Here is a 113191-nt window from a genome sequence, read left to right as displayed (position 1 = left end):
TTCATAACTCCAGTTCCAGGGTATCTGATGCCTTCTTGTGACCTCCAGGGTACCAGGCACTCACAAGGTATACATATACACAAAAGCAAAACATTTATACTCATATCCTAATTTTTTTAACTCGTCAAAAGCTACAGATAGTGTAAACATTTTAGGAAAATGTATTTAGTTTCCAAGAAACAAAACTTCAACCAATTGCAGGAAGTTGAGGCTGCTCAGTGTTATTCTAAAGGCTTGACTGCTCAGTGACGATCTGTGAGACTCAGCTTTCATGTGCTGGGGGACTTAATTTGGGCTGTGTATACTGGTGCTCAGAATTTAAAAGGATTATATGATTTATTAAAGAAATTAATCCCAACTTATTAAAATTATACTGAGTACACAAAGTAAAGCTACCCAAAAGGCAGAGCTGTCACATATTTGTGCACTTTATATTCTATAATACTGTAACACTCAGCTCCTTACTGTTGATGTGCCTGTAGCCTTTCCCCATGTCTTGTACATAAATGAAGTCATGTTATTTTGGTGTCATGACTGTCTAGTTTCATTATAGCAGACTTTCTGCTGGTCATTTCAGAAGGCAGCGAGAGGCCTGCTAGCCCTATGAGGCCCAGAGTCAGGTCAAGCTCCATAAAATGAAGCTCTCTTCTTGCAATGCCTTCCAGCCCATTGTGCTAGCTTATTTCACCTCCTTCTAAAACCACTGCCTTAACTCTTAGACCCTTCTACCCAAACACACACACACACACACACACACACACACACACACACATACACACACACACTAACCTACTGACTCTGTCCTTTCATACACAGACAATTTCCCTTTTATTAAAAGCATGTAAATGCCTATTATATCCATGGCTTATCTCCTTGAGCATCCACGACTTATGAACTTACTCATGTTACTGTAGATTAACAAATAAAAATCAACCTGAACTTCTAAAAGAAGTGCCATATTCTGACCATGTCCCCCAGATGGGGAGACCTGGTGGCACTCAGAGGAAGGATAGCTAGTTACCAAGAAGAGACTTGATATTCTGAGAGCATATATAGGGGGAGGAGGTCTCCCTCGGTCACGGACATAGGGGAGGGGAGAAGGGGAGAAATGGGAGGGAGGGAAGAATGGGAGGAAACAGGGGAAGGGCTAACAATTGAGATGTAATATGAATAAATTAATTTAAAAAAAAAAAGAAGTGCCATAAAGATAGAATGATCAATACCATAGCAACATGTAACCTTCTCTCTCAGAGTTACCTATGGGCTCTGCACTGCCACCAAGCTTCCATCTGCACAGCAGGAGCTGCCTGCTGTTGCAGGACTTAACCCTGTAGCAGTCATGCTTGGCCCAGAACTCACCTGAGAGGCTTTAGCTAGTAATTGTTAGCTGTATGTGTAGGTGAAGATGTTTATTATGACTATGTGTTGGGGCTCAGGGAAAGACTATGGGATTCAGAGTTCTGTATCGCGGTCTGCTTTTGGGTCCCATCTTCAGTAAAAGAGTGGGCTAGAGACTTTCCCATGTCATTTCAAGTTCTAGAATATCAGCGACAGAGGTGGCCTAACACGGCCCCTATAACCAAGCAGCTTAGTTTGTGGCACGTAACTTCCATATGTTAAGTATGGGATTGGTGTGGTGTTCACACAACTTCTCTGTGGTTAGAAAAGCAGGCGCTGACTTTACACCCAAGAGAGGGCTCACCGAGGACCAGGGCTTCCTAGCACTGGTGTTGAAAGTACACGAGGAATCCAGAGGAGCTGACAGCTAGTCCAACTCAGATCCTGGTGTGGCACTATTGTATCGGCTCTCCAGGTAGATGTCACTGTTCTGTGTAGCTGTGCTTTTGTTCAAGGATACTTGCCAAGGCACGGAGCAGCAGGGTGTCCTGAGCATTCTAGCTGTAAACGCGTGGCACGAGCTTCTTGACGCCTCAACTAGCCTGCCCACCACTAACCTTAACTGCTGAGTCCTCAGTTCTCAACTTGGTCCTGTGGTCCAAACTCCACTTGATTCTTCTGTATACTGCCTGGTTCACACTAGATGTAAACCAGCCTCAGACCTCCAACCCGACAGCACAGAGAAAACCTTAGTGACTTTAACAAAATTCATTTCTCACAGCTTGTTTTCAATACACATATTTATTATGCCGTAAAAAGCAACACTACCTGATCTCATTTAAAATAAATATTTCCCAACTTCAGAATACTTACAATTTATAGTTTCAAGGTTTCATTTTGGGAAACGTTGGAATTAAATACATTCATAGCTGTGGACTCTCCAGCACGGATCTAAATCTAAAATCAGGTTATCACGTCCCTGACAGACAGCTGGACCAACAGCGCATCCAGCTGTGCAGCTAAAGCGCAGTGTAGGTAGCAGTGGGGTGTAGTGTATCACCAGACACGGGTGTCAGAACCAAGACAGCAGAAACAGCAGTGCAAACAGAGCTTCAAACCAACATGATCAAGTAATGGTTCTGGGATACAGAAAAATTACATAAGGTCGTAAAGCCAAAACAAAGAGATCTTTGGAGTTTACCGATGGCAGCAGTGTACAGCTCATTCAAGCATTTAAACAGTGTCCTCATGATTATCAGCCAATAGCAAACAGCCAGAGCAAGACCATAACACTATGAGGAAAAAGAGCATACTAAAGTAAGCCACAAAGACTGTACAGAACAGCACTGAACCGAGAAAAGATGAAAACATTTGTTCTCAGATAATATACAAAACTATTATTGAAGGGACTCCTCAAAGTCACTGGTTGTATTTAAGTCACACTGAATCACACGGGGCCAGCAGCTTCTGGGATAGCATTGTCTCAGTGGATTCCAGTGTTCTAAGTACCACCTGCCCACCTGTCTGGAGGGGCGTGTGGAAGCAGGAACACAGTGACAAGGCTGGCTGCCACTGTCCTTCCCACAGACTCTGGAACTTAGGAACATGGAGGTGGTGTCTGGCCTGGTGGAGGAGCACTAGCCGGTTTCATCAAGGGAGATGCTGGCTCGGGAATGGGAGGGCTCAGCCGAAGCATTGACTTTGAGAACAGGATCAAAGCTGGAGGCTACTGGAGTGAAGACTGTGCTACCAGGCATCATACAGCTTGGGTGTAATCAGTGGCCATAGTGAGGGTCAAAGGAGAAGCTGTTTTACTGTGGTAACCACTAGGGTCTGTGTAGTTGAGAGTTTTGCTTATTTCATAAAGCAGTTTCTAAGAAGTCCATTTGTGTGTGTGCCCACATATGCACACGTGTGCTCAGTGTCAGAAGTCCTCACTAACATACCCCTCATCTCTCGGAGGTATAATTGGTACAGTATGTGCGATTTCTAGAAAAGTATGTTCCTTATAAGGTTGCTTTTACCTGTTTCGTAGGTTAATTATAAATTACCTTTCCAAAACAAAGAAATGGTAGGTTTAAATTAGAAGTGAAGCAGTCTTTTCTTATGAACAATACCACCCACCAACAGATGGCGGTAGAGGGAGAGACGGTCCATGGAGCGGTACCTGAGGCCCTCACAAAGGACTGCTTGCTATCTTGATGCAGACTTGACAACAGGATTAAAAGCAAATATTACTTGTAGCTTTACTAAGTGTGTCATTATTACTTTGGTAACTGAAAGCATTTCTGAATGTTTCTTTACTGTAGAAGCTGCGAGAACCTAAGAGCCTGCAGTATCATGGTCTTTCCTCTTAAGACTGATGAGTGATTTAGACGTCATAACTTTGGTTCATCTTCTGTACACAAATGGCCAAGCTCTAACTCTGATGCAGAAATGTGAGACGCGATGAGCTGCTGAGGACACGTGAAAACTGCATGCTGTGCCAGCACTCACGTCCAAGCTCAGAGAAAGTGACAGATGGCTAAACACCAGAGAGGCTGGCCTGAAGGTCATATAGAGAGGAAACGTTGAAAGTTCTAGAACTATATTCACACGTATGTTTTGGTCACCAAACATATCTTAACAGATTCCCTGGATCAAGTCTAAACCGAAATGGCATATTCTATGAACAGTTAATAACTATTTTAATATTTAAGGAGTCGCACTGTGAAGTGAGGGTGGTAGACATTTACAACACTCAACCATGTAAGTGCAAATGGTTGTTCACACACTCAAACTAAATCTATGTTTAAAGTCTTGGAAATCACACTGTTTTTGTCTAATGACAGCATCTACCCCTGCAGGCAGACTGTAGAACAAGAAGTAATTTACCACTGCATGAGCACACCATCACCAGGGCTCGGTAACTTAGAAAACACACAACCATGACGGCCACACAGTTCAGCTAGCACTGGGAACTATTCTTTGACACCAAACTGTACAACGCACGAGGTAACTCTTGCTCACATTATCAAGGGAGGTTGTTTTGTTTCTATTTTTTTCCCAAAGAAATCAGATTTGTCCTGTGCGCACAATGAAGAAAACTCCAGTAACACTGCAATGACAAATGTAAAATACACATCACTACCAGATAGAAATATACAAGTTCTTCATAATCACGTTCCACAATGACGTAGGTAAGTAATTTCAGTCTTGGGAATTGAGGCCATTATAACAACCCATCGAGATTCTTGTGGACGGTCTGGTTCTCCTTTCCATCGTCAGAATCACCTTGAGGTGTGTACTGGACTTGGTATTCCTGGAGGATTTTAAAAACATCATGGTGTCCAAAGTGCAGTGCTTCATCCATCGGGGTGTTATTCCACCTGTAGCAAGCACAGATGGGATCATTACTCAACTACTGCATGAAGACAGCCGCCCGGCAGCCCCAGGCTTTCGGGCCAGGTTCCGTGGCCACACGTGCTCAGCTGCTGTCGCAGTATTACAAGCCAGAATGCAAAGCCACACGGAGGCACTTAGAGTTCAGACACCAGTCTGAGACACCCGGATAATGAGGGCAACAGAAGGAGCTTTATGGAGAGATCCTGTTTCCATAGCCCAGAGGAAACGAGGAGGGGCCTTTGGAAGCGAAGTCTAGTATTGACAGAGACTTAAAAATCAGGTAGTGTAACATCATCCTAACCCGGTCACAGGAAACTTAGGCCCCTGTGAACTCAAAAGTCACAACAAACCCTAGCATCTTGCAGGTCTCCAAATACCTCATGACACTAAGTACATGTTAGATAAGCAAGGGCTGCGCAGAGGAAGGGACTCTTTCATCATATCCGGCAAGGGCAGGAAGCTGCAGGCTCAACTGTCCACTGCCTGCCCAGAACTTCTCCACACTAGTGTGCTGCTGGGAGGGGGAGATGGAGATGGACAAGAGCTGCCACCACAGCAGAGTCAGCTGAGCGCTCTGCGGATGGAGAGCGCACACAAAGCCCAAGCCCAGGTGTGCCCCTCAGCCCGGGTGTGCCCCTCAACCCAGGGTGCCCCTCAGCCCAGGGGTGCCCCTCAGCCCAGGTGTACTCCTCAGCCCAGGGGTGCCCCTCAGCCCAGGTGTGCTCCTCAGCCCAGGGGTGCCCCTCAGCCCAGGGGTGCCCCTCAGCCCGGGTGTGCCCCTCAGCCCAGGGTGCCCCTTAGCCCAGGTGTGCTCCTCAGCCCAGGTGTGCTCCTCAGCCCAGGGGTGCCCCTGAGCCCAGGTGTGCTCCTCAGCCCAGGTGTGCCCCTCAGCCCAGGGGTGCCTCTCAGCCCAGGTGTGCTCCTCAGCCCAGGTGTGCTCCTTAGCTCCTGGGACCCCTCCACTCCATCTGCTAGCTTCTTACCCTGCTGCCCTGCCCCTCCTCCCAGCTCCCTGCTGCTTTGTACTGTTCTGTACCTGTCCCGATCCTTTCTTCCTCTTAATAGGTCACACTGTGAAACCAGAAAGTGCCCAAGTTTGCATTTTAAATGTTTCTGGTGGCCTGTTCTTAATTTTTAAAGCCAGGTAAGTAAAACTTGACATATCTCTGTTTCTGGAATACCATCCGAGTCACTGGCTTTTCCCTTTTTCATGGCTTTCATTGGGGAAACTTGTGCTCTCACAGGACCAAGTATCGGTGTCAGCTCTTGGGAAAACTGCCACACCATCTTCTTTACATCTCTCCATGACACAATGAAAAGTACAACTGTAATGAATACACTGTTGGCTCTTGCTACTTTATAATCAGGTAACACTGACTCTGGGTCTAGGCTTCATTTCTGGAATAGCTGAGTACACAGTTACCAAGTTATTTAGCTACCTTTTGCCTGTAAGAGGGAAACAGACCTCTATTTCTACATGCTTAGAGGCCAATTAGGAATGGAAAAATTCACACAGTAGATATTTCCAATATATATTAAGTATTGTTTGAGCTGAGCTATAAACACAGAGCAACACTTTCAGGTTCTTACTCCAGAAAACCATGGTGGGCACTATACCAGGCAGAGGGGAGGACCTTGAGGCTTGAAGACTGTAACACAGCTTACTTCAGTCATCCCTTTTCATAACCATGGGAACGGAGAGAGCGCCAACATGTCGCCATCTCACAGAACTGCTATATTTCAGATACCAACACTTTAGCTTCTCAATTTTTGTAAGCCAAACCAAGAAGACGTAGGCCCTTAAAACAAAGGCTTAGCAATCCGATAAGCTAGCTGATGGTAGTCACCTTGTTCCAAACACTGTGTGTCATCTCTCCGGCTTCATGCAAACCCTACCCGTCAAACAGCAGCGAGCACAGTTCTTGCAGCCATCTAAGCCTCTCCTCGCTGTGCCCTGGTGGCTCAGCTGGCCCAGTCTAGGATGGCTGCCCTAGTATCGTGCACAGTGCTGCATACTTAGTGCTGCCTTCAGCCCCATGCTGGGGGGTGGCCACATGGACCAGGAGGGAGCGCAGAGGAGCAGAATGCTGGAGGTTACCCTTCCCACTGCACGCAGAATCCCCTTCACTGTTCACTCCCTTCAAAACTCTCCTTCAACGGACTATGTAAAAATCCAACTCCTCCAAAGCCTTCTAAAATTGACTGCAACCAACCCAGGAATACCAAGCAACTCCAAAGCACTCAAGATCTGTTTCCTTACAAACTTTCTCACACGTCTGCATTGTCTACCCTGTGTAGTTAAAAGTCTGTGAGAACAGAATTCCCATTTTCTCTTTTCAAACACGAAGACGTGCCTTCTCATGTGAGCTGCCTGGTGGTCACACCTGACATTTCTGAGTAAGATACGACTCTTGGGCATGGCGCGCGATGTCACCCAGGCAGCTCGGTTTTGCACGTTGCTTTGTGAGACACCGTGGTTAAGAGGCCCTTGGTGGATTCACATATAACCACTACTTACCACTGCCATGCTGTGTATTCAAACTGGGAGTTAGCAGTTGTGCTGGGAGGTAAGTACTCACCTGTCCTTGGGGAAAGGGTTTACTTTGCAAGCTTCCAGCAGGAACTTCACAACTTCAACGTGACCTGCACTCCCAAACACACAAAAACATATTTTAGTCTCAAGTAGAATTTAGATCTGTTAAAAAAAAAAAAAAAAAAAGCTGCAGTGGTCTGTGTGTTACCCTCCGCCGCGGCTACATGCAGCGCTGTTCTCGAGTCATAGTCCCGCTGTTCCATGTCCATGGCCGACAGAGCAAACCTGAAAAGTCACAGCCAGCCATTCACTACTGAGGCTACGTTTAACCCAGTGCTAACATTTACCCCGTCAGTTCAATCGAGGCCTCTCATTCAGGTGTCATGCTCTGCCGGACCGTGGGTCAGTGCCAGGTGGCCTCTCTCCCTTAACTCAGCCTTGGAGTAAGATGAATAGCTGGCTCTCTCAGAACTAATGTTAAACTTAAGAATAGGGGAAAAAAAATGCCTATGGTAAAGCAACATAATTTCAGCTTGATCCCCATTCTTTAACCTACATTGCCAACACGTACCAGTGAGGCGTTAAAACAGCAGGGACATCAGCTGAGCCACGCCCACCGTAAAGGTCAGTTGCAACTCTCTGAAAGGGAACTTCCACTCAGTATCCAGTAGTTCATGGCCTTTCTAATCTTGGTAACAGGCACACCACCTAACACCCTGTCTCCTCCTTCATCAGAGATCTGTTACAACAAGCCACTAGCCAGTTAGTGTACCAGTTACCACAAGGCCTGGGCTTTTATGGGAGGACAAGTTCCCAGGCATGAGACACTGGAAGTAGGGAGGTCTAAGTGGAAGCAGGGTAGTATATATCTTATTTGGGTGACTTTTATTAGTTGTTAGTGAGACCTTAGCCTTAAGACAGCTGCTCGACCAGATGCACCTCCAAACACCTAAGCCATAGCATATCCGCCCTGCCCACATACCTTCGCAGGGCAGACACATCGCCAGTATATGCAGCAAACAGAAGGTTTATCACCGACTTTACCTGTGAACAAAGAAAAGCTAGATATTTATGGGAGAAAACAAATAATGCCTGCCATGTAGTTTCCACGTGCTTTCAAGACTTCTGCGGGATTAATCAGATCTCTGGTACACATCTAAAGACACACAGGGACTGATAGAAAATTAAGTAGTAAGATACATATGGGAAAGACTAGAATATTGACATATACTGGGAGCTCATGACACTGACATCTGCAGTTAGGACAACTGAAAATTCTTTTAAAACCTCATGTAGCATGCCTCACATTCAGCAAGTCTATGTGGGTAAAAGTCAGGGCACAGACAAAAACTAACTCAGGCTATGTTAAGTGTCTCATCCATGCTAGCATCACTGTCCCCACTAGTTACCGACTTCCTTGCAAATCCAAGAGACAGAAATTAGTGTACATCACCATAAACCTAGGAACAAAGCTGCTCTTCACCGGAGTCTTGATTATTGCCCCGAAGACTGGTGTAAAGTAGGGCCTTGTGGCACAGAACAGAAGGCCCTGCTTAAAGTCCCTGTTAACAGAGTCCTCCAAGGCACTCTTCCAGTGCCATCTACTTTTGAGTAACCTGCTTGTTTTGTAGTGAAATGGAAAAGGCTGGTTATTCTAAAACCACCCACTTTCGTCCCGCGTTCAGACCACCCATCCTTGTTTATTACAAGACCAGACACTACTAATCATACACCGCCAAGTTCACGCCCTGTGATGTCAGTGTTCGTTCTGATGACTCAGCTCAATGGGACTAAGTGGTAGAACCATTAGTCTAATTGTAGCAGAGTAACCCAGCTCTCCAGGAACAAAGCCACAATTCTGGGACCACTTCCTTCCAGACTGGAAATGGGACATTTCTTTCACTCTACAGCTCTCCTTTCCACAACCTGTGCACTGTAAAGCTGACTGCAGACAGTTGCTGAACTTCTCCGACTTTGTGCACTGAAAGCGTGCCCTAGAAACTAGCCCAAAAGATTCTCCATGAAAAATGAGGGCTCTACAGCTAGTTATGTTCTTAAAATGTTAAATTCCCCTGTTGGAGACTCACGAGCATATGGGAATCTGTAGAGGACTGAAGTGTAGGGACCAATGTAGCAATGAGAGTGGTACCACTGACCTGCTATCCCCTCACGCGTCCACGCCTGCCCACCCCTTCAGCCCACACACTCCCCTTCCTGCCCCCTCACTGCTCATGCTGGCTTCTACGTCAGTGCTGCTCCAGAGCCACGAAGATGGTGAAAGCACCTGAGCATCATTCCCCTGCTTCAAGTTTGACTTCTAGCACAGGTGCTAAAAACAGGTTCCCCGAGTCTTTTGGTGACTTGGATACCAAGTGGCTGGGTTATGAACCACCACTCATGAATGCAGTGTCTGGTGTGTCCAGAAGAGGGCATCACACTCATTGGACCCACAGTTACAAACAGTTGTGAGTCACCCACAAGGGTGCTGTGAACTGAACTGGGGTCTTCTGAGAGAGCAGGAAGTGCTCTTTATGGGGGAGCCATTTCACCAGGCCAGGATGCTTTAATCCCCAACTCCCCTGTGCTGCTGGGCCACAGGAGACTGATCGCCTGTTAGAAATGACTCGCTTCCAGTTGGCCACTGCTCAGTTTCTTATACTTTCTGCAAAGTCCAGGGTTAATGAAGAACCTCGCTGATGACACTAAAAGAGCTGGTTACCATTTCACTGACATATAAAACCCATTTTCACGACTCGCCATACACTTACACAAACTACCACCTTCTCATACACTTCCTTCTGCCTGTCTCAAACCACAGTATCACCCCCGATGCACCTCTGTTGACCACTGTGCACACTCCATGGCCTCGTCGCACTTCAAAGGCAGCCACTAGCTTTATTTTCACCAGTGTCCCTCACATGAGCTCATAGATTCCTCTGGGCAAAATGGCTTCCCAATCTAGACCTTTCATATCAAAGGTCTGTGGCTACTATCCGACTCTATTGACCTCACCTGACTCCCCTGCCCACCTGGCAACTGGGCCATGCCCCCAGGCTATTCACACTCCTATTATATCCACAATGGAATCCTGGTTTGTGCTGCCTTCCCTCCTTCAGACTGCTCTGCTTTGTGATGAATCAGTTCACCGCTTGTTCATTCTAAACCTCAGAAGTCACTGCATTTGCTTGTTGAGTCCTCCACAGGGATGGCTAGCTAAAGCCAAGGAGGGTAGCCAGCCCCGGCCCCTCCTACCGAAGTGTGAAATACATAGTGCACCTGTGGAGCGAGGAGGCCTCTGACAACCCACATCTAGGTTACGCAACTAACCCTCTGACACATTTACAGGGCCCCCTCACTTCTTAGCACCCATCTCTACTGCTGTAGGCTTATCTAGGCCACAGGCTTGTTTCAAGTGGAGGAGTGCAGCAACCTACTTACCTCTCTTACCCCAGCCAACCAAAATGGCAGCACGTTCCGTTACCTTCCAACGTAACTACAGAGCTCAACTCTACCGTGACATGCAGAACTCAAATGCTCCACGCCTTGGTTATACTGCATGTCAGTCCCTTTCAACACTTACCCTACCAGAAGTTTTTGGTCATCTTGCATTCAAAGCCTCCACTTCTCCCAGAATCCTTTTCTCCAGTAAGACAACTCCGTTTCTGCACCCAGGTCTATTAGACTCTGCCTTTTCTTCACTCCTTCTCTCTTAATTTGCTTTTTCTTCCCAAACTATTATTATCCACCCCCAGCTTACTTACCATCCTAGTTGCATTAAATATAAGCTCCATATGAGCAGAAATCTCATTTTCTTTTTTTCAACTGTACCCTGTGTGCATTGTGTAGCTGTACACTAATACTGAGTAAACAAGGAGTCTTGCAAAGCACCACTCAACGCTACCACTGCCTGCAGCTGAGAAGCCTTTGTACAGCAGTTAAGGTTCTTCAGTCTTGCCAATCTGTGTCTCTCTCTCTCAGTTCCCACACAGCAGGGCTGGTCTCACGGAAGCCCTTGCTTCTGCACCTGGCTGCCTCAGTGCCTGTCCTTCTTACCTCAGACTCCTACCTGTCCCGTTACAACATGCACCTTTCCCCACAACCCGAATACGAATTCTGCTCTTCAAAGTATCGCCCGCCCATCCATTTCTCAATGAGATGTGATAGGTACCTCTCTGTGAGCACTAATACAGTATGTGATTGGAATTTATCTCCTAGGTTTGCCTCCTATATTTGTACCACTACATATGACCCTATGGTATATGTACTTTGTATCTTACCTCCCCCATTACAGAAAAAAAAAACCCTCCAGATTCTAATGTGCATATCAATATATTACCCATAGTCCTAAAATGTTACTTTTTCTAGGTGGTGAAAATCCTTGTTTTAGTTACTGTACACATGAACTGCATGCCTTTGCTTTGGGTTGTGTTTGCTCTTCTTCAGTGCTGAGGTTTGAACTTAGGGCCCTGCACATTTGAGGAAGGGGTTCTGCCAGTCCTTGCCCTTTAAAATCCAGAATTTAGACCAAGCATCTTTGAAGATAGTTTTTGTGCTTTGTTTAGTGACTTAGCCATTGATAAAAAGAAGTACTAAGAGAAACCTTTTAAAATAAGGTCTAGGAAGGGCTTACCTTACAATATAATTAGCCTTAATCCTCAAGCATGTCCCAGTTCAGCAATAAGTACAAATTTAAATTACAGAAGAAAGCAATGACTACAACGAATGTCTTTTTGATAAACTGTAGTGACATTAACTTGCCTTAACAAAAATCACTGGTGGGTAACTAAACATGTACGTTTATTATTATTCTCATTGAAAGCAAAGGCCTAAATTTTGTCTAATCAGTAGAAAGTTTAATTACAAACTCTCTCTCTCTCCAAGATGGAAGGTATCACGTGCCTGGATACCACTTAACAGTACATCACAAATGCCCCTCTATTTCAGACTCACTCTGTTTTAGAGTGGCTGTTTGAAGTCCTGGCTGGCTTTGAACTCAGATCCCTCTCAGCCTGTAGGATTCTGGGATTACAAGGATGTGGCATTACACATGTACTGAGCTTTGAGGTGGGGCATCAAGACAGAAAACGACTAACAGCTGCTTCACAAGAGAGTATCACATTTAGGTAGGGGTAATTCATTTCTCTTTCTGTTCATTTTTACTGAAATGCCCTCTGGAAGGGATATGGTAACAGTGAGGGGAAGGGGCACTGCGCAGCTCTCATCTAGTACCAGGCCAAAGCACATAGGCCTGCTAACAGTGAGGGAGGCTCCTCTTCACAGGAGGGCTAGAAAACAGTGAGTTAACAGTAACTGCCAGAGGTATAAAACCTGCTCTGACTCCTCAGCAACATGCAAATACAGAGCAAACACAGCAGGGACAGGGGCCTCCTCCGTGAATTGAGGGTTTTAATGTTTAATGCATACCTTCTCACAGCGGAAAATTCCTTTGGGGCATGTAGCCATCAAAGTTTGTTAAGTTAAATGCTGAGTGTCCCCTGGCATGTTTTCCAGTTCTACGTTTTCCTTATCAAATCTTTGTCAGAACTTGCCAGATCCAGACATTGGTATCTTTAGTTTATTTGTACAGTCATGACATCCGTGGGACAAAAATGTTCCAGTTCACTTGAGTTCACCTGACCCTGGCATGCGTGGCATGCCAAAATCTTACTTTTTTATAGCAGCTAGAAGTGAATGTGTGTACATTAAGTTTGCTATACTAAAATATGACAGAAATCCTAATATTCTGATGTCGCCAACCTCTTATTTTGAACTTTAGAAGTTCAATCAAGATTTCTGGTCCCTAAACACCCTACACTTGTAAGTTTGTATCATGTTGAATTGATGTAGTGGGTAAGTTATGAGAAATTCAACGTTTAGTTATTTCTGAATCCCTGACAGACAGATGTAAAATATGACTGTGTTCTATTTATTAAGTGCCACTGAAGATTACATGACATGAGCTAGTGACCAGGCAGAATTTGGAGTATCTGCATTCTCAGTTCTGTACTTGACCACAATGATGCGAGTCCTTGAGAGACCTCATATTCCAATGATGAGAAGGAAATTGAACAATTTAGTTCAATTCCTAAGAGACCTTTGCTAAATCCTGGGAGGGAGGGAGATGGGCGAGCCGGAGGCAGCCTGGGTCACTACTTTCACCTTTACCCTAACTCTCATTAGCTGCAAACTGAGGCTCATCTACCTGTTAGGGTGGTTTTTTAATGAAGAACTTAAGCAGGTAACTGGGACACTGTCTTGGCTGACCAGCCCGGTCTCCATTTCTGGCCCCTGCAGTATCTATTGCATGGAATGGATACTGTTAAATAAACCATCACGACAGTAGATCCTATTTTCTTTAAAGGTCTCATTCAACATTTCTCAGTCATGTGTAGTCGCAAAAGTCTTCCTAAAGAATGACTACCAGCTAAAAATCAAAGTACTGAGATCATGTCAGTACAAAACAGAAGATTGTGCCATTACAAAACAAAGCACTTTAAGTTGTCAATATATGAAAACCAGATGTCTTGCCATCAAAAGTACTGATAAGCCAGTGCCGCCACGTTGGGGGCAGACATCTGTCCTTTCCTTCTGAGCCACGTGACTGAACCAGCAAGGACGTAGAGAACAGCTTTACAGCACTGTATGGTTAGGCGGGCTGAGCGAGAGGCTGTCCACCCCTAAGCTTCCTGCGATTTGCTTGGACAAAGCTATTCATGTGCTATAAATAAACAGAACTAACGCAAACTGACCTGATCAGTGTGATCAGGGGATTTGAGACAATCCTTTATATAATGGAGCAGTTTCATGGCCATATTTCCATTTTCCCTGCTATAGACACAGAAGTTCTCCTATGGTAATTTCAGAGAAATCAAATAGTCAACTTTACTCTTAAAAGTCAGAATTTCTGCTCTAGAAAAATTTCACTTTAAAAATGGCAGCTCCAAACTGCACTCTACAACTCATTTAGCTCAAAAATGAACTCTGTTAAGCAAACTGGTTAAAATTTCTCAGGGCCATCTAAGAAGTCTTGCTAAAAAAAAAACAAAAAAACAAAAACAAAAAACAAAAAAAAAACTCATTAAACAGACAAAATAAATAAATTATGTCATTTAAAAAAGCACCTCTTCTCCATGGCTGAATTAAAGGCTTTAAGTATTGCTACTGACAGCTAGGAATATCAGAGCTGGTAAGCGGCCTGCAGGACCTCCGTCAGGCCTAGTGAAGACAGCACTGCCAAGATGAAAACACGCTGTGACAGGAAGTCAAGGATCCTAATTTTTATTAGTGTCAAATCAGTTCTTTAATTAAGTGAAAGTAAGGGAAGAAGTTTAGTTTGATATAGCAAAGCCAAAACCATCTGCTACAGCAAAGGTGTTTGTTTTCTGCATGTAATTCGCTAAAAAGTGGAATCTGAGTTTGGGTTAGTGTAAGAAACAGTGGCAACAAACAGCAGGTCACACGCCTTGCTAATTCCAATGACCGCCTGGCACAAGCATCCCCTTTTATGACTCTGTGTGCTAAGGAGGTGGCAAAGCAGAAAAGTAGATGTTTCCAAGAGTGAAGGCAGCCTACTGCTCTGAGGAGCAAAACTGCACTTTTTATGTGGACCGAAGAGTATCTGCACTGATCTGACAACAGTTTTCATTCACTCTCTGGGGCTTCTCCATACAAACAGTACTGTAAATCCTCATAAAGCTGGGCAATGTAGGTGTTACAGAGGACAAGGCACCGCACCTGTGGGATGGTACAAAGTGCTGTCTGCTTACAGTTTGTACTATAACCAGAAAAATGAATCCATCAAACCACTAAAGAATCAAAAATTCAAGAGCATGGTTAAAAAGGAAGAAATTGATTACCAAATATTTGTCACTTCAGAGAAAATACAAACAGGGCCATTGAAATCCAAGGATGGCTACAAAGACCTTGTCTTGGGTAAACTAATACACATACATACATACATACATACATACATCATACATGGTCCTTAAAAAGGGATGGAGCTCTATTTATTCTGAGAAACAGTAATGTTGTGCTCAGGCAAGTTATGGTTTTAGTTCAGACCTGAATAGCCACTTCTCTCATACGATGCCCATCATACTGACACACGGCCATCGAGTTTTCTGCTCACTGCAGTCACGACACACGGTTGCCTCAATATTGGGGGAGATCCTAATCTCAACAGATCTCTTCTCAACACAGTCACGCTCCCCGTGCTCTAGTGAACCATACCTGCTTCATAAGTCTGCGAAAAGGTCAACGTGTACTTCATGGATCATGTTCATAGATGAGACAGTGTTTCACTAGTGAGTTTGCAAGGCATCTTCATAGCCACTCTCATCTGGTCAGTATTCGTATTACAGTGTCAAGTTCTTCCAGCTTATACAGAAAGCCTCTGTATAAAGGAATGCTCTACTATCCTCAAAAATAAAGTTTAGGTCTGACATGTGTGCATACACATGTCCTCCAAAAGACGTTATCATCACTCAGCAACTACTCTTATTTTAGCGTTTACAATGTGTTTTTCCTGCCTCAGCCTTCTGAGTGCTGGGATTATACAACTGCACAACCATGTCCTGCCTAGCAAAATTCGTATCCTTCTAATAATGTTTCTATTTTGAAAGTAAGGAGGTCAGGCATGGCCCAGGACTTATGTTACATACACAGTCCACTTAAGGATTATGCACTGCACCACTGCCAACCACATTCTAAAAGGTGGCGGTGGACAATTTAAAAGCAAAGCAAACATGGCTTCTGCGTGGAATCTGAAGTAGGTTTCAAAGCCTGATTTTAAAACAAAAACCAAAAAACTACTTCCCAATCTTCTGCAGTTACCATGTGCTTCCATTCAAATCCAAAGTGCAGTCCCTAATAGTGAGCATGGTCGACTGCTGCAGCTACCGCCTCAGCATGAAGGAAACTGCCAAGTCTCCTGCTCTTCCTCTTCCCTGTAACAATGGTCATGCTACCCTCCCTGTATTCTGAACCCTGGCAGTTTACTTACAAGCTCAGGACCTATTCTCAACAGAATCACCCTGCCCCATGTTCCCCAGGAGAAAGCTAACACACTATAAACCCAACCATCTGCCCTGCCACGTGCTCTATTGGGGTGCCTTCCCCAGTCAGCCAGCTCGTCACAGGAAGCCCTAACTCTTGACAGACTTTTTTTTATTAGCAGTGAAGAGTTCTGGGACTTTTATATTTCAAAGCGATTCTTTAAAAACAGGAGGCAGGGTAGGTTACCCAGCAACAATTTAAAAAATGTTCATAGTATCTATTCTTATCACATTATTATTATTAGGCCTTTTTTCAAGACGGGGTTTCTGTGTGTAGTCTGGCTGTCCTGGACTCACCCTGTAGACCAGGCTGGCCTCAAACTCAGAGATCCACATGCCTCTGCATCAAGTGTTGGGATTAAAGGTGTGTACCACCTCAACTGGCTTACTCTTACCACTTTTAAATCTTAACACCATGTTGGGAGGGAAGGCATGTGAGCACAAAGGCTCCATCTCAGTTCTCCATAGAGTTCAGTATTCCCAACTGCAGAAACACTGTTCTAGACTTCTGACAGTCCTTGGATTTTTTCCCACTGGCTACTTTTTCCTAGCAAGGTTCCTTCTGCTCTCTCCTTAGTCTCTTAGGCCTCTGTCAGAAGCTTTGCTTCTCACTTGTCACTGTCGCCTTGAGTGCTAACTTGAGACCTCTCCCACTGCCCTGACCTAAATGTTCTCCAGCTCACAAAGCTGCATCTCAGCACACACATCTGTACAGTTCAAACACGGCTCATTCCAGACCAGTATTCACTGGCACCAGCTGTCGTAACAGTCTGTTAGGGATAGTAGCGTGCTCAAATAAAACAATTTCTTTGTTTAGTTTTCTCACTGGAGTGAACAGTGCTGAGAAACTTTTTATTTATTGAAGGTGCCTCTTTTCTCTCCCCACTTAGCTGTTCAGCAGAGGCCAATGCAGCTTAGGCAGAAAGCGGCCAGCTTGCTGGGATGAGCTCATTCACCTTGCTGAGTGCTAGTTCCAAAATGGCTTTTACTTATGTGTTTAAAAAACAATTCTTGCTACCCACAGACTTAGGTCTTTTAAGAGTGCACATTGAGCTAATTCCTCCCCCTCTCAAGATGTGCTTCCGCATTGTTAGGAAGGCAGTAGCTTTAGTGCTATTGCTCATCCTAGACACGGCAGTGGACTTGATGTTACGTCCTTCTCACACACTGGATGCTAACCCTATGCGCACACATATCTCAAGTACACTATCTGAATTTTATCCTCCCTCTGGTACATTTCCCAGTGTTTAAAAACTGACCACCATTTTTTGTTTTGTTTTGTTTTGTTTTTTGAGACAGGGCTTCTCTGTGTAGCCTTGACTATCCTGGACTCACTTTGTAGACCAGGCTGGCCTCGAACTCAAAGCGATCGGCCTGCCTCTGCCTCCCAAGTGCTGGGATTAAAGGCGTGCGCCACCACTGCCCAGCAGAGACCACCATTCTTAAAAGCTGTTAAGGCTCACATCACAGTTTGAGTAACAAAATAAGTCCTTGAGGTAGCATGTAAGACACTGCATAAGTGTTTCCCAAACTATTCTGAGAAATACCTGTGGTCAAAGATCCAGAGTGCACTGTAAAGTTTTACATCCTTTACCACAGCACTGTTTATAACAGAAAAAATATGAAACCTACCTAGGTCCCTACTGATAAACGCAAATTGAAATGTGGCACATACATATCACAGAGTATTGTTGTCATAAGACCACACTTTTTTTAAAAATGAGAAAATGGTCGGAAATTATAGATCACATTATGTAAAATAAACCAGACACATGAAGATATGTGTTTGTTTTCTATACCCAATCAATCATATGTAAGACAGGTAAGAAAATAAAGACTGGGGACTGGAGAGATGGCTCAGGTTAGTTAAGAGCATGTCTCGTTCTTGCATAGGACATGAGTTAAACTGCTAGCACAAACATGGTGGGTCACAACCATCTGTGACTATAGTTCAAAGAGATCAAACGCCCTCTTTTGACTTCTGCTAGCAGCAGGCATACATGTGGTGCAGACTCACATGCAACAAAACACATAAATAAAAAATGTTTTTGAAATAAAAAAGATGTATTGGCTTGATGAATTGGCAAATGGGTAATGTACAAGAATAATGCCAAAGTTAATTTATATAAATTGAAATTACTCCATTAAATTAAAATAACCAGACTTAAATAGTGATATGTGAATAAGAACCAGTAAAATGATAAGATAATAACCGTTCTCCCTTTTAGTTGATAGAAAAAGCCTTAAAAGGCTATACATTTTCATTATATGTAGGAGGATGTAATTCTGGACATCGGCAGGAGAAAAATACAGATGGATTATGTATGTTCATGTGTGTGTGTGTGTGTGTGCGCGCGCGCGCGCGCACGCATGTATTTTCACTGCCAGAAATTAAGAGAAAGCACAAAAGAAAACAAAATTCCTGTTTCTGAGAAAGAACTAAGAACCTTTTGGAAGCTATGCAAAACACCGACTGAGAACCCGGAAATGTAAGCCCTGAGCCACAATTCTTACACACACAAACAAGAAAGAATTTCCTAAGAGGACTGAACTATGTAACGACTACGTCACCACCAGAAGCTGACTTAGTAGCTACAGTGGGCACACTGACAGGGAACTTGACAAGGCACACCCAGGGACAGCTCTCACAGCATCCCCCTAGCTGCACACTCCAGGACAGTGTACTCCGCTATTGATTTTGCTCCACACCCCACCCTGTGTACTTAATTTTGTCGTTAAAAGTGAGAACCACACCATTCTAGGACAACTGCAATGGATCTTGGTGTCCGGGGAGAGCTCGTGCTCACCTGTCAGCCAGCCGAGCTTTGACTTGGGGCAGAAGCTGAGCTCAACGTGCACAGGCAAGTTTCAGTTCATAACAAGAACTAGGGCAGATGGAAATACGACTTTGAGCCCTAAGAGATTGGCGCTGGTGAAAATTTTAAATAAATTACATTAGGCTGAGAAGACAGCTTGGGCTTTCTAGAATAATTTTTTTCTGAATTAAACAATTTATTAGTGTCAGCATTCGCTGTAGTGACTGCAGTATTTCTAAACAATGGAAAACATGACCATCAATGGCTGAAGGATGATGTAAGAGGTAGGCTGGACACACGCGACCTGCTCTGGAACCTGATCATTCCAGGTCACGTCTGGTCATGCTGAAAACTTTCCGCAGCTTCCTGTGACACTCAGGTAAGAGAATCTGTGGAGAAGTCTCTTTTTCCTGTGACTAAGTACATAACACACATATAAAGTCATAGAATACTGGTGGTGTGGCTTGTAAGCACTCTTACATGATTAAGTTACAGCAAAAAATAACTTACTAAAATGGAAGTTTCTTTAAATTCTTGGTCTACAAATGCATTCTGAAAGTGTTAACCCTTCGATTTTCATGGAATATTTCCATTCTACTGATGATATACAAACCACAACAGGACAAAGCATGGTCTGTGGTCAGAATGAGCTGCATTCCTGATGCTATACTCCTAAAGCTCGGTGGGCCTAGGGAACGGAGCATAGTCTGTCCAGAATCTAAAGAAGATAAAACACCTCATGGTGTCATGTGCCTCATTTACAGTCTCCATGAGGGTAAAAATAATTCTCAAAGCATGCTTTTTTTTTTTTTTTTTTTTTTTTTTTTTTACATCAAACATGCTTTTCACTGGAGGGTAATCCCACAGTAAGCAAATATACGCTAGCTATTCCAGTGATTCTAGAAGCCAAAAGCATTCAAATTTTAACATTACACAGCCTCTACTGGTATTTCATGTACATCTTCGAGTTGATTATAATTGTTGACATCAAAAACAAAGGGATGTACATAAAATTCAATTATTTAGGCTAGCAAGACAGACTGCCTGAACAAACCTGGGCCACATGTGTTCACGTCCAACCTTTTGAGATCTAATCACAGGAAAATGATCTCATATCTGTACATCTCAGGCTCCTGCAAAGGAGGTGTATGACACAGCAAGCAGACATGGGCAAGACATTTCTCCCCATTTTAAATTGTGACAATTTAATACTGTTTGACAGCTGGAGTGAGGGCTCAGTTAGCACAGGAGTACCAGTTCCATTTTCAGCACCCACACCAGACAGCTCCCAACTGCCTGGAACTCCAGCTCCAGAAAAATCTGACATCAGTAGGCGCTTGTATTTACCTTTATATATACCAATATTACTAAAAGCAAGCAAACAAAAACTACAAATGAAAGATAAAAGAAGTATGTTATCTCTTCATGAAGCCAGCTTTACTCAGATTCAGGTAAGACAACTCGTCACAAAACGAGTAAACAACATATTTCAAAAATATTAAAATAGTGGTTGTGGAGCAGATTGAAACATAAATGGATTTTAAAAAGAGAACAAGAATGACTGTGGTAGACCACAAAGGACATCCCACACAAACACTGAAACTACTGCCTAGCACCTGCAAAGATCTCTGAAGAAGACTACAGTACTTAGCCTGTGCCTTACAATGTCCATGACAACATGCTGCAAGGGAAATATCACAGAAATACAAAGAGCAAACAGAGCCACAGCTCTCTACCCAGGGGCCCCAAACACAAGTTAACTGCACTAAGTGGACAGTTACAGCACAGTTCCAATAGTCACCACAAACAATATTGAGTTCATTCATTATTTATTTATTATGTACACAGACGTAAACCCTGGATGAATATATTGAAAATAGTAAAAAAAAAAAAAAAAAAAAAAAAAAGAATACACTATACTGTACTGAATTAAAAAAATAAAAAGGAATGTAAGTGGAAAGAAACATATGAGCAACTTAGAAATAAAAGTCCCTTCAGGGGTAACCATGATAAAATTTTAGAAACATCTCATATTTTGCCAGGAGCAAATTATGACATGAAAAGATTAAAAGTAAACAATAATTAAAGATACTATACGATGGGCTTTTCAGTCAAGATGTCTAATTTGAGCGATAAGGAGAAAGAACAGTCTACCCATAGAATTTGATTAATTATGTATGCCATGGTTTTATGTATTATTAATCTCGCTTGTTTAAGACTTAAATTGTATTTTGTCCATATACATGACAGGGCATAGTAATGATTGAGTGGGCACATAAAAAACACTGAAGACTCAGTTATAAACCACAATTAAATAAGTTTAACAAGAGACTTTAATTTTACAATGGAATAGTTCAATTATGATTATTTATACTTGCATATTAATGTTAATATTCCAGCTTTCTAACTTTGCTATGTAGACAAGCAGGATTTGGAAGTGTAGCTCGTTTCCTAGAAGCTGTGATTCAAGTATCTGCGGGGAGGGAGAAGCGTGAACTAGGCAAGTTTCAGCAGAGACACAAAACAAAACAAGCTTTCTCCCTCTTCAGGCTTCTTGGTGCTGGGGCTGCACCCAGGATGAGCGCATATTCAGCACTGTGCTATACGTCTACCAAAACAATACCTTCTGGATAGTAACTAAGTCTTAGAAATAAATCTTTAGAAAGTGAATGCTTTACAAATGACCACTGTGTATATCATTTTTCCTCAGAAAAAAATTTAAAATGCCCAAACCACAAAATGAAGAACTGTATGTCAGATAATATGCACCAGAAACAAACAAATCAGGAATTTTGCTGCAGCCACTCACAGATGCAAATAAAAGCGAGCAGCAGCTCGTTGTTTTACATTCCAGGGGAAAGCCAAAGACCCAGAGAAAAGCAGCTGTTTGCTCCTGCCAACACTACTTTGAACACCCTTTTTGCACATTTTGAATCTTGTTATTTATATTTAACTCCAAAGGAATTTATTTTTAAAGCTAGTGGTACAACATTTATTTTTAGAGTCATGCTTCTTACACTTACTTTTCTTTCAAAGGTTCCAGGGTAATATTTTTATTTTTAGAACTGTGATATAATTATAACATTCACTTCTGACCTGACTGGCTTTTACTAACTGCAGCACTATTACTTAAGAATATAACTTTAAATAGTTTTAATAAATGTTGATGCTACAATCAACCTGCCTAGTAACTTAGGTCTTACTATTGCTAATTATGCTTCTCCATAAAGTCTGTGCAAACAAAATACTCACTACCCATCAGATCACCACCACTACCAAAGGCAAGCAGGGAGAGAATGCTTCAAAATCAGGAGGGAGCTTATGCCAGGAAGGGCTGAAGTATGTTCAAAATCATCTTAGTGATTCTAAGATCAGAGTAAACCAAAGGACATCAAAGATTGACAAAGACTCAATTGATTTTTTTAAAGTACTAAAAACAAAAAAAAAAAAACAAAAAAAAAAACCAAACCTCTTCAGCTGTTTACAGAATACAAATGTAATTATTATATAACTCAGAGTCTCACATATTACTGCAGAGCAGAGAAGAGTTTTACTAAGGAAACTCCAATCACCAGAAATGGGATATAAAAATAAATACTACTTCAGGTAAGAATTTCCCCCTTCAAACTAGGTAATTTTAATCATCTGTGGTATTAGAATTGAAAGCATTTCAGCAAGGTAAGATCAATACTTCAAAAAAAAAATATTCTGTGTATGTTCAGTTTAAGTGTACCAGGTACACGCTGGAACTCCTGGAGCTCAGAAGAGGACCCCGGATCCCTAGAGCTGGAGTCAAGGTGACTGTGAGCTACTAGGACCCAGGTCCAGATCCTAAGAAAGAGCATCAAATGCTCTTAAGAGCCATCTCTTTAGCCCCAAAGACTGTGAGGAGAAGTGACAACTTAAAGCATTATACACTTCCCCTTTGCCACTGAGATTTGGCTGACAGGATTTTAACAGAAACACTACAGAATTAGCTCATGGGATTAACTGCCAGAATCAGCCGGCCCTAGAATTCACCCCAGGGCTTCATGTGCACTCTACCACTAAGCCATACCACAATCTCTTACTATGAACTTCTGTATCAAGATCTCTTTTGTTGTTGTTGCTGTAGAGACAGGGTTTTCTTTGTGTAGCCTTGACCGTCCTGGACAGTCAAGTTTGGCATCTGCAGCAATGCAATTGCTTAAAATATTTGTCAGTCTTTGTTTTAAAAAGTATTTTTTCAATTAAAAATTTTAAGAAACATCAAATTTTCTCAGTTATATTTTACAATAGGTAGTAGTTTTTGAAATTTCCTCATGTGTGACATTTTGCAGTAATACCACTATTAAACTATGGAATCTGCAGAGGAAAAAAAAAGAGCCTCTTATAATACAATACAATTTCTTCCAATTTTAGAAAGTATAAGAAATAATTTTTGACACTGTCCTGCAATTTTAAATGAAGCATGAATGTATTTGAATATATGTTCATTCATAACTGCATTTAGCACTTAGAAAATGGACTGACTGAGTAAGGTAAAGTCTGCTCTGAATAAATCTTAAATTAAACTGTTGACTGTAGGGCTGTGATGCATGGTAGTAATAAACTCTTACGCTGCACCCTGAGGTGGCTTTGGCTTCATTACACAATGTACATGGATGATTTAACAAAAGGCAGCAAAGAACTTAAGGGAGGGGGAGAATCACATGTAAGTAAACTAATAATAAATCTTTTTTAAAAATTTCATTCTTCAACTTAAGGCCTTTTAGGAGATAAATCAGGACTCCTAAAAATGAATAATAAAGCAGCTTCTCACAACCAAAATTTGTAGTGAACTAAATAAAACCATTCCATAGAGTGAACTGTTTAGGCTGACAGTAGCATAATTTCTTTTAAATTAAATAATCCTTTATAATAAATGCTGGAAGTGCTTGAAGTTGGTACTCTCTTGGCTAGCAGTACTGGCAGGAAACAGGAAGAGCAACAAGACAAACCACAAATCTTTAATAGTAATACACTTTGCTAACTTGGGACTAGCAAAAATGTTAGTTCTTACTGGAAAACACTGAAGCAAGAATACAGTGGTTCAGTAAAGCATATCTAATAGATTACAGGGAAACAGGTAGTCATTTTCAGAAATGGCAAATTTAAGTAGGAAACTCCCCCCCCTCCCACTCACTCACACACACAAACAGCATACGTCAGCAGTTCGTTACGAACTACTACACTGTCCAAGCAGCATTTTCTACTTTCCCTCTGCTTCCAATGGGTTAAAAAAAAATCATCTTTAGTTGAGGTATTATACATAACACATGTACCATACTGAAACTTGTTAACTAGTACTGAAAGTTATTTTTTAAAATACCACCTATTAATGCTAATTAACACAAGAGGACTTTTCCTTATCAAAATATTTAAAATATACTTAGGGAACCCCTCTAAAATATGACCTGCATATCTAGCCAAAAAGAAAAGTGTGCCAACAATGTAAACAATGTATGAAGTCTATGTCATTTGGATGATAATTTGAACCAAGTTGTGAAAATATATACAAACTACTAAAGGCAGACTTCTGTATTACAGTCAGCTCATTCCATGTAAATTCTACTCTACTGAGAACAATTTTATTCTAAGCAAAGACTACTGAATTTGCAATTTTTTCCCTACTATTTAAACAACAAATAAAATCAATTACATTCAGAAGCAGAACAACCTACAAACAGAATAAGGTGGGTTTTTTTTTTGTTTGTTTCTTTGTTTCCTTTTAAATGACTGGGGCAGGTGGATCAAGTCTTTATTTAAATACTTCAAGTACAACTAAACGGAAAATCCCTCTGTACTATACTTCCTTAAAAACAAAAATTCCAATGAAGACATTCTGGTATTTCTAGTTTCCTTTCTAAGCAATAAATATTCAGAGCAATAAATATCTCCACAAAAGATAATTTCGTTCTAAGTTAAAACCCCAAGTGTTTTGTTGGTTTTGTTTTGTTTTTTTGTATTTTAAATGTCAAGTGTTTTTACATATATATTAAAAAAAAACAATAAAATCAGCTTAAAATAAATTTATTGTACAATACAAAAAGTAGGCATACTGGAAAATAAAGGTACATTATTAAATATACAAAGCAAATAAAGAAAGCTCAACAACACAAATGTTTTAATCCAAACACTAATATAAAATGCACAACATTTATGCTAAAAACAAAATATTTTAGGAAGAATATGCATTTCAAATGAAATGTTAATGATGGAAAAAAAAAAGAAAAAGAGGAAAAAAGAAAAGAAAAATATGCTATCATGTAAATGCTTGAATATCAAGAATCAATAATGGCAGGAAAAATTAAGCCCAACAATACTGGGTACTTCTCAAAGACCTTTATTTGAAAAGAGATTGAGAATACTGAAGGGATTAAGATAAATCCACAAACTGGCAAAGCTTTTCTTTCCTTTTTTTTTTTTCAAAGTCTGCAGATGCATTCACAGTATCTTAGCTCTCCTTACACTAATGCCTTCCTATACAAATTTCTGAATGCTTGTCTTAACAGCATTCTTTAAACAGAGCAGCTGACTTAATCCTACTTCACTGAACTGTGCATTCAAGCACTACCAGAATTATACATAGGAAGTGCTGCAAATTTAAAATTTACACAAAACATGACATGATATGAAAATTCAGTCATTTTGTAGAGTAAAGCCAACTTCTGAATGAAACAGCAAAATACACATGTGGAGAATGGAAGGGGAAACCAACCTAAAATCCCTTTCCAATGAGGGTGTTCAATTGCCTGAGTCACACAGGCCCAGATCCAACTGTAAGAAGTCCCACAGCAGGGGCCACGGTTAGGACTTTGGAAGCTTCCAGCAAGGAAGTTCATCAGAACGCCAGAGGAACAGAAAAGACGTTTCTAAAAAACTCAGCACGTAATTATTTAAATAGAAATTTCAATACTTAAATTAGCCCAAAAGCTTTTAGGTTGTATTTCTGGGAAGAAACCTTGTTTCTTAAATATCAGGTTCCAATCTCAAAATCATCAGTATTTTCCTGGACTTTCTTATCTAGTATCTATAGTGAAGTATTTTTCCTGCACTGTATTTACCTTTACAGAATCTACCCTACTGTACATATGATGTAATTCTTAAAAGCTCTAACGGTTTCATTCTCAACCACTTGCCCAAAATATACAACTTTTAAAGTGAATTTGAAAAAGTAAACTTGAAATCGTGAGAAAAACATGAAGAAAAAAATGTAAATAAACCCTACAGAACTTTAATATTACTTTGCCAAGATAGATTTTTAAAATAATATGTATTGTTTGCAATCAGATTAAATGGAACCTATGGTTCTTTTAAAAACAAATTTTGATTCTCAATATTGCATTTTTAAAACAAACAGAAGCATTCAGATTTAACAAGTATTTTAGTTGCACACTTAATAACTTCAGACTAAATTCATTTCATAAGTACTCTAATAAAGGTTCAAAAATAACAAAATTTATGAGATGCCATAATTTATCACAAAAGAAATATCCATTAGCACTTATGAAACATAATAAAGTTACTAAAAGCTAAAAAAAAAAAAGCCAAAATTTACCATTCATACTTAAATACAACAAAAAGTTACATGAATATGAAAACAATCCATTTTGAAGATATTCACTGTCTCTTTCTGAGTGACTAACCATTACACTTTCTAACAACACAACAAGCTATTCTCACACATCTGCAACTCTTTGGCTGGACTGTTTCAGTGATGTGAAACACTCCTAATACATTGAGATTCTCATAGGACAGAGGAGTTCTAAAGTATTTGATAAACTGTAACTGCATTTTAAATATTCAGAGCCAATCTATCACTATAACTGGCACATGTGTAAACTAAAGCTAATTTTATTTTTTTATCTTTTTTTTTACTTTTGGTTTTTCGAGACAGGGTTTCTCTGTGTAACAGCCTTGGCTGTCCTGAACTCGCTTTGTAGACCAGGCTGGCCTTGAACTCACAGAGATCCGCCTGGCTCTGCCTCTCGAGTGCTGGGATTAAAGGCATGAGCCACCACACTCAGCAAACTAATTTTATAATGTACTGTTCTTTTAAATAAAATAACTTGGGTTACTTTGCCTTTTCAGTTTTGCATTTAGCATGGACGTACTTTCTACTGTCACCATCAATATCCTATCAGTTATAAAAGTGGAAAGGAAAAGACAAACCCAACAGTACTTCTCAATTTAATATGTAGGCTTTAGAACTAAGAAGGACAATGTGGTTATGTGATTATATAATTAAAATTTTAAAGTAATTAAGGAAATTCCTTTCTCGTTGTTTTAAAAAGTAAAGCAAACCTGCTTTATTTGTAAATGTTCTTTAAAAAAATTAACAAGTCCTTTTTATACAAAGATTGAAAGCAAAAAAAAAAAAAAAAAATTTTTTTTTAAAGTTTTATGGCTCTAGTACCCAAGGTTGTTAACAATGAAAAACTTGAATAAATACTTCATTTTAAAACAAAACAAAAAAAATCCAAAAGCCTAACGATGTTTCCAAGGTTAAAAGCTGAAGCACTTTGCAGCTAGAACCCATCTCTTTAGCTTCTCTCCCCCAGACTCTCCATTCTATAAACTACAGTTGTAGAGGTGTCCTCACTTGACTCAGGTGACACTTTTTTCCACACTGTGTCTTTTAAAGCAAGTTCTTGCTGGAGACTCTCATAGTCCAATGGTCCAAAGGAATGCTAGTTGTTCAAGCAACATACACAATTTATTAGTGCACTTGAGTGATGAAAGGTCCAAGCTATAAAATGGTATTTTTCAATGAAAGTTATTAAGATCCATTAGCATCTTCGCCCACCACCATGTGACATCTTGTTACATGTTATGAATGTTGGTCGGTAGGAAATTTCCTACCAATCAGATCTTATCAAAGGTTACTCTGACTGGAGTTAACACAAATTTAAGCTGGCACTTACAGAAATGTACTCAGTACAGATTAAAATTACTACTTGTAAGTGCTTTTCTAGAGTACCAGGTAATTTTACTGTAAAAATTCTTCGTGTAGAATGCAAAGGAATGGAATTAAAACTCTCAACAGCAAGTCCTTTGGTCCAGTGAAAAAACTGAAGTCCTGATCTTAGTACTAGCTCTAATAAGAGAAATGCATATGCACAGCGAGGCCACACAGTGATAATAAACAAGCCCTTAAGGGTATTCAACATGGTGTACTACAGTTTTCTCATTATTACCATCAAAATCATATCATTAAACATGTTGTGGAAAAAAAGTGTCTTGTCTTCAGTGGCCTTTTCTTTTCCAGTTCCATGCACATTTCCATTTACATATCCACTCACAAAGAAGACAATACGCTAAACTCAATTCCTAACAATAACTGACAAATGTTAGGAATACAATAAGGCTTTAAAAAATTAGATTCATATTATATAACATCTTCCAATTTTTTTTTAATGTAATCGATTATGAAACAATTATGCAGCAGAAAGCCAGCACTGCTACTAAGCTAACCATTTCTGGTTTATATATAACAAGATGATTTTAATATTTATGTACTAGTGATAATAAAAAATGTCAGCAAATTATTTACTTGAAATTGGCAAAGACAGGAGACTGTTAACAAGCTGAAATTTTATGTAAACAGGTGAGGGAGGCTACTTCCTCGCCTTAGAGGACACTGAGAAGAATCTAGGAAGGCTGGCTTACCCTTTGATCACCTCCTTCTCGACGAGGATCAAGTTTTTTTGCAAAGTGTCTCAGATTATCATAGTTATGGAAGTTACACAGAGAAACAAGATCCTGTCAAAAGTCACACAGAACACATGTTAGAAGTCAGCTACTTGCTGGCCGTGTTTATTCATAGTTCAACAAACCATGCTTATAGTGAGCAGCTTCCCTGATACCTCGAGCAGCCACACTTGCAGGCCAGTGCATCAGGCCAGCGAGTTAGGAAGAGAATGGACATCAAGGTGGAACTGAAGCTTAAGGCCCAGTCACTTAAACTGTCATATCTTATAACACAGGGCTTGGGAGTCACATGAAGTTACTTTACTTGTGTAAAGTAACTATAAAAATACCTAATATTTATCCCTTAATTACAATCATATAAATCATTTTATCCATAATATTAATGCCATTCTCCATATTTTGTGAAATAATTAAATTTGGAAGCCCACAATTGTACACAATAAACAGGGGCTCTGGCAAGTAATAAATGCAAATACTGAAACATTAGCAACAATTAGTTGGTAACAAACCACTAAACTAAAAATAAAAGCACATAATTTAAAAAACTTGTCTTCATTTTTATTTGTAGTATATTGCTCCTCAAAAACTTTTAAATGTAGTTAATTATGCTCCACTATGCATATGAAAAAAATTGCTATAATAGAACCAATTATTAAAAAGAGATTTGAGTTTTAATTCTCTATTGCTGAGTTCTTAAAAACTGAGAATAAACTATAATCTGGGAAATAAACTCTCAGCAGTTGAGAGCACTGGTTGCTCCTCCAGAGAACTCAGGTTTGATTCACAGCACCCACCCGACAGCTCACAACCATCTGTAACTCCAAAGGCACAGTGACCATACAGTACATGCAGGCAAAACACTAATATACATAAAATAAAAATCTTTAAATAAATGTAAACATAAAGTAAACAGAATTTTCTGAAAGGATAACTAAATGGGACCTGTTTGTAGAGCCAATCTGAAGCTTTACCATGGCCACCTTCACACCACCTAATGAACTAGTCCACAGGTATGAAAAGTACCAACGAGATTTAATAAAAACAAAACAAAACAAAAAAGAACACCTACCCAGTATAGGTAAAAAGGGGAATCACTGGACACCTTATCTTATATGCCCCTGTCCCTTTTCACTAAGAACATTTGCTTACATGACAGAAGTGAATTCCTTTCACACTGTTGCCCATCTTGTCAAGAGGAGGAGACCAGCACATCATGCCCATGACATTGGGGACAACCAAGAGAATACCCCCAGCAACTCCAGATTTTGCAGGAAGACCGACCTGGAAATAATTTAATAAAAGGGAATTCATATAAATATTTTAGTAAATAAAAAGGTTATGTTTGAGAACTGTTTAACAATTATGACACATACAGGACCAACCGTGACAACCTGAGCTCAATCCCTGAGAACAGTATAGAAGAAAAGAACTGACCTCAAGCTGCCCTCAGACTTCCATAAAACCCTTTGCCTCCCAAACAAACAAACAAACAAACAGGTTCCCAGCCCTTTGTCCTTCTCAATAAATAAATGTTAAAAACTTTAAGCAATGGTATATACCCAAGTAAGATAGTTTCTATATTAAAAGTATTGCATAGATATATATCAATATATTTATAATACAGTAAATGAGGTCAAGTTACAAAAGATCTTGGAATATAGGAAATATAGGAAAAATATTACAAGACATTCAGTAAGGAAGAGTATTTAAACCTGAACTGTGGGGCTATGAATGTTCTTATTTTACAGAACTGTTTTTTCGAATTATCCTTTTTTTAAAAAGCATACTGATTGTAAATATAATAGTCTTTTCTGAAAAATAATTCATAACTAAAAAAGAAATGAGAAATTATATCTTCACAAGACTTTCTGTAGTATACTGTCAGAGAAATAGACAAGGAATAGAGATAAATGTTAATGCAAATTAATCTGCTTCCAAAAAATGTAAATTTATATTATGCAAAATGGTATCATTGTACAATGATGGTATAATTATGATAAAGTACAAAATTAGCATCACCAGGGAAACAGTCACTAGTGGATTGCTAGATTCAAATATTAAGTACTTGACAGAAATATGCCACTACAGTAATCTTGCGAAAATTAAACAAAACCATCACATTGGATCTACCAATTTATAAGAAAGAAATACAAGGGAAACCAGAACAGGCACAGAGGACAGTCAAAGAAAATATACAGGAATAGATGACTCATTGTTTTCAGGTAAAAATCACAAAGTAAAGAGAGATCATGAAACACAAAAATAAAAAAGCTTTATTTACATTCCAAGTCAAACAAAATGTAGAATTATACAAATAATCTCAATGATTAAATATTTTTATATTAAAATTTGGTGGTAATGTTAAATGTAAAACTAACAAGTTTTATTTTATATGCAATAGTTACTAAGTTTTTATAGTATTAAAATGCTGCACTATGTATTTACAGTTACATGTTGGAGTATAACGATAAAAGAAATAAAACATGTATGCACACATATGAAACAAGATTGGTCATTTGTCATAAATATCAAAGGTGAATGATGAAAAACATGAGATCCATTTCTCTATTGTGCTGCATTTGAAAACTGGGCATAAGTATAATGGCCTGAGTCCAATCCTTGGAACCAATGCATAGGCACAAATGCACACACAGACAGAGTGCGCGCGCGCGCGCGCGCGCGCGCGCGCGCACGCACGCACACACACACACAAGGAAAAAAGGGGGGAGTGGGAAATTTTCTTTAAAAGAAAAAATTACAAAAACAATTTTTGGAAGGGTACTATGATCTAACTTAACAAATAAGATCAAATAAGAAATGGCTACATATTTCACAAGTGTCAAATGCACAAAGCTTAAAGAACATTTTCAAAATGTACTATTATATACGCTCAAGCCCTTTAAAGCATCCACAGCCATAAGCAGAGTCAGGCCTGTGCATTTTTCTAAGTTTAAGAACTTCTTGAGGTAATGATGTGCACAATGCCACGCCTTAGCCATGAAATGACTTCAGAACAGAAGTGTTGACTTTTTTTTTCGCCCTAGACAGGTTTCTCTGTGCAGCCTTGGCTGCCCTAGACTCACTTTGTAAACCAGGCTGGCCTCAAACTCAGTGATCCACCTGCCTCTGCCTCCTGAGTGCTGGGATTAAAGGCATGCATTACCACGCCTGGCTAAGTGTTGACTAAAAGTGACTGCATTTTAAAAGAACATCTCTCATACTGTTTATGTCTACTCCTTACTCATTTGTAACCAATTAACCTTGGAAATAAGCCTCTGTCCAAAAATAATATAGGTTTAGAAGCAAAGTTCAAACTGTATTTGAAAAGTGCCGGCCTAGACTAGTTCCTGGCAAGAGAACATTAATCATCAATTCCTTACATGGAACGCAAACTGCCCGGAGAAGTCGTACATGCCGCAGGAGTGCATCAGACTCAGTGTGTTTCGAACTGCCTCAGGACTCAGTACTCTCTCCCCAGTAATCGGGCAGAAACCACCATTAGCCAATGTTGCAGCCATCACACTTGCGGATTCACATGTCACTTCAATGGAACATAGCTAAAACAAGGGAAAAAACTTGAGTGATGAAAATTTAGGCTCATGGCCTTTTCATATCTCAGCTGCCTTCTATGACAATCTATTTTATCTGATACCTCCTATAAATCTGAAATATTTGCTCTAAAGGTATGATTTTTACTCTAAACTTGACATTTCTAAGATTTCAATTGACCAAAGTTCTAGTCACTTTAAGATTTATTCAGGTATGACCAAATTTATAACAGTTTGGTGTTTGAATTAGATAAGAGCCAAACCACCTCCTAAGCACTAAGCTTTGTTATTGCTCTATATAGTATCTAAACTTGTTTAATAATGCTTTCTTTCTACCTATCAGACATTACTGTTAATGTAACAGCAAGAAATAAACCCTAAATCCTTTTAAGACAAAGCAACACACACCAGCAATAAGATAGCCCTAAAAAGGACCATGCTGGGAAGGGATATGATGATGATGATGATGATGATGATGATGATGATGATGATAAAGCTCTTGACATTTCACTTATTAAAAAAACAGCATTCCAACTTACAGAGCAACAAAGGAAAAACAGAAAGAAATATTTAAGACAGCCCGAACCTAGGTGCTCCATGAACCTAAACAATGCTACCTTTTAAAGCATCCATTAATATTCATTTGTTATTTACTGAGGACAGCAGATATACCATAACAGAGAGCATAGTTAGAATGAAATTTCTGCATGTAAACGTCATCAAGATAACAAAAATAAAAACCACGGGTATACTCAGTGGTAGCACACTTGCCTTTGTTTTATCAAAGCCCTAAGTTTGATTCCCAGCATTGAAATATAACATCAAGAGCATTAGCAATTTACTTCACAAAGCCAAACTTATTCATAAACCTAAAATAATACTCCTCCACATTTTATTTTTAATTAACAGCAACCAAAACTGGCAGAAAGGGGATAAGACTGGCTTCTCTAACTACATAAGCTGTTACACTGGCTCACAGAGCAGGGATTTAGTATCGTTTAGCAAGGTATGGTCGTACATACCACTAACCACAGCACTGAGCAGACCTGAGTTGGAAGCCAGCCTGGGGGTACACACAGTGAGCTCCAGGCCAGCCAGACCCCATCGCAAAAAAAAAGAGAAAGGGGAAATTTAAATTCCTACTATCATTGCCGGAGTGAGGAGATACTTTCAGAAGTAAAATTTAAATTCCCATGATCATTTCCTAATTTATACTTAGTATTAATCGGAATTTTGCTTATTATGGAAGATTTAAATTCCTATTATCATTGCCTCAGTAGGCAATTTAAACTCTCTTAATCATTTTCTAATTCATACTTAGTATTAATCAAATTTTGCTTGGAATAAAGTTATATTCTCCTAGCTGGACAAATCCAAATTTAAAAATGATTTCCCAATAGCCTGATGCTGCTTACTTAAATTCAGTTCTCCATAAAATAGAAGAACTCTATTGCTATCTCTTGATTTCTGTACTAAAGAATCAAAATCCCACAAAAGATTAGTAGCACTGTTTAAACTGTAATAGCCAAAATTAATGTGCTTTATTGGCTAGAGTAAAACTGACACTAATTTCAAGTGACAGCTTAGAGGAATTGCACACATCTCACGCTAGGCTCAGTGTTGTACTTGCTGGTAAATGAAATAAGGCTCAGTACCCAAAGAGCTCATTATTGAATTAATTTTATATGGATAGACTAGACTCCCAATACAGCCTTCCCACTAACTAAATGGAAATCTGGGACCTGTACTTCCATTATTAGATTAAAATCAAAGCACCTTCATAATTAATAAAAATTCAATGTAAACTAGAAATTTAAAAACATAGTCCACACATTTTCACATTACAGTTGATTAGACAAAAATACATGGGAAAAAGAGATTTCCAAAAAAAGTTGTTCTACACTGATGTCCGTACCATAGGGAGTATGGGATGCTCTCTGACACGACAGTGAAGACATATCTTAGCTTAGAGGCACACACATACTACATGACATTGAAGGCATTTGCTGAACAATTCTCAGTGCCAATCACCAATTAAACAAAAAAGATACAGTCAGAGAAGACTGAGACAACAGAAAAGAATGACACCTCAAAACACTGCTAGAAGCTCTTTGAAAGCAAGTAAGTTTTCTGTAGGTAAAATCTAAAAACTAAGAAAATAGGAGAAACCAGTTTCTGAAACTGTTCATCTTTATCTAAATGTTTCTCCACTGTTTCTCTTGCTCGATTCTGATGTGTGGATTTTAAGACATATGGACTTGAAGTAGCTTTTCACGGCATCTTTAGAAAGTCAATGAAAATTTATATTCTCATGGCCTAGAGTCAGAATTTCCAACATATCTAGCTTGTAAAAAGTAATACACCTATGTATTTATAAGGATTCAAACAATTAAGAGTGAAAATTACCTGGAAATAAAAATCTAGTATCCCAACCATGTCTGTGCCTTCTGGAAAACACTGGGAAAAAAAAAATCCAAAAATGCAGAAAAGCAATGAAACTCGGGCAAACAAACAAAATAGCACACAATAAAATTTATCAGTATTATAAGCTTAAGGTATATAAAATGTTGCCCTAACCCTGACATCAGACTAGTATGGAGTTCATAAAAGAATCTCAAGTTACATCATGGTATATAAATTCCTAAATTCTATTTTAAGAGACAAAGACTAAGTAATTTGTAACTTATAATCATACTGAATCATATAAAATCTTAAAAAGTTTTATCAACACTAGTCAGATACTGCACTAAAAAAAGAGAACTTCAACCAAAATTTGCATTAATATAGTCAAATGTTTGAATACTATCAAATACATAGTCAACTTAGTATTAACACGAGTAACTTGTTAACACAGACTCAAAAGTGTTTCTTAAAAATGCTTCACTTTAAGTAATCATAAGCTATTGTTGAGTTCTTAGATGTCATTTTATTAAACAAAAATAACTTTGAATAGAAACAAAAATTTTAAAACCTTCTTTTCTTTTAAGTAATATCCTATTGCAAAATTTCGATCTCCACTTTCTCGTTCAGACTGAAACCTAAAAGAAACAGAGAAAAACCATTTAACTTTATGATTGTTCTTGAATTGTTTACAAAGCAGAGTATAAAGACAGTAACTTAAGACTCAGGACTGTTGGATTCTGTCCTAGTTCTCTCAATGGAACAGTTACATTCCCTTGGGTAGTAGGTTTTCAGTCACTCTGAGAGGACTGAAAGGCACTCAGATCCTTTCTAAACTTCACACATTCTGAACAAAGAAGCTAACTTTAAAATGCCAAATATGCCATCACTAAAATAATCTGAACTGGTTTGTCAACTGTCTTGTCAATCACGGAAGTCCAGTAAGCTGAGGAAACTGACAGGAACTCATGGACAGCAACACAGAAGCTGGAACTCACTGGTTCAACAGTGCTAAGTCCCATGAAACAAGAACAATTTAAAAATACTAAAAGTAGAACCTCCAGGACAAATTGTTTTTGGTTTTGGTTTTTTGAGACAGTGTTTCACTGTGTAGTCCTTGCTGTCCTGGAACTTGCTTTGTAGACCAGGTTGGCCTAGAACTCAGAGAGCTGCCTGCCTCTGCCGTGCTACTATTAAAGGTGTGTGCCACTATAGTGCAACTGTCTAATATTTTTAATGTTTATGTGTTTTTCCTGCATATATCTCTGTGCCACTTGTGTGCTTTGTTTCCACGGAGGTCAAAAGAGGTCATCAGGTCTCCTGCAGCTAGAGTCCAGATGACTGTTATTCATCATGTGGGTGCTGGGAATTGAGGCCAGGTCCTCTGGAGGAGCAGCCACAGACCATAGCCACGAGCCATCTCATTTTTCCAACCCCTGGGGACCAAATTTTTAGGAGTATTAAATGTCAAAAATGCACACAAAACACAAGCTGGAAGACTTACACAAGTTTCCTTATCACATCTGTATTTTGAAAGGTTAACTCTACACCAGTTGGGGAAAGGGAAGGAAGAACCTGCGTGATATAGCAGACCACTGACATGAGAAGTGAAGAAAGTCTGCATTAAGTAGAAGTTCTATGAGCAAACATATAAACAGCTGATCAAGTCTTGCACAGGAAACAGAATGACACAGTAAAGTCTTGCCTTACAGCACCTGGTAACATAATCTACACAGAGATCCCAAACAGCTTACACAGTCCGTCTGAGAGATCGACCTGGCAGAGCCCAGAAGCAGAACACTACTTCTGCCGAACAGTGGCAGAAATAAGCGTGACAGTATTACTTTCAATATTTTTATGATCAGAAAATAATATGGAAAAGCTCTTCACCTCCACTTCTGCCTGCTTTCTCTCCCTTCACTACAGAGCGGAGGCAGGCCTCAGGAATTTCTAGCAAGCGGTCTACCAATGAGCTCTTTCCCTGGCCCTCCTTTTGAGACAGTTTTTCTAAGGTATCATGCTAGCCTTAAACTCACTTTGCAGCGAAGACAGGGATTGAACTTCCTGAGCCTGTGGCCTCAAGCTGCTGATTAGCTAGCACCTGCCTGTGCCGCTAGGCTCAGTTTGTTATCCCTTAAAAACCAAAGCAAACCAAACAAAATCCTTAACTTACTGAAAGAGCAGAGAACCTCCTTATGAGATCCTAGGGAGCTTTCTGAAAAAAGTGGTAAAGCTGAGGCAGCAGCGCCCCTGGTCCTCCATGGAAAAAAACCTGTCTGTCCCTGCTCTATAAAAGCCTGACATTCAAAAATAAACATGTAAAATAAAAACAGAACCCCCACAAAAGAAAAATTTAAACGCAAGGGCCTAGAAACTAAACTGTTTTGATTTAGAGTCTAAACAGAGTAACAAATATACTAATTTGATTAGTTCATAAATTATGAATGCCATAAACAACATTCATTTACTTAGAGTTAACATCATTTTATAAAACAATTAATGTTCTGTTCTTGCATGTATTAACAGTAATGCGATTCTGTAAGATAATGAGGGGGTTGAAGAGGCGGCACAGTGACTAAGACCATTTGCTGCATTTACGGAGGACCAGAGCTTGGCTTCTCTAGGTGGCTCATCATACCACCTTATGCCCAGCTCCAGGAGAGCAGATGCCCTCTTCTGCCTTCCACAGACACCCAACACGGACATACACATATCTTTAAAAGAATCATAGGAATAGACACATATATACACACAAATTTGTATGTATATATACTTATTTTGGAACACATGCTGGGTGATTTAAGGGAAGTATAATATATATATGTATATATATATATATATATATATGTATATGTATATATATGATTTGAATCTTACAAACATCCGCATGCAAACCAATGTGTCTCCTGTGTCTGCCTTGTCCCCCACCCCCACCCCGCCATTCCTCCCTCCTTCCCTCTGAACAGGCTAGGGCGATGGCTCACTTGGTAAAGTGCTGGTGTATAAGCACAAAGATCTGAGATCAAATTCCCAGAAGCCAACTAAAAAGCTAGGTATGGTGGTGCATGCCTGCCTGTAACCCCAGGGCTGGAGGTGCGGAGACAGGGAGATCCCTGAAACTCTCGGCAGATCAGCTACCAATCAATAACGTTCTAATTCAGTGAGAGATCCTGTCTCAAAATAAAAAATAAATGTAGAGAGCAACTCAACATCAAACTCTGACCACCACACATGTAAGTTCACACCCACACAAAAAAACACACACACATATACAATTAATATCCTTAAGAAAGAAAAGAACCAGAAGAGACAGATACCCATTGTTTCATTCTTTCAACTTTTCTACAGACTGAAAATTTCAAAATAAAAAATTGGGTTAAAAAATCATTAGCCAGAAACCAGCCATTGGGCAAAATGTCCTTGTTTCGACAACTGACAGAATTCTGCCTAAATATGGGCAAGCTTGTACGCAGGCAGAATTGACAGACAAACTCTGCCAAGACAGAGTGAACAAGTCCTCAATAGTTCCTGCCTCACAAATATGTAAGGCTGAAGATGATGTTCCAACGTTATAGAGAGTTTTGGGTGACTATTCAAGCAGCCAACTGTCCCTGTTATTTTTTTCAATTTGGAAACTAGTAACCTGAACTTCCTGTTTACTCAGGTAATCAATTTTATTTCTTCTTAAGTTGGGATTGAAGACCAGATAGTTTAGTTTTACGATTAAGCTTAGTTGTTTAGGGACTAAGATGTTTTTAGGTCTAGATGGAAGTTTTAAGTTGATAGAGATGAAATATGATAGATATTTATTTACATTCAGAATTTTAGACACACCAAGATAGGAAAATGTTTTCTTCAAGTTGCTAAATACAAATAGCCAAAACACTATGAATGTAACATTTATATAATTCCTGATTGTTCCGTGGTTTTTCGTGCTGTATGTAGTTAATTTTATATATGTGTAATAATATAAATGTGTGAAAAATTATTAAAAAATCATTAGCCAGGCATAGAGAAATAAGGTTAGGCAGGTATAATAGCCAAAAAGAAATTAGCAAGCCCAGGTATTTTGAGATAAACTTGAGGTACCTTCTGACTCTACGATTATGATATTTATTAAAAATTTGGAAAGGCACTTTTAAATGTTTCTTTCAGGCAATTTAGATTTATCTCTAATGACCAAATTCTAAGTAACTACCTATTCACTGACCATAAGTAGACTGTGCATATACATGCATATGTACATACATACATGCGTGTATGTGTGTCTCTCTCCATCTCAATGTGTGTATATAAGAAGTAAAACAGTATTGACAATAAAATTTTAGTCTTAATTGTCAGGTGAATTTAAAGTCTGACCCACTGTAAAAATTCATTAAAAATTAGACTCACGTTGCATTACTGAATCCAACATACTCATTACCAGCCATCTTATTCAAAAACTGCATCACCTACAAACCAGAATTGGGAGTATTAGTAACCAAAACTAAATACCTGAGGAATGTAAACACAAACATGATTCGGCATTATACTTACATAGTCAAATTTCTCAGCATTATTTACTCCTTGCTGAAAAGAAATGAAAGGCAGGCATGTTAATACAGACACTACTGACATTAAGGACGAAGCTAACACAATATAAACTGCAAACCACTACCATTGTAATCAATGCACTGCACAGTACTTTTACTAGGAAATCCTTCTAAAGTAACTTAGTATTTAAACTTTTATACATCTCAACATCCATATGTTGAAAGAAAATAAAAAAAAATTACAAAGGGAATTTTTATTTTAAGAATATATTTACTAATCCCAGAATTACAGAATACAAGTTATCCTGGAATCCCTTATCTGTCAAAACAGCACATGATTTGCTAAAATGCTAAAAGTATGCCCTTAAAACATAATTAAAATATGTAAAGCATGATTTTTTAAATTAAGAACAACGTATTTTTAAAAAGCAAACACTTTAACCAGTATTGAGTTAGAAAACTGATCTTTTCTAATTCTAACATATACAAGTGCTGGCTATATTATACTAGCATGGACAACGTTCTATCCTCACTAATTCACTTTAACAGTGTTTGAGCTAAAAAATTTTTATTTCATAGTTCAACAAAGTTATCTTTAATTATATTTAATATTATGCCAATTCAGAATGTGGAAGATGTATTGTTTCATTACTTCTAGTTCTGACATATCTACCGCAAATGTCACTAGAAAAACGCCTGTGTAATGTAGATCAGTTCAAGTAGCCAAATGGTTTCATTTTACCTCGACGAAGTTTACAAAGCAGTAAGCTGTAGATCTGAAATCAAACGTATTAATTGGTGATATGCACCCAATAGAAACAATACATCTCTAATTTCTAAAACAGGATTCAAATAAAATAATTTGCCAACCAATTTTAAAAAAGCAACTTGCTAAGAATCTACCCTCAAAGCTCCAAAGCATTATAATTTGGAATGTTGTCACAGGGAGTTGGTTCCAGAGTGTCATCTACTGAATAAAGCCAGGTCCATTCTCCCTATGAGAAGGATAAGTTATGACTGATAATATATAAAACCCTACAAATCAAGTTATTTAAGAAAGTACAACCACAGGTACATGACCAGCAACGAGAAGGAACACCAGAGTATGTCATCAAAATTAGACATTAACAAAACTTAATGTAGGAAAAACTTACTGACAGCTAGACTGTAACCCCATGTGTATATTTTTTCTAAAGCATTCTGACATTTTAAAACTTTCTTATATTATACCAGAATTTAAAATGTAGACATGTAACTCCAAAGCTGTTCAATGAAAAATAATTAAAAGAAGAAATTACCAACTTCATTGAACTGTTGCAGTTGTCAAAATATTCCATAGATCCTAATGCTGTAAAATATGTAACAACATTTAAGCCACAAAAACCTTTTTAACCTTAAAAAAAAAAAAAAAAAAAAGGCACAACTTTTGGAAAAGGATGTCAGCATTTATACTGTGATGTCACATGGATAATCACTGGTTACACAACTTATCAATATAAAATAATCAAGTAATATTGGGCTTTCATTCTCTGACATAAGCTGTAACCTGTAAAATTAATACAAGTTTTCATTGTTGAATTATCAAGTTTAACATTAAAAAAAAAAAAAAAAGCAAAAACAAAAAACAATACTTCAATTCTTTTTATGGCTTACAAAATTAAATTTTGCTTAAATTGTTAAAAAAACCAATTTATCTTTATTATAATATTTATTGCATTCAATATCTACTATTAAATAATGTTTTTAATAGGCACCTGAAATGCCCTCAGCAGATTTATGCAAGTGAGGAAAAATAAAAATTGAATGACCATGTAAACTAAAGAGTTTCTCTTTTGCATTTAAATGTTTTAGCACTTGACTAATTTTTGCTTTTATTATCAACCCTGAAAATAGTGTTTAACCTAAATCTTTACAATTTAGTTGCCCCATATCTCTTGGACAGATTTCATGTAACAAATTGGATAAATAGGACCTAACTTAAATATTTTAATTTTGAAATGTTACAGTAAAAAGCTTTTGTGCAAAGCTCTTAAGAGAAAAACAAATATACACATATAAAACAGAGTATATGAGCTCTGCCAAGTTAAAGAAAAACTGAAGAAGAAAAAAAAAAAAAACAAACCAATTTGCTATGGCATAGTAAGTTGAGAGGGGTAAAAGGAGAGATATTATTACAATAATTGAGGCAGGGAATGAATAAATGGGGCTGGTTATACTTTGTTCATGATTGAATATTACATAGTGAAATGTTTGAAAATGTTGATTTGCTAATCACCTTGCATACTAATTTGTATGATTATCTTTTAGAGCATTTTCTTTGGTCTTCAAAATCATAACTGAGTTTTAAAGTTCATGTGCCAATTGGTATTTTCTTCTGACAGAACATGGTGAAAATTCTCACCCTATGGTTTCTACATTAAGAAATATTGTCCATAGTCAATGAGCATGCTGAGACAGAACCAGGTTCTGTTACAGCAGTACTCCTCAGGTCTACATACCTGGACTGTGTCATACAGGAATCAGTATCACACCTAAGCTGAACCTGCTTAAGTCTCATTTCAATTTTGTTGAACTACAGAAAGGGAAACAGCCTAGCATACTGTTATTGTAATAACAATTTAGAAGTAGACGTCAACTGATTCACAGGCTCAATAACCTTTCACTTCAGTACTTTTACTCTAAAGCAGTGAACTATAATAATATTTGAACACAAGATGGTCTTTTTTCCCGGAAAATAGGAACTACCCAAACTCAAAAACAAATTATTTTAAGAAAGGCATATAGAAAATACACATGGAAAGTAATGGTCTTAAACTACCAATGCTCCTGCCCCTTAATCCTTCATGTACCAGGTATGTTTACTCCAGCATGAAGATCACAGTACAAACACTGTTATAATACTGTGTTATTTTAATTCTGAAAAAGGTCACAGAATTTGTAGTAAATAAAATTCAAAGAATTTTTAAAAATTAAACTGGGAAAAATGTTTTAAAATTCTAATGCACTTACTAAATGATTTTCAAAAACAAACCATGTGGTCCGTTTATATGAATTTATCTTCTATAAACATGCCTAATTAACTATAGAGTTTACATTTCTTGAAGAAAAGAGTAAGTGAAAATTTAACAAAGGTGATACAGCTTTAACTCATTGAAACAATTCATTTAAGTGCCAGGGAAGTGGTTCAAAGTACAAAGCTGCCTAGCACCCACAAGGCCCTATTATTTGAAACCAACGTAAGAAAAAATAAATTGAAAGAATTATTTTAACTATGCCAGAGTATTTTTATATCTGATTTTACAACATATTCATGAACTCACACGTGTAATAAATATACTTGGCAACACTAAAAAAATGTTTCATTAAACAGCCAATATGTTAATCAGTTATTATGAAACGTACTATAGTCATAAGGAGTGGACATGCAAGTTAATTAAATATTAGCAATTACAGAAGAGGCAAAGAGAGGTGATAGAAAATAATTTTACAAAATAGTCTTGGTTTAATCTTGCCACACACACAAAAAAATCTTCTGAAACTAAACATTAATAAACTACAAATTAGTATTATAAGCAAAAAATAACATTGTTCTAGATCGGGGTTTTCAGGCTTTTGGAGTCAGGTCCTCCTATTAGGGCTGGCTGGCCTAGCACTCATGATGTACACATGACTGACATCACACTCACAGATCCACCTGCTTCTGGTTCAGAACACAGGGATAAAGACATGAGGCACTGTGCCCTGCTAGATCTAGTATTTGTATAGATTATTTCTAAAAGAACTGAAAAATTAACTTAGTTGGAAAAAAAAATCTACCTTTCAATTAAACAAAGAAAAAAGAACCCTCAAATGTGTCTCAAATTTATAATTTTAGTAAATTTACTAATTTCCAGTGCTGCATTTACAGCACTAAGCTCCTGTGCTCTCAATGTGCCAAGCCAAGAGCGTCATGCACTAAAAGTGACAGATCGTCTTAGAAAGTGGGTTTTACTAAGAAATCTAGCAGATTATGGCTAATATGACAAACAGAGAATAGCAGTATAGATCAATTCAATTTGCCTTGAGTTTTTATGAATCAACAATTTAAAATCTTTAAGTTTTAATTAAAAATGACTGCTTTGTAAAACAGGAGAAAAAAAACCCCACACAACCAAACTTTAAGTAGTAAAACTTAGAAACAAATACTAGAATAGACATAAATATAATCATGTAGCATACTATACTTCTAAAATTAAAAATACAACACTGACAATCATTTTGTAATCGTTGCTCTCAGTTTCCCAGTCCAATACCCTAGCCATCAGACTTTAACTTTTAAGCCAAAACTGGGTTAAGTTTTTAACCACTGAAAAACAAAAACATGAAATATGCTTTTTAACCTAAACACGCCTCTTATTTTTACTCTTTGCTTTAAACCAAACAATCACACATTATCATCATGAAATAAAACAGAAAGGATGCAACAAAAGTATTCCCTTGAAGTTAGCAGCTGCCAGAGGAAAAGAGCGAGTAAGAATAGTAACCTTATGTCTTTGTAATTATGTGCATTTTAAGTGTAAAATTACATTTGTTTTTAAAAAGGTATTTACCTATATAGCTTTGTTTAAAATTTTAAATATTGGAGTTTTCCTATAAGCTTAGTGGTTAAGAATTAATGCAACAGGTTCCTTCTGTCCAAATCCTCCTTTTTCCACAATCTGCTAATCCTTTTGAACACTTGCTCTGCCTCTTCCCCCATTTCCTGAGGATCACCACCAATCCTACAAGGAAAAAATATCAATACTACAAAATTATGAAATAAAGAGTCTTACTAAAGACTCTACTTTTTTTGGAGGGGTGTAACATGAGATTTGTTGCAATGGCACCATAACAAAGGCCCAAACTTTGAATGGAAAAAAAAAAAAAAAAAAAAAAACAACACAACTAAACAGTCTTAAAAAGAGATAAACACATGGCTACATCTAGCAGCCATGGTAAACAGACTGTGCTTTAGGCACTTACATTTAAGTTCCCTGGAGCCAGTTTGCTTCCAGACAGCAAGCACCAACTAGCCTCCAAGTAATGACCACATGTATCCATTTAAAAGACAGATGCAGCTTTTAGGCCAACAAATCACTATCTTTTGTACAAGTTAAAATAACAGAGCATTTCTGCTAAAGTCAAAGATGTCATTAAATGAAATAGCAATCACCTATGTTAAATATAGCACAGTAAACTCTAGTAAATGACAGTAAAAGCAGATTCTACTGCTGATACAACCCATCCAGAAGCGAAACAACTGGGCTCTTTGGCTATGTTTTATTACCTCTCTACAAACCGCTACCAATTTATAAATGTATGATCATACAGATAGAGGCTGCATACAGATATTTAATGAATCCAAAATAACTCTTTAAAGGAACCTAAGGAATATCTTCTGTATCAGGACAATTTTACAGCCCTATCAGTATTCTACTTTTTAAGATTTGCATTATTTTCAGTTAGAAAAATTACTTGTGAAACAGTCTGAAAGCAGAGACTCAAAAACAATGATCTTAAATATGAATTTCCAACTTTGCTGGCAAACTTAAATCTTTTACAAATTTAAAACTGATTAAATTCACAAATGCAAGATGACTTTTGTACTGTGGGACACTGAACTGCATTTCTGTTGTCTGTCAGTTTCTTTACTGTTCCTAATTATACTAATGTGGGTCAATGTGGTTTATGACATATGACTGACCATGATAAGTGAAACTAATGAAATGGTGTGGAATGACCAGACATGCAATTCCCACATGCAGCATGTCAGTGTACTTGACTGAGCCCATGAATCATTAAACAAAAGGATTTAAACTACATGCAGTTAAGCAGGTGTTCTGTAAATCATTTCCATGTGCCCTCTAAAGAGAACCCTACTGGTGTGCCACACTAATCTTCTCCAATGTGATCACCCCCCATTGTGACAGGATCTTACTTCCTGTAGCAAGGTCTCTCGGCAAGTCTCCCAGTCTACTCTAAGTCACGATGTACCTGAGGAACCTTGAACTTCGGACAGCCCCTCCACTGTAGTAGTTTTTAAGCTGGAATCCATGAATCATCTTCAAGAGGGTTACTGAGCCCACTAAAATAGATGTAAAATCATGGAATCTGGGCATTTTGTGAAGACCCAAAAACGGTTTAGAGCCATTCTAGTGTTTTGAAACCTAAGCATTAAAGAGATTGTAGATTACCTTTCCTTAGTCCTAATTTACTTGCTCCACTCTGAAATATTAATGAGATTTTCTTTCATCATGACAATTCGTGAATTCAATGACAAAGGTCCATTTATCTATATACATTTCATACTTAGGACACCTAAAGGCAGAGATGTGTCTTGTATATGACTGCATTGTTACTGTCTACAATAAATTTTAATCTCAGGATAACTAGATATTATAAAAATTAACTAAAACTAGTTACATTAAAAGATGTTTGGCTATAAAACCTACTTTACTAGAGTTAAAAAAATTAAGTGGGCCAATGCTTATAAAACATTGCCCTAAAATAAACATATATTCTTAAGATGATAGTTTTCTGCTTTAAAACTCACTGACAGTTAACACAGGACTTCCAGCATAGGAATCAGAAGAGTTTTTGTAACTGGGTTAAGCCTGTAATGTACCCTTCACCATTCTGAGTGCCTCACCTACAGGAATGCACATACAAATCCATGAGTTAGGTTGTACCCTAACTTGGAATACACAGGCACAAATTTCCTGAGGAACATACGTTGTCCCAAACACAAAATTTATTTTAATAAGTAACACAACTAGAAATTTAAAATGAAAAAATGGGGAAACAACTGAAATTGTGTGATAAATATAAGCCTATCACACAATAGAACCATTTTGAAATACTTATTTCAAAACTTTAGCTTCCAATTATTAAGGCACTACAGACACCAACACAATAAGTCAACATACAATACAAACATCAAAACTTAAGTAATATAATAATTGGAAGAAGCCTTACTTCTTTTACTTATGGCATGATATAAGTAAAACAAATGAAACAAATTTAAATGAGAATTGTGATCCCAGTTTATGAGGTTAAAAACAATCTGTTGTTTTTAATTGTAATCAATATTTTATCTTAAACTTAAATTAGAACATTTGCTCCTATACTTTAAAAAAAAAAATTTAAAACACTGAAAAGAAACACCTCAACTCCTACTGATCTGTAAAGTAGTTACATCTGTGCCAAAGCTTTACATCTAGAAGTTAGCTAATGACATTCATGGTGAGTCATATGTTTTTCATTTTGTCCTTGAAATGACATCATGGATGCTCGGGGTATAAATAAAAACCCTAACCCAATATAACAAGACTTTTTTCTCTTCTTTTTTTTTTTAAGACTATTTTCTTAATTCCAAGAGAAAACTTATCATAGTCCTACATAAACAACCCAAAATACACGTTTATTCCTTAGTAATTAAAAATGTTACTAGGTTAAAAGGAAATGTCAACATTTTACCTTTATTAATGAAGTCACAACAATTGCTCCAGCATTTACCATAGGATTATGTGGTTTATCTGTAAAATGTAAGTGACAACATTGTTTCAAATACTTGGTACCATTTCCTTGGATGTATATATACTTTTCATCAAGAAGAATTTTTCTGGAGTAAGGTACATATCAAATCAGTTGTTGATACCTAGGATTCTACTCTGATAATCATATAGTAAAACAAGAATCCACATAACATTCTGTAAAAAGTAATGTTAAAAGCACATCCAAATTCTATAACCCTGCCATTTCACTCTTAATCTTTCCATATTTAAACAGGGACCAAATCTCTATCTCAGAGTTATAATGACTGGCTACATCTCAGAGTTGCTATGATTAAAGGTCAAAAATGCTTATAAGTGGCTAACACCTTTGAAAAGCCCATCTGGTGTGATACATTTTTACTTATTAAAATGGTCCTGAACTTATGCAACTATGTGTATAAATGTGTGTATAGACACTGAAGAACAAAATATAAACATTAGATATCCCTAAAACAGTGAAATTACAGGAGGTTTAAATTGCATTCTCTATAATTTCAACACTTTTTGACACTAAAAGATATATTTCTTATAATTTTTTTAAAGATTAAAAGAAATTTTATGTGTATGTATGCTTGCCTTTATGTATATATGTGGACTAGTGCCAGAAGAGGCCAGAAAAGGAACTGGAGTTACAGACAGTTGTGAGCTAGTGCTAGAAAATGAACCTGGCTCCTCTGTAAGGGCAGCATGTGCTCATAACCACTGGGTCATCCCTCCAGCGTGTCCCCCTTCAATAAAATGGGGTGGGGGTGCGCTGGAGAAGCTACTTAAACTTTTATGTTTACCCATAATCCTACCTTCTTTTAACTCTTAAATGGAATTTTAAAAGCTAAAGTTATTACATTACTATTTACTAAATGGAAAATTACTAACAGAAAACTCTTGGGTGCGTAAAAATATCTACTTCAAAACATTTCCAGCAAGGTATGGTGGTGCATTTCTCTAATCCCAGCACTGCGGATCAGGGAGCTCAAAGGCAGCCTGTCAACAGGAGCTCCTGCCTCTAAACAAACTAACCAACTTCTACTTGTGGTAATGACATCCTTCTGGGTAAGGTTATCGAACCTGACAGTCCCAGCATATACACTATAACCTGTACTACATTATTAGTCTCCATGAATTTTAGCAAGGTATATCCACAAGACATGCCTCTAGCTCAATCTGTGAGCTCTGAAAAAGTAATCAAACAGTTCCTCAAAGTATCAACAAGAGTCATGAAAGAAGCCAGCCATTCCTCTCAGCTATGTAACTGTGAGAAATAGGTCTAATGTCTCATCAGCCATAAGGTAGATAAACAAACTGGTATTGTTCATGATGGAATATTACTAAAAGGAATAAAATGGCAACATGCATGAACCTTAAACATATTAAGCTAAGTAAAATTAGTCATAAAAGAACAAATACTATGTCATTCCATTTATCTGAAGTTCTTCAAATAAGCTATAGACAGAAAGTAGATTGTTAAATTCCAAGGTTAAAAGAACAAGGGAATAATCACTGATGAATATAGAATTTGTTTTGCAGGTTGTCACTGTATTCCAAATTTGAATGAGTGATAATTTTGACACCCCATGAGTACAGTAAAAGCTACTACATTATATACTTTTGTTACTATTTTTGTTTTGAAGCAGTGTAAGTAACTCAGGCTGTTCTCAAATTCATGATTCTGTTTTGTACAACTGAGGAGACCACAGGTACACACATCTCCAGCCCAGTTTTAAACTATATACTTTCAAAAGAATAAACTGTGCTATTTATGACTTGTATCATTAAAGATAAAAAATTTCAGCTTCTTCCTTTTATCATCTGAAAAACTTTAAATCAGCAAAGTAATGGATTTCATTGTGGTGTCCTCACATACGTGTTATACTCTGCTCACATGTGCCACTCTCGCTTGCTCTCCCCTCCCCACCCCACAGTAGCCCTTTTACTGATGTCTTATACGTATTTCAAAACAAGATTCTCTATAAGAGAAAGCATGTGGTTTTAGATATTTTTCATTTAAAAAAGATCTAGAGGATAACTGTGTACATTATGGTCCATTTCCTTCAATGTAGAATCAACAATTCAAAAATGATCCTTTAAAATTGTACATTTTTGATCTAGCAATCCATTCTGACCAAGTTTCAAAGGAAACAATAACTTTATACTGAAGGTGTAATTCTTCTGTGTTTATCATTTACACAGCAGAGCTAAGACATGAGCCTGGTATGTATCTACCAGTGAATGGTATGAATTAAAAGATATAGTATATACAATAAAGGAATATTAGTAAGAAAGCATCATTTATAATAACATAGATAAACCCAAAGAATAATATGATCTTCTTTAGGTAGGATCTAAAAGTGTAGAATTCATATAAACAAAAAATCAGGAGTTAGGGGTGGGAGAGAAAGAAAGAAATATGATTAATGAAGAAATTTTAATTAGGCGAGAACAAGCCCAAATTACCGACCTGGATAAATAATATGACAACAGTTAATAACAATGTATTATAACAATAAGCTTCAAAGTTGCTAAAGAAACAAGTTTGTGTTCATGCTACAAATAAAGTCTGTGAGACAATTCAAGACAGTTTGATTCATCCTTCTGTGGTGAAGACATTGTATAATCCATTAATGACTACAATTTTTAATTAAAAACAGGAAAACTACATTTTAGTTACTTACCATAAAGACTAGTTCTAAATGCTAAACGCCTGTTGTTAAATATCTGAACACTGTAATGTAATTAAGATTTTACTTTCTCCAAATAATGCTGAAGAGGAATATGCTTTCTCTGAGAATATATATGATATCACTTGCTTTCTCAGAAGAACGCTAAAATGTGTGTGTGTGTGTGTGTGTGTGTGTGTGTGTGTGTGTGTGTGTGTGAGAAGAGAAAAATCAAGAAAGCACAATACTTCAGGGTCTACACCAGAAACTGGTGAAGAAAAGCGGCAGCACTACTGCAGCGTAAAAGCGGTCTCAGTCAGGCTAGGAACATGAAACCTGCTGTTTTTTATTGTTGTAAGATGAATACGGCAGAAATAAAGGAAACAATTTTAAATTCTTGAGCATATATTGGCAGCATAAATAACCATGCTAACACTTAAAAGTATTTAAACATTTGCCATTTGTTGACACGTTTTTCATTTTAGCCACTATCTGCACTTTGCAATAAATTATGCATAGAATTCTTTCCTATCTTTTTACTTTCTCAAACTGTTCTGAACAAGTACTTCCTAAAAAGGTGGTTCATAACTGAGCGTATGTTAAAATTTGCTAATGCATATGTTAAAGAACTAAAAAGCATTTTTGAAAGGTACCGAGTTTAATCTGGATCTTTGTATTTTAGGTATTATACTAGAATTTGTAGTGCCATATGGTACTGATTATCCCATGTCCCATTGATGTTGTCAGTATATTCTACAGATAGCTCAGTTGTATGGTGCTCATCTATATTTTCTCCAATCCCCCAAATCCATTCTTTCTCAATAACTCAGCTCTGTCATCTTATATAAACTAACCCAACTCTTGTTTCTCGAATCCTGTATACATACAGCGTATTTTAGCTTTGCTGATCATTAGCAATATGCGAAGCCTGAATTTTTCTTCTAAAACTGAATCAGAAGTAACATGATTTTGAAAAGCGTAACTTTGTCTTGTATTGTGTGAGATGCACTTTGTACCTCTTTCATATTAACTAAATAAGTTACTCCAAGAACCAAATCCCTTGTAGCCTCTTGAGTTGATCACTCGACAAGAAGGCTATGTAAGTATTATTAATCTAATCCCTATAGGGTAGATAAGGATGGGGCAGCATGATATGGCTTAAGGGTTAAGCGCTTGCTGTGCAAGCCCGAGGCCGAGTCTAATCATTGGCATCTGTCCTCTGACCTTCATATGTACACTGTGGCATGCACATACCCTTCATCCCACAACACTCATCCCATATTTATATACCATAACAATAAATGAAATTGTTTCCCAAAACTGCCATCTCCATAAATATGTTTCCTCACTTACGATGGCAGAAAGTACCAGCCAATTCCAACTACAGGGCAAAAATTATTTATACTTTAAATACTTCAAAATATTCAAATGTAATACAGTAACTATCATTGTTTATTTGTGTTTACATTTATTATTGTTATAATCTTATATAGAAAGAGTAATGTTTTTGACCATGAGTGCTGAATACAGGTACAAACACATTTGTTTACCATACCTTCACTATAAATCCACTAGTGGAATTTTAAATATGAAAAAGATTTTCAAAGCTATTTTGAGTTGCACAGCATCCCTGAGAACTCGGGAACGAGCGGGATACTGAAGCCTTCTGTCTACCAATCCTTTCAAACTTGCTGGTAAACGAGACGTCTTGTTAACTTTTATATTTCAATTCTTATGAAAAACCAGTACTAAAGTCTTGAGTTCTCATCACAAATTTCTTACACAGATCACATCACCAATAAACCATACTTTTAAAAACTTTTGCCACTTTCATGAATATGGCAAACATTAAGAAACATTAATCCATTTACCCCACCCCCGCCACTTAATCTTTTTTTTTTTTTTTTTTTCGCTAGGAGGATTTTTATATTTTTCAGAAGAAATTTTGTATTTTACATGAATTTTACATGCTTTCCTTGGATGCATGGATGTCTCTGCATCTTGTGTGTACCTGGTAGTAGAGGAGGCCAGAAGAGGGTGTCAGGTCCCCTGGAACTCAAGTTACACAGTTGTTAAAAAACCACATGGTGCTGACAAACAAATCTTATTTTTCTGGAAGATAAGCCAGTGCTCTTAACCACTGAGCCTCTCATCAGCCCCGCCAAAGATTTATTTATTTTAGATCCTTAAACACCTTCCTCCAAACCAGTCTATCTGCCAGAATGAGTTAGATTATCCCTCTTGCCTTCCAAAGGAAAATACTGATTTAATTATAAAAGGTCTTATCTTCTGGCAATAAGAGAATGAATTCCTTCATTAAACCTGGATGTCAATGAGCCTAATAAATAAGAAATCTCAGAATATGATATCCTCAATGAAGTTGCCAATATATGCTCATTTTCAGATTATGGTAAAATACAGAAGAAAACGTAACTGCTCTAAAAATATAGAAAGAAAAGCATAAAAGCTATCAGTTGTGACTCCATTTGAAGAGCTAATAAAACACTACAGGGACTTTTTTTTTTTCCAATTTGGCAGAAAGAAAACTTTAAAGTCCAACTTTTACAAACCATACTTGCTTCCTTCACTTCTGTACCTTGTTTTGTTTTGTTTTGTTTTTTTGTTTTTTCGAGACAGGGTTTCTCTGTGTAGCCTTGGCTGTCCTGGACTCACTTTGTAGGCCAGGCTGGCCTCGAACTCACAGCGATTCACCTGCCTCTGCCTCCCGAGTGCTGGGATTAAAGGCGTGCGCCACCACGCCTGGCTTCACTTCTGTACCTTAAATCACCAAATAATCAGTAACCTTAAACATACCTGTGGGATAAACCAACAGGAACAAGGTCGAGCTACCTGTCGCTCAGATTTAAGCCTCTGAGACTCAAGTACTGTCTACCTTTGTCTTCCACGCTCACTGAATGCCTGTGACTTGAGTAGTAAGATTTAGTAATCCAATTATCTGATCTAAGATATTCCTTCCAAATAGCAAATGTTATGAAGGAGAAAGACCAACGTCATAGAAACAAATCCCACTATCTTAACTATCTACCATTAAAACCACAGTATATAAACATAATATGGCCTCAAATTTTTAGCCACAGTCCAGTATAGAACTTTCCTCAAATATGAAACCAGTACATGAAACTTCCATACATTATGGGAATAAAGGAAAAAGAGAAACCTGGAATTGCTCAATCAGATAAAGGTATGCTATCTCATTTCTGTGTTCCTTTCATAGCATGTGACATTTATTCCAACAGAATGGTTCATACAGGAAATTGAATCTAGCAATTTGTTTCACGTTTGCCAGACAGGATCTATTAACTGAACTAATTAGCAACACACTCGTAATAGTTATGACTACCCCAGAACTGTCAACTGCTTCCCCTGGGTTGTTCCTACGTAAATTGCAGGCACTTTTAAACATTGGTAGGTGACTACCATGAACAGTTATTTATTTATAAGTGGACAGACAGGGTCTCATGAAGCTAAGGTTGCCCTCACACTTGTTAGCAGCTGAGGATGGCCTTGAGCTGCTGGCCCTCCTCACTCATCTCTTAACTGGCGGGACTACAAGCGTCACGCACTGCACCCAGCTGTGCAATGTATTCCTTGCCCTTAGCTCTCTACTCCTTGCTAATGGCATAAGATAACTTAAAATAGCCAATGTGAAAAGTAGGTGACTAGCTGGGCGTGGTGGTGCACGCCTTTAATCGCAGCACCTGGAGGCAGAGGCAGGTGGATCGCTGTGAGTTCGAGGCCAGCCTGGTCTACAAATCGAGTCTAGGACAGCCAAGGCTCCACAGAGAAACCCTGCCTCGGAAAAAAAAAAAAAAAAAAGAAAGTGACTAAGAAATCTCTAAAGATAACAACAACAACAGCAAACCTCATGGAAAAATTTTAAATGTAGGAAAAGGCTTCTTCAAAACCAGAATTCAAATTACTGAGATTTAAACAGAAAAATGAGGTATTCCTTTTCCTAGCCAACTTGTAGGCACTCCTTACCATCTTCATTCAAGAAGAGTTTGTTGAATCTTAACCCACTTGGCTCTTTCCCAACATAGCGATGCACATACTCAGTCCCCAGATCGTTCACCGCAATGGCATATTTCAGGGGTTTTACACAGGACTGAAGACAAAAGGGGACTTTGGTGTCTCCAATAGAATGCCTATTAAAGTAGATTTAAAAAACAATTAGCACCAACAAGAAACTGTTACCTGCAAGATTTGATTTATTCTGCTTACATTAATTCTAATTTATAAATATTTCTGCATAATTCAACCACAAGTGTTTACTTGAGCATTAAAGATGTGTAAGGGCTGGCTAGCTGATGCCCAAGCCTGACAACCTGAGTTAATCCCTGCGAGCCACATGAGAGAGAGGGGATTCTACAGATTAGCCTCTGACAGGCACATAATAAATGTAAACATTAAACAAAATAAATGCTTACGAGGGATACTGCAAAAATTTGCAACAGCTTAAAATACTCAACAGAATAAGATGTCAAATCAGTAACAAATATTCTTACCCCTACCTACATTCAGAGTAAATCAGCCCTTTTAAAAATTACTCCTTAAAAAATTAACATGTTCAATTATAATTAAAATGCTTTTTATTATAACTTAAGGATAATTTATATTAGATAATTAAAATAACAAACACATGCAAGTTTTAAAATTTACCTTAAAAAGAAAAACCTAAAAATTCTAGTTTTACCTGGCGTGTAGTCTTAACAACATTAGGGCGCGGCCACGCACAGTGGCGCACGCCTGTAACCAAGGGGAAGCACAAGCATGAAGACACAAAGTCTGGGCTACGGGAACATTTAGAAACTGGCTCAAAATTGAAAGAGGAAAAAGGAACAAAATTGTATCACTAATATAAGTTCATCAAGCTGTATATACTTAATAGTTGCATACACTTTTATATTGTTTTTTATTTTAAAAAGTTATTTTAGGGATTATATCAGTAAGCTAAGTTTTTTTCAGTGATAAAAACATAGACATGGCATCATTCTCTGATTCTTCTAACATCCAAATTAGAATTTGACAATAACCCTTAATGTGTGACTTCTAGAAAAATAAAAATAAATTTTGTATTGAGTTGTGGGCAGGCGGTTTTGCTGAGTGCAGGTGGGCCTGTGTGCCCACATGTGAGGAGGCTGGCATCAGTTCTTCCTCCACCACTCTGCCCCTCACTGAGGCAGGGTCTACTAAACGTGGAGCTTGCCTAGTTCCTAGTTTTGTTAGCCAGCTTGCAGAGGATCTCTGCCCCTTGCTGCCTGCTTGGATTACAGGAAGCCATTACATTTGGCCAAGATTCTGTGCCAGAGACTCTAACTCTGGCCTTCACACTTGCATGCCAAGTACCTTATCCACCAAACCATCTTCCCTCAAGCTCAAAAATTATGTTCTTCGAAAAACATTCCCACACTTTGGTACTGTTCCAAAGGTCTCTCTTAATTTAGATTTTAAAATCAAATCATTCTCTTTATAGTTCTCCCTTATTACAAAACGTCCTGATAATTCTGAAAGAATCCTCATTTCTTAAATATGCTTGCTTTACATGCATTTTATATGCCTGTTTTGCAACTTTTACTTTGCAAATGGACAATGTGATAGGTTATGTATGCTACGTAAGTTCAAGGACAGCCTCAGGTGCATTGTGAGTTCAAGGGCCAGACCGTGCTAAATGAAATCAAGCAGTCTCAAGCTCCAAAATAAAATTAGTTCCTTTCTATTTTATGTCTATTGTTATACAAAATTCAAGGCTTAAAGTTGTTTTTCATAGACTTTAAAATAAACTTACCTTTGCCCATCTACTGTACAGACAGATACACCCCACAAATCAGGACTGAACTTGGCCAGCTGAGGAATATAATCAGCAACCTACCCAAAATATTGGAAAGACGTTAAAAGATACAAAATAGGCGGTGTGTTTCCTCTCACGGATGACTAGCTGTCTGATAACTGTATCAACTTAGAACACTAATACATAAGCTTAAGTATTAGCACAATATTAGGTGACTTTTCTACCATTGTCTGATTTCCAATACACTCTTTCTTCCTAAAATGCAGAGAATCTAAAACAGGGACTTAAAGACTTTAAAAATAAAATAAAATTCTCTCTGCTACTACTTGGAGCACTTAGTTGGGAATACTAATGAACGCAGTGCCTGAAGCTGCCGTAGCTGGAGGCGAGGATGTTTTGGATTCTTCTGTAGCATACACAGATAGGCTGGTCTCAATCCAGTGGAGACTCCTTTGAGCTCCTGATCTCCCCTCCTTTATCACCTCCTAAATGATGCTGGGATTACATGTAGCCACCACCACGCTTGCATTTCCCTAGATAATTTCTGAAAACTAGAAATATCAGAAGTGTCAACTAAAGTAATTTTCATTAATTAATTAAAAATGTGAAGCCAGGCTGGAGAGATTGCTCAGAGGTTAAGAGCACTGACTACTCTTCCAAAGGTCCTGAGTTCAATTCCCAGCAACCACATGGTGGCTCACAACCATCTATAATGTAACATGATGCCCTTTTCTGGTGTGCAGGTATACATGCAGGCAGGGCACTGTATACATAAAATAAGTAAATCTTTTTTTTTTTTTAAAGTAAAGTCATTTCAGTCATTTCCAAATTAAAGAGAGGTGGGGACAGGACAGAGGGAGGGACAAAGGGAGGGAGAAAAAGAAGAATTTAGTCAGGCATGGTTGCCCACACCTTTTATCACAGCACTCAGGAGGCAAAGGCAGGCAATCTCTGAGTTCGAGACCAACCTAGTCTACAGAGTGAGTTCCAGGACAGCCAGGGCTGTTACATAGAGAAATCCTGCCTAGAAAAACCAAACCACCACCACCACCACCACCACCACCACCACCACCACCACCACCACCATATCATCATCATAATGATAATAATAAAATAAAAATAAATAAATAATAAACTCAGTTTCACTCTAGGCAGAATAAAAAGTTAAATACTTATAATGATTTAAAAGCACTAAATCTAATAGGGCTTGACTCATTGAGTTTCTTAATCTGTAAACAAAATATCCAGGTTTATTCTGTTTATATTAAATGTTTATATCAGGAAAACATGTGTATCCAAACCTTACCTTTCCTCCAGACTGCTTTTTAGCACTTTCATATAATTCATCAATGTGTGAGGTGAAAGACATAAAGTCGGGAATGACAAACTTTCTTCTAAAAGCTTGTGTCAACAAAACGATGTTGCTTTGAACACACCTGTGGAATGTGACGGAAAAGAATAGGTACATTTCAGTTATAAGAATCTGCTTAACAGCACTACTTGGAAGAATATTAACATTATCATTAAACAAGAAATCATACAAGTCAAATTTAAAACATATTCTTCCTATGTTTTTTTCTTTCCTTCCAGCTTATCCAAAACAGATTAGAAGTAAATTATATGTGCCTAAACTTTTTGTCAGATACTAAAATGGTCATGCATCCTTTGATGTTTAAGTATTGGAAAAATTGTCATAACCCCAGGAGTTGATAAATACTCACGTGAGATCTGGTTAACAAAAATCAGCCTTTAATATATCATTCTTAGCTCCTGTATAATACTGGGTAGTATTTCTCAAAAAGTTAAATAATTGCATTTTAATATATTTTTTCTGAATAACACCTTGAAAGCTTTGTAAGATAAAATCAATTTGGTTTGGTGAAACGCATCAATTTTCTTAAGTGAAAAACATGTTGACATGCTTATAAAAGTAATATATACTTTAAAATAAATTTCTTATAAAGTAGTATAATAAATTTTATATTACCAAAACCAAAAGCAAGCGCTATGTAAATGTAACACACTACAGAATAAAAGATATTTCATTTTTAAATTAAAAACCATTTCAAAGACACAGCACTCTGGTGATATAAACCCAGATTCTGCTTTCTTCTGAAGAGGATAAAGTCCAACACTAATGTGTTAAATGTAACCCTGAAGAACTCTGTGTGTCGTGGTACATTTTAAACTCTGAACTGAAAATAATCTTGAGATTTCTGAGTATCATCAGTAACTCAGCCAGCCAGAGTATTAACTGGCAAAAGACAACTTGCTACACATGGACATCAAGATGCAATACTAACTACAATAAATATTTTAAGGAAAGTCCCATAATAAGATTTTTGAAAAAAAAAAAGAAAAAAAAAAAGAAATGTTAAAGTCAGACCATTGCTATAAAAAGTTATTTATGTAACTGGATTCCTCACAGATAAATGATGTGACACTAAATTAGCATGCTACCAGAAAAAAAAAAAATGGGCATTATTAATGATCTTGTTTAACCTTAAAAATATTAATGCTTTCTGAAGAACTTCCCCACTTTACAAAAAAGCAAATGAAATTAAAGGTTGAATAATGTACTAATAAGCATTATCATTATCATTGATTAAATATTTATTTATTTATTTATTTATTTATTTATTTATTTTCAAGACAGGGTTTATAGTGTCTCCCTGGCTATCCTAGAACTCTCTTTATAGACCAGGCTGGCCTCTAACTCACAGAGACTCACCTGTCTCTGTCTCTCAAGTGCTGGGATTAAAGGCATGTGCTACCATGCTCATCTTAAATATTTAATTTTTATATATCTCAAATAGCTTCTAAAATTCAACTCCCAAAAATCAAAGTTGAAGGGAAATATTATAAGCATACCTTTCTCAAATGAAAAAGCTTAAATTCCTAAAATTAAATTACTACTTATTTTTAAATCAAATATATGCAAACTTCAATTATCCACCCACTGTTATCCTCCCCACACACTGTTATTTTAAATGTTTAAAACCAATCAGGAGGCTGAAGAGTGGCTCAGTGGTTAAGAGCACTGACTGTTCTTCCAAAAGACTTTGGTTCAATTCCCAGCACCCACATGATGGCTCAGTTTGTCTATTACACCAATTCCAGGAGAGATAGGATGCCCTCTTCTGGCCTTGGCCAGGCATTGGATGCCTGTGGTGCACAAGCACATATGCAGGCAAAAAGCCATGCACATATATGTCAAAATAAAATAAAAGCAAAATTAATCAGCATCTTTAAAGAGGGTTCATAATCAACAAAACAGTACCAAGAACTTTGGGTATAGTGTTTGTTTGTTCTAGCATAAGATATTAGTGAAAAAACACGTGGAAACAGCCTTAATGGTAAGTCACCACGAAAAAGACAATTTCAGCATTCAGAAGACTCCAATTACACATAATGATGGGTGTTCAAACAATAAAGATTTCCTAGGAAATTATTTTAACATAGATGTCACCAGTGTACTACAAAGTAAGAGTTATTGAAAATGAATTCTGAGGAAAAATGCTTTTGCCTTTCAGCAGGTAAAAATCTTTCTGTGCTTTGTTCAATCACTTGACAATTAGGTCTTACAAATACAATGTACATTAATGTATTACATAATTTTTCACTAGTAACTAATACATAAATTTTTAGAAAACCAATTAATTACAAATGCAAACCATTTTCTGTCTTTAAAAACGAGTCCAAAACTATAACACACATAAAAACCGTTCTTATATTTCTATGGTTCAACAATGAATGAAGGAGTGAATAGAGTGTTATTAGCACAAATATTTTCTTCCTCTTTTAACTTTAATGAACATTAGTGTAAAAATGTTGACTATATAGATAGGCATAGGCACCCTCCAACTTTCAAATGATATAATTTATCCATGTTTTTAGAAAGTCACATACAATACTTGTTTCTCTACTATAAAGACTAAGTAGATTTATTTTAGGTAAAATATCAACACTTTGACTTAAACCAGAATTATTTATCTTTATAATTACTTCTCTCAGAATAAAAAGCATTGCATGGAGATGAGATTTTATTGCCGGCACCCAAATAAGGAACTTCTTATAGCTGACATCAGAGAAGCAATGTCTCTGGAGTCATCACCTTTCAGAGCGACCTGAAAAAGCCTATAGCAAAAGATAGGTTCTGAGTTACCTCATTCAAGAAATGAAAAGAAAAACCCTTTGTCTATGACCTACTATACAGACTACTGTGTTTCCATGTCAGGTGGAGGACTGCTTATATTACAATCATAAGCTTTTAAAACTTGAGTTTGGGTTTAAAGTTATGGTAATTATTATAGATTAGTTCAATCACCAAAAATTTTAGCATTGTGGTTCCTTGGGTTCATAACTGAGAGAAAACATTTCATTGCTTTTAATTTCATAATGAAACAATGTTCATAAAACACATTTTAAAGCAGGTTTAAATGTGCAAATTAGTGATTCCCTTTAAGATTCCAAAGCCAGTTCCCTATGTCTGTTATTCACAATCAACCTACCATCAATTAACTACATTCACAGATAATCTAAAATAACTTCCCAGAAGCCACCATAATGAAGACAGAAGACAAATCCTAACTACAAAGGCACAAATAAATCTAGAGAGACATTCATTTCCTTCAGAAAATAAACAGAGCACCAGACTCAAATTCCTAATACCAACTGCAAAGTAAGCTTAAGGGCTACACTTTAAAGTTAGTATTAAAAAGAACCAAGAGCCTTAGTTCGAAATTGGCAGATGTGTCTCAAACATGCCAGAAACTTCAGAGAACCTTACTTATTCCTCCCAGAGTCTCCAGAATATTCCCAGGAGAGATCTAGAACAAATCATTCAATCCACCAAAGAAATGAAAGGTAATTACACACACACACACACACACACACACACACACACACACACACACACACCTTATAAATTAAATGTAGAAATCCTTTGGATCCCCCTCAACTTAAGCCTGTAGTTTAGAAACAAACTAACAAAACAAAAATAAAAACCAATGTTTACAGTTGTTTATAATTTCATACTGCTTTCCATTAACTACTAATAACTTAAAACATTATTTAACTCTTAAGATCAGTTACAAAGATGTTCTCTACTAAAAGTAATAAAAACACAGTAATGAAGATTAAGAAGTAGATAAGCTAATTCAGCAATGCTAAAATGTTCTCATTAACAAATCAAGGTTTTAATCTTCAAAGTTATCTTAAGTGCTCAACTATTTTGCAAAACAAACAACAACAAAAGGAGCTAGAGAGATGGCTCAGAGTTTAAGAGCACTGACTGCTCTTCCAGAGGTCATGAGTTCAATTCCCAGCAACCACATGGCAGCTCGAAACCATCTACAATGTGATCTGACGCCCTCTTCTGGCCTGCAGGTGTACGTGCAGGCAGAGCACTGTATATATAATAAATAATTTTTTTTTAAAAAAATGGTAACAGCCAAAACCATCCATTAATACATTTGAAAAAAAGAGAATCAGGTGATGAAACTATGAAAATATAAGGACTACATAGCTTTCTGAAGTCCTATTATGTTCATCACTCAAATTACCATATGGAAATAAACTCCAGATTAAACTGAAAAAGTCAGCAAATTATGCAGCCAGAATAGAAGACACAAACAATATAATCTCTAGGCACAAAACATTTATGGCTAACTTTCATTAGAGCTGATTTAGACCCAGTGTATAGTAGAACCTCAATATATACCATCACTGTTCATCAAAGAAATGGTATTTACAAATTCCTTTTCTCAGTTACACTAAAGTCTTTAACATGTAAAATAGTGTTTTAAAAGCAAAATCACCATACAGCATAGCAAATCACCATTAAAGGTTTGGCAGAAATTTTTACTTTTTAAAAAGATCTTTGTCTAGCATGACACCATCTGACGTTGTCTGAAGAGTTAATCTTAACATATCCATACACTCTTTCAACCTGGGATCAGACGTTCGCAATCCTGTAGATTTGAGTGCCTGTTTTTAAAAAAATAAAAGTTTGTCAATATATAAGGCAGATACTGTATATGCTTATTCCTACTATAAGTTTCATTCCTGTATATTAAAGTTTCTACCCAAGACTTGATCATGTATGTGGTATTTGTACCACTATTATCCACTTTCTGGACATGTTTCTCATTGTTTCTTTCATTACCTTGAAGTAAGCATGATAAAAATTTGAAAACAAGACAAATACTTGTCGGTCAGAACCTATAGGTCAGATAAACTTTAAGACTACATTTGAGCAATATTATGTAACTAACTTAGTATTATTTCTTTGAAAGTTGAGAAAGACATAAAAACTTACTGTAATAAACTTGTGAACAGGTATCTTTTCTTGTCCTTCTGCAATTGTATAGAACAGCAAGTCTTCCAAGCTAGGTAACAGACCCTGTTTTATTTTACTAAGGGAGAAGCAAAATAACACACAGTTAGTCCTTGTGTGACTTGTAAGTGGACGAAAATCAAGTCCACTATTAAATAAACACTGTACCAGACTACAGATGACATGCCAATCATCAACACCACAGGCATAATGAATTGATTCACCAAAATCAAATCCGAACCATTAGAAACCACATTGAAAAAAAGTTTAAAAACATTCATCAGCAATTTTCAATGCCAGGTCAATTTTATTTTCACATACATATACAATTTTAAATCTAGGTTCTACTTACGAACCTAGACTTTTCTTTTCTTGATGATAGCTATTCTGATAGGAGTGAGATAGAATCTCAAAATTTGCAGTTTACAATTCTCTAGTAGCTAAAAAATGGTAAACACTTTTTGTAAGTATTTATTAGCTATCTATATTCCTGTCATTTGTGGACTAGATGGTTTGGGGCTGAGTGTATAACTCCTGCACTTCTTTCTATATATCAGGTGTTAGTCTCCCATCTGGTGCATCCTTGGCAGGGTTTTTACGCCCATTCTATAGGCTGGCTGTCTCTTGGCTCTGCTCACAATTTTCCTTTGCTCTGCAACACCTTCTTGATTTCACCTAATCCCATTTTCAATTCTTCAAGTCCTGTTCAGAGAAAGTATTTAGCTATGCTCATGCTCACCTGTTTTCTCTAGCAGTTTAAAAGTTTCAGGTCTTAGGTCTTGGATACATTCTGAATTAAAGTTTGTTGTGTAGAGTAAGAGATGTCATGATTCTGTATGTTGAAATACAGCCAGTTTCATTTTCTAAGGTCAATGTCTGGTTTTGAAATTTTCATTACCAATAGATAGCAAATACTTTACCCATCTGCTAAAGTTAATATCTTCTCCATAAAGCCCAGTATAATCACTCATTACTAATTAGAGTTCAGAAAATGTTCAGGTAGGAGTCAACATTTGCTCTATCTCTATGAAATATTCAAATAGTGGACCTAATGGCAAAACCTGGGAGAGATAGCAAACTATTGATATACACAAGTTCTTGAACCCTGGCTATTAATACTAGCTGTGTAATCTTTAGGCTACTTAATTAACATTCCTGCAATTCAGAGAAAGGGGGATATAGTGTCTACCTCAGAAAGCTGTCCAAAATAGAGAGCTTACTCAATACAGCCAACATTTTTAAAATGCTGCTTGATGGGATGTAAGCACGCAAATGATAGTAAATGAAAACTAAATGAAAAGATAGTTGGTCTTTTCTTTTCCTCCATGTTTATGTATGTGTGCAAGTGCCTGCAGAAGCCAGAAGAGGGCATCAGATGTCAGGAACCCAGATTACAGCACTTGTGAGCTTCCTAGCATGGGTGCTGGGAAGCAAATGAGGGTCCTCTCTTTAGATCTCTTGTAGTTATTAATTCTAAAGCAATGTACACTTACATTAAAAACAGAACTCCACAAATAACAGAGTATTAGAAGAAAATTTTACCAGAAATTCTTAATAACTAATGTAACCTAAAAGTACATAAATTTATCACTAGTATGTTTTAAAAATTAACCTTTATAAAAAGCTAATAACATAGCCTACCCAATTTCAACCTCAGACAACTATTTTTAAAAGCACCTACAATATTTTAATTATAACTGAACATTACTTACAACCTGTGTGTTTTATACTTATTTAATCCTTTCTAATTTAATGATCTGGTAACAGAAATGCAAGTCTTACAAAATATACCATAATTTCTGGTTAAACAAATGTATTTGCTGACACTATCTCCACAGTTGGAGAAAGAAACTAAGCTCAGAGAGGTTAACAACTTCCAAAGGTTGCACACCAGTCGAAAGGAATTCTGAATGTCTCTTTCGTTGAATCTGGGATTCAAGCTACACTAGTGGTCCTCTGACTTACTACCTAGTTATTACATTTACAAGGCACAAGCATGTTTTCTAGGTTTTATCCTGAACTAATAGCCTTTAACAAGAGTTCAATAATAGTGATGATCCAATATTTAAAGAAAAATTGAACCAGCTGTCAAAATCAGTGAATAATAGCAAACAAATTATTTACAGAAAGTGGTTTGTCAGATAATGGTAGTTTATCACTTTAAAAACTGCAGAATAAGCTTTCTACATACTTATCACACCGGTAAATGGTATTTACTTTGCCTAAAAGCTATGTAAATAACATGAAATACACACTTCTTTCACTTATGGTACATTGTTAAAAAATTTTTTAAATTGTCCTTTATTACCATAGCTAGCAAAGTGAATAAATATTTACTTGCTTAAGAGAAAAGAAAGTAATTTGTATTCATAGGAGGAAAAATGTAAGCCATGCCTAAAATACATGATCATAAAACTGTCAGGGTTGGTATGGCAGCTCATAGCTGTAAGCCCTGCACTCAGGAGGCCAAAGAAGATTCTAAGTTCAAGGCCAGCCAGGGCTACAGAGTAAGGCCACAAAAGTCACTACAGCTTGAATCAAACACAAATACTTTCCCCAAACTTTTAAGAAAGGAGAAATCACACCAAAGATCTTTTTTGCCTTATCCTAGTTTCTACTTCCCTAATTATTGCCTTCATGCTGTCATAACCATATATTTTGCTATTAGAATTCAAAAGCTAAAAACTATCTTTAGAAATTATATGCTAGAATGACTATTTTTTCCTGCTTTATCAACTTGACACAAATCTAGAATCACCGGGGAAGAGGGACCCTCAACTACTGATCAGGTTGTATTGGCCTGTGGTCACGTCTGTGAGGCACTTTCTTCATTGCTAGCTAAAGTAGAAGGTCCCAGCCCATGAAGGTCTATCCATCCTGGGCAAGTGGACCTGCACGTTCTCAGGAATGCAGCTGAGCAAGCCACTAGCATTCCTTTGTGGTTTCTGCCCTAAGCTCCAGCCTTAACCTATAAGATGAAATAAATCCTTTTTCTTTTCTCCCCTAGGGTCATTTGGGAAACCTCAGTTGCTCCCATCAGTTGGTTGGTGGGCAAACCTATGGCACATTTTCTTGATTAGTGATTGATGTACAGGCCTGGACCACCATGGCAGCGCCTCTCCGCTGGGCACCCGCACTTGGATGCTATGAGAAGCAGGATGAGCAAGCCAAGAGGAGCAGTCCAGTAAGAAGCACTCCCTCACGGTGTGCTCCTATCAGTTCCTGCCCTGACTTCCCTTGATGATGGCCCGTGATGTGGGAAGCATAAGCAAAATAAATCCTTTCCTCCCAAGCTGCTTTTGGTCATGGTATTTTATCCAATAGAAACCTAAACTAAGAAATGGGTATATCACAGCAATAGAAACCAAACTAAGAACTGTTAAAAACAAACAAACAAACAAACAAACAAAAAGGCAAAAAACAATCTTTTACAAACCAAGGAGATTATTTTAAACAAAGGCCAGTGTTTCATTGCAATCACTTTGGCACAACTATAGTTGACTTATTCAGAACTAAACTACAGGGAGAAGTTAATAAAATTCAGACTCTAGCTTCTTACAGGGAAAATCAAATCTGAAAATATAAGAACAGCCCCTTTTAGGTATAAACTCATCAAAGAAGTAACAAACAACCTTTACAGAACATAACAGAAGTGGGGAGGAAAGACAGAAGTTGGAGATAGGGATTTTTAGGGTCTTTGCCAAACCTAAAAAAAGATGAATTAATTCAATAAAATGTTTCACTAGACTGTCAATAACTTTGTGTATGAGCGTGGGTACTATGAACTTTGTTAGGTAATTTACTTTTCTGGGTATTTTGTGAAATACCCAAAATGAGGTAGAATTAAATGACCTGTGAAGTCATTTTGTAATCCTAATGCTAATGAGCATCTAAAAATGGTGTCATAAATTCTAATAAAATCCTAATTTTACTCAGTATTTATATAGCCTTATTTTACAAGTACATTCTTAACATAAAAACTATAGGTAGTACTTAATGTTGAACTGTATGCCTAAACTGGCTAAGATGGTAAATTTTATGCTATTCTAATTTAAAAATTAGGTAGAGAAGGTGACAGTCATGAAAATGAAGAGGGTAGAAATTAATATAGCCTAAGAAAAATAGTTTTAAAAAGAAGCAAAACCAATCAGAGTACCAAAGAACCCTTTATACAGAAATATATTTTAGTGCAGGATAAGCAAACTACAGTAAATGAAGTTTACAGAACTGGAAAACAGAAACACTCATTTACCTACTACTGATGTTTGCTTTGTACCACAGCTGACTTGAGAAGTTCTAAGAAGCAGAGAGGCCAAGAAAACTGAGATTCCACAGTATCTTGCCTTTAACAGGGAAAGTTTAAAGTATCATTCTATTAGAGCACAGTATAGATGCTTCATTAAACAACAAAAGTGTAATGAAAAATATTTAAAACTTTGTTTTAATATGACAGAGAACTATTCAACTACTCTAAAGAGACATCAAAACTAAATTAGAATTTACAAGTTTGATGTTTGAAGATTTTAGTCTGTATGACTGTATAATGGGTGATAAAAAAAGAACTGCCCAAATTAATTCTTAATCATTTTATGCAATTTTTTTGGTGCAATGATACTTATTTATTATTCTTATACAAGCAGAAATGAAACATCAAGGCAGCAGTAGCAGCAGGTTATCAAGATTTAACCAATAAGCGCCCTCCATGTTTTAAGATGTTTCCACTCAGAAGGGAAATACTGCTTAGAAGCAACTATTAAGTGGTGGGAACACATGTCCACTCTCATAATCCAGACTAATACTGTCTCTCTCTCTCTCTCTTTTTTTTTTTTTTTTTTTTTTTTTTTTTTTTTTTTTTGCTGTTCTTCTATTGCTTTTTCTAGGCTTTCTTTAAACTTAAGATCAGATAACTCTTAGAAAAAAATTGTAGTCTAAGGACCTTCTTAAAACTTTAAGAAATGGTTAATTTATTTAACTATCTATCCCATTAATGCTGAACAAGGGAACCCCTTACAACTAACTACATTTTAGCACAGGAATAAGAAAACTACAGCAGTGGTCATCCCCTTCTATAAAGAAAGTAGTCTGCTCTACTATGTAAGACACTATATTAAAAATATTAAGGAATAAATCTTTCTATGTTCAGTTTATTTTGTGAGCCTAGATTTCTCCCAAATATGAGTACTTATGAGTTTCTCTCCAAGTTTATACTCCTTTAAAAATTCCCACACACACACACACACGTACACACACACACACGTACACACACACACACACAAAATCCAAAAGTGCCTGTCAAACTACCAAGATAACATTGAAACTTCACCAGAAATGAGTAAATGAAAATACATTCCCCCTGAAAATTATCAAATTGGTATTCATTGGACCAAGACAACAAGCTCTATGCTTTACTGAATGTCACATACCAAGCAAGGAATGGATACCTCACAAGAGACCACTGTGTTCCTACTTTACCAGTCACAAAACTGTCAAGCTCAGATGTCATTTCTATGCACTATTTCATAACCAAATCAATAGTCTAGAGTAAAACTGGAGTGTCTCTATGTGCAACTGTGGGAAACACTGATGGATATTTTAAAAATACTATTTTGTTCCCTCAGCTTTAAGCATTCTCCTTACTGGTAAATAACTTGGGTGAAAAAGTTTACAGAACTACAAAATAATTCCCTTGATTAATATAGGATATGATATTGCTTAACTATTTAAAGAGTATTTTTTCCACCTCAAATATTAGAAGAATATAGTAGAGGGTTTTTGTTGCTGTTTTGTTTGTTTTTTAACCAATTTCAAGTGTCTTATATACTGAAGAAACACAAGTATCTTCACAAACTTGCTCTTTCAGGTGACACTTTTCAGAAGAAAACAATATGCTTCCTCTTTTTTGACTAGATATCATCACCTCATTTCAAAAAACAAAAGATGAGCCACGAGTGGTGGCGCACGCCTGTAATCCCAACACTCTGGAGGCAGAGGCAGGTGGATCTCCGTGAGTTCGAGGCCAGCCTGGTCTACAGAGCAAGTCCATCCAGAACTGTCAAGGCTACACAGGGAAACCCTGTCTAGAGAAAAAAAAAAAAAAAAGATGAAACTGGGGGCTAATGAGATGACTCCATGGTGAAAAGCACTTGTTGCTCTGACTGAGGAACCAGGTTCGATTTCCAGCACCCATAGGCGGCTTATAAACATCCAGAACTTCAGCTCCAAGGGAACCGAAGCCGCCTTCTGACTAATGAAGGCACCAAGTATGCGTGTGCTGTATATACTTGTATGCAGGCTAAGCACATTAAAAACTAATACTTTTTTTTAAAGGTGAAATTACATTGGGTAGCTCCCTAAATTTTGTAGGTGGCAGACTTCTCAATAAAACAAAGCTGCAAGCAAGACACTAATATAAAATTTCAGGACTCAAATTTCTATGTTCAGTGAACTTTATGTAAATTTGCTTAAATTAATGTTAGCAGTTAATAACAGATCATATTCATGTTTATCAATGACTACTAGGTGCCTGGCTTAATGTAAATATTAGGCTTCAGAAATATGACATATAGTTAAGTTACTGGCTTCACTTCCAGTTAAAACTGTAACATATGCAATTATGTGTAAAATCTAGGCCTAATCCTCTGTATGGAAAAAAGGAGAAAGCTCATGGTTTGAAAGTTTACTTCTAGGGAAATCACAAAACAATGAAAGACGACTAAGAAGCAAAAAAAAAAAAAAAAAAAAAAAAAAAAAAAAGATATTTTTTCTATCTTAACTCTAACTTAAGTGAACTGTAGATACTTTTAAAAGATCTATTATTCTAAGTATATGTATGTGAGTTTATCTGTGTAAGCCTATGAGCTCACACACATGCAGGTGCCTGCAAAGACCAGGAGCGGGTGCTGGGTGGAGCGATACAGTCACTGGACATGATGCTGGGAACTGAACTATGATCCTCTGCACAGCAGTACATACTCTTAACCACCGAGTCATCGCTCCAGCTTGGAATTATAAATGTTAACCTTTAGAAATTAGGTTGATGCAATTCATCATAAAAGCATCTGCCGCCTATTTCAAATGTTTTTATTATCCAATACCAAAATATATTATCTACATCTGTCAAATACTGTCAATTTCATTTTCAGTACTGCTTGAAATCTTAACATTGAAATTCAATTCTCATTAAGGACAATGCAATAATTTTTGTGCCCCTCACATTTCATTTATTAAAAGTAGGAACTATGAAAATATGCCATTACAATTTGAAGCTACATGAAATGGCTTTCGTATGCACTTTATTTTTAAATCTAAACACTCTTGTATAACTGAATGCATACTTTTAAATGCCAGACTTCGTGAAGACGTGCTAAAAAAAAACCACACACTCCTCACAGCTGAAACTCAGAGATCTACCTGCCTCTGCCTCCCTGAGTGCTGGGATCACAGGCGTGTGCCAACCCGCCCAGCTAATCAAAGCTCTTAATGCCACACCATATTTGTAACTAACACTGTCCATTCTAATCTATGTTGGTTTTCTGAAAGGAATACCTACATTAAAACTCTACATTCAATTTCACAGTGAACAAAACAGACAATTAGGGGGAAAATAATGCATCTATCAATACATTTCAAGTCATATCCTGAATATAAATATAAGGACAGAACTTGGCTTAAGAACTAAGAAATCATCTATACAAAGATGAGGATCAAAGCAAAAGAATGGAAGTCCTGTTGAGAAGGTAAAGTGGGGGGGGGGGGGATAAAGACCCCGCCCCAAAGTGGCCCGAAAGCAGACAGAACTGCTTTAAAATTAAAACAAGCAAGCCGAAGCTGTTTGGTTTTTAATGATGGAATGAATGGAGATAATTAAGTGTGACCACTACAGAGGAGGCTTGAGCAAAGATCATTATGCTTATCTATAAGGTCTTAAGACGTTAGTCACACAACCTTATCAGACTGAAGGTCTGTGGACAATATAGTATATGGTGATACTGGTTCAAAGAGTTTTTACTGGTTTGGGGGGAAAAATATGCAACTTGGATTACATTCCAATGTCTACCATTTAAGATAAGGTTAATAAAAATATAAGGTCCTAACTAAGGAAAGAAAAGCAATATGAACAATATGAACCGAGAGTGCTGTGGTTAAGCATTAAGTTTGCTCTGACCTTATTTCCCAGCAAAGTTTAAAAATGTGAACTGCATAAATCACACAGTTTCATCTAACACAGGTTTCTTTCAGGATAAACTTTCACTGAGAATTAAAAATAAAAATTGTCACATGAGGCTGAAATTCAAATCTCAACACCTACAACAGGTGTTCAGAGTAAAAGAAATTTGTATTTAGTGAATAAAAGCTATGTAGTTTTTAACACATGCCCAACTTAGTTCTAAGCCTTGTTTGTATAAAATGGCAGCTCTTAATTTTCACATGGCTATTTCCTAGTAACACTGTAAAAATCTGGCAGTCCTATGAGTGCTAGCAAAATAGATGGACTGCTGCTGGCTGCGGAAGAGCCATGCTTTGGCAGCCGCGCTTTTAGAAAAGATAACAGGATCAAATAGGAGCTGGCCTCCTAGCATGAAAGGAATGCGTCTCACACAGAAAATCTAAAGGTTCAAGAGGAAAACTTCACTTGTGGAAAATAGACCAATTATAATACTTTCTTTCTACCTTAAACTTCACTTTATATAAATTCATGGCAATTTTGACTTGAATCCTTGATTGGAAGCTCTCAGGACTACCAACCTTTCTGAACTGTCTCTAAACCTGTCTGGTTATTTAAATTTTGGAACACACACACACAACCACACAACCACTAGTCTAGTCCCTTAACTAAGGCAAACAAGATTATCTTATTGGCACTTAACACTCTCCAGGAATCTGAGCAAATCTTGGGGAATTCCCTCCCTTTAAACTGACCTCTTCTGCTGGGCAAGATGAGGGCACACAGGATGGGGCATTAGCCAAAACAACATTCCAAATTATTGTTCTGACATGATTTATTAGTATTATTAATAAGGCAATGAAACTAGAAACTTGTGGAGGAGACAAAACACAAAATTTAATTTTCCTGTTTCGTTTGGGGGACACTAGAGCGGAGGTGGGGTGGGGTCTGAAGTGGTGATGGTAAATCACCATCACAGAACCAGACAGACTTTTAATAGAAAGCACCACTGTAAGTATTAGCTAGTAAGTGGTGGTAAACATACTCTGCAATTCTGCTCATTATAAGCATGTGCTTTCATACCACGAGCCTGGTAAACCAGATGATGGTAAGGTGAGCCCTGTATGTGACTAAATGTGCAGAATACATATTCTACTTCCTAAAACATTAGAGGTGTAAATTTAACCAAAGTCTGGGTTTAAAAAGCAAACCAAAACCTAGGCAGTGGTGCATGCCTTTATTAATCCCAGCACTCGGGAGACAGAGCAGGCAAATCTCTGAGTTAGAGGCCAGCCTGGTCTACAGAGTGAATTCCTGGACAGCCAAGGCTACACAGAGAAACCCTCACTTGAACCACCCCACCCCACACACACACACAAAAGAACAAAACCAAAGAGCACTAAAAGGGATGAGTCGTGTAATCCAATACATTCCATAACGTGCCCATGATCAGCAAGCTGGTTTGTGGTATGAAGCCATTATCACAATACCATAAATTTTGTCCATCACTAAGCGGTTTTTTTGTTTGTTTGCTTGTTTGATTTGGTTTTGGTTTTTCGAGTCAGGGTTTCTCTGTGTAACATAGTCCTGGCTGTCCTGGACTCACGTTATAGCCCAGGCTGGCCTCAAACTCACAGAGCTCCGCCTGCCTGGGATTACAGGAGTGTGCCATGGCACCTGGCCACTAAGTGTTATGCTTTGTTTTTTAAAGTGTGTTTTTGTTATTGTTGTTTTGTTCTTTTTAAAAGCATTTTCCACTCTGGGAAAATAACCAGGAATGTTTTAGGAAGGTTCTGACATCAATTACAGGAAACATTAAGCAGGCCTGAGATTAAAGTTATAAAATTCACACTTTCAGTTTGACTTAAACTCCTGTGCAGAGCTGGAAAGAGAAGTAAAAATGCAAAACAGGATACACTGTGTCAGTATAAAGTCAGAAAAATAGGATGCAAGGAAAGCCTGAGAGTCAGTGTTTACCTAGTTGGAAAAACTAAATCTATTTATATTACACAAAAGCATTCAGGGAAGTGTCATATTTAAGAAAACTCAATTTTGTTTTGGGGCTAAATTCCAACACTATACACACAATGAGTCAACATCCTGTCACAATTAAGTTTCCAAAAACTACTTAAGATTTTTTTTGAGTGTTTTATATCACACTTCATTTTTGATTTTTAGAAAAATACGTCCACCTCACAGAAGCCATCACACAAGCCCTCGCTGGTCCCCATAGGAACAAGTGCTCCACGCTGCGTGCCTCATCCTCTAGGCCACATGTCCCTACTCCGCCTAATCTCATTTCATTATTTCCGGTGACCCAGATGGCTCTACGCACGCCAAAACGATCCACCTCATAAGGATTAAGAAGCCCCTGTCACATCTGGCATCCAGTGGGATGGTGGCCGAGGTTTAGAGAAGGCAGGCAGGGGAATTAGGGCCTGAAAAAAAAGGTGAGTCGGGAAGGTAGAGGCGCCACTCTACGCCCGACTCCTCAATGTCACTCGGGAGAGATGGATGTTGGCGTGGCATCACCCTAGCAGAGGCGGGAGGCGGGCCAGGGTTGCTGTCCCGAGCCGGGGCGCTGAGCACGCGGCACGGCCGGGCAGCAGCCTCCTCCGGGTGCTCGCCCGTCGTCCCGGGGCGACCCGCGCTGGCCGCGGAGGGGAAGTGGGAGCAGGCGGAGGGGCGCGGGCGGGGCCGGGCCTGATCACATGGCGCAGCCGTCGCAGGCCGCCTGGCATCGCTTTCTTTCTCTTCCGCGGACCTCAGCTGCCGCGCCGCCGCCCCGCCGCTGCCCCGGGCCGGACCCCTCCCCTCCGCCTCACCCACGCCAACTCACTTGTCGCCCGCGGCCACCATCTCCTTGCCCTCGCTGTTGCCGAACGCGTCCGTCTCTCCCTGGCTGTCCTTGGGGCCCGGGGCCGGCGGGGCTGCGGGCGGCGACGCCCCGGGCTGCTGCTGCTGCTGCTGCTGCTGAGGCGGCGCGCCTCCCTTGCCCAGCTCCTGCAGGATCTCCGAGGGCGAGCTGGACAGGCCGCCCGCGCCGGGGCCCTTGGCGCGGCCGCCCCCGCCCCACCACGGGTGGAGTCGCGCGGCGGCCACTAGGCCCGCGGCCGGCCGGCTCCCGCCCCGGGGGCGCCGGCACAGCGTGCCGAGGGGCTGCGCGCGCCGCAGGGCGGCTCCGACGGCGGCGGGCGGCTTCAGGAGCAGCTCCCGCAGCATCGCCGAGCCTCGCAGCCGCATCATGCCTCCGGCGCCCGCTCGTCAGAAGAGGATGCTCTGGGCGTGGGCCGCCGCTCTCCTGCCGGAACGGTGTCTCGCACGGCGGAGGGAGGACTGAGAAGAGAAAGGGTCCGCGGCGGGGTGTGGCCCCTGCTCCACCGCTCCCGCCGCTCCCGCCGCCGAGCCTGCCGGTAGCCGATGCTCCGCCGGCCGCCGCGAGCTCCGCACTGAGACGGACGCGCAGGGGAGGGCTGGAGACATTCCGCTCTCCCCAGCCGGGGGCGGGAGGACGCCGGCGGCCTGCCCCTTGCGCGCTCTCCCATTGGCTCAGACTGCCGACCTCGCTCCTGATTGGCGAGCGGGTCAGTCAAATTCGCCTCCGCGCCCGTGCGCGGTCCCGCGGGGTCCTGGAGGGCGGGGAGAAGGGCGACTGACGTGTGTGGCCGGGTAGCCCAACCCTGCCGGCGACTCTGCCCTCGCCTCAGGCCGCCTGAGGCCACGCTGGGCGAGGACTGTGGGCTCCGGAATCTGGTCATCCCCGGTGCAGGTGCGCTCCCGGGATGCGCATCCTTGAGCTTTGGAGGAAGCCGGAGTGCGCGAGTCCTGGCTGCCCAAGGCTGGAAGGTGGCAGGTCGCCTGCCTGTCCAAGCCAACTGCTCGCCCCGCAGCTAGTGGTCTGGGGACGTGTCTGCCCTTCTGAGGGCTTCGGACCTGCCAAGGCAGCTCTGAGGAGCTTCATCCCTCTCCCAAATGTGCTTAAAACTTTCCATGGTTGGCTACTGCCCAGAAGCGAAATGTTTTGGAAAAAATGAGCAAAATCCTTTCAGCTATGCAACTTAAGACATTTAGGACATTGGCACGTAGGAACGAGGGAAAGAGAAAAAAGCCAGAGTTAGGGTGGTTCTCCTTTCCTAAAATGATTTTTTTTTCATGCACACCAGTTCACCAAAATTTTTGAACTCCGATTATTTCATTAGTGCTAGTTGGCTTGAAAGCAGAATTGCAGATACCTTTCCTATTTTAAAAGCCGATTTAGAATAGAAGCATCCGAATACCGTGTCTCGAAACCGTCTCAGCCCAACATCACTTTATCCATTTATCCTTTTAGATCTTTGGATCATATATTTCCTGAGCCTGAACACACATTCCACTCCAGAATAAAAATGTGTTTGAACCATTTCCTGGAACAAATAGGTTTAAATGCACAGATTCATCAAAGTTAACAGGATATTTATGAGACGGGAAAGGTGTAATTCACCAGATGTAGTAACCCAATAAATCTTTAAATGTTAAAGTAGATTAGTAACCAAAGGATCTGACGTACCCACATGTTATATTACATACAGGTTTGACATGTTTAGTTTTTTTCTGTTCAACTTGCTCTTTAGATAGAAAAGTGTGAGAAAAATGACCTTCTAGAAAAAACAACGGAATTCCAAATTACTTGGATAGCTTTTATTATTGCTTAATGTTAACTTGTCAAATATATTAATATTAATGAATCAAAGTTATGATATATTTAAAGAAGAATATCACATTTTGGGGGAAAGTTAGCAAATATTACCCTTAATAACATCTAACTTCTTTTTCACCGACTTACAGGTGGCTTACAACCCTTAGTGTTGTTCAGTTTCTTAGGAATGTTGCCAGTTTGTTTTGTTGTTGTTGTTTTGTTTCTTTGTTTTTTGTTTGTTTTGTTTTGTTTTGAGACAGGGTTTCTCTGTGTAGCCTTGGCTGTCCTGGACTCCCTTTGTAGACCAGGCAGGGTTCGAACTCACAGCGATCCGCCTGCCTCTGCCTCCTGAGTGCTGGGATTAAAGACATTGGCCACCATGCCCGGCATGTTGCCAGTTTTTACTGCCTCCTATTTCTCAACCTCATCCCACTCCTCAGCAGTCCAGTCAATATTCTCACACCAGTCTTTCCTAGTCTCTCCCATTTCTCAGTGAACCGGCTTCTGATGGTTAAAGGTTTAAACACTTTCTAATATATGTAACAACTAGGGCAGGACCCAGTGGAGAGAGGGCTTCCGGCTCAAGCTTGAGGGTCAGATCCCTGGCACTTTCCTCAGCTCTGTGCCCGGAGGTGTACGTCTGAGTCCCCAGTGCTGGAGGGGAGAGGCAAAAGGTCCCTAGGACACAGTGCTAGCCACTCTAGCTGACCTAGTGAGTTCTAGACTCTCTGACCTCCACACAGGCAAGCACACTGCACACATGGGCGCACATGCATACATACGGCCATAGAAAAAGAAAATATAAAAGGAAAGAAGAGGCGCCTATTGGTAGGTTATTTTCTAGAGTTTCTGCTCTTCAGAATGAACTGATAAGAAAGGACAAATGCTGCTTCTCACATTTAGAAGACCCGAGTTTAGGGGAGAAATGGGAGGGAGGGAAGAATGGGAGGAAACAGGGGAAAGGCTAACAATCGAGATGTAATATGAATAAATTAATAAAAAAATTTTTTAAAAAGACACCAAATGTAAAAAAAAAAAAAAAAAAAAAAGAAGAAGAAGACCCAAGTTGACCGAGGTTTATCCTCTAAGGTAATAATAAAACAACCAATGAAAAAGCTACAGCAAACCAAAATTATTACAAATAGAATAAATATGAAAGAGCAATTTGATTTGTTTTCTTCATCTTACATTATCTATCTTCAATGATATTTTAATTATACAGCTTTGGAAACAGTGTTTCTACGATGGTAAGGTTAACCATATCCCCCATTAATCCAAACTGTCATATCAGAACACTTTATACACATATAATAATCCAAGGAAATTCCCGCAAGAAGAATGGTTCTGTGTGGCTAGGCTGTCAGACACTCTTGGACTTGCACTTTGCTAAGAGGGATGCAGCTGCACAGGCCTGGTGAGGTAACCATCCAAGGGAGGAACCAGAATGTGTGCGCTTTGCTCCTGCTCTAAGCTGAGGAATGTTGCTGAGCTTGTCCCTGAGCTCTGCTCTTCCTGGTCTGGAAAGGCCAATGCTTCAGGCCTGTAACAGAACCTCTCTATCCATTTCCCATCTTCATCTTCACAATCACTGAGCTTAGTGTTTGTTGTCCAAGAGGAAAACAGAAAGTAATTCTTCTTAGACCAGTGGCTCTCAGCCTCTTTAGGGGGTTGAGCGACTCTTTTACGAGATCACCGAAGAACATCAGAAAACAGATATTTACAGAAAACAGAATTATAATTCCTAACAGTGGCAAAATTACAGTTATGAAGTAGCAGTGAAAATATTTGTTGTGGTTGGGGTCATCACAATATGAGGAACTGTACTAAGGGTCACAGCATTAGGAAGCATGAAAACAAGTGCCTTAGGCTAAAGCTGAAAAGACCCCCCCCCACACACACACACACTCTATTGCTTTGTTTGAAATTCTCCGGGTTGAAGCTTAGAAGGCTTTGCTGGGGCTGGAGAGATGGCTCAGTGGTTAAGAGCACAACTGGCTGCTCTTCCAGGGTCCTGAGTTCAATTCTCGGTAACCACATGGTGGCTCACAACCATCTGTAATGAAATCTGGTTCCCTTTTCTGGTGTATACAAAAACAGAGCATTCATATACATAAAATAAATACGTAAATCTTAAAAAAAAAAAAAAAGAAAGAAAGAAAGAAAGAAAAGAAAAAAAAAAAAAGAAAGAAAGGCTTTGCTGAAAAGCCTTGGTGAGCACGCTGCTTTTCCCGGTGCTGACCCTCTCATTTATGAAATGAGGGTAACACTAACTTGCATAGGACTGTTGCAGGGATTACAAGAGCAGCAAGTGTAACTCCTTGGAACAATATCACCCTGTTAGCTGTCCTTGTCCCCTGGTGGGTAAATTGTTATGTTATGTCATCAGTTCTTATGTTTATTATTGAAAAACCCAGAAGGAAGTTATTTAAGCCATCTTGGAAAATACTACTTAAAGAATTAAAGTTAGCACCCCTGAATGAGATCTGTTACTTACTTCCTTTTAGAAATAAATTTCAAAATACCTTAAAATAGAAAGGGAAAGGATTAATTTTCAGAAAGTTGGGCTCAGTTCACCAGGTACCAACTACTTAAAAATAACCTAAAAATTTAGAAAGAATCACTAGGGAGAGAGGAGGGTGAATCCATGTATTGTATTCAAATATCCTAGCATATAGCAATAACATTTAAATGCTGCCATATTAAGCTTTTTCATTAGCCTCCTTAAATATGTTATCTATACAAATGAAATTACATCTTTTTAAAATTATAATAGTACACAAATGTAATAGGATTTCACTAAATATGTCCCACATATTTGAGTGGTCTGGCTGAAAATACCCTCTTTTTTTGAGGAGCCCCGGCTGGCTAGAATGGGAGTTGAGGGGGGAATAAATAATGTCATTCAAAGTGATATGGTAGACTTCAGTTAGTTGACTTTATAAATTGATACTGTTTGTACTTGGACCACACTAGAAGCCATGGGCCTCCAATTACTCCTTGAGTTTTAAAGTGATTTTCTTATTTTTCTGTGGCTGCATAGAAATTTTTAATTAACTAAATCTCATCCCAAAGGTTTATAAAAAAAGTCGTGTTACTTGGCACAATAGCAACCCCCTCTCCCCTGCCAAACTTTTGTAAACAGTTCAAAAGCTAGTTGAGAGATACTTGTTCAAGAAGAAAATGTCTTCTATGAGAGATTGTAGTATTGTTCCCAAATATTTGTGTCTCTCTCCAAGAAAAGGTTTCGGTGATTCACTTTTTTGGGTTGCAGACTTGTCCCTGATGAAACATGCAAAGCCTCCCGTGCCATGCCACTGCCGTGCCATCCTTTGGCTCTGCCATCACTCTCCTCCTTTCACCTGGCCATTCCAAGCAAAGCCAACACTTAGACCTGACATAGACTGTGAAGAGAAATGAGCCTTACTGTAATTCACTTAGAGAGGAAGGTCAGTACCACTGAATAACTTAGCTTAAGCTACCTGTAAAGTAGCCAACCATATGGATTGTAGTGAGCATCTAAGAACTCCGAACACAGTTGAAAGCTGTAGACCAGCTGAAACTGAGACTCACTAAGCCACTGATGACATCACCCATCACTTCTCAGGGACAGTTAAAAGTTCATTGACACTTCCAATGCATCCTATGTATTTAAACATTTTAAGTGGAGAAAATTGGTGACTATTTGAAAGACAAGCCACATATCAAATATGGAGTGTTTGGTTGGGGGTATGATGTCTAATACTGTTTTATCTTCTGAAATTTGTCACCTTTTTTTTTTTTCAGCTGGAAAAAAAACTTGTATTTATGTTCATCTAGCAGTAAGAAGCCAATGGCTCAACTCCATGGAGATTGTTCTATGAAGCTAACCCACCCCTACCCCCGTGTGTGTGTGTGTGTGTGTGTGTGTGTGTGTGTGTGTGTGTGTGTACATGTGCTATGGTGCGTGAATTGAGGTCAGAGGACAACTTGGGGAGGTCAATTCTCTCCTTCCATCATATAGATTCAAGGGAAAGCTCAGATTGTCAGGTTTGGTGGCCTTAAGAGCCTTTGTCCACAGAGTATCTCAGGAGTCCCTGACTTTTGATATACTAGGTGGAGAGAAATTAGCATTGCTTCTCCAAAGATACTAATTTATTCAAATGATAGGTTCTCTTTCAAAGCATCTAACTTTAAAGTAAGTACCTGGTTCCTCCTGTTCAAATAGAAGGCACCAGAATGTCACAGAGTGTAAGAAGTTGGTTTGTTATTACACTGAGTCTCACCTGCCCAGCACCACATGGTGTGTTCTGGGTAGGGCTTTCTTCACAAGTACTGCTGTATACAGTTGCAATTTACAGCAGTTTTCCATGTTCTTTAATAACTCCTAGTTTCATATATTAAAGTGGATAAGTCACAAAAGTAAAGTTAAGGAAAGACAAAATAAGTTAGACTTATGTATATTATATATGATGCCATGATTCTAAAAATTTAAAACACAGGAAACAAATTTTTGTTTATGGGCTTATAAATCTGTAATTAATACTTAGCCAAAAGACAGCCGGAAATGTACATACCTAGTTTACAAACTTGAGACATGCGCAGAAATAATAAGTAACAAATTCAGTATAGCGGCTCATATCTCTGGGTATGTATAAGGAGGAGGTGAATGGGAGAGGTATACGTACAAAGCTTCAACTGTATCTGTAAGCACTGAGTTCTTAGAAGAACAATTTGAAAAACGTGAGGCAAATATTGGGTATTTGCCCAAGAGAACAATCCATATGAAACTATGTTTAAACTTCAAATTGTACACAAGATACAACAATGTAACATATTTACATGAAAACTTGTAGCAAAAAGTATTTATGGCTAGCTCAAACATAAAAACAATTCTTCCATCAATAAAATGTAAATTTAAAACCCTTTCTTTAAAGGTTGAAGATATAATTTTCCTTTGTAATATTCCTGTAGCACATGTCAACTACTTAATTTTATGACTAGAAAAATTATAAGTTAATAAGGACATGTGGCTAATTAATAGAGCTGGTGAAAACATACCCTCCAGCTAGATCTGGCCTTTGACCTCATTTCTTCTGAAGCATCAAAGAAATACCTAGACAAGTTATGTTTATAGATGCAAAAGCACCCAAGGGCTCAACGTGTCTTCTTTGCTAGTAATTTCCTCAAGTGTGGGATTAGGTAGGTAACCTGAGCCAAGTGGACCAGTTGCGGGACATCAGGGTGTGGGGACACTGCAGCCTGAAGGAGTTCGAATTGTCCACCTAAGGGGCACCAGCTAGTGTATCCATCAATTTTTAGCCAGCATGGGCACAGTTAGCTTTGGGTTTTCCATTGATCCAGATACACGAACTTTAAAACTAAACTACGTTCTGTGGCTTTTAAATGTAAGAGTTCACTCATTTTGACGTGGGGTGAGACAGCAGTCAAACATCGGCAATAATCCTTTGGCTCAGAGGGGACATGGTCAGCTCTTTCACCAGCAGCCTACGCAGTCACAGCCCTGTAATGGGTTTTGGTTTTGGTTTTGTTTTGACCTCTATTTCCCAGGTTGGCTCTGCTTTCCAGCGTTGATCCTGACCAGACCTGACTACTGAATTCCCTTGAATCCGCTGCCACCATCCAGTCATAGAGAAGGGATCGCAGTAGCAAACCCAAACCAGCACAGCCAATTAAAGAAAGAGATAGAAGAAGAACCCGGAAGCTCCGTGGCATTCTGGGGCTACTGACGTAGCCAGCTTCCCAGCCTGATCTCTGGTACTTCTGGGGCTACTGACTCAGCTCTGGGACTTCTGGTTATGCATGAAACATCACCTTCTCCTTTAAATGAATTCAATTCAATATGGGTTTCTGTTAAGATATCCTGATTCAAGGCCACATCACAGAAGTTTCTATTGTCTGTCTCAATACTGGATTGCTTTGGGCCCTCCCCTCATCAATTAGCAATGAAAATGCCTTCACTGTCATGCCCTTGGGCCAATCTGATAGAGGCAACTTTTTTACTGAAGTTCTCTCTGCCCAGGTATGTGAAGCTGACAGAGAAGATTTACCATTATCTTTCTCTCTCTTCGGCTTAAGTAGAAACTTTGACTTGCTCACATTTTTAAAAAGATTTATTTAAAACGTATGTGTATGAATGTTTTGCCTGCATGTCTACATGCGCACCATACGTATGCGTGGTGCCTACAGAGGTCAGAAGAGGGCACTGGATTCCCCAGAACTGGAGTTACAGACAATTGTGAGCCACTACATGAGTGTTGAGAACTGAACCCCAGTTCCCTGTAGAATATAAGTGTTCTTAACTGCTAAGATATTGCTCTAGCCTCTTATATTCCCCCCACCCTCACCCCCAGACAAGGTTTCTCTCTGTGTAGCTCTGGCTGTCCTGTCGCTTGCTCTGTAGACCAGCCTGGCCTCGAACTCACAGAGATCTGGCTGCCTCTGCTTCCTGAATGCTAGGATTAAAGGTGTGGGCCACCACTGCTCGGCTCATACTTTTTTTAAAAAAGATACTAAATTATATATTTATGTTTCGAGCAATTTAAGCGTGATGGCATTTTAACTGTTTAGGGGCCACATGTGATACTTAAAACCATCATCTAATGCCGGATGGTGGTGGCACATGTCTTTAATCCCAGAGGCAGGCAGATCGCTGTGTGTTCGAGGCCAGCCTGGTCTACAGAATGAGTTCCAGGACAGCCAGAGCAGAGAAACCCTGTCTCAGGGGGAAAAAAAAGAAAGAAAGAAAAGAAAAGAAAATACAAACAAACAAACAAAAAGCCATCATCTAAAAACCAGAGATGTAATCAAAGACACAGTAAAAGCTATAGAACTTAATTAAGCTAAGGTTTGGTCCCTGAATGACTCCTGGAACTTCACAAATGCTTCCTTTCTCTCCCTGCCCTCCACCAAAATGTTGAGCTACACGGAGACAGTAACTTTACCCTCCTGCCATCTAAGTTTGCTTTCTATTGCTGGGATAAGACATTCGGACCAAAAGCAACGTAGGGAAGAAAGAGTTGATTCAGCTTGTGCTTCCATATCACAATCGGCAGGCTGTCAGGGCAGGAACTCAAAACAGGACTGTGGAGACAGGAACTGACATAGGGGCTGAAGGCCAGTTCCGCTCACAGCCTTGCTTTCTTGTACAAACCAGGCGCCCAACTGCTGGAGTAGCACTGCACACCCACCGTAGGCTGAGCCCTCCCACATTAACCAGGTATGCCCATCTGCCCTGCCTACGTGCCTACAGCCAATCTGATAGTAGCCTTTTCTCAACTGAGGTTCCTCTTTTCATAAAATTAGCTTTTGTCAAGTGGGGGCAGGGGGCGCGGTGACCACACGAGACAGTCATGACTTGGGGAGGGGAAACTGGCGGGGTGGAGACCGATGACCGATGACGACACAACCATACCTATGTCAGAATTGTTGGTTGATGTTTCACTATTAATTTTCTGTCCTTCACTCTTAAAAGAATGATGAGCTTTCCTCCACCTTATTCTTTCTTTCTTTTTTTTTTTTTTTTCTTTTCATCTGTAAATCCTAAGCCTGTGTATCCATGGTAACTTTATGTGCTGTCTCTTCATGAGAGTGTCTAACTGCAAGTCAGCATCAAAACAATCAGTTAAAATATGGTCTCAGTCTGTGGGTGAGGAAATTGACAGAGAAATAGTAAATGCCCTCACCATTCCCGTGCTTTACCTAAAAGTGCCCTGTACCTCTCGACCCTGCAGCTTATGCGCCACCATCCCCCCTTTTCCGTTTCCACTTGAATGTGCCTTCTGTACCCTAAGCTGCAGTTCAGTTGCTGCCTCTTTAGAGAAGCTGTTCTTGGCTTTTCTAGGCTTCATCAAAGGGCTTCATCTCCTTCACATCATGATTTACTTGGAAAAATACTCACTTATCTCATTACACTAATGGTTAATGTGTGTCTCTTCTAACTAGACAGAATTTATGCTTTAGGTCAATTCTTAACACTGACTTATAGCTAGGATACAGAAGCTACTTAAAACGTATTAAGCTGATAAGTAAATGTATAGAAGCTTTAATATTAGAATTTTTATATCAAGTCCTGCAATTTATAGCTAAAATATCCACTTCCAGATTTATGAAACCCCTAAAAAGGGATTAGAGTTAAAAAAAAAAAAAAGGAAAGAAAAAGATTGTGTGAAGGGAACAAAATTGGAGACGTAGACAAAGCATACTTTATATAAGGCCTTGTAGACCACAGGAAGGAGCTTGAATTTTCTTTTAGGCACTATGAAAAATCATTGGTGACTTGATTTGTATTTTAAGATTAGGATTAAATATATATTCTATATATTATATTTTATAAAATATATATTTTAAGATTAAACAATGCAAACACTGGGTATTTGTGAAATGTAAAATATTTAAGATGTTTCAGATATTAAACTCTTTAGTTTAGCTTTCAGAATATCTAAAATCACTTGAAACATGTAAAAATAACATAACTAAGGCCCTGAATTGCAACCTAGGGTTTATTAACTAGAAATTAGAAATGTATTAGAACAAATGAGCTTTCATAATTTCTAAAATCTTACACTATTGAAAGGCTTTACGGGGACTTTGCTTATGAACTTATATCAACCACCATGGCTGGGTCTAAAATCACACAGATAAATGAGGTAGACAAGATAAAGATATCAAAAATTACAATCCACCTTATGGAGAATGTAAACATTGCATATCATACATATTCAATAATAAAATGATATAGATCTACCCTGAAAGAGGAGGGCCTATTATAGAAAGTGGATAGGTACTTTTGATAGATAAAGTCTAGGTCTACAGGGGCGGAAAGGGCAGCATTTTAAGAACAAAAAGTGCAGAGTTTACATGGTCAGGGAGCAACGCATAGTGTGGGCCTTTATATGAAGCATTTCCTTTCTCCTCGGCAGAACCACAAGTGTCTTCTATAGTGAAGCTGGACGTACCAACGCAACTTGAACTGGCCAGGGAATTGTCATCATAAAAACTAAAAGCAAATACACAGGCTGGGCATGGCAGCGCATTTCTATAATCCCAACATACAGCAAGCTGAGGCAGGAGGATCGGGCCGGTCTAAATTTTATACTGAAAACATGTCATAAATGGAAACAATTTTCAACAATAAAAAACAAAGTTATGTAATTGGCAAGAAAATGGACACAACCGGCAATAATCACATTAAATGGCTTGTCCATCGCTGAAAAACAAGTATTGCGTGTTTTCTGTCATTTGTGAGTCCTAAATTTTATATAGATACAAATAAGTACATAAGTACAATGACATGAAAGTTGACGCAGACTCCTGGGAGGACAAAGGGGCCTGAGGGAAGTGGTGGGAAAGGGGAAGGGAGAACCAGGTAGAAGGGACTATGTACATGCATAAAAGTAAACTTACATAAATCCAAGAAAAATAAGACAACAATAAGCAAACAAAAAACCCATTGTGCAATTTTCTACTCTCTCTTTTCCTCTGTCACAATTCCTGCCAGTGTCTAAAACTAGTGACTGCTCTCTCTGGCTTGGTACCTTTGCAAAGTGAGCTTGTCATTTTCAGTCTCTTTAATTTTGAGGTTGTTACCACAGCAAAACTTATTCTGATCTAACTGAACCATCCTCTGTAAGAGAAAAGTGGGAGAGAGCATTTGAGATTGGAGATGCCAGTCTTCTGGCAGTACGCTAAAAGGTCAACCCATAAATAGCCATTTAAAAAGCATATGTCCAAAATATTTGAATCCATGAATTGAAGTAAGCACTTTTTAATCCTTTTAATACTGAATTTCTTTTTCTTTTTTCTTTTCTTTCTTTCTTTCTTTCTTTTTTTTTTTTTTTTTTTTTTTTTTTTTTTTTTTTTTTTTTTTTGCTAGCTATTATTTCCACAGCTGATTCCAATGTTGGCAAGTGTAATTTGAGGCAATAGAAAGATGTCATCACAATCCATGCTTTTATGAATCTTGACAGAGGCCGCTGTGCTTTGGGTTCTGGAGGGCGGAAAAACATGTCCAGAGGCATCTCACTGCCAGGGGGTATTGCCCAAACCTCTAGCTGAAACTGGATAGTACATCCCACTGCAAAAGGCATGAAACTCAGGAAAATGCTTACACTTTGGAGTTAGGCTTCAACTTGAATCCCAGCACCCCAAAAGGACTCCTTTCATAGGGTATGCCTTCCAGCTAAACACTGATTGCTTTTCAACAGGTGTTTTTTAGAAACAGCATCTTAATCCAACAAAGTGATTGAAATACGAAGACCCCGATGTCCCACGAGGAGCAAAAGTCGAAGACGTTTGTGTGGGTTAGTACACAAGATTTGCTAGTGTCCTCCTAAGAGGAGCTGGTTCCTATAGGCAGAGGAGGAAATGAGGGATGGAAAGGTCCAGACATGAGTGGCAGGAAGCCACAGGTTCATGATAGAAGGACGATGGGCACAAGGATGCAGATCCTAGAACTACACCCCCTAACTGTAGTTTTTACTCAGGGTGTAAAGTGAGCCATGAGTGTGCCTGCATTGAATATGTTTGCTAGAATCTGCCCAAACGTCAAGAAGAAAATTAAGTCCTTGTTACAATGAGAAAAGTCAATAAGTAATGTTAATTTCAAATCTAAAGAATAAACTTATTAGCTGGGAGGCAGTGGGACATATCTTTAATCCCAGCACTTGGGGGACAGGGACAGTTGAATCTCTGCCTTCAAGACCAGCCTGCTCTACAGAGTGAGTTCCAGGACAGCCAGGGCTGCACAGAGAAACCCTGTCTTCAGAAACCAAAAAAGGAAAAAACAAAGAAAGTTTTTATTTATTTATGTAACAATTAACAATATGTCTTTCTCTCAAGGTCTTCTCTGAACTAGGACGTAAGAGCCCACATCATCTCTCTGCCTGACCTGGGCAATGTCCTGACACACCAGTGCCTCTGTCCCCACATCTATAAAATGTTAACTTGCCAATGTGACCTCCAGGATGCCTCCTGGGTCCCCATTTCTTCAACCTGAGCACTGGTTACGTGGAATTGTGAGTTTCGTCTGGAAGTATTAGACAAATATTAATGAATTCTCATGTCTATTTTCCCCCACTCCCCCTCCCCACAAGTATCATGGGAATTGCAGGTGACACATTTGGAACACCAAATATGGTTAAAGAATGTTTAACTGTAGTGACTAGACAGAAGCTATAAACAGCTTGGCATATGGCAGTTTTGCAAGAGCAATAAAGGCTGTATCCTGTTAGGTTAATAATCAAAGAAATGTTAGGGCATAGTATGAGAGAGGGTGATGCTATACATAGCTACAGGGCCCACTGCCTCAAAGAGCCTCGGAGCCAGGGGGCGGTCACTTGTCAGGGCGTGGAGCGGTAGCTCTGTGGCTGGTAAAATGTCGTCTCCATGGCTTTTCTCCCAGTGGTACATGTTTCTAGAATATAAAAGCAACCATATCTGACTGTAACTCACACACGGGGCAGCTGGCTGGCCCCCATGCTCCCGGCAGGGATCAGAAACCATGGGAGGGGTGAGTGCTGGCTATGGGTAGTGATAGCTTTTGGCTCTGAAGGGCGCTGGTGGTCAGACTCCTCCAGCAGTCTGTGGTGATACGCTTAACATGTGCTTCCGAAGAGTCATTAGAGAGGAGAGAGAACCTCAGGTAAACAGAAAGCAGGTGGACTGGCACCCAGAGTGTCAAAAATAGACTCCAAGTCAGTTACTATATGGCTGTATTTTAGCGTGTGTGTGTGTGTGTGTGTGCAAGCTTTTTAAGGCTATCTAGGTTCCCCTTCTTGCCAAATAATACAATTATTTCACTCCTAGCAACCGCTTCCTGGAAAACATTCTGCCAAAATGATGAAAATAGGTCTTTTAAACATTGATTTAAAAAATATTTTTTAAAGGTTTTAAGAGCAAAACCCAAGAACAGTTTTAATCACACAGGGCTGTATCTGGTGTCACTCGGGTGATGAGACAGGATCGTGAGCACTCTTGCTGTGGAAACGTGCCTTAGCTTTTCCTGGCTCAGTGCAATCTGGTATGAGAGCCCTTACCTGTAGATGCAAGCCCAACCAGGAAGCTCCTGTTAAGTGTAGTCTGTACCCTGTGCATTCAATGCACAAGGAAAATTTATATCACCTCAAAGGTTTGTAAGTGAAGAACAGACATTTCTCGTAGGCATCATCGGAAGAAATAATAGTACACAGACAACACATTGTTTTGAGACAGGCACACACAGAAACTCAACAGATGTTAGCTTCTGGTCCATTACAATCCATGTCCTCCCTAACAGGAGCCAATGACTCTTCTCAGTTATAACCAGAGTCCTGTTACTCTCCAGCTAAAATCCCTCAGTGTCTTGCCATGGCCCGTAGGGTACAATACTTCCAGGCCTTCCTGATTCTGAGTTTTAGGCAGAGCTTCAGCTGGCTTCCCACTGAGATCCTGTGCTTCAGCTGTGGCTGCCTTCTTTCAGATCGTCAGACTATGCCAGACCCAGCTCATGGCTCACTCAGGCCCCAACACACGGGGAGGTCTGCAGTATTTATCTCCTGTAAAGTGCATAAAGCCTATCCTGTCTGTGATGTGAGCAATTTGATATTTTATACAACTTATATAAAATGCTGTCTACAAACAGCTCCTAACCCACCATCCAGTCCACTCTATGCCTTGGAGGCCCCTCTAACTGATCATTTGGGGAGCTGTCAGCATGTATACATATACCATTTTTTTTTTCTGCTTGAAACTCTCATCTTTCCTTTCTGCTTCTGGCAAAAGCTTAATCACTCTTCAGCTTACATGTCAATTCTTCTTGTTGCACTGTGTTCATTCCTCTCAAGCAAATGAATAAATCTCGAGTGGTTGTCCCTCTCTGCTGAGCTGTGAGGCTTGTACGTGGTTGAACGTCTCAGAGAAGGGTCAGAGAAGGCATGGGGAAGGGTTTTCAGTTGGAACTTATGAGTTAATGACCATGCGTGGGCACAGTAGCTCAAGCCTGCAGTCCCAGTACTCCACACTCTGGAACAGGTGGATTGCCACAAGTTTGAGGCCAGCCAAGGCTATAGCGTGTGATTGTGCCTCCAAAGGCAAAACAGAAAACAACATAAAATGCACTGACCAATAAAGTTCTACCCTACAAGAGAGCACTGGAGAACACTGCCCCACCCCCTGACCCCTACCCCCCAATCTGACAGCAAAGCTTGGGTGTCTTTCTTAAGTCAATAACCAGAAGCAAAAAGAGAAAGAAACTGCTTTCGTCAAAGATCATGCCTTGGAGTCCTGAGCCTCTCTTAAGTTCTGTGTGCCTCATTTTCTGTTTTCATCCAGTCTATTTCATTTTAGTATTCACAGATTGTTCGGGAGCATACCATACTTGACGCAGGAGAAATTTGAAGGCAGGGATGCAGAAGCCCTGTTGGCTGAGCCGAGCACCACATAAACCAGATGTGGTAGTGTGCACCTCTAATCTCAGTACTGGGGAGGCAAGAGCAGGAGGATCAGAAGTTCAAGGTCACCCTCAATGACACAATGAATTTAAAGCCACCCCAGACAAGTGAGACCTGAGGGTGGGGGGTGCCATTTGAGAAAGGGGAGGAGGTGGAGGGAATTCAGCATGAACTGAAGTGAGGGCATCCCAGTACATGAGCACAGCCTGGCAGAATACTGCTGCAAGATATTTCTTTTTACCGCATTTCTTGTCTGCTGCAGGTACGCTTGCTCACTTCCCAGAGGGCTGGTTTCCTGTCCTTAGCTGTCCCCTGCTTTGGTCTTTGAAAGAAATACAACATCCCTTCTCTGTTTGGAGTCCGGGCTTGGTCTTTGTGTGTTAGTTACCGCTGTGCTCACCCTGCAGTGCATCTCCTAACAGTATAGGTTTTTGCTAGGAAGCTCTGTCCTTCCTGCATTAGGCGACCTCAAGATTCTTTGCCTTTGTCTAAACTGTGTGTTTCTCTTGAGTTTTCTTGGCCACCTTGAATCTTCCTTGCAGTTTCCCCTGTTAAAGTTATTTTTATAAAACTGTGTTTGCTTCTCAGTTTCTCTCTTAACCTGGTTATCACATAAATAATTGAGACTCTTTTCTATCTGTCTAATAGTAAGCTTCATTGCACAAGAACTGGACAGTTATTAATCTATTCTTAACTCTCTAAGCTAATTTGGCTTCCTCCCAGTGTACAGCCCAGAGATACTTGCACTTTGAAGTTTTCCCTGTTCCAGCTCTTTCTCCTGGTCCTTCCTGGACATCTGCCCCTGCCTGAATCCCCTACTTTTTCTTCTAATTCCTCCTCCCCTGGCTGGCAGGAAGTCCAGCCCTATTCTCTCTTCTGCTCAGTGATTGGCTGTAAGCTGCTTTATTGACATGTCAGGGAACAATTGGGGAAAGCACAACATTGAGACAGGAGATTCTCAGAACAAGGATTGCAACCAGATATGTGGAGCAGGGGCAGGGAGGAGGTACAGAAATCAGCCTTTAAATTACACAATAACCTTATGCCTTCCCGCTGGCCAACTTCTCCTTCTTCTATGGAGTTTAGCAGTCCAAAGCTGCTTTTTGCATGTAAAAGGTTTCTCAGGGAGCTCTTGGAGCGAGTGTCATATGTGCTAAACAGCAGAACAGCAGGGGGTACAGTGGACCTCTTGGGAGAGCTCTGGCCTAGCATGTGCAACACCCTGCCTTTTATCCCCAGAACCAGGGAAAACAAATATATTACGCTCACTTTCTGTTATGGTAACAAAATACTTGAGGCAAAACAAAATTAAAAAGAGGCCAAGTTACCTTTTGGTTCACGGGTTCAGAAGTTCCTGTCTGTGCTGACAGGGTTGCTCTTAGGTCTGTGATAGAACAGGGCACGAGAGCTGAGGAAACCTGCAGCTCACCAGGTCCAGGAAGCAAAGGTGAAGAGGAGAAGAGAAGGCACAGAAGACAAGATACACTCTTCCAGGGTACAGCCCCAGCGACCTGCTTTCTCAAACGAGGCCCCACCCTCTGATCTATTCCTCCTCTCCATAATGCCATCAGCTGATAAGTTTTTAGTGCTTGGCCTGGCAGACATTTCAGGTTAAATCAATTTAACAGCAAGACTTTGAAGCTGCTGCCGGCCTCATAGGGGCTCCCCTCTGAAGTAAGAACAAGCATTTGCTTTGTTACGCTTTGTGCTAATTTTTACTAAAAATCTCCATGCACTCAATGGGAGGTGCATAGGTGCCAGGTCTTTTTCTCCAGCATGTATTTACTGTGTGTCTCGTCTAACACATAAGACATGCCTAGTGAGACCATTCAGGGTGCCGGGTACCTGTGTTCTCACCCCATGGTTCATCTGCATTCTTTGCCTGCTCCCCCAGCCCAGCTTTCAGCAGCAACATTCCCCGCCTCTGTGTTTTGCTGGGATGTCCTGGCATGCATGCAACATCCCAGCAGAGGCCGAGGCAGGAAGATTATGACACCAGTCTATGCTATATAGCAAGACACTGTCTCAAATAAACAATAACTGCTTTCTGGGAAGTTTTATAGGAATCTTACATATGATCCTGTGGATTTAAGAAACCATCCCTGACTATCTCCAGTTCTCTCATTAGAGAGTGTGAGACTCTTATCACTCATTTCTAGAACCTTTAACCCTGAAGTTGGACTCCAGACAGAGGGGTGCTTGTCTCCTGCACAATCACAGCTCACAAGAGCTGCCAGCTATGCAGGTAAGCGAGCCTGCCCTGCCCTGAGATTCCAAATCCCGCCTCGGGCCCTGAGGCTCATCCTGCTTCTCTGGACGCACTCCTGTCTCCTGTTTGTAGAGAGTACTCATTTCAGTCTTCAAAACTGCACTCAGAATGGATGAGGGAGGGGCACGAGGGGTTTCCTTGGTTACGAGTAAATAACTCTAGAAAGACCCTGAAGATTCAGGGCTCACATCTATATTTGAACCCAATGCTTCATCTTGTGGGAATCTTCAGAAGGGAGAGGCTTTCCTCAATCCTGCAGACCTTTTGTTGTACATAGGCGCTAAACAAGTACAAAATCGTGAAATAGTAATGTGGCAAGGAGAGGACATGGTGGGCCTGGCCTCCCCTCATCTGTCAGTCTCCTCTACGATACTCTTTAACTGTGGTATCTAGTCACAGCGCATGTATACATACATACACCTATGCATATATACACACATATATACACATACTTTTAGAGTGTGCGTATGCATGGGTTCATGTGTGTGGAGGCCAGAGGTTGTTAGTGTCAGCTGCCTAACTCTGTCACTCTTTACCTTAGTTTTGAGAAAGGTGCCCACTGAACTTGGAGCTCACTGATTGGCTGGCCTGGATGGCCAATAAATCCCAGGGATTCTTCTTTCTCCTCCTTCTAGTGCTGTGGTTATAAGCACATGAACCCCTCCCCCTTCTTTCCATGAGGGTTGGAAGATTTAAAGTCATGTCCTCACCCCTCCCCTCTTGTTTTTAAGGACAATAAATAAATATATTTTATTTTTATATGGATATGTATATCCATTGTATATGTATTTTATATCCATATATATGTTCATATATGGATATGTCCCGGTCCCTATTTCTCAAACATATGTTCTGCAGACAATTTGTCTCAGATCCACCTGGGAAGCTGCTGACCGGTCGGTCTCTGGGCCTTACCCTGTGCACACAGACAGACTCCTCAGGTCCTGGACATGAGGGAAGAAGAGGAGTCCCACCCTCCGGTGTGTTTCTCTAGACAGGGTCTCAAGTATTCCAGTTTCCACTCCACCTTGACGTAGAGAACTTCTGGCCCTCCTGCCTCTTCCTCCCCAGTGCTGAGCTTACAGGGTGCACTACGCCCAGTTTACGCAGGGCTAGGGATTCCTTTCATGCTTGGCCAGCACTCCGACAAATGTGATGCACCCCGAGCCCCCCAGCTGGTTCTCATCCACAGTCTGGGCCTCTGCATGTGTCTCCTATGAGTGCTGTATAAATAGCTACTCTACTGTTTAGGCACTAAAATTCAAGGCATGCTATACATGATGGAGGTCAGTTGTAATGCAAAGTTTCTGCTTTGCATAGTTTTGCTCCTCAGTTTAATCTGCAGATGTGCAGTCCAGTGAGCAGGGTGGGCCGATCATATACAGGCCATAACCTCTGCTGAGGGAGTAAGGTCCCAGGTCCTAACAGCCACCTGGTAGCAGAGGTTAATGGTCTTCCTCCATCTGTACAAAGGAGGGAGGAGAGCCTTGCTGTGCCTCAGGAGGAGCAGTTTGTGCTTGCAGGCATTTAACAGGAATGTGGTGAAACAGCTGCTACAAATTTACCCACTATTTTTTCTCACGTCACACTCAGAGCAGCCAAGAGCTGGAGCTGACAGAGATATAGGTAGGTTTCTGTTTCCTGATAAGAATGAGGAGAGGGGTCCCTCCCTGAGCCAGGTAGAGAGAAATGAGCAAATATTCACATTGTACTTGACATTGGAGAGACGATAGCCCAGGTCTTTGGCACTGTATCTAGACAGCCACACCAATGGAAAAGGCCTGAACACTGGTGAAAATATGCAGAAACTGATTTATTAGGAAGCATGTGTAAATAATTCTAGGTTATAAGGAACATATAATAGCCTATTCAATGATAAAATATTGAGGTACAAAAATTACTTAAAGTGTAGGGATTTAGGAAGGAAAAAAATGAAAGGAATTCAGGTATGATCTAAGCTACAGTAAAGTGAATCTTGGTACTAATTTAAGCATTTCAAGCAAAACAGATGGACAGCTTTTAAAAGGAGCGCTGTGCAGTGTTTAGGTAGACTGTGAAGCTCTCCCTTTGAAAGGGGCTCTTGGTGAGCATTCCCCAAAACCACAGAGATGCTGAGCTCAGTGCCCAAGAGTCGGCTGTGTTGAAAAGGCAAGAGCCAGAAATGACACATAGCTAGCAAATGACCAAAAGCTAACCAAGGCAGCACAGAGAGGCCCATTCTTCATTCTCCTGCAGAGCAGGGGGTAGACTACACCTCTCTCAGCCTCCCTTCGGCCTTGGGGTCAGAAAAATCTAGATTCTAACTGGATTTCTGCTCCACCAGACTTAAAACACCAATCCTGAATTTCTTCAACTATATGTAAGAGGGTGTCTCAGGCAAGTTTGAACTTAAAACTTGTGAATTATTTTTCTTCTTTTGGGTCACTATTTCATTGGAGCCTTTCTGGAATTAAAATGATGCGTTTTAATTAGGAACAAAGAGGTCTGAAACCGTACCATTAACCTAAACGAAGAGCTATTCTGGTTAGATGGTGGGAGCTGTTGATTGTATAATTTGGGGCCAGACTTCTGTCAACAAGCATTAAATGTGTTTATTTTCACTGTAATGGTAGAGAAAGGGCGTCTTTCTCCTCGGATGTGTATAAACAGGGGACAGAATGCAGAGAACTGATGCCTCTCTCTGTTTGGACTGCTTTTTGAGCCAAGATGACGAAGAGGAGAGAAAATGCCAGTTAGAATCTGGGTGGTAGCATCGAGGTCTCAGAGCCAACAGAGGAAGGCTGTCCCCACCTACCAGCTCTGCTGAGGGATGACGGCTGGGGCCTCGTGACGTGGACACTGGACTGTCAATAGGCTTGTCTTCATAGTGATGGCAGCAAGGTCTTCAGGCAAGCTGTAGCTAGAGAACTGGGTCTTTGGTGGGAGGGACCATAACAAAGTGAGAAAAGCCCAGTTTGTTTCTCCCTATGAGGCACTTCTCTGTCGCTCTCAGGAGTAAGAGGGAGACATTTTCTGAGTTATTGGGAGTCATATGTAGAAGCACATCCATTCCAAAAGACCTGTATTGGGGGCCAGGCGTGGTGGCACACGCTTTTAACCCCAGCACTAGGGAGGCAGAGGTAGGTGGATCTCTGTGAGTTTAAGGCTAGCTTGGTCTACAAAAGAGAGTCCAAGATAGCCAGGACTGTTACACAGACAAACCCTATCTTGAAAAAACCTAAAAAAAAAAAAAAAAAAAACCTGCATTGAGGTATTCAACAAAAGCTCTCTGTTGCTCCCATCCCCACAGCTAAGCACTCACAAACAGCATGGAGTAGCCTGATGAGATGGTGACCCGGGGACACAACTGTCTGACACCATTGCGGGGTTTTCTAGGTCTTGTGTGATTTGCCTGCCTTGGGTATCCAGAGCGGTCACGGTCTGATCATATCCTTGCCGAGCAGTCTCTAAGTTCAGGTCATTAGTCTTGCCTCATCCTGCCCTTTTACTTGTTACCTTGTTATTGCATCTGTTACAGAACACTAAAAAAAATGGACCCAGGTGTTGAGCCCACACCATGAAGACCAGCTCTTGGAAAGTGGAGGCACAAGGATCAGGAGTTCAAGGCTAACCTCAGCTATATGAGACCTTCTATGGGAGTCTTACCTTCTGGAAGAGTCTCACGCTACCGCTTAGAACACCACTTCACTCAAACAGGCTCTCAGTACATAGGGGCAGGCAGGTCTCAGCAACCTGGATTTCCATTTTGATTCCACATTGTTCTGAAGAAACTAGAACTCCTTAAGATGCAGTTCCTTCATTTAAAATGTTGATAATAACTCTTATGCTATGCAGTTGATCCTAATAATTACACACAAAGGCCATGACACAATGGCCTTTACATGTGAATGGTGCATGTATAAATGAATGTTGATAGTTATTATTGCTAGCAACCAGAGCTTATCAGAGTGAGCATGGTCCAGAGCGGCGGTGACTAATACTTGTAGCTATGGTACTAAAATTGAGTGGATCCCTTTCCACTTATCTGCATTTCTTTTGGCATGGTAGACACCAACCTCAGAAACATGCCATGGAGACAGCAGACCCCACGCAGCCCAAGCACCCAGGAACTCATGGTGGGCTGGGTTTCATCCCCTCATTGGCTGCTGCCTAACCCATGGATCACTAGGGAAGAAATAGAGTTGGCCTCTTTTTTTCCAATATAACTAGCAATTTAGATCACCCCTCTTCCCTTTCCCCCACCCGCCCTCGCAAGGTCTCTTGCATTGCAGGCTGTTCCTGAGCCTACCTTACAGCTGAGTATGATGCTGAGTGTCTGATCCTCGACCTGTACCCCACAAGTGCAGATTGCAGGCATGGCCCGCCACACCTGGTTTCTGTGGTCGCACACAGGGTTTCTGGCATGCTAGACAAGTGCTCTACAATTAGCTACATCCTCAGCTCCTGGCTCTCACTTCTTAAGTTAATTGTTTTAGAAGTTCCCCTCTATGTAATTTGCTTGTAAATCATGTTCCTTGAACGCCACTTAATAAAACGGCACAGTGAGTGTTCATGAGCCTCCTACACACGTATCTTATCTAAAAGAAAACAAAAGGACTTTACTCCCTCGGTGAAACTTTTTATGGTCCCTGAAACTTTGATTTAGTCACCATAAACTCACCATGTGTTTTGTTCATGACAGTATGTAGTAGTTCTTATTCTTATTTTATTTTATTTTGTTTTTTGAGACAGGGTCTCTCTGCGTTAGCCTTGGTTGTCCTGGACTTGCTTTGTATACCAGGCTGGCCTTGAACTCACAGTGATCTGCCTGCCTCTGCCTCCTGAGTGCTTAAAGGCCTGCTTCTCAGCACTTGGGAGGCAGAGACAGGTGAATCTCTGTGAGTTCAAGGCCAGCCTGGTCTACATAGCAAGTCTAGGCCAGCCAAGGCTATATAGAGAAACCCTGTCTCGAAAAACAAAACAAAACAAAACAAAAAACAAAGAAGAAGAAGAAGAAGAAGAAGAAGAAGAAGAAGAAGAAGAAGAAGAAGAACAAGAAGAACAAGAACAAGAAGAACAAGAAGAAGAAACATTAATAAAAATCGATTCACCAAAAATATGTTAAGTAATCATTTCTATTAAATGTTCTTGTTTGTGAAAAATTTTAGGTTAACATGATTTCTTTGACTTTTCTGGGTTTTAAAAATTAATTTATTAGATAAGCACACAAAGTAATGAGTTTCATCCAAGAGACCTCATACTTATGCTTTCTGCTGCTGAGATGGGGTCTGATATGAAAACAATCTAACTGCTTTATTTTTGAGACAAGGTCTCATGCATCCCAGGTTGGCCTCGAACTGGCAATGACACTGACCTTCTGATCCTCCTGTCTCTGCCTTCCAAGAACTTGCACAGACATGCAGCACCATGCTGGGTTTATACAGTGCTGGTGATCCAACCTTGTGCTTTGGGTCTGCTAAGCAAGCAGTGTGCCACCTGGGCGATGTCCCCAACCCCTATTTTAATGGTTGTTATGTCATGTGAAGCATACTGCTCCCTTCCCAATCCTTCCTTGTGTATGAGTCTTAGAAAATGATCTGATCACGTGACAGATTGCAACTCCAACTTCAGTTTGATGAAGGGCTGAGGATGTGCTACCTTCAACGGAGATAATTTCTCCATAGGCTGCTGTCATGGTGTTAGAAAGATGGTTGTTGAGCTGCCAAGGCACTCCTCAATAAGCTGCCATGCCAGTAGAGGCTCCACTCCAGTGAAGTTTCCCACTGCTGTAGTCTGGATTCCCAACACATGGGGAACTTGTACACTGGAATTAGGTTGAGGATGTTGAGAGAGAGAGAGAGAGAGAGAGAGAGAGAGAGAGAGAGAGACTTTCTACCTTTTCTCACACATACAATATATTCCAGAGTCAAGATGTGACCCGTGGGGCCCCAAGGTCACTTAGCCTCTTTGAAATAGGGCATATTGTGTTTTCTGTGGAGAAGCTTCTAATGCCTAAAAAAAATCATCTGGAGGCTACAGAGATGGGGTCCACAGTTAAAAGAACTTGCTTCTCTTGCAGAGGACCTGGGTTTTGTTCCCAGCACTCACGTGTTAGCTTACCATCATCCATAATTCCAGTTTCAGGGGACCTATGGCAAACAAAACAAATAAAATAATCGACAAAAAAGACTTTTAAAAACCTACTAGTAGCTGAGGATGTGGCTCAGTAGTATAGCATCTGTGTAGCATGGCAAGGTCCTGGGTTCAATCCCTGTCAGGGAAACTCAGCCAATAGCTCTTGCTAGAGTTGTTAGACACATTTGGAAATGCGTGGGAAGCCGTGGTTGCCACAGTGACTGGCAGGCAGCCGTGGGGGAGGGACAATGCTGTTAGAATTCAAAGAGATAAAACCAGAGATGATAACCTTTCCTGCCGTGTGTAATACCATTATGAATAGCAAATAACATTTCCCTTTAAGAAATGTATGTGAGCAGGGGTACAGCAGGCCTAGCTTCCACTGCGGAGGAGTCTCAAGCACATCCGAGGCTCTCCTTTAGCCCATTTCTTTTTCCCAGCCTTCAAGGAAGAGGATGGTGTATTTGAAGGACGCCAAAAGCCCCATGGTGCATAAGCAAACCCCCATTATTAGATTAATAAGGCTTGTAAAATATTGTCTGTACATGAAAGCAGAAGAAAGACTTGTTGGAGGAAGAAGGAGTTCAGAGAGAGTTCAAAGAATAAGTTTAAAAACTAAATATTGTCTCTAAAAAGGCATTTTAAAACACAACAGGTTACATATAGGTAAAAACAATACAAACCACAGCATGAGTTAATTTATCAAATTATCTTAACTTTAAGAGAATACATTATAAGCAATTAGTTGTGATCTGAGCATAGGAAAAAAAAAAAAAAACCAGAATAAGGACTGGGTGCCAAAAAGGGATAGGAGACAGGAGCTACTCAGTTTTGGCCCCCTTATCCCTGCATTGTCACTGCCATAAGCTTTCTGAAAATAAATGTCAAAATAGCCTGCCCCTTACCAGGGTAACCCTGACATTGTGGCCTGTGTGTTTCCAAGGTGCTTTGGGCAAGGAGCACTCACCGAGTTTGAGAGCTACTGCCGCACCTCGTGTCGGCTTTCCAAGAGCTATCGGGTTCCAGACCCTGTATTAGACAGGCCCACACAATGCTTTGTTTTGTGTTTTAGGCTCACAGTACGGTTTTTATGACCATGGGCACACAAGTTGCTTTCTTTTCTCAAGAGGACTGCTTCCAGGTGTTTCAGAGGAAACTGGACCTGGGGAGAAAAATAAAAGTGGACTTTAAACTGCCCCAGCACAGGATTTGAGGAGATTAGGTCGCTGGGCTCTTAATTTAAGATGAAGCACATATTTTAGGATGGGAAAGAAAGCCAATGAAAAGGACCTTGTCCAGGGAGTGAATGGCCAGAGAGTACACTGAAATTTGGTGCTTTTCCTGTTTTCTGTGTGTGTGTGTCGGGGGGAGGGGGAGTGGGGTCAGGCGTTGGGTGGGGACGGGGCTCTGTTTATGCTACCACAGTCCCTGGTTCTGTAGAACACTACATAGTCTACTCAAACCTGCTCATACTCTTGCTTTCCCCTCCTAAGGGCTAAGGTTACAGGCATGCGCCACCACATGCCCAATAATTCTTTCTTTGGTTGCTTTTTGAGACATGGTCTCAGACTACATAGCCGTAGCCGGCCTGTAGCTCACTAGGTGACTACCTACTGGTCACTCTGGCCTTGAGCCTGCTGCAGTGGTCCTCCTGCCTCCTGCAAGGCAATTCTTGTTTGTTTGATTTTGGTTTTTGAGGCAGGGGTTTTCTCTGTGTAGGCTCTGGCTGTCATGGAACTAGCTCTGGAGACCAGACTAGCCTTGAACTCACAGACATTCACCGGCCACTGCCCCTCAAATTCTGGGATTAAAGGCACGTGCCACCACCGCCCAATGGCAAGACAATTCTTAAGGATAATGTAAAAGTGACCAAGACTATGTATTTTGTTCATTTGACCTGTTAAAATAGATGAAGCTCTGTGTTAAAACCTGTGGCTATGTCTTATTTTAAATTGCAGTACATACACTTGGAATCCTTGAAAAAATGCACTTTTGTAAATTATTTGTATGACATTTATTTGTTTGTTTGGGGGATGGAGTGGGTATATGGCTGTGTCCGTACATGCGCAAGTGCTATGGTGTGTGTGTGTGTGTGTGTGTGTGTGTGTGTGTGTGTGTGTGTGGTGTTGTCTCTCTGTGTGTAAGCCAGAGGACAACTTGGAGGACTCAATTCTCTCCCACCATGTGGGTACCAGGGCTGAAACTCAAATACAATATGCAGTATGCTTCTGCAAATTGGTAAAAGACGCCTGTTTGTAGGAGTAGATAGAGGTTCCCCACCAGGGCATGAGGTAGAGCAGTAAAATTGGATGTAGTGTTAGCCCTCCTGGCTGCTTGTCCTGACAGTGCCCTGTCAGCCCCATTCCAATGGTCTGTTTGTTATTCCTTAGGTTTGGGGGACTCTTTGTTCTCTCCTAGTTAGCATCCTTTTCAGCTTACTCCCTTTAAAAAAAAATCACTTCCTACACTCTCACCCTCGCCCCATCTGCTCTCTTAGGGAGGGACTAGAACCAGAGGAAACCAATGGGGGCTGCATGGTGGGAATGCCAGCTTCAGGCCACTGTTCCTAGCTGGAATGTCACTAGCCAGTTGGAATGTCACTCACGTTGGATGGATGAATAAAAACAATTTGGAAGTTCATGTTGCTATCCCTGTTAAGCAATCTGAGCTTATAAAGTTTGGTTAGTGGGCATCCCAGTCCTGAAATCTCGACAAGAGTCACCCTGTTGGCAGAGTGGTCTGTGAGTCAGTCTCATAAGCTGAAATTGTAAGGAAAAAAAAAACTTCCTGTACTGTTCTCTTATTGATTATTGTGGGGGAATCTCAAGCTCATTGAGATTCCTTTGATGAACAACTTCGTCACAAAATTAGTTCAGGTTCTAACCTGTGCAAAACCCAGGCAGTTGAAACGCTCAGAGGATATGTTCTAGAAATATTCTGTAACCGATGAAGCTACACATGGACTCCTGGTACTTCCGAGTCTACATCAGTGGCCAGAGAGCATCAACGCTTCACTTGACTGATGGTGGCAACAGTAAAGGCTGAGTCTGACTTTCTTACCTGGGACCATGTCAAAGTGTACATAAATTTGAAATAAGCTTTTTGAAATTTCAAAAATACTTCTCCTTTTTCAAATGTGCATCATGGATTTCTGCCTTTTAGTGTTTATATTATGAATAGAAAAGTAGCTTAAAACATCTATGGATTAGAAAAAATTATTATAATGACAATGACAGCTGTACAGGGACACCTTCATACTGAAAGGAGAAAGACAATATATTAGAATCTAATTTTTTTTTTTTTATGACAGCAAACCCCACATTCCTGCATGTTTCTTCTAACTGGGCACTGTGTACTCCTGGGGTAAATTCAAATGTTCATCATGATGACTAAAAGACGTGGATGTGAATGAAGTCAAGTGATGAGCAGGGGTAAAATGATGGAGACAGAAATGTACTATTATAAAGTCATCATCTGATAGCTGGCTCGGGGAACGGGGTGGTCCATCTTTGTGTAGAGACAGAGTGAGCTGGGGAAGACAGAAAATGTGCTGAAATGTGATAACTGCTGGGTGTCAGTGGAGGTCATGCGTGTACCTGATAGTTTTATTTCTATTCCTTCAGAGATTCCAAAATAATGAATTATGAAAAGATGGTTGATTAGAACTTTTTTATGTGGAGACTGGGTCTGAAAATTATTGCTTAATATATCATATTTTTTGGACCATAAGATGCACTTCCCCCCTAATATGGGAGGGAAATAAAGGTGTACCTTGTGGTCTAATTGCTATTTTTACTGTTTTTCTTGTTTTACTACTCTAAAAACTGGGTGTGTCTTATGGTCAGGTGTGTCTTATAGTCCAAAAAATATGGTACCCGGTCCAATCTGCGCCATGCCCCTCTTGCTAACCTTCAGGCAGTAGACAAGGTGACCAGTTGAAAGCGCCACACCCTTTGGTTGTAGGTCAAACTGACAGGTTTTCATTTATTCACTGACTAATTGATTTTCCAATCCCTGCTGTGTGCCAGCGTATTGTAGGTGGTGTAGAAACAGCTGTGAGTAATGCAAAGCAAAGCTTTTCACTGAGAGCTCAGACCGTATGGAGGCAGGAGCCTCGGTGGGCACACAGACAGAGAAAAGCACAGGCAATCTGGTGAGGAAAGCGAAGCCTGAGCCATCACAGGTACCCGAGGCAAAAGAGAGTTTCTTTGGCCTAAACAGCAAGAAGAAGTTCTGAGTGGGTAGCATCTAACGTGAGCGTAGGATGACAAGAAGGGCACCCACACAGGGAGACAGTGAGGGAATGGTCCCTTCAGCTGGTGTATTCCCGAGGCAGAACCCAAGCAACTGCAGGATAAGCTTGGTGGGCAAGGGAGAGAAAGAGGCCTCAGGACGGAGCACAGTGGGAGTCCTCTGGAGGACTGTCAGCACGGAAGCCTGGAACTGATGGTGTTACCAGGAAATCCTGTTAAAGATGGGAGGGAGTGAAGGCAGGAGCAGGCTGTGACTGAAGCCCAAAGCAAGGAGTGGTGGTGGGATGGACCAGTGTCTGGATTAAAAAGAAAGGAAGGTGGATACACTTAGATGCATTTTATACCTGAAAGGAAGAAAGAAAGAAAGAAAGAAAGGAAGGAAGAAAGAAAGAAAGAAAGAGTCACTGATGGGATGGCTCTGAGGCATAAGGGAAGAGCTGGAGAAATAATATGAATGAAACCAGGGTATGCTCATATACCTCTCTCTCTCTCTCTCTCTCTCTCTCTCTCTCTCTCTCTCTCTCTCTCTCTCTCTCTCTCTCTCTCTCTCTCACAGTTTGTTTGTTTTGGTTTTTGAGACAAGGTTTCTCTCTGTAGCCTTGGCTGCCCTGGAACCCACCACTCTGTAGACCAGGCTGGCCTCCAACTCAGAGCTCCTCTTGCCTCTGCCTCCCAAGTGCTGCTATCAAAAGCATGTGCCACCCCTCCCTGCTCACATGTCTATAATCTTGCATCGTCAACACTGAGTTAGGTGGATTGCCATGCGTGCAGGGACAGCCTGGAGTACATACATAACAAAATCGTATTTCAAAAAGAAAAAAAAAAAAAAAAAAAAAAAAAAAAAAAAAAGGAACTGGGTTGGGAGCGTGGGCGGGCATTTTCTAACAGCAACATGAATTAAGAGGCCAATTTCATGACTCGATCAGCCAGAGGTCCCACACTATTCCAGTTCTACCAGGAAAATGAGTCAGATGTGAAGTGTTCAACGGTGCATTTTTCTAACCTTTCTCATTCTTTGGGAGAGATCCCTGGGAGGCAGCTCTAAGAAGGGCAGGATTCCTCAAGGCATGTTTATTTGACTCTTTACAAGGCAGCCTTCTCCCACCCTTGATTGTGCAAAAGAGGAGAGAGAGGACCCCAAGAGAAACAGCGCAAACCTGATCATCTTGGTTTTTTTTTTTTTTTTTAAGATTTATTTATTATTTACACAGTATTCTGCTCACATGTGTGCCTGCCCACCACAAGAAGGCACCAAATCTCATTACAGGTAGTTGTGAGCCACCATGTGGTTGCTGGGAATTGAACTCAGGACCTTCGGAAGAGCAGACGGTGCTCTTAACTTCTAAGCCATCTCAGTTTTATCTTCCCTGACTTCATCCCCCACATGGGGCTCTCTCTGTAGCCCGGGTGCCCAGGAGCCTCACACCCTTCTGTCGCTGCACCCAGCACCTTGCTCTGGTAGCTTTCTGATAAGACAGGCTTTTGTGTGTATTTTGAATTTCTAAAGTGATTTGAATTCCAAAAAGACTGAAAATTTCTCCATTGAATTTGCTCACATTCCCAGAAGCTGGCAGGATTCCTGGATTCTGAAAACTCAAGATTAAATACCTTACCAAAATTTGGATGCCAGCCTTTGCCAACGGGACATGTTTATGACATGCCATCATTTTTTACCCTGTTATGAGCTGGCAGGCTTCAAGCTCCTTCTGGGTTTAAAATGAGGAGGAGAAGGGATAATTGATCCTTCCCAGCAATGCAACAAAATGTGTCTTGTATGGCTTTATTTTGAAATGCTTAAATGTAGGATTACAAAGTAAATGTGACACAAGAGTAATCTCATTTGGGGGGGGGGTGTATTTTAACTAAAAAAATTTGTGAAGCTGAAAGACTTACTATTGTGCTTTTATGACATGGAAACTTTCTCCCTCATTTCCCGACTTTCTCCCTCATTTCCCAACACCCAAGTTCTAAGAGTGGCCATGGTAGAATTAGTAGAAAGATTTTGTTTCCTTTGGTTTTGGAGCTAGACACTCACACACTAAATCAGGATCATCTGAATCACGCTGTGTAGCCCAGGCTGCTTTACAGTTCATGGCAATCTTCCTGGCTCAGTCTCTGAAGCACCAGAATTAGCAGTATGAGCCACCATGCTCAGCTGAGACTTTTTTTTTAAAGAGTCATTCATTTTCGGTTCTAGGGAGATGCCCAAGCCTGAGGACCCGAGTTCAAATCCCTAGTGCTCTTTAAAAAAAAAGAAAAGTTGGGCTGGAGAGATGGCTCAGAGGTTGAGAGCACTGACTGCTCTTCTAGAGGTCCTGAGTTTAATTCCCAGCAACCAAATGGTGGCTCACAACCATCCATAATGTGATCTGATGTCCTCCTCTGGACTGCAGGTGCACATTCAAGCAGAGCACTGTATACATAATAATACATAAATAAGTCTTTTTTTAAAAAAAAAAAGAAAGAAAAGTTGGGCATGGCTGCTCACGTGACTGTATCTTTAGGCAGGCATAGCAGGATCACTGCGGCTTGCTGCTTGCCAGCCTAGCTCCAGGGTCAGTGGCAGACCTCGTGTTGAGGCCTGCAATAAGGTAGACAGTGATAAAGCAAGGTATCCAGTGTGTATACGTGTGTATGTGTTTGTGTGTAGGTGCACAAGCATGTGTACGTGTGCCTGTATGTATATGAATACCAGAGTTTGATCTTGAGTGTCTTCCTCTATCGATCTCCATCTTATTTTTTGAGATAGGGCCTGTCATTGAACCTGGAGCTCATCCATTCAGCTAGATGCGCTGGTCAGTGCGATCTTCCTGTCTGCCCCTCCGGCTCTGGGCTTGCAGGCATATGGTGCCATGTCTGGATTTTTATGTGGAGGCTAGGGATCCAGTCTGTTTCTCATGCTTTCTTGGCAAGAATTTTACTGATTGAGCAATCTCACCAGGCCCTGAGGAGCCACATCTGAGGTTTAAGTTGCCACGCAATTGCTGATTGGTGGAAAAGCCCATATGTCAAGGGAATCCATGGTCTAGGGTATTTCAGGGTGTTAATGTCCTTTATGAGATTAAAATTAGAATTTTGGCACCTGGTCTACTGTGCCCTAGAACTCTTTCACTGCAAGGATGAGGACGAGTACCACATTCACGCCCACTCACATCTGACTTCCTATAGTCCTGAGACAGAGGATGGCTCAGGGCAGTTCACCTCTGAGGCCTTTTCCAGTCTGTTCTGCGCTCTGTGTTGTTTTATTTGCAGTAACACAAGTCTTTGCAGGAGGCAGCGAAGTGGAAGAACTATCCTCCATTTAGAATTCGGGAAACAGGGTCTCAGCGTACGATAGCAAATCATTCAGTAAAGAATAGACTAATATTGCAAAACAGCTTTGCCAGCCCCAAGCTTGAGGTATCTTCTACCCTGAGGTACCTCTGCAGAGTGGCAGGAACTGCTTTAGGAAATCAGAGATGTCTTTGACCCTGAATAGTGAGGACAGTCTAGGAGTCTGGCAAGAGAGGTAGGCTCACCGCCAAGGCCCTGGAGAGCATTGCTGGGCCTGCTTGCTTTGGATTGTGAGTAAACTCACAGAAGAGGGAAGAAATACATGAGCCTGAGCCCCTTTTCTTATCTTTCCAAAAGTTTCTTTCACCCATGAGAGATAAGGAAGAAGATGAGCTGAGAAACAATACCTAAGCAAGCCCCTAGAGCTGCATAATTCTTGCTTTTACCTGCTGTCCTGCCTAGATGCCAAATTGGGTTGAGGCAACAAACCACATAAGATAGAGGAGAAGTGTCTACCTTCCTTGAGGAGTAGGTTCAAGATGGATACACAAATTTCCATTTTAGCAGGAGGACCGGACAAAGTTAGAATAGGTTAATTGAAAGTAGTTAAGTGTTACTGAAAATATACCAACATAAAAATAGTTTGATCTGTGTGCTAATGTCTAATTACTACTGTAGTCTTCCATGGCAAAACAGTATTTTTAAATGACAAAGTTAACACTCTTTATTTGAAATATATATATATATATATATATATATATATATATATATATATATATGTGTGTGTGTGTGTGTATCTTCTAATTTTTCAAGAAAAGCTGAAAGTCTATATTTGTATATGGACACTTCTGACTATTCAACATTAGCTCAAATTTAAAGCCAACAAGTGAGCACGCATGATGGCACATGCCTTTGATCCCAGCACTGAGGATGCAGAAGCAAGTTGATCTCTGTGAGTTCAAGACCAACCCAGTCTACATGTTGAGTTTCAGCACAGCCAGGGACATATAGAGAGATCCTATCTCAAAACAAAACAACAAAACACAACAACAACAAAAAGAAACCAAAAAACAACATAACAACAAAAAAAATCAACAAGCCAAAAAGTTATTGTAATCAAAACATGGCTGCTTGCTATCAGTTGTTATTACTTATTCTGATCATGTGATAAGGTATATATTGCCCCCTGGTGGAGACTTTCTCTATTCTGGCTTTAGCTTTAAGAGATGAGGTGAGAGCAAATTTCTCTGTGGTTATTTTGTTTCCTGCTGGGTGGGAGAATTGACCACTTCGAATATCTGTGCCAATGCTTTCTTGGTTTGGCAGCAAGGACCGAAGTGAAATTCAATACTGACATGAGAAAAGAGTACTCAAACACAGAAAAGAAATGCTCAACACATACATGTTTTAATGCTAATTTTACAGTACAGAATTATTGCAAAGTATAAATTATTAAATTATCAGTATGCATGTTGGGCACCGTTAAAGCAAAGACTTCCAAAAACACTGGGTCATTGTCTTAGACCACAGTGGCTGCAGGGCTGAGCATCTGGACCATGACTCACTCAGGCAGCTGTCCAATTTCCCACTGGTGTACTAAAAAAAAAGACCTCAGATTCCATTTTCTCATCTGTAAAATATGGGGGTAAATGTATTACCTGTTTTGCTGGGTTGTGGGGTTCTTAGCTGTGGATTCAGGAAGATATGTGTACATCAGGTCAGGCAGGTAGGACTGGCTTATCCTCAGTGCACAACCTTGGCCCAGTCTGGGCATGGCTCTGGGACTTCCTCATTCTCTCTTTTGGGGTTGATTTCTTTTTAACTCTATGTTTCAACATCTGGAGGCAAAAATATGAGAATACAAGGCTTTTTGGACTGGGTTACCTGTTTTTGTAGCATATGAAAATTGTGTCTGAATAGAAGAAGCTTGAATACTAATCGTTGGTGCAGAATGACAGGAGCCCAGCAGAAAGCAGTTATGAGGCCTAATTTGCTGAGGATGGAGAGTGTCTTAATGAACTCCTAGTGCCTTTTTGGTTGTTGTTTTAATTTTTAAACCGAAGTAGCAGGAAAGTTCCCGAAGTTCCAATCAGAATTCCAACACTAATTAGAGAATTATTGGGCCCAGGAGTTTGTGTGTGTGTATAAATATATATGTGTGTTTGTGTTTGTGTGTGTGTGTGTGTGTGTGTGTGTGTGTGTGTGAATTTTCATCTAATTAAAAATACCATGAAGACATCCCCTTTTATGTTGTTCATTTTTAGGAGTGAGAAAGTAATGATGAAAAATGAGGCATCGCTAAAAATTAAGAAAGTGAAGATTACGCATTAGAGAGAAGCATAGTTTTGTTTCACAGAGAGGAGACAGGGTAGCATATTAGTTTCAGGTTTGAGGTGAGATGAAAAGCAGTGCAAATACTCTGTAAAGGAGTGTGACAGCCCTTGTATCTACTCAAACCTGTTGACTCTGTTTCTTAGCAATTAAACTTTATTATGCAACCCAACTAGCTTATACAAGAAGGAAAAAGGTTAAAGGGACAAAAGAGTGAACCTTCTGGTAGCCGTTCCACGGGACAGGTCCTTAGGTGTCTCTCTGGCCTGCATGCTGGTCCAGCTCGTCCGCTGCCCCCGCACGCTCTCTCTGCAGCCGACTTTGTTATTCTCTCTTCCCCAACTCCTTCAGTCACGTGGGAAGGACCGGTGAGGGTCCATTAGAAAGACAATAGTTCAGGTGGGGTTCCCAGGTCTGCTTCCTGAATTCCAGACCCAGGATGGCTCCACTCAGTCTGTCACAAGGTATTCATGGGGTGCCCCAAGGGTAAAGCCCGCCAAGACTGCTCCCACCTGTGACAAAGCTTAATCCTTCCCACACAAACCACTCAGCAGAAAAGCTTGTGCAGTTTGTTCCAGGGCTGACGTTGATCTAAAGACCAATGGGTTCCTTGTTCCTGAACCATCTTCAAATCCCATTCACTCTGAGAACTGCTCACACTGGCGTTTTTGTGTGCTTGTTTCTCGAGGCAGAGTCTAAGCTGTCCCAGACTGACTTGGAAGGGCTATATAGCTGAGGATGACCTTGAACTGCTAATCTTCCTGCCTCTACCTCTAGAGTCTAGAGTGCCAAGATTAAAGGAATGTGCCCTGTTAATGTGATGTTAGGGATGGAACCCAGAGCATCATGTGTGGTACCCAAGCACTGTATCCATTGATCGACATCATCTGGGAGGCTTCATGGGGGATGGTTAGGCTACCAATAGCATCTTTGAAGAGCCAGAGAGCAGCATTAAGTGTAAGTATACAGACCAGGAAGGAGGAACACTTATCCTGGAGGAGGGGACATTAGTGGAGACTGATGACACAAAGGCAGTTGATCATGATATTTAAAAGAATATGTAAATACCTATAGCCATGGAGATGTCATGAAATCTTTGCAACAAAACATCCCCTCCACCCTAAAACACTGCTGCAAGCAACATAGCAAGGTCTGCATCCTTCACATAAGTGTAATATTTTAATAAAACGGGGAGATGAGAAAAATAGGTGATCTTACACAGAAACTCCAAAGTTCTGGCTAATAAATAGGGTGTGAAGTAAATTAAGTTAAGCCATTGCCGAAAACGGATGCACAGGTCCTCCTGACCTAGTTGTGAGCAGACTTTTCAGTATCTTTCTGGAAAATTTTGAATCTATCCCTTGTCTCAGTTTTTTTGAAAGGAAAAAATATTTATGAAATGAGTCTGTACAAGGCTGGCTGCAGTTCAGCAGAAACGGGCCGCTTACCTAAAGGCTGCCTGAAGGGCATTTCTGCCTGTTTGAGAGATGCAGACCAGCCATCCAAACCCGCTGAGCTCTCCTTCTCAATGGGAAAACAACATGCGAGATCATCTACTGACGACTTAATTATATCTCAAATCATGGCATATCTGCATCGTCAACTGTATGGACACGTGACATGGTAGAGAGAAACACATAGGGAAAGATACGCACATGCTTTTATAGGACAAAAAAGGAGAAACTTTTTGCACACTCACAAGAAAGACTTTCTAAGGACTTCCATGTGGAGAAAAATATATGTGAAACTTAAAAGCTCATTTTAATTGCAAATATTCACGGAATATTGACTGTGGTTAAATTTCTGTTGTAAAATCCTGAAGTTGGGTTTCAAAGTTCCTTCATTGATAGGAAGAATGGCTCAGTGGAGACGCTGAACCTTAGTTCAAGAGTGCAAAAGCTTCCAGGCATATAGAACTGTCAAGAACCTCATTTCCTGTGCAAGCTGGACCTTCTGAAGCCCTTCTAAGACCGTTTCTCCCAGAGTGTCCTAAAAGCATCTGCTGTCTTGTCCTTGAACAGCCAGTCATCAGCCGCTGCTCTGCCCACTCACCCAGCTGGCGCAATCTTCCTGAAATCTGTCTTATTGCCTTGGCATTTCACTCACTGGGATGTTTCGAGTCCTCTGCCACCTTGGAGAGTTCAGGCATATGCTCACCTCTGAGTCATTTTACCGAAGTGTTGCATAAGACTGCTTTCCGGCCATCCTGGGGTACCCTGCTGGCTACAGCTCTTCATCCACTGGCAATGGAATGTTACCGTCCACTTTGGCCGAAAGCCTGATGTGAAGAGGTTTCAGCTACCTGAACAGACAGAATTTGTAAACTCCCAAGGCAATACAAGCAAATATTATAGCACTGTTAATGCCTTTATCAACATCAAGGGCATAAGAGAGTAGGTGTGCATTTATTAAAATACAATTAAAAAAAAAACACAGAAAGAGTCATTAAACATCTCCTCCCTTTTTATTAAGACAAGAGAGACTCTTAACTAGCAAAATGAACTCTTATTGTGAAGCATAACAAGAAACTCAAGTTTCCACAGAGAAATGGCAGGGTCAGATGCATCTAATGTTTTTTAAGTTGGCAATGGAAGAGAAAACTAAGCTGCTTTTCTGATTCCATCCTGCATGTTGGTTCTTGTGCACTGCATTACTAACACACACAGATGCCCGTTTATCTTTATCTCTGGCGTTTTTTTTTTTTTTAAACAGCAGTTCTTTATCCATTAACTATATTCCATGGTGGGTTTCGTTTGACCCTTCAGAAAGTTTTTTCAGTGTGCAATGGACAGATAGCTCAATAGTTAAGAGCACTTGTTCTTGCAGAGAACCTGCATTTTATTGCCAGCACCAACATGGTGGCTTACCCTCATCTATAACTCCAGTTCCGGGGGATGCCGTCTTCCTGCTTCCCCCAGCCCTGCACACACAGGATGCTGCAACACACATGCAGGCAAAATATTCAAACACAAAAAATAAAAATAAATAAATCTTTTCCCCAAAAAATTATATGTTAAATTTCATTAGACTATCTAAGACATTATTTAGATGTGATTTTTCCTTAATAAAATAAAATTTCTGCCAATATGTTATCAATCAATTTTTTTTTTACCATTATGTTGTGTGGGCACATGATTTTAATAGTGCCATGCTCTATGACAGATTCCATCACTAAAGCTTGAAAAGAAGTGAGTTTGTGCTGCCTTCTCCCTCCTTGTTATAAAAATAAAAGCTATGATAAGAAGCCCAGAAAGAGAAGTCAGAGAGGCAGGCCTCCCTGAGAATACGGTGGAGAAGAAAGCAGAGAGAACGATGGTTGACCCAGAGCTACAAGGGCAGCAACAGAAAGACCATGATGACCTTGATGACCATCTTTAAATGGAATAGCTGCTCAGAGGGCTGGGCACTGAGAACAGTAGTGAGTTCACAGATGCACAACATTTGGCTTTTTTGTTTGTTTTTTTTTTCCCAAAGAGTTTGGCTTTAGACTCAAAAGTTTAGAGGGGTAGATTGAAATCATGTTTCTTAGTCAAGACATCTTGAATCTACTTGAAGGCTAAGGACTAAAGTTTCAACCATGCATAACTGAACCCCAAAGAATATGAAGGAGAAGAGGAGGGATCAGGACAATGGTATAGGTGGGGAAACAATGTCTGAGACAGTGTAGCGGTTTGAATGTTTGGCTCACAGGGAGCGGCACTATTGGGAGGTGCAGACTTATTAGAATGGGCGTGGCCTTGCTGGAGGAAGTGTGTCACTGTGGGGGCGGGCTTTGAGGTCTCCTATATGCTCAAGCCATGCCCAGTGTTGTACACAGTCTCCTTTTGCAGCCTGCAGATCAATATGTAGAACTTTCGGCTCCTCCAGCCCCATGTCTGTCTGCACGCTGCCACGCTTCCCGCCATGATGATGATGGACTTCACCTCCGAAACTGTAAGCCGGGCCCAGTTAACTGTCTTCCTTTCTAAGAGTTGCTGTGGCCATGGTGTCTCTTCACAACAATGAAACCTTAAATAAGACACACAGGGAACATGAATAGAAGAAAAAACGGAAGTAAATCTGATGTGTAAAAGGTGGAAGTTGGCATCCACAGGTCTTGGCCTCAGTTTCTTTTTGAGATTCTAGGGTAAGATGATCTGCTGAGTGAGAGGAAGATAAATTTCCCAGGGGAAGCCTTTCTCTAATTCTTGCAGAGGCACCTGGACCCTAGCTACAGTCTTTGGTAAGACCTTTGATAAATGTGATAAAATTTGGATGAAATATCTCTAAGGCTTTATCTTATAAACTATTGCCTAAGTAATTTTGGAAGGTCTGAGCATTATAACCATCTTATCAAGTGGTGTAATGTCCAGGCCGATGCTAAACAATTAGTGCAGCTCAACACAGAGCCATAAGCTCAGGTCAAGAGATAGGAGGTTATGTTCTGAGATTGAGTTTTACAACTTGATTCATGTGATGTTCCAATGTGAACTTTACAGGTTTACCTCACTTCCCTGTGTTGAAAGGATGGACAAGCCTGAAAGCAAGAGCAATTAAGCAGCTGTGCTTATCATGTGTTAACTGGATTATAAACTATATGTGCTATATAATTTACATGAATAAATAAAATATATAGTTTACGTAGGGCCTCCTGTGTAAGCCACGATGGTCTTACCTGTGCACCTGCCTACCTCACCAGACCTTGCCCTCATGATACGTGAGCTCTTGCTTTTGTTTTGTTTGAGCGTTTTGAGCTTCTCTCTTGCTTTTTTCCCCCACAATTCTTTTTAGAGCTCTTGTTGCTGACTGGATTTCAGCTAGTATGTTTGTCTCATGCCCTGTGATATCTGTAAAGGCAAACTTCTCAACTGACACTTTGGAAGATGCCTCCCCCATTTTAAACTATCCTTTTCCATTCCCTGTAGGACATTCATTTTATTTTTGATTGTGTGTGTGTGTGTGTGTGTGTGTGTGTGTGTGCGCGCGCGCGCGCCCGCGCGCGCGCATGCATGTGCAAGCATGTACTTGCTTATGATTTTCTTAATGGCCTATTATTTTATTTATTTACCTTTTAACAAGTAATACTTACAGTTTATCTTAATTTTATTTCTGGAAGTGAATAACCTTCATGTGCAAAGTTTCTTGATTTTCTTGTCCTATCAGAATGCGCAATTGTTTGTCTAGTGACAGGTGACAGCCAGTGGAGGAGTGATAAGACTAAAGTCTTTCCCATGGGGTTCCCTCAGATCGGCTGCCACCCCTCACAGGTGTGATGAACTGTTCCAGGAAACAAGGAGGGAACTGGCTGCAGCTGCTTTATTGGGAACTCAGATTTGGTCTGTCCCATGGACAGGCCGGGCGTTTAGAAGCAACTGTTGTTACTAGCAGCACGTGGCAGTCCGTGTTGTTGGCCCCATGAATAACCTCCACGTCGGCCACCATGACTACTTCATTCATAAAATCCACTGTGACACTTCTGAGATGACTCACATCAACACCTGAGGTGGCCGTTTGATAGCTAACATTAGCTAGCTGAGCCATTTTGCCTACTTGACTACTAAGTCCTTTTTCCACGGTGGACGCTATTTGCTGGGCAGTAAGCTATTGCGTAATATTTTCACACTCCATACTGCTTACTGTGTATCCGTACTCCATTTTTTCTCATCTTTTTTTTCCAAATCCCCGGTGAGAGGGCCAGGCTCCTGGCTACCACCTAGGAGTTTGTATACATTCTCACCTTGGGCCACTTCTCATTCTGCACATCGCTACTGTGCTAGGTGTCAAAGGGTCTGTGCTATCTCACCATAGCTTTGCGTCGGTGTTACAGGCTTCCACGTTGTAGTTTTGGCGCCGGGGCTTGTCCCTGATGCTGTCTTGTATCTTTCCACACTAATGTCGCTTCCAACATGGTTAGGCTTGAATTATTTGTTTGTTTGGTTTTGGCTCTGCTCTGAGCCACCCTCCCCACCAGAAGCCGACAACCTTTCAAGTGACAAAAATCAATATTCCTAGGTTTTAAACAAGTAGACTACAAGACAAAAAAGAGGTCTGTAAGATACTGTGTTTCTCTCTTTGCGGCAGAGTGTGTGAGGCTTAGGAACTTGCTTTTTTTTTTTTTTTTTTTAAATATCCTGATATGTCCTTTAAAAATTTTCCAGAAATGAGAGGCCCTGAATCTCCTCTTAGAGTGTGTGTGTGTGTGTGTGTGTGTGTCTGTGTGTGTGTGTGTGTGTGTCTGTGTGTGTGTTGCTTGCTTCCAAGGTACTCAGCATCTCTCTGTGTCTTGTCCAGTCATTGTGACGTCATTGGTACTCTGAGCCGATGTGATTATCTGAGGGATGTGCAGGTGATTCAGATGCTGCCAGGAGAACATAATGACGGAATATCAGAGTGCTACCACAGCACTGGCTTAGAACCAAAAATCGGCATCATTGTCTATCTCAGATGAAAGCAAATACGTAATAAGAACTGAACGTGTATTGTCCAAGCCAATCACTGTGTACCTTACACCAGAAACCTTTTCATCCATTCAGCACAATGCACATCTGGAAAAGCCTATGAGCATTAGATGTCCTACTTGATCAAGTCCAAGGTGGCCCAGTTAGCCTCCAGGACACACCTGCTTTCTGCAGCAGGCGTACTGTGAGCTTAGGAGCTGTGACTGCACTCTGACTCAGCTAGGTCTTTAATGGGAGCAGTACTTCCCAGCATACTTCCGGGATAGGATACTGTTTTGATTTATCTTGGTGGTCATCTGAAGACTGTCTCAGGGGTGTCTGCCTACTCTTTCCTGCTATGGAAGCTTCCTGCCAGAGCCCAGGGGTCCTTTGTAGGACCAGTCCAAATGACACCCCATCAACACTCCCAGGCTGTGAAAAAGGATCACTGAGTGGATCCCTGAATCCAGTAGGTCAACTACGAGCCAAAGTCTAAGTGACTCATTTGTTTCCTGGCCCTGCAGGCTCCTATCTTAGCTACTTTTCCTGTTGCTGTGGTAAAATT

The 113191-nt window shown here is 39.8% G+C and overlaps 1 protein-coding gene across 4 annotated transcripts; it reads right to left on the bottom strand.

The window, feature by feature from the left end:
• Positions 1–4280: 4280 nt before the first annotated feature.
• On the bottom strand, positions 4281–73258 carry Gls (glutaminase). 4 transcript variants are annotated; one of them, XM_051153798.1, is made up of 18 exons: positions 72711–73258; positions 61690–61786; positions 61237–61358; positions 56677–56806; positions 55368–55447; positions 53564–53727; positions 46831–46889; positions 39341–39373; positions 39197–39255; positions 35376–35442; positions 34811–34861; positions 32237–32413; positions 30006–30137; positions 28815–28907; positions 8238–8299; positions 7464–7540; positions 7302–7365; positions 4281–4706 (listed from the first exon to the last, which is right to left on the bottom strand). In XM_051153798.1, the coding sequence occupies exons 1-18, from the start codon at positions 73115–73117 to the stop codon at positions 4550–4552; spliced, it is 2031 nt and encodes a 676-aa protein (XP_051009755.1). In that variant the 5' UTR covers positions 73118–73258; the 3' UTR covers positions 4281–4549. The 4 variants fall into 4 exon arrangements, with proteins under 4 accessions (XP_051009755.1, XP_051009758.1, XP_051009756.1 ...); XM_051153799.1 differs by lacking the exons at positions 4281–4706; positions 7302–7365; positions 7464–7540; positions 8238–8299 and adding an exon at positions 27623–27835; XM_051153800.1 differs by lacking the exons at positions 4281–4706; positions 7302–7365; positions 7464–7540; positions 8238–8299 and adding an exon at positions 27746–27894.
• Positions 73259–113191: the final 39933 nt, after the last annotated feature.

This window comes from Acomys russatus, chromosome 12, assembly GCF_903995435.1.
Source record: "Acomys russatus chromosome 12, mAcoRus1.1, whole genome shotgun sequence".
Classification (NCBI taxonomy): Eukaryota; Metazoa; Chordata; class Mammalia; order Rodentia; family Muridae; genus Acomys; species Acomys russatus.
This window is presented reverse-complemented; position numbering and strand designations above follow the sequence as displayed.

Coding starts and splice junctions, on each gene's coding strand:
- Gls (XM_051153798.1), bottom strand. CDS start 73,117: ATGATGCGGCTGCGAGGCTCGGCGATGCTGCGGGAGCTGCTCCTGAAG. Junction 39,256..39,340: donor ATGCTGAGAAATTTGACTAT/GTAAGTATAATG, acceptor TCTGGTTTGTAG/GTGATGCAGTTTTTGAATAA. Junction 32,414..34,810: donor TACTAGATTTTTATTTCCAG/GTAATTTTCACT, acceptor CCCTTGTTTTAG/CTATGTTCCATTGAAGTGAC.